Source organism: Schistocerca americana, chromosome 3 (genome assembly GCF_021461395.2).
Source record: "Schistocerca americana isolate TAMUIC-IGC-003095 chromosome 3, iqSchAmer2.1, whole genome shotgun sequence".
NCBI classification, from domain to species: domain Eukaryota; kingdom Metazoa; phylum Arthropoda; class Insecta; order Orthoptera; family Acrididae; genus Schistocerca; species Schistocerca americana.
In genome coordinates this window covers 754973063-755117241 of record NC_060121.1, presented here as the reverse complement: position 1 = coordinate 755117241, position 144179 = coordinate 754973063, and positions in this window count along the sequence as shown.

Genomic DNA, 144179 nt, shown 5'->3' with positions numbered 1-144179 from the left:
TATTTCTGATTACGTATATGACGTAGATATGTACCGTAAACTTTTGTTCTAACAATTGATACAACACATGGGCAACACATTTTTACTTATTTATTGTCATCACTATCAGTACCGGTATTCACTTCATCACTCGCACTATCACTCCTACCATTTCCTTTATTCTCTTCCCGCAGTACGTCATCCTCATTGCCATCCAGCGCATTCGATATGCAGCATTTCTTGAACCTCTTGATGATGGACTCTGATGATATTAAGTGCCATGAAGCAAGAATCTACTAGCACAAAAGGGTGACCGATGGCTTCTTACCAGACGGTGTAAGGACATGGTCTTTTTCCAGGAGCCAGTCTGAACAAATTTTTCGGAGGTTGTCCTTGAACGGTTCGTTTATGGCTATACCTAATACCTGTAGTTTTGAAGTCATTCTTCCACGTATTACGACAAGATCTGTCTTTTGTGTAGCAAGTTCATCTTTTACTTCAACAGTTAGATGCCCCCTAAAAGCATTCAAAACTAGCATGGCTCTCTTAGAAAGCAGTGACCCAGGTCTGTGATTCCAAACATTAGACAACCAGTCAACCATCAGTTGTTGTTGTCATACAGCCCTTTTCTTGGCAGCGAATCTCTAAGCCCATAGGAAAATTTTGTTTTCTCTTCAGAATAAAATAAGGGGGTAGCTTTTCCCTACCGGCTGTAACAGCTAACATCACAGTTATTCTATTTTTTTTCCAGACTCGTTTATTTAATAAGATACTTTTTGCCTGTCTACTGTCGTATTGCTCGGCGTGTGGAAAAATACTGACTTTTCGTCGGCATTACCAATCTGATGAAAAGGCTGTGGTGACAATTTCGAAACTGCATGAAACAACGCTGGAAGCCGACCGGCTTCTCCTCGAAATCTGCTGGAATTCTCTGCGCTGGTGGGGTACTTCGTCGGAAAATAAGGCAACGTCGTTTCTCCGCATAAACCGACGATATCAACCAATACTCGCACGAAATTCTCGTTGTGGCACGTTTAAGACTTTCACGATTTCCAAGGCCTTTGAGTGGATAACTTCTAGTGAGATAGGCATCCCAACTTTCCTCTTATCTTGCAAGTGGAAAAGATAAAACTCTGTGAAGGGCTGAACGCTGAACTTTAATAGGTGTCATGTGGTCCGCCCAGATCTAATGCTACGGACAATAACTAATAAAGTGTAGAGAGTGGCATTAAAAAAGAAGTATCGTCTTCGACTAGTAATCAAAAAGTTCTGGGTCCCGGTTCGAACCTCGACAGTGCTTAAATTTTGAATAAAAATCACCAGCATTGGCGGCCGATGACTTCCGCCAATAGAAGTCACAATCGTTCTGCCAACGGCCTTGGCAAAGAGGGCGGAGGAGCGGGCAGAAATTCAGGGCTCTTTCTTGCTCTTGGAGTGGGAAACTGCTCCTAAAAGGTGGAAGAATCAACGGAATCAGGATGCAGAAGCAGTGCAAACCACTGCATTAAAGACATATAACGTGCAGGCACAGGACACGTGGCCTGTAATTGAAAAGGTATCTTGATGGTCTGTCTATTGGCTAAAGACTGCGGACTAGTTCCCTGTTCCGATCTCCGGCAGGGGACTGCCAAGGGGAAGGTGACCATGAGAAAAAGACAGAATAGCCAACGAAAAGATAACGTTCTACAAGCTGAGCCGTGGAATATCAGGAAGTTGAACTGGCAGGGAAACTAGAAAATCTGAAAAGGGAAATGCAGACGCTCGACCTAGATGCAATGTGGGTCGCTGAAGTGAAGTGGAAATAAGAGAAGGATATCTGTCCAGATGAGTTTAGGGTAATACTAACAGCAGCAGAAAATGGTATAACGGGAGTAGGATTCGTTATTAATAGGAAGGTAGGGCAGAGAGAGTCACTGCGAACAGTTCAGAGATAGAGTTCTCCTTCTGGGAATCAACAGCAAACCAACACCGACAACAATAGTTCAGGTATACATGCCGACGTCGCAAACCGAAGAGGAAGAGATAGAGAATGTATACGAGGATATTCAGTGGGTAATTCAGTCCGTGAACGGAGATGAAAATCTAATAGCCGTGGTGGATTGGAATGCGGCTGTAGGGGAAGGAGTGGAGAAACGGTTATGGGAAAATATGGCCTTGGTAGTAGGAATGGGGCGTGAAGAAAGCCTAATTAAGTTTTGCAATGAATTTTAGCTAATAATAGCGAATACTCTGTTCAAGAATCACAAAAGGAGGAGGTATACTTAGAAAAGGCTGGGTGATACGGGAAGATTTCAGTTAGATTACATCACGGTCATACAGAGATTCCAAATCAGATATTGGATTTTAAGGCTTACTCAGGAGCAGATATAGACTCAGATCACAATTGGTAATGATAAAGAGTAGGCTGAAGTTTTACAGACTAGTCAGGAAGAATTAGTACGCAAGGAAACGGAATACGGAAACACTGAGGAAAGAAGAGAGACGCTTGAAGTTCTCTGAGGCTATAGATACTGCGATAATGAATAGCGTAGTAGGTAGTTCAGTTGAAGAGGAGTTGACTTCTACATCTCTGAGAAGGGCCACAACCTTTTCGGAATTAAACCAGTTAGTTAGCTCGACTGAAGCCTTAAGGTTTCTGGTAAACAATGTGGTCCGGATCGGGAAGGGCGAGCTTACGTCTTCTCTCGCTTAATGACATTCGTCCTTATTTATCTGGCGAGTGCCAGTGTGGGCGATTCTTTCGTTGTGGTTCCAATGATCATTTGGTGCGGGAATGCCTTGTTAAGCGTCTATCAAGACCTAGCAGCCGACACCATCACAAAAAAGGGATTGGGGGGGGGGGGGGGGGGGGGGAGGCCTCGGGACGCCGTTCGTGGAGGTGTCCGGCCGGTTGTGCCCGTATCATTGGTGCTAAGGCTTATTTGTGCTAGTCTGAATCAGGAACCTATTTGTGCCTTATTAGATTCCGGTAGCGCTATTTCCCTTCTTAATTACAGCTGGTATTTGGAGTTCAGGAACATTCGCAAATGCCCTTCCATATGCTCTTCTTCTCAGAGATGTCGTACCACCAATGGGTTGGAGAAATAAAGGGGAAATTGACTATTTCCGGGTTTTCTTGGTCGATTACCTCTTTTATTGCTAGGAGTTACAACGTGGTGACACGAGGAAAGTTTCCAACCGATTTCTCATACACAAACAACAGTTGACCGGCGTTGCCTGGTGAAACGTTGTTGTGATGCCTCCTGTAAGGAGGAGAAATGCGTACCATCACGTTTCCGACTTTGATAAAGGTCAGATTGAAGCCTATTGCAATTGCGGTTTATCGTATCGCGACACTGCTGCTCGCGTTGGTCGACATCCAATGACTGTTAGGAGAATATGGAATCGGTGGGTTCAGGAGAGTAATACGGAACGCTGTGCTGGATCCCAACGGCCTCGTATCACTAGCAGTTGAGATGACAGGCATCTTATCCGCATGGCTGTAACGGATCGTGCAACCACGTCTCCATCCCTGAGTCAACAGATGGGGCCATTTGGAAGACAATAACCATCTGCACGAACTGTTCGACGACGTTTGCAGCAGCATGGACTATCAGCTCGGAGACCATGGCTGCGGTTACCCTTGACGCTGCATCACACCTACGATGGTGTACTCAACGACGAACCTGGGTGCACGAACGGCAAAACGCCTTTTTTTCGGATGAATCCAGGTTCTGTTTACAGCGTCATGATGGTCGCATCCGTGTTTGGCAACTTCGCGGCGAACGCACATTGGAAGCGTGTATTCGTCATCGCCAGACTGGCGTATTACCCGGCATGACGGTATGGGGTGCGATTGGTTACACGTCTCGGTCACCTCTTGTTCGCATTGACAGCACTTTGAACAGTGGACGTTACATTTCAGATGTGTTACGACCCGTGGCTCTACCCTTCATTCGATCCCTGCGAAACCCTATATTTCAGCAGGATAATGCACGACCGCATGTTGCAGTTCCTGTACTGGCCTTTCTGGATACAGAAAATGTTCGACTGCTGCCCTGGCCAGCACATTCTCCAGATCTCTCACCACTGGAAAACGTCTGGTCAATGGTGGCCAAGCAACTGGCTCGTCACAATACGCGTCACTACTCTTGATGAACTGTGGTATCGTGTTGAAGCTGCATGGGCTGCTGTACCTGTACACGCCATCTAAGCTCTGTTTGACTGAATGCCCAAGCGTATCAAGGCCGTTATTACGGCCAGAGGTGGTTGTTCTGGGTACTGATTTCTCAGAATCTATGCACCCAAATTGCGTGAAAATGTAATCACATGTCATGTCTAGTATAATATATTTGTCCAATGAATACCCGTTTATCATCTTGATTTCTCCTTGGTATAGCAATTTTAATGGCCAGTAGTGTATTTTAATTTTTCTGCTCTGGGAAAGATAGCAGTGTAGTCGCGATGTTCTGCCGGTGGTATCAGTTATGTCCAGCAGCAGGATCCGGAATTTGACTTCAGTCATTTGGGTGTCAATGAGGGGCATGAACTGTTAAGCATTTTGCGTGAATTTTCCGATGTCTTGAGTGACAGACTCGGTGCTACTAATCTCATCCAGTACAAGGCCCTTCTTACTGACGATCTCCCGGTACTACAAGCGCCTTACCGCCTCTCTCCACCCAAGATGACTGTCCTTTGGGACAAGATAAATCATATGCTTCGTCAGGGCGTTATTAGACCATCTACTTCGCCTTATGCCTCCCCATCGTTTTGGTTCCTAATGGTCGAGACAATGATTGCAGGCCAGTTATTGATTATCGTGCCCTTAATAAGAAAGTAATTTTGAGTCAGTGCCACTTCCAGGTCCCCATAAAGCCATTACGTGGTTCTCGGGTGCCTCTTATTTCACAGTGCTCTATTTAAAATCGGTCATATTATCAATCTTATCGAAGGCCTTGTCAAAGGGGGCGAAGGAGCGGATAGAGGTTCAGGGCACTCTCTTGTCCTAGGGGTGGGAAATTGCCCCTAAAGGCGGAAGAATCAGCAATGATCAACGACATGAGGATGCAGAAGGCAATGGAAACCACTGCATTAAAGACACGTAACGTGTATCCACAGGACATGTGGCCTGTATTTGAAGAAGTGTCATGATGATCTCTCCATTGGCAAAAGATTCCGGAATAGTCCCCCATTCGGATCTCCGGGAGGGGACTGCCAAGGGGGAGGTTACCATGAGAAAAAGATTGAATAATCAACGAAAGGATAACGTTCTACGAGTCGGGGCGTGGAATGTCAGAAGCTTGAACGTGGTAGGGAAACTAGAAAATCTGAAAAGGGAAATGCAAAGGCTCAATCTAGATATAGTAGGGGTCAGTGAAGTGAAGTGGAAGGAAGACAAGGATTTCTAGTCAGATGAGTATCGGGTAATATCAACAGCAGCAGAAAATGGTATAACAGGTGTAGGATTCGTTATGAATAGGAAGGTAGGGCAGAGGCTGTGTTACTGTGAACAGTTCAGTGACCGGGTTCTTCTAATCAGAATCGACAGCAGACCAACACCGACAACGATAGTTCAGGTATACATGCCGACGTCGCAAGCTGAAGATGAACAGATAGAGAAAGTGTATAAGGATATTGAAAGGGTAATGCAGTGTGTAAAGGGGGACGAAAATCTAATAGTCATGGGCGACTGGAATGCAGTTGTAGGGGAAGGAGTAGAAGAAAAGGTTACAGGAGAGCCGGCCGCGGTGGTCTCGCGGTTCTAGGCGCGCAGTCAGGAACCGTGCGACTGCTACGGTCGCAGGTTCGAATCCTGCCTCGGGCATGGATGTGTGTGATGTCCTAAGGTTAGTTAGGTTTAAGTAGTTCTAAGTTCTAGGGGACTGATGACCACAGCAGTTGAGTCCCATAGTGCTCAGAGCCATTTGAACCATTTTTGTTACAGGAGAATATGGGCTTGGGACGAGGAATGAAAGAGGAGAAAGACTAATTGAGTTCTGTAACAAGTTTCAGCTAGTAATAGCGAATACCCTGTTCAAGAATCACAAGAGGAGGAGGTATACTTGGAAAAGGCCGGGAGGTACGGGAAGATTTCAATTAGATTACATCATGGTCAGACAGAGATTCCGAAATCAGATACTGGATTGTAAGGTGCACCCAGGAGCAGATATAGACTCAGATCACAATATAGTAGTGATGAAGAGTAGGCTGAAGTTCAAGACATTAGTCAGGAAGAATCAATACGCAAAGAAGTGGGATACGGAAGTACTAAGGAATGACGAGATACGTTTGAAGATCTCTAACGCTATAGATACAGCAATAAGGAACAGCGCAGTAGGCAGTACGGTTGAAGAGGAATGGACATCTCTAAAAAGGGCCATCACAGAAGTTGGGAAGGAAAACATAGGTACAAAGAAGGTAGCTGCGAAGAAATCATGGGTAACAGAAGAAATACTTGAGTTGATTGATGAAAGGAGGAAGTACAAACATGTTCCGGGAAAATCAGGAATACAGAAATACAAGTCGCTGAGGAATGAAATAAATAGGAAGTGCAGGGAAGCTAAGACGAAATGGCTGCAGGAAAAATGTGAAGACATCGAAAAAGATATGATTGTCGGAAGGACAGACTCAGCATACAGGAAAGTCAAAACAACCTTTGGCGACATTAAAAGCAACGGTGGTAACATTAAGAGTGCAACGGGAATTCCACTGCTAAATGCAGAGGAGAGAGCAGATAGGTGGAAAGAATACATTGAAAGCCTCTATGAGGGTGAAGGTTTGTCTGATGTGATAGAAGAAGAAACAGGAGTCGATTTAGAAGAGATAGGGGATCCAGTATTAGAATCGGATTTTAAAACAGCTTTGGAGGACTTACTGTCAAATAAGGCAGAAGGGATAGATAACATTCCATCAGAATTTCTAAAATCATTGGGGGATGTGGCAACAAAACGACTATTCACGTTGGTGTGTAGAATATATGAGTCCGGCGATATACCATCTGACTTTCGGAAAAGCATCACCCACACAATTCCGAAGACGGCAAGAGCTGACAAGTGCGAGAATTATCGCACAATCAGCTTAACAGCTCATGCATCGAAGCTGCTTACAAGAATAATATACAGAAGAATGGAAAAGAAAATTGAGAACGCGCTAGGTGACGATCAGTTTGGCTTTAGGAAAACTAAAGGGACGAGAGAGGCAATTCTGACGTTACGGCTAATAATGGAAGCAAGGCTAAAGAAAAATCAAGACACTTTCATAGGATTTGTGGACCTGGAAAAAGCGTTCGACAATATAAAATGGTGCAAGCTGTTCGAGATTCTGAAAAAAGTAGGGGTAAGCTATAGGTTCATTTCTGAGGATGTACGTCTGGAGTACAGCACTGTATGGTAGTGAAACATGGACTGTGGGAATACCGGAACAGAAGAGAATCGAAGCATTTGAGATGTGGTGCTATAGACGAATGTTGAAAATTAGGTGGACTGATAAGGTAAGGAATGAGGAGGTTCTACGCAGAATCGGAGAGGAAAGGAATATGTGGAAAACACTGATAAGGAGAAGGGACAGGATGATAGGACATCTGCTAAGACATGAGGGAATGACTTCCATGGTACTAGAGGGAGCTGTAGAGGGCAAAAACTGTAGAGGAAGACAGAGATTGGAATACGTCAAGCAAATAATTGAGGACATAGGTTGCAAGTGCTACTCTGAGATGAAGAGGTTAGCACAGGAAAGGAATTCGTAGCGGGCCGCATCAAACCAGTCAGTAGACTGATGACCAAAAAAAAAACCGAAGGTTCCAAGCCGGCGTCCGTCTTCCGTACTGATTGGAACCTGTAGGACTTCAACAGGGTTCCTTTCGGCTCGTCCACTGGTGCTGCTGTTCTGTACCGGTTGCTGAATCATGTGTTGGGGCATTTAAAGTTTCGTTGCGTCTATAACTACTTAGACGATGTGGTTATTTGTAGTCGGTCGTTCAGCAAACATCTTGAAGATCTTCATCAGGCTTTGGTTACATTGGGGAAGGCTGGTCTGGCCGTTAAACCATCGAAGGTCACTTTGGAACGGCGTAAAGTTCCCTTTTTGGGGCACTTGGTGTCCGGTGACGGGATTAGAGTTGACCACGAACCGTTGGCCTAAGAAATTTTCTCCCTCCGGTAAATAAGAAGGGCATTGCGAGGTTTATAGTTATTGCAAATTACTGTCGTAAGTTCGTGCCTAATTTTGCCCAAATCGCTGGCCCCTTAACAATCTGTGCAGGAAGGGGCAAGATTTATCGCGGAGAGAAAGTGAACAGCCCGCCTCTGAAGCAGTTAAAACAGCTTTAACTAATCCCCCAGTCTTAGCCATTCCTAATTTCTCGAGGAAATATAGGAGACACACGCCCCCTTGCTTACATCTCTAGAATATCGGCGGGCCCCGAACTTAAATACTGTGTTCATGAAGGTGTGGCGTTGGCTGTGTTGTTCGCTCTCGATAAATTTAAATTCTACTTGGAACACCGGGAGTTTGAGCTGCAGACTGAAAACCAGGCCCTTAGATGGGTCCTCGCTTGGCCTAAGAAGACAGAAAAAAACGCGAGGTGGGCCGTTCGTATCTCCACCTTCCGTTTTCAAGTGCGTCGTATTAGAGTTTCTGATAACTTGGGCTTTGGCGCACTCAGTCAGATGTCCGGAAAGGATAGTGATCCAGTTGCTCGATGTCCTCCAGAGACAGGCTTTCTTGTGGGCAGTATCCTTACCGAAGTTCCCCAGCTCTTTAACGATTTAAAGGGTAAACAGGATCAAGATTCTGGTCTGGTGCCTATTCATAAGCAGTTTTTAGCGGTAGTTTCGGTCCCAGGTTACACCTTGCAGAGAGGCATTCTTCGCCGAGCAGTAGGTAGGCCGCTACAACTTAGAATTTGTTTGCCGATAGAGCTCGTTCGATCGATTTTTCAGTATTTTCATAGCTCACTGGCGGGAGACTACTTAGACGTCCACAAGACAATTGCAAAGATTCGGCGCCATGTCGCCTGGACAAACTTTTCCGAGGATGTTCGCCACTTGGTTGGGGAATGTGAGCTCTGTAAAATAGCTAAGCCTAACCCCAGCTCGCGAAAGGACTTTCTATGTTTTGAATGTGATTAACACCCAATGGGTAAATAGTTTCTTGATTGCGTGGGACCCCTACCCCGCACTAAGGTCAGTAGCAGTTGCACTATGTGATCAAAAGTATCCGGACACCACAAAAACATACGTTTTTCGTGTTAGGTGCATTGTGCTGCCACCTACTACCAGGTACTCCATATCAGCGACCTCAGTAGTCATTAGACATCGTGAGAGAGCAGAATGGGGCGCTCCGTGGAACTCATGGACTTCTAACGTGGTCAGGTGATTGGGTGTCACTTGTGTCATATGTCTGTACGCGAGATTTCCACACTGCTAAACATCCCTAGCTCCACTGTTTCCGCTGTGATAGTGAAGTGGAAACGTGAAGGGACACGTACAGCACAAAAGCGTACAGGCCGACCTCATCTGTTGACTGACAGAGACCACCGACAGTTGGTCGTAATGTGTAATAGGCAGACATCTATCCAGACCATCACACAGGAATTCCAAACTGCATCAGGATCCACTGAAAGTACTATGAAAGTTAGGCTGGAGGCGAGAAAACTTGGATTTCATGGTCGAGTGGCTGGTTATAAGCCACACATGAAGTCAGTAAATGCCAAACGACGCCTCGCTTGGTGTAAGGAGCGTAAACATTGGATGACTGAACAGTGGAAAAACGTTGTGAGGAGTGACGGATCAAGGTACACATTGTGGCGATCCGGTGGCGGGGTGGGGGTATGGCGAATGCCCGGTGAACGTCATCTGCCAGTATATGTAGTGTTTGCATTCCTTGTTCCTTTGAGTGGCATTATCACAGCACAGGCCTACATTGATGTTGTAAGCTCCTTCTTGCTTCCCTTTGTTGAAGAGCAATTCGGGGATGGTGATTGCATCTTTCAACACGATCGAGCATCTGTTCATAATGCACGGCCTGTGGCGGAGTGGTTACACCACAATAACATCCACGTAATGGACTGGTCTGCACAGAATCCTGACCTGAATCCTGTAGAACACCTCTGGGATGTATTGGAGCGCCGACTTCGTGCCAAGCCTCACCAACCGACATCGATAACTCTCCTCAGTGCAGCACTCCGTGAAGAATGGGCTGCCATTCCCCAAGAAACCTTCCAGCATCTGACTGAACGTATGCCTGCGAGAGTGGAAGCTGTCATCAAGGCTAAGGGTGGGCCAACACCATATTGAATTCCAGCATTACCGAAGGAGGGCGCCACGAACTTGTAAGTCATATTCAGCCAGGTGTCCGGATACTTCTGATCACATAGTGTATATTCTGGTCGTTGTGGACGCCGTCTCCCGTTTCCTTTGGATTGTTCCTACTCGGGTGTTGACGGCATCTGTATCTGTATCTGTTCACCGCCTTACCAAGTTATTTCCTCTGTTTAGTCCGCCTAGTGCGGTAGTAAGCGATAACACACTGGCCTTTGTTTTCAGGGATTTTAAGCGTCTCTGATTTGGCAATGTCGTCAGCCCTACCACCACCAAAGCCTATTGCCCGCAGCCCTCCTTTGCGAAGTGTAAGTGGGAATCTTAAGCGCGCTCCTATAATTTACCAAGCAAGGCCTCAAACGAAGTGGGATAGTTCCATTCCCTGGATGTATCCAGCGGGTCATACACGTTCCACTTAAAATAATTTCTTTACTACGGGCTACGCTCTGTAAAAAGAAGTAAGTAAGTACCATTATCACATCAAACAAATTTATTCATTCACAGCATAACATTTGTATGAAATTTTTGGAAACGTGGCTGAACACACACTGTTACCTTGCAGTAGCTACATATGAAATTAGTCATCGCTTGTTTCTGTGCGCCATTGTCTGCATCACTTCCTTATGCGCCTTCTGGAAAACATTTTCCAACTGCATATAACAGCACGTCATCGGCCGTACAAAAGGGTATATATCTGCAGTAAAATGGCAAGAAAATTTACCAGTTACAGATTTATCAACTGCTCACGACCCGAAAGATATAAGACTCATCACAAGAAAAAATAGAGATGGTACAAAATCAGCTATATCCTGTCGTGCATCCATTGCGTGGCATCGTCTTTGATATTTTCTTTTGGTCGGTGCACTGGTAAGCATTTTCATCGTGTGAAATTGTAATAATGTAGGAAAATGTGACCAACTCCCCTTTCATGTTGCTCTTGTAAGGCAACCTTCAACTGAGAGTAATATGACGAGAAGGGAAAGGCAAGCATTCATCAGAAAAACAAACCAGGAATTGGTGGAGTTTTCCTTTTGTCAAATCAAGAGGAAAAAATAAGATAACGGCACCGAATAAAATACATAAATCTAAAAATTTAGGAATAAAAGGCACAAATAGAAATTCTCAACACACTATGGCCACAAGACAAAACCAATAAACGAATTTAAAACTATTTTATCAATAAATATGTGCATAAACCTGTATCTTTCTAACTAACAATGTAAAAAAGACAGTACATACCTTTACTGGGCTTATCTATTGCAGACACCAAAATATTACATAAGACCGCCAAGCACAAGGTTCAAAAAGCTCAACTAAAACAATTAAGCGGTATCTCGCACATCAGGTGCAAAAATGGGTTTGTTTGCTCCAGACAGCCGAAAAGCACACAAGTGGGACTTCCATACCCCTGTGAACTCAGGGAAATAAATTTGTAGGTGGGCCACATACGTCCGGCTGGTCAAGATACTGTTCCACTGCGCCTGGGTGGCAGACAAAGGCGGGTCATGTCAGTTCATGAATTATCGATAAAGACGTTCGTTCTCCATAGGAAACAAATCATTAGTTTTAGGAATGGCGTCTGTAACATGAAGCGAGCCCTGACCAAAATGTATGTACACAAAGAAGTTATCTCAGATTTACTGGCTATGGACGGATAACCAATAACTAAACTGATCTCTCACTTTTAATACAGCTTTAGATATTGTCAATATCGGCATACTAATCGCAAAAATGAAAAATTTCGGGCTATTTGCACACAAATGGTTTGCATCACTTGTTACAGATCACAAAAATCATCGTAAAAAAACACGAAAGACGTAACGTATAGTTATAGTATCAACTGTTCCTCAGACATAGATGCTCTTCGTATATAAACAATATACCACACATACTCGAAAACAAGCGCAGTTTTTATCCAAATTTCACCATCGAAAAGTTGGGGCGTGGCTTGTATCTGCTTCCTTGTCTTTTTACAAACAATTTCTGTACAAAAATTAAGCTCATTTGCTATATTACAACTAGCGTCTGTTGCAAAACTAGCGACAAAGTATTGTATTACGCAACGATGCAAACTTCTACCGGCATTTTATTGGCTCTAACATTGTGTAGGGCTACCAGCATCGTTTCGATAGCTTATAATTCAGTTTCAGTTGGATACTCATGAGTCCACCTAATTTTCAATATTCTTCTTTGGCATCACATCGGAAAGGCCGCTCATCGTTAGTCATCTGTTCCTCTCTCTCACTGCCGCACCGTCCGTCAACAACCTGCCTCCAACTTCCTCTAACCAAAAACACAACCGCAAGGAGACCGAAGCGCCACACGGTGGCGTGACAGGAATGCAGATCGCGCCAGTTAGCAATGATACAACACCTCATAAAACGAGCCGACACCCCTCAACCTCACCCACCAAAGGAAATATACCCGTCCTCTCTCCGGGGAGGGAACTCGCGAGAGGCAGGTTAATTAGCGCTGGCCAATATGTACCCTTAAAGTTTTTCCGGTCCACGGGTTACGCTCCAGGAGATTAACTGTGCTCAGAACTGTGCAAGGACCTACAAATCGTGGGATAAGTTTATTAGAGCCAGCTCCTGCCAAATCCCCGACAGGGTTAAGGTTTTGCACAAAGATCCTGTCTCCAGCCTTAACTTGAAAGGGCCTCTTGTCGTAATTATAACGTTTTCTCAGCTGATTGTGGGCTAGTTGAATGTTTATTCCGGGCCTGTCCCTAATTCTGCCTAATAACATCCAAGACAATGATCTCGTGTAAAAGGTCATTAATATTCCAAAGGTTGGACGAGGGAGAATTGAGAGTAGGCTACTTGCCTAGTAAAGAATTTATTTTATGCGGAACGTGTATGACCCGCTGGATTCGAGAAAGAATAAATTTAGGGCACCCCTCTGTCCAGGGAGACATACAAGTCCCACTTAATGTAACTGTAGAACTATAAACTACAATCGAAATTTAGAAACATGGCCCGACTCAGTATCCATTCCAGAAGCAGTACTGTATTTACAGTAACATGCGAAATTTTACTTAGTTCCTCCACGAAAGGGTTAATCTCGGCATGATAATATCGTTTTGCATTTTCGTGGTTAAGTAACTGAAAGTGGATGCTGGGGATGGCCCCTTTGAACAGGTGACGATCGATTTTCTTCCCTATCCTTTTCCAATGTATGTGAAATATTACAGATAAGGAGAAAATGCAAATTTTTGCTGTAAATTAGAAAACCAATGAAGAGGTGCTCGATCGACTCGATAATCTTTATGGCACAACTTGACTAAAAGAAGGAATAGCTCTTGATAGGACTCACCCGGAGGAATCAAGGAATCGTCAGTTTGGTAGTGGACGGGCACATGAGGGTGGCGTGTGTGGATGAGGAGGAGGAAGTAAACATTATAAAAATGTTCAAATGTGTGTGAAATCTTATGGGACTTAACTGCTAAGGTCATCAGTCCCTAAGCTTGCACACTACTTTACCTAAATTATACTAAGGACAAACACACACACACACACACACACACACACACACACACACACACACACACACACACATGCCCGAGGGAGGACTCGAACATCCACCGGAACCAGCCGCACAGTCCCTGACTGCAGCGCCCTAGACCGCTCGGCTAATCCTGCGCGGCTAAACAGGTCTTGAGTAAAGTAAGTATTGAATGACATATCAATATTTTCCCGTTTTCTGTTGCAGAATGATATTATTAGCTCGTTATTTACGTAAACGACGAGTCTAGTTTCGCTATTCTGCCACTTTCAAGTTGTCTTGCAATTTGAATTATAATTTTTTTTTTGTTTTTTTTTGTTTTGCTTGTTTAAATGTGGTTTAAATGGCTCTGAGCACTATGGGATATAAATTCTGAGGTCATCAGTCCCCTAGAACTTAGAACTACTTAAACCTAACTAACCTAAGAACATAACACACATTCATGCCCGAGGCAGAATTCGAACCTGAGACCGCAGCAGCAGCGCGGTTCCAGACTGTAGCGCCTAGAACCGCTCGGCCACCCCGGCCGGCTGCTTGTTTAAAATTATGAAGCATAAGGTAGGCGGATTTTCTATTTTTGCAGAAATTTTTATTTTTATGTGTCGCAACACAGTGTTTTTGAGCGCTTATTGAGTCTGTGTTTTAGTTTGCATGTATTTGGAGCTTGTTAGAATTTTATGGGTTATGTGCATTTTTTTTATTTGCATTTATGTTAGTTTGATAGCACAATCCACTGCACTGACACATATATATTTAAAATGAATTTACATTTCACACTCGTGGAATTTCAGCTACGTATGTTTGAAGATCGTGTTATTCTATGCTTTAGTGTTTTGCTCAAAGACATATTTTTTTGAGAGTTCTGCTGTTTTTTTTTTTAAATATATTTCGTGGTATCGTGAGATGCTGAAAATTATCCTTTGTCTTTTAGGAAGTTTGCTGATTATTGCTTGTGCTTTAGTTCCGTTTCTTCGTTAAGAATTTTATCTGGAAATGCGTCTTCTTGGACGTAAATTTCGAGTTTTTCCAAATTATTCATTGTGGTTCATTTAGGTAAGGATGCAGAATTTTCATTGCATTTTCTATTTGTTCTGATAGTAAATACAACGAAAATTCTACATTGTGTACCGAAACATATTATTATGAAAATTTTGAAAAACTCGAAATCTATATCAATGCAGACACATTTACATGCAACGTTCTTAATGGGTAAATGGAAATAAAGCTCAAGCAATATTTTGAAACCTTGACTGACTTATGAAAAGAAGGAATAATTTTCAGGACGTCCCGATGCCACGAAAAAATAAAAAAACAGTAGAACTCTCAAGACAAATAACATCTTTGCACAAAACATGAAAGCATAGGACAATTAGATCTTTTAATGTAAGTACTATCGATGAAATTCCGCGGTGAAAAAGTAAATTCATTGTAAGCCTGTATGCGTCAATTGAGTGGGTTTTACTATCTAATTAAGTGCAAAATGGTTCAAATGGCTCTGAGCACTATGGGACTTAACATCTGAGGTCATCAGCCTCCTAGTGCATAGAACTACTTAAACCTAACTAACCTAAGGACATCACACACATCCATGCCCGAGACAGGATTCGAACCTGCGACCGTAGGGGTCGCGCGGTTGCAGGCTGAAGCGTCTAGAACCGCTCAGCCACACCGGCCGGCACCTAATTGAGTGCAAACAAAAAATTGCACGCAGTGCGTAAAGTTCTAACAAGTCTCAACAGCGCGCAAAGTAAGACGCAATCTCCACAGACACTTCAGTACACTGTACTGTGCCACATAAAAACGTAACAATCTACAATATAGACGTAAAAAAACTAGACGTTGGCATAGGATACTGCAAGGCAACTGGAAAATAGCAAACTGGCGAAACGAGACTCGTTTATGTAAATAACGAGCCTAATGAAATCGCTGTGCAACAAAAAACGGGAAAATATTTAATAGGTCATTCACTGACTTAAAGCATTCTGCGGGCCGACAAGAAAAGATGCTTTTTCAATTACTATAAAGTAATTAGGTTCAAGTGGATGTAGGTTGCAGTAGCTAGCCAGAGATAAAGCGACCTGCACAGGACAGGCTAGCGCAGAGAGCTGTATGAAACCAGTGTCAGGTCTGAAGACCACAACAACAACAACAACCTTGTCCTAATGGGTGGTGCGTGGCCTCTGACCTTCCTCCACTCCTGGCCACTATGCTGTGGTTGCCGGCTGAAGACGGGGGCTGACTTTCAGATTGCAAAGAAAGGAAGCGTGCCGGAGGCGGGGCTTGCGGCGCGCGGGGGTCGAACCGGCGTCGCTGTGTGTGCCTCGGCTGTTTGCCGTGCCGCGTGGAGCGCTGCGCCGTGCTGGGAGGGCAACGGCCGGCCGCCTAACGGTGCCGCCGCTGCTCGCTTCCGCAGTCGACGGCCGCGCTCAGCTCAGAGCCAGCAGCGTCGCCACTCACCGCCGCGGTGCGTCCCGCCGCCACTCTCCTTCCATTACCGGCTTGTCGGCGCTCCGTCGTCACCGTCGCACAATACTCTATCTGATCGAAGCCATCCCCACACCTCTTACAAGGGAACTTCCCCATCGCACCCCCTCAGATTTAGTTATAAGTTGGCACAGTGGAGAGGCCTTGAAAAGCTGAACACAGGTCAATCGAGAAAACAGGAAGAAGTTGTGTGGAACTGTGAAAAAAATAAGCAAAATACACAAACTGAGTAGTCCATGCGCAAGATAGGCAACATCAAGGATAATGTGAGCTCAGGAGCGCTGTGGTCCCGTGGTTAGCGTGATCAGCTGCGGAACGAGAGGTCCTGGGTTTTCAAGTCTTCCCTCGAGTGAAAAGTTTACTTTCTTTATTTCCGCAAATTTATGATCTGCCCGTTCGTTCATTGAGGTCTCTGTCCACTGTAATAAGTTTAGTGTCTGTGTTTTGCGACCGCACCACAAAACGGTGCGACTAGGAGACGAAAGGACGTGCCTCTCCAATGGGAACCGAAAACATTTGATCGCAAGGTCATAGGTCAACCGATTCCTCCACAGGAAAACACGTCTGATACATTCTATACGACACTGGTGACGGCATGTGCGTCACATGACAGGAATATGTTGTCGACCCACCAACTTGTACACTTGGCGAATGGGTAAAAAGGTTCTTCTAACTCGCCCGATTTAGGTTTTCTTGTGGATGTGATAATCACTCCCAAAAAAGTGATGAAAACATGAGTTTGTCACATAAACTGAAAATAAAAAAATTAAACTTTTCACTTGAGGGAAGACTTGAACCAAGGACCTCTCGTTCCGCAGTTGCTGACGCTACCCACTTTTTTTTTTTTTTTTTTTCGTTGTTGATCGTTGTGTTTAGTCATTGCCGACACGTCACATGACATCCCTTCAAGTTCGTTTGTTGACCCTTCCACTCAGTTTTTTATTGCATAGGCCAACGCTGAGCTACCGTGCCGGGTACCCACGGGACCAAGGCGCTCCTGAGCTCACATTCCCCTATATGTTGCCTATGTTGTGCATGGACTACTTAGTTTGTGTATTTTGCTTATTTTTTTCATAATTCCACACAACTTCTTCCGCTTTTCGCGATTGATCTGTGTTCGGTTTTTCAATGCCTATCCACTGTGCCAACTTATAACTAAATATGAGGGGGGTGCGATGGGGAGGTTCCTTTGTTAGTGGATACTGATGTGGGGTGTGTGCACCTTCGTCTTTATGACGGCCTAATGCTTGTTTTTGTGTTGCGTTGTCTGAAGCCGTATCATCTGACTATCAGATCAATTGTGTGATTTGATCGAAGAGTTCCTAGATAACAGAACGCAGCATGTCATTCTCAATGGAGAGAAGTCTTCCGAAGTAAGAGAGATTTCAGGTGTGCCGCAGGGGAGTGTCGCAGGACCGTTGCTATTCACAATATATATTAATGACCTTGTGGATAAAATCGGTAGCTCACTGACGCTTTTTGCGGATGATACTGTAGTATATCGAGAGGTTGTAACAATGGAAAATTGTACTGAAATGACACATGGTGCACGGAATGGCAATTGAATCTCAATGTAGACAAGTGTAATGTGGTGCGAATACGTAGAAAGAAAGCCCGCATCTCGTGGTCGTGCGGTAGGGTTCTCCCTTCCCACGCCCGGGTTCCCGGGTTCGATTCCCGGCGGGGTCAGGGATTTTCTCTGCCTCGTGATGGCTGGGTGTTGTGTGCTGTCCTTAGGTTAGTTAGGTTTAAGTAGTTCTAAGTTCTAGGGGACTGATGACCATAGATGTTAAGTCCCATAGTGCTCAGAGCCATTTGAACCATAGAAAGAAAGATCCTTTATCGTTTAGCTACAGTATACACTACTGACAATTAAAATTGCCACACCAAGAAGAAATGCAGATGATAAACAGGTATTCATTGGAGAAACATATTGATTAGAACTGACATGTGATTACATTTTCACGCAATTTGGGTGCGTAGATCCTGAGAAATCAGTACCCAGAACAACCACCTCTGGCCGTAATAATGACCTTGATACGCCTGGGCATTAAGTTAAACAGAGCTTGGATGGCGCGTACAGGTACAGCTAGCTGCCCATGCAGCTTCGACACGATACCATAGTTCATCAAGAGTAGTGAATGGCGTATTGTGACGAGCCAGTTGCTCGGCCACCATTGACCAGACGTTTTCAATTGGTGAGAGATCTGGAGAATGTGCTGGCCAGGGCAGCAGTCGAACATTTTCTGTATCCAGAAAGGCCCGTACAGGAACTGCAACATGCGGTCGTGCATTCTCCTGCTGAAATGAAGGGTTTCGCGGGGATCGAATGAAGAGTAGAGCCACGGGTCGTAACACATCTGAAATGTAACGTCCCCTGTTCAAAGTGCCGTCAATGCGAACAAGAGGTGACCGAGACGTGTAACCAATGGCACCCCATATCATTACGCCGGGTGATACACCAGTATCGCGATGACGAATACACGCTTCCAATGTGCGTTCACCGCCATGTCGCCAAACACGGATGCCACCATCATGTTGCTGTAAACAGAACCTGGATTCATCCAAAAAAATGATGTTTTGCCATTCGTGCACACAGGTTCGTCGTTGAGTACACCATCGTAGGCGCTCCTGTCTGTGATGCAGCGTCAAGGGTAACCGCAGCCATGGTCTCCGAGTTGATATTCCATGCTGCTGCAAACGTCGTCGAACTCTTCGTGCAGATGGTTGTTGTCTTGCAAACGTCCCCATCTGTTGACTCAGGGATGGAGACGTGGCTGCACGATCCGTTACAGCCATGCGGATAAGATGCCTGTCATCTCGACTGCTAGTGATACGAGACCGTTGGGATCCAGCACGGCGTTCCGTATTACCCTCCTGAACCCACCGATTTCATATTGTGCTAACAGTCATTGGATCTCGACCAACGCGAACAGCAATGACGCGATACGATAAACCGCAATCGCGATAGCCTACGATCTGACCTTTATCAAAATCGGAAACGTCGTGGTACGCATTTCTCCTCCTTACACGAGGCATCACAAGAACGGTTCACCAGGCAATGCCGGTCAACTGTTGTTTGTGTGTGAGAAATCGGTTGGAAACATTCCTCATGTCAGCACGTTGTAGGTGTCGTCACCGGCGCCAACCCTGTGTGAATGCTTTGAAAAGCTAGTCATTTGCATATCACAGCATCTTCTCCCTGTTGGTTATATTTCGCGTCTGTAGCACGTCATCTTCATGGTGTAACAATTTTAATGGCCAGTAGTGTAACAGGTCAGCAACTGGAAGCAGTTAAATCCATAAATTATCTGGGAGTAGGCATTAGGAGTGATTTAAAATGGAATGATCATATAAAGTTGATCGTCGGTAAAGCAGATGCCAGACTGATATTCATTGGAAGAATCCTAAGGAAATGCAATCCGAAAACAAAGGAAGTAGGTTACAGTACACTTGTTCGCCCACTGCTTGAATAGTGCTCACCGGTGTGGGATCCGTGCCAGATAGGGTTGATAGAAGAGATAGAGAAGATCCAACGGAGAGCAGCGCGTTTCGTTTCAGGATCATTTAGTAATCGCGAAAGCGTCACGGAGATGATAGATAAACTCCAGTGGAAGACTCTGCAAGAGAGACGCTCAGTAGCTCGGTACGGGCTTTTGTTGAAGTTTCGAGAACATACCTTCACCGAGGAGTCAAGCAGTATATTGCTCCCTCCTACGTATATCTCGCGAAGAGACCATGAGGTTAAAATCAGAGAGATTAGAGCCCACACAGAGGCATACCGACAATCTTTCTTTCCACGAACAACACGAGACTGGAATAGAAGGGAGAACCGATAGAGGTACTCAAAGTACCCTCCGCCACACACCGCCAGCTGGCTTTCGGAGTGTGGATGTAGATGTAGATGTAGATCTTAGGTTATCTATACTTCTGTATCGTGTGATACGGGTAAAAGATTGAGATTTTATTTATTAGCGTTGCTCAGCCAAGGTTAGGGCACTCTTACGGGTTCTTGAAACCTGCTGTTATGTGACCAGTATTTTGCTTTAAGGTTTACACGTTAAGCTACGAAACATCCTTCGTTCTAGATGATGGGGCTATGGCGGATCGAGCTCAATTGCTTGGGGAACTTCATACACTTAGATGACAAAACTCATATCGTAGCTATATGAACATATACAGATGGCGGTAGTATCGTGTACATACGGTGTATAAGGGCAGTGCATTGGTGGAGCTGTCATTTGTACTCAGCTGATTATAATGCACGACGGGAACTAAGACAGAGTTGGAGCTAGAAGCATGGGACATTCCATATCGGAAATTGTTAGGGAATTCAACATGCCAAGCCACAGTGTCATAACTGTGCCGAGGACACCAAATTTAAGGCAGAAGCTCTGACCACAAACAACGCTGTGGCCGACGGTCTTCACGTAACAACCGAGAGCAGCGGCTTTTGTCGTTGCTAACAGACAAGCATCACTGCGTGAAATAACCGCTGATATCATTGTAGGACTTATGAAGAACGTATACGTTACGACAGGGCGGCGAAATTTGGCATTAATGGGCCATGGCAGCAGACGACCGGCGCGAGTACCATTCTTCACAGCATGACATCGACTGCAGCGCCTGTCCTGGGCTCGTGACATGGATTGATTCAATAGACGGCTAGAAAACCGTGTCCCTGTCAGATGAGTCCCGATTTCAGTTGGTAAGAGCTGATAGTAAGGTTCGAGTGTGACGCATACTCCACGTAGCCATGGACACATTTTGTCAACTAGGCACTGTGTGACATGATGGTGGCACCATAGTGGTAGGGGCTGTGTTTACATGGCATGGACTGGGTCCTCTGGTCCAACTGAACCACTTGGAGATCGTTTGCACCCATGCATCACTATACCGATCGAAACCGAATCACGATGCATTTACTCGTTCTGGATATATTTGGAGTGATTTGTCTTAGCTGATTCATTCGGTAGAACACTGTTCCACTGCTGAATGGAGGATCTACAAACTCTTTCGTCCAATTTTGAACTCGCAGAAGAATAGATTTCATTGGTTGACTCACTGCACTTCTACGTTCCTTAACGAGGATAACTACATACGCGACCTAGGAATGCAATTCAAATGTCTGCATGTCTTTTTAGACTTTGTCTTTATCCAATCTTATAAACAAAGTTGTCGGACCGTGTCACAACCGATACATCGGTAAGGAGGAGTGTAGAATGTGGACGGACTGCACTGCGTACTACGTATCTATTGTATTTTAAATGACTTCCGTCGGTGGATCATACCTCAACTACAAAATTCAGAAGGCGAGAGAGCAGAATAAACTAGGGCTACTTAATACATGGGACATGAACATTGTGAAACCTTTAATATTAACATTTGTAACCTTATTATTATTATTTTAAAGACATTGAACGTTGTGCCATTGAAGTACAAACTATTACCTTAAATTAATCAAGTTAAAGAATCCAGGAGGTAACAAGTCGCAAATAATTATTAAATATCATTTTTAGAAAGTCTAATAAAGTTATAAATATACAGGCGACATTAGTCAAGTAACTTAGAAGTAAACAGATGAGAAATAATCAACAATTTACATTTCTTGGCATGGTGCTTCAGACTTTCTTTTGCTTTTTACAAATTCCACTAAAAACGCACGACATCCTCTTCAGTTATAGAGTAATCATACTTTCGAGGTAGTATTAACTTTAGCAGTTGCTTACCTTCGTTCGTGAGCTTGTGGGCTGCTCTTAACCCAATAATGGGACCATCGGAGATAAGAATGAACAACCCACGGGATGTGAGGTAAATGCTTTTGAGTTACCAAGTAGCAAGATTCTTTGACATTAATATCCTAGTTACACAACGTTGACCATTCCGCTTGCGCCTTTACTACGTAGGGACTTGAGATGGTACTGTAGGTTACGCATGTCGTCCCACGCTAAGACCATTGTGCAAAAAGGGTGGCGGATTGTCGAAAGAGAGCACGTGTTCCGGATTTCCTGCACGCACACTTCTGCTGATGTTATTGAGAAGGTGCATCACAGTGTTCGAGTGAAACGGAGTGCTGGAAACTGCTCGAAAGTTGAAGTACGCGGGACAGTATGATTCTTGGGAAAAACGTCCAAATTGCACACAGATTCATCGTGAAATTCTGGCGGTATTTGGACCAAATGCTACGTCGCATGCAACCGTAGCGAAATGGTGTCAACAATTTGACCAAGGCCACACAGACGTTTGTGATGCAGATCGGGAAGATTTGATCTTGCACCATGCGATTTCCCTCTTTCCAGCTAGCTGTATGAACATCTGGGGACAAAGCGATTTTCCAGCGGTGAAGATGTTCAAACAGCTGATCTCGAATGGCTCCGTGAGGGAATGGCTCCCGAATGGCTCTATCATCAAGATACTGAACGAGTGGCAGAACATTTCGATCGCTGTTTACAGATACTTGGTAACTATGTTGAAAAATAATGTCATGTACCTACGACACTTTGCTTGGTCTGCCATAATAATGTGTAACTCACTCTCTGAAGTTCCCTCGTACAAGCATTCAATAGTAAACACGATTCAAACGGGATATTAAAGTGGGTGCGATTTGTTTCACGATTTTGAAAAGCTAGTCTGCGCGTTCATTCTTCACCCAGCGATTTGGTCCGGTATCCACAAGAAACTATTCGATTTATGGAAAGATTTAGATTTATTGTGATACTTTAATTTGCCCTACCCTGTATAGTTCTTCAAGACGCTGCTCTTGCCATGTGCTGTGTACGGTGCACTCCATGTCGCCTAATTGTCCTTTAATTGTTCACGTGAGGGTTTTTGAAGCAAGAGAGATTGTAAATACAATTACCTGCCTCATATTAACAAAGAGGCCAACGTAGATTAAATATATCATGTCTCAGAAACAATGAGGAGCAGAATATGTCTGTATACACGTGTTTCTTTTCAGGGATCAAATCTGTGATATTTTCTCCTAGGACACCCTCTGTATCAATTATGTATCACTAGACGTGATCATGATAGAAAAAAGTGATTTCCGAACGAAGCAATAATTCTGTCAAAGACGTAGAAAGTATACAATTTCATTAATTGAAAAGGTCAACGATAAGTGCAAACAATGGGAATCAAAAAGATCTTCTACGTCAGTTCGCCAACTGCGTATAGCTTGTTGTTAAAGCATGCCGAAATTTTGTCGTCCTCATATAATTACTCCTCTGTGGAATTACTGATCAATAATATCAATGAAGGAGCTTGCACAGGATAGAGTAGCATGGAGAGCTGCATCAAACCAGTCTCAGGACTGAAGACCACAACAACAACAACAATATCAACTCAGACAGATAGTAGTATTCATCAGAGAATGTCAGACAGAAGAATGATTAGCAGCTGGATGCACTTCCTTCATTCCTCAATTATTGTGCAAAAGCGTGAGTACTTCCTGTAGTTGCAGCTTGTCAGCCGAATGAACAAAAATCAAATGATATCCTGGTTATTTTGGTCCCAACTGAAAATATTACCTTGTTACACCCTTTTTATTCAACAAATAAACAATTCGCGCTATCGTACGGCCTTTCAATGCTCTGTGTTACTCGTAAATATGTATTATCTTAAATGTATTGTTTTAGCGATGTGGATTTTAATTTTTAAAAGAGAATTATTTTCATAATGGTTCAAATGGTTCAAATGGCTCTGAGCACTATGGGACTGAACTGCTGTGGTCATCAGTCCCCTAGAACTTAGAACTACTTAAACCTAACTAACCTAAGGACATCACACACATCCATGCCCGAGGCAGGATTCGAACCTGCGACCGTAGCTGTCACGCGGTTCCGGACTGTAGCGCCTAGAACCTCTCGGCCAATCCGGCCGGCCTATTTTCATAATGATTGGTTCCATAGACTAGAATATTTAGGCCAGATCATTTCACGGAATATGAGAAAATAAGAAATAAACATTAGATATTCTACGATTCACAGACAGCTGCAGTCACAGACTGAAATTAACGTATGCGACGCATTTGCAACTCAGCAGCCCATCGTTAGGATCTATGACACTACTCTTTACGCAGAAGATATAGAATAGGAGACAACACAATAAATTCATTGGGTTGCACCGCACCCTGGGAGATAGTCTCGTGTTTGTATTTGTCACGATGTTCGTTCAGTGTGAGCACTGATACGTATTGTTTTAGGTTTATCCACTTTTAGCTGCACCATTTACCCAATATCTTTAGCAGCAGGCAGTATCAACAACACTGCTTCAAAGCCTAGGAGGCCACTAAACCAGAGTCGAAGAAAATCAGTTGAATTTGGAACAGATATTCTGGTCTAATTCTTTTGGTTACAAAAACTTCAAAGTACTACATTATCTTCATCGTCCAACATAAGTGGGACGTGTGTTCATTTAAACAAGAATATCGTAACATTTGTCAGCTGTGATATAAGATTCTTTGTTAATAAAATAGTATTCGATGTTTCCAGCTGGATTTTTTATTACTAATCCATTTATGTTTTGAAAACAGGCCATGGAATATTTAGAGTGTGACTCTGAAAAACCAACATGACTATATCGGGGTACATAAGAATCAATGCAGTAGATATCATACAAAATCATTCGAACAACAAACATGTGCTGTGTGATTATTTGCTTGGCTCCAGATTTCCTAATCTTTTCCACTCCAATTATGATGTATTCCGAATAGATAGCTTCTTGCAATGAGCATGAAATACAGATAATTACATTAGGCGTAACTATAGAAGCTTTGGAAAGGAAGTAGTCGTAATTGTAGGACATAAGATTTTGAGTATTTAAATATCTGGCCTTCATATTGAACGATATTCGTATTTAATTACGCGTAGTATTATTAAAATTTCAGATTTTCATTTACGTAAAAATATGTGTTTTGTTTAAGTTACGCGTTTTGCCCCTGTAATATTAGATTATAGATTTTTTATTTGTCTCCATGTTCACTCTTAAACCTTCGACATATAGTCAGACAATCACAGTGTAACTTAATTTAATTTTATTGTCTTCAAATACTGAATACATATACAACAATGGAAATCTAATTACAGTTTTTATCCACGGCCATATTCAATGAAATTTGTTTATTCGCACTATCCCTTTCAGAACAAGCATTCTGTTTTAAATAATGTTCGTTAAAAACACGTGTTGCCGGTTTAGATGACATATAGTGATAACAACGTTTGAAGTTTGTGAGTAACATGTTGCCCTTTCGAGATGATGATGTTGGGTTAGTGGAGCACTCACCTGCACGGTCATCAGCACCCGTACAAAGTCCCAATTTTTACACAGTCCAATTGTTTTGCGCAATCCAATCCAGCCATTGTTACGAATGATGATGAAGACGACACAAACACCAAGTCCCCAAGCAGAGAAAATCTTCAACCCTGCCGGGAATCGAATCCGGGATCCCTTGATCCAGAGGCAGCAACGCTAGCCACAGTTCGTTGCTTTTGGTCTGGGCGGACGCTACAAGACATCCGTTCAAGTTGATCGTTGTTTTCTTTACTCAGTTTTTTTGTTACGGAAGGCAAGCAGCCCTGTGATGGAACACGCTGAGCTACCATGCCGGCTCCACTAGACCACGAGCAGCGTACATTTCGTGATAGCATTCGCCAGTCTAGGATCAGACGTGTCTTGTGAATTGGGCATTTGTGCCTCAGTTCAAGAAATGTGCAAGCGCGTTCTTAAAATGTACCAGCTACCGCAACTGAAATACTTTCGCCTGACTGTATTACTTTTGTTTTCGTAATGCTTTTGACCTGTAACAGTACTGTTTCATCACAGTCGGGGTGCTACATGTTATTTCAAACTTTCCATTCAGTTACGAAGGTATTTTTCTTGTAATAGAAACATAAATATAACGGAGAGAGACAGAATTCATCCGAGTCACTCTTCATGTTTATTTGGATTATCAGGTTTGCCCTTCTTACACCGTCAGATACATATCTAGTTTTAGAAAATCGCAGTTCGTCATGGGCTTCTGTCTTTTATCGTAGTTTTCAAGTCTTGGCTACATGTGACATTCGAATTTTCAGTAAACGTTCAAATCACGATAAAAAATTCAGGGTTTCTGATTTTGTATGTCTAACAGAAGTGAACGTGTCTCTTGAAGTTGTGCTGACGTAACGTGTATTCCACGAGGCTTCAGAACTGCACTCTGTTTATGTCGACTTCTTGCGGTGAGTAGTGTACATCATCCTGATGCAATTCAGAAACCTCATGGAATAGAAGCACATTTAATAAACCAGCAAGAAATCAATAAATACCACAGCATGCGAGCGTTGATTTTGTACGGCGTGTGAAACGAAAACATGGACGCATGATGCAAACAGAGCCCTAAATTCCAAATAAACTATGAAACAGAAGAAACGTTAACTGTGGACCCTTCCTCAGAAGTAACTGGTGATATGGAAACATTCTCCACTATGTGTAATGTAGATTTCCTGTTATTTATCGTTGCATTAAAAACTGATGGAATCCCTAAATTATCATTTGTTTGTTTTTAATTACCACCTTCTGCCAAACACAATGTATTCCGTTTTTAGGGTTTCGTGTCTCAGTCTGTAAAAACGGAACCCTTATGGGGCCACTTTGTTGTACGTCCGATCTGTCTGTCCGACTATTAAGAACACTTTTTCTCAAGAACGAGTAAATGTATCAAGTTTAAATTCATGTCACATATTAAGGTCTACGGCTACTTAGCGCTGCAAAAATTTTAAATTTCTAAGTCAGTCCACTCAAAAGATGTGGCCATTTATGTCATATTTTAATAGTCAAAAACTCACTCATCAAGACGTATTGACCCAAAATTATGAAATTTGGCAGGCAGCAAGCTTTCACAGTAGAAGTAAAGGAAAAACCAATAATTTATAATTTATAATTATATAATACGAAAAGATATTTTTTTGTCATTTGTTATTCGTCTGTCTGACAGTCTGTTAAGACCCTTTTCCTTAGGAAAACGTTGGCGTATCAAGGTCAAACTTATGTCACATACTAAAACCTATGGTCCCTTGGCGGTGTAAAAATTTTAACCTGATAAGTCAAAAGGTACAGCCATTTATGTCACATATTTTGATACTCGAAAACTCACTCATCAGAATCTATAGGATAATTCCCGTTGACCTAGAAGCATGAAATTTTGGCAAGAAGAGAGGTTTTACAGTACAAGTAATAATCCGAAATTGTTAATTTGAAATTATATCTCACGAAAAAATATTTCTCTCGTCATTTGTTATCCGAATTCAGACTTGAAATCAAAACATTCTCGAAATTCTTGGAATGCCTGGGACCGATATCAGGCAAGAAACGTCAATATTCTCGATTCATATTCTATATACATAAAAAGTTTGTACGGAACCCCAATTGCGCGACTCCTACTTGCACCTAGCTAATTTTTTTTCTATTTGTTGTGTTGTCATTATTTACATTATGCTCCACACATTTTTACACTGCCCTCTTTCCTGTTTTCACGCTATGTTTCGCAAAAATGAGATTTTAAACACACGTATGTCGAAATACTCATAGAGAGGCGCGTCACTTTAATGTGCATACAGATTTGGTAGTTGAAGCGCAACTAATGGACCAAAACGTCACCGACGTAAATACTGTGAATCACTCGAAACTATGTCCAATTCGGTATTCACGCGAGCTGTGTTTTCCGTCCTGTGGTCTTGATGTAATGAAACAGGCGCTTTTAGATTCCTGAAAGTGTTCACTGAAGGATTCAGGTCTCATATGTGAGCATTACTAGACGTGGAATCTGTTCGAAACCTGCTTCAATCAATGATTTGTATCTTGTGCAAATGCAGTATCCTAACTATTTTGCCTTGCCTTTTACATATACATGTCTACTATGCAATTCACATTTAAGTGTTTGGCAGAGGGTCCATAGAACCCTTCCAGACTATTTCTCAACCTTCTTATTCTCGAATAGCTCGTGGAAACGCCTACATCTTTCTAACACGTAAATCTTTCCAACACAGAACCAACTGACGCCCTACTGTAGAGCCGTCGGCACACGGACCGTGCTGTCGAACGTTAACGTTGAGCGTGCCAAGTTCAACGTGCTGCTGAACGCTCAGGAACGATGTGACTTGTGCATACGGTACGTGGGCCCCAACGTTGTATACGCTATCGCAACGCACTCCAGCGGCAGTTGAGGGATGTTTCTAGTTCGTAAATCACACTTTACTCAACGGGCGCGCGTAAAATTCCCACGTTAGCTCTATTGAAACGCACGTTTCCTCCATCGTCCATGGAAAGGAAAGTACCATGTCCAGTTAATAAGGACACAGGCCTATAAATGTTCCATTACAAACAGTGCGGTACAAATTTGAAATACTTCTCCGCATGGGATAAACATTATTTCATCATTTCCGCATTTTAGTAAAACCCCAAGGTCAGTCTTACTTGATCACTGTTTCTACCCAGGAGCAGAATTTTTGCAACATGTGAATTACGAAGCGTAAAAGAAAAAGGAGCAAAATATCTTTACACAAGTAGCGCAAGCTGTCCTGTAGATTAAGCCAATCCAACAAAGTCACCCCTCAAAAAAAAAAAAAAAAAAAAAAAAAAAAAAAAAAAAAAAAAAAAAAAAAAAAAAGTGATTTATAGCATATACTTATATTAAACTAATAATAAAGTATCATAACCTAATAAAAACGCGCATGTTAGGAAAAAAAATTGGAAGTGTTACGACGCCGCGAACCACCGCCCCAACAAAAACTCTTTAGTGGATAGCGACGCTACTCCTTACGCTAAACCAAAAAGGGCTCCCCATGCTTAATCATATTGTGTTACCCATTGTTAAAATCGTTAATCGTAGATAATCATGTTATTAATTGAAATTTAACTATAACAAATTGTACCAAGAACAATGCGTTTTGGGTGGATCTGTAGAGTGTCGCTGCCTTCAAATAGCCTACTCTCATAATACGCAAGATACAATAATTCTTTTGCCACGAATATGATGTTTTTCATTATTTTATTGGAACGAATCACAAACCTAATAACGGGTTATCCAGTGATTCACAATTTGCTGGTGCTCCGAAACGGCATATATTAATACTGTATAAGCTTGAAATGAATGCCAATATGGCGCCTGACAACTCTGTACTGAAGGGAGATGGCGTGCGTGTGACGTAGGTGGCGGTGTGCCATATGATTGGTCAACGGTCAGACGAACGCTGAGAATATCTGACATGCCAGATATTGCTCTGCACGTTCGAAAAGACTCCCGAACGTGCTATTCCACGCTATGACATCAGAAACTCGGCACGCTCAACGCTCAACGTTCGGATGGACGGTTCGTGTGCCGACGGCCTAAGGCTTGTCGGTTTGTGCTCTCTGTGGAGGAGAATGGCAGGTTGTAGTGCTGCTGGTTTGTATGCGGTAACTGTGTAGACCAGTGCTACGAAACAACATACTTAAGTTTTCCGATCCATTATTTTACGGTTTCCTGATGTACTGCTGTTTCTGAGATTGTTTTGCAAATTATGAAAATCATTGCAAATGTGGATAAATGTTTCTCGTATTTCTTGCTGCATCAGATTCACACTTATTTTGCCGAATTGTCACAGAGACGTCAGAAAGTCACTGAATGTCCAAATGCTACCAGAAATACAAAAGTACCGTCTGGCCTATAAGTCCAACAGATAACTCTCGATGATGACGACAGAGGAAGTCGTTGAAAGCTTGAGTTTACAAACAAACCTGACGCGGCAAGACGTCTGAGAGACATGTAAGATACCGCCGTGAAAAACTATGCTCTCGCATTGTTGATGTCTGTACAGGAACAAGAGGAAAGACTCCCAGGATGCCGCTAAGGTAGTATTTAATTAAGAACAAGTAAGGATAAAATACCGATGGAAGGTAAAAGTCGGCAGAGATATTAATCAGGAAAGCGCAAACAAACGAAGAAATTTTTTCACATTCATCTTTTGATATAGTGTTTTTTGTTTTTAGTAGTAGAACACAGTCGAAGTTTTTCTCGTATGAGAAGGATGGGCATTTTGTAGAGCAAATAGTACTGCAGTCTTAATGTATTTAATATGTGCGCGAAGAATACAATGTTGAAGAGCCGTTTTAAGCATTTTTATTTATGGAAGTTTGTGAAATGAATTTTTGTGTAATGACGACATGCGCCAGTGCCCACGGAGTCCTTAGCTGCCTGCATCTTCAGTAAAATTGTAAGGAAGCCCGATGCACAAAGGACTACCAATAAGCAGACATTTTTCACAATTTCAATATATTCAATTAAAAATTATTAATTCATTCATAATATTTTTTATTAATATATTACATGTCGTTGCGAGAAGTCTCGTTTACATGGGCTTTCTGTACATCAATTTCCCAATACGATTCTGGTTGCTCGTGCAAATAGTTCGTATCGATTTTGGAAACGCTGGCTTGTATGTCGGATTTCAGCTCCTACAATCGATTTATATTCCTTGTAAACGCTCAATCGCGAATAAGTCGTGACTACATTGTCACTTCCTTTATTTAATGGAAGGGAAGCACATGCTACTGTATTAGATGGAGAGAGAAACATAATGGTGATACACGGCCCAGTCACAGTAACGTGACCACGTCTATGTTCAACGTCAGCCTGCAAGAACCACTCACAGGTGGCAGCACTAGCAGTGGAGGGTATATAAAGCGTGTCGGGTGGACACGGAAAACAGGCAGACGTCTTCGTAATGTGGAAACGGAGCGATTTATCTCGTGCCCCAAACGGCAAGATCATTGGCTTGCGGGCCAAGGGTGGAAGCATTTCCGAAACGGACAGTCCGTAAACCGTTCGCGAGCCGCCGTGGTTAAAGTATACCGTGGAAGGTAAAATGGCGCTACCCAGAACCGGCGTCGAGGCAACTGTGGTGCACCGTGAGCCACAGATGGCAGGGATGAGCGGCGGCTGCGGAGATGTGTGCGGGCCAACAGACGTGCAAATGTTGAGTAACTGACCGCCCAGAGGAACCAAGGGTCTACCAACAGTGTTTCCTCAACGACCGTTCAGCGAACGTGGATGTGTATGGGCCACCACAGTAGGCGACGTGTTCATGGACATATGCTGACTGGTGTTCATCGCGACGAAGGATGGAATTTGCGCGCCAATACTGCAACTGGACGCCACGTGAGCGGCGACAGGTGGCCTTTTCAGACGCATCACGTTTTATGCTCCATCGCACAGATGGCCGTTGGCGTGTACGGCGTGAAACGTTTGAAAGCACTCTGCAGTGGAGTTGGGCAACACGATTCTTTTTCCCAATTCGATTCCTACGATTCAATCTCACATTGCGAATCGATTCCTACGATTCGTACACGATTCTTTCACGATTCATTCTAGCCTGCGATGGCACGATTCTTACGGAATGCAAAAAGTTCTACATCTTACTCACAGATGGCAGGACATGTCTGAAATTGTCAATGGGGTTAGAATCGAACCGTATCAAGATAAGATATGCCAGAAATAGTTTATTTATGAGTAAACATGCATATGACGTTACAAGTGTAATTCTCGATTTATACGTGTAATGCCTTAATTGATGAAAGGTCACGTTTGATTTGATTGCATCTATTGTTTTATTTCAGTATGCCAGGAAAGAGGTGGTGCAAAATTACGTGGTATGCCAGTTTGGTTGTGTGGCTTGAACGTATCTAACTACAGACGAATGGAACTATATATAGTGAAACTGACTTTTTACGAAAGAATGGAACTATGTAGGTGAACTCAAAAAGCAAAAACCAGTCTAAATACAAAATTTCATCCAAATCGTTAGGGCCGTTTTCGAAATACGCGAAATGTAATACATAATCCAAGTGCTATTGCTCGTGTGTAAAGAAGGTGTGTGTGTTTTGCATTGTATCTGCAACAAATAAGAGGTACGTATTTATATATCATACTTGGATTTTTTGATTTTAATCGTGTGTATTGGGACGTGTTTAGTCGCTGTATATCGTTTCTGCCATCACTAGTTCGTGTATTACTCGCGCAAACTAAGCTGACGTCGGCGCGGTGGCTGATGGTAGCGATAGTAAATGGGAAATGCCTTTACGCTCGTCCCCGTCAGCCACCGCCAAGTGTCAGCTTGGTTTTCACGAGTAATATTACGGCCCACGAACTTCGTTTGTTCGTTCCGAACTTTCTTTGTTCACACGCATCCTCCACTTGACTGCCATCTGGCGGTCGTAATCATTCGGCACGACTCGGCATGATTCGGAAGTTGACTTCGAAGCATAGCGTACTAAGAATCGATGAATCGTTGGAACTTGGAATCGTCACGACTCGGAAACAAGCAATCGTTCTTACGATTCTTTTGAACGACGATTCGTCCGTATCACGATTCGATTCTTACGATTCTCTATGTAGAGTAGTTCAAATGAACGACTCATTCACGAATCGCCACAACTCTACTCTGCAGTAACCGTCGGAGGCGTCCAGGCCGGAGGAGGGAGCGTTACGATCTGGGGGAATATTTTCGTGGCATTCCTTGAGTGATCTCGTCATTCTGAGAAACAGAGTGGATCAACAGAAATAGGCATCGATCCTTGGGGATCACGTCTATGCCTGCATGTTTTTTCTTGGCACGATGGCATCTACTAGCAGGATAATGCAGCGTGCCACACTGCTCACATTGTACGAGCGTGGTTCGGAGAACACCAGGATGAGTTTACCGTACTCCCTTGGCCGCCAAACTACCCGGATTTAAACGCAATCGAAAATCTGTGGTACCACCTCGATCGAGCTGTGCGCCCTATGGATCCTCAACCGAGGAAACTAGCGCAGCAGGCCACAGCACTGAAGTCGACACGGCTCCGCATACCTGCCGGTAACTTCGAGAACGTCAGTAACTTTCTTCCTGCATGTCTCGCAGCGGTCCGCGCTGCAAAGAGTGTTTGTTCATGCTTTTGACAGATGGTCAATTAATGTGACTGGACAGTCTATAAACTGAGTGGCCAAAAGTAATGGGAAGTGTTGTCGCACTCCAAGATGTGCCCTACATAACGCCCGATAGTTGCGTCTGTATGTTGCTTATGGTGCGAACGTAGACACGGTGTCTGACCAGCGTGTACTGAACATGGCAGAAAGTCGCAAGTTAACTGACTTTGAATGTGGGAAGACAACTGGTACACGTTTGGGCCATAGTGTATTGAAGATCACTCAGGAATTCTGGTTTCCAGTGTCAGAAGTGTCTAGAGCGGACTTGGATACTGGAGAGAAAGTGTTTCCACATGCGTAGACCGGCACCCAGGACGACCACAGGTGTTTCACAAACCGGTGTCACGTCGCATGCGAAGAGCCATACGGAGGGAACGAAGTTCTACTGCGAGTCAGATCACCGCCGATTTGAATCTGAGGTGTCAGAAACTACTAGGACTGTAAGCATACAAATTCATTCTGTAGGATTCAGCGACGACTTGCGTTTGCCGCAGTGTCTTCCCATGACTTACGGCCACTCACTGTATTTTCTAAAGTAATAAAACTGAACTGATTGGTAACAAAACTATATTTTACATAGATGCATAATTTCTAAACAGATGTATCCACTGTCTTTTTTACTGGCAAAACCTCTCGTATAGACCGAATAGCTGTTGGCAGAACATTCGCTAGTTCTGTGCACGTCAGTAGAAACGCATCTCTTCTCATTCGCAAGTTTCTTTTCATCGCAAGCCTCCGGAATTTTAGAACACAATAACGTTCCACGAATGATCACTTCTTGCGTTCTTTCCCACTGCGCGCGTGAAATAAGCGGGTGTAATAAAACTGCTTCGGGCACATTAAATGTCGTGGATACGATTGTTAAAGTCCTCTTCTAGAACAATTTTCTCCACCTCATCCTTACGAGTTCACTGATATCCGAAACTAAATCGTACTCTTGATTTATTACACATATAATAACGCTATTCTTAGTCTCGCTTCATGATGCTGACGATATTAGAACACTTGGGTCAGCGATACTATTCACATAAAACAATTGACGCTCGGAAAACTGATACATGATCTGGGTCGCGAAATAAATTTAGGCCTAATATGTAAACACGACAGCGATATGAAATGGAATGAGCACGTTAGGTTGTTAGTATGAAAGGGGAGTGCTGGACTTCATTTCTTTGGGAACTTTTGGGTAATTGTAGCTCATTCATGAAGGCAACGGCGTATGGAAGACTAGTGCATCCCATTCTTGAGTACTGATAGAGTGTTTGCGATCCTCACCAGGTCGGATTAAAGGAAGACATCGAAGCAATTAAGAGACGTGTGGCTAGATTCGGTAGGTTCGACCAGCACGCAAGTATTGCAGAAATGCTTTGTGCAGTCAAATCGGAATCCCTAGAGGGAGCGCGACGCTCTTTTCGCGAGGCACTACTGCCAAAATTTAGAGAACCGGCATTTGAGGCCGACTGCAGGACAATTACACTTCCGCCAACGTACATTTCAGGTAAGGACCAAGATGCCAAAAGTTAAGGCTCGTGCGAATGCTTCAAGACAGTCATTTTTTCCTCCCTCTGTTTGCAACTGAACAGGAAAGGAAATGACTAGTTGTGGTGCGTCCTATCCTCCGCCCTACCCTCGGTGTCGTGGCTTGAGGAATATACATATGTAGATGTAGAAAATAGTTTCTAAACTTCGTTTACCGTTCTGGAAATCGCATGGCACGTAAATTTAGTGACTTATCTACAAGAGGTACTTATAAAATTGTCCGCAGCTCGTGGTCGTGCGGTAGTGTTCTCGTTTCCCGCGCCCGGGTTCCCGGGTTCGATTCCCGGCGGGGTCAGGGATTTTCTCTGCCTCGTGATGACTGGACGTTGTGTGATGTCCTTAGGTTAGTTAGGTTTAAGTAGTTCTAAGTTCTAGGGACTGATGACCATAGCTGTTAAGTCTCATAGTGCTCAGAGCCATTTGAACCATTTTGAACTTATAAAATTGTAATAATCAATTCGAAAAAATCAAGCCGCGAACATGAAACTTGTTGAAGGTGTTAGTGCTCCTCTACGTGTTTATCCTTCAGTGCTACATATTTTTTCCAACGTTGGATGAACTGTCGGAGGCCTTGATTGCAGAAGTCTGCATTTGGCTGCTCAGGAAAAGTTCCACGTCGAAAAACCCCGCGTCGCTGTTATTCTGGAAATGCCTGACACACAACGACTACTTCATCCGAGGTAATATGAAGAACTCAACTGATGCTGTTTAAGGAGAATACGAGAGTTACGCAACATTAGACAGCTCAAATAAGTAGTATGTTTGACTCTGTCCCGTCTACAATGAGCTGAGAACTTTTGTGGAGCAAAACGTCCTCATGGACAATTTTTACGACGCTTCATCTTGATAGCGTCCAGTAACATTATCAGAAGATTTCTGTAGTATGCTCCTCTGACAGTTTGCTCCTTAAGAGTATAATCTGTTGGCACCACATGATGACAGCTGAAAGAGGAGTTTTGATCGTATGTAAAATCAGTAAGTGGGTCAAAAACATCTATTCAAAATGGCTCAAATGGCTCTGAGCACTATGGGACTTAATATCTGAAGTCATCAGTCCCCTAGACTTAGAACTACTTAAACCTAAGCAACCTAAGGACATCACACACATCCACGCCCGAGGCAGGATTCGAACCTGCGACCGTAGCAGCAACGCGGTTCCGGACTGAAGCGCCTAGAACCGCTCGGCCATAACGGCCGGCAACATCTATTCATTCACTCAGTGACCATACTGGCACCGAAACGGAAGATAAAAGGGAAAATGCCGAACTACTAAATTCGGTCTTCAGAAATAGTTTCACCGCGGAAGATCGTAACACCGTCCTTCCTTTAAATCGTCGTAAGAACGTCGAAATGGTAGAGTTGAGATAACCGGTCGCGGAACAGAAAAATAACTGCAATCGCTTAGTAATGGAAAGGCATCAGGAGCAGATGAGATACCTATAAGATTCTACAAAGATTATGCAACAGAACCCGCCCCCCTTCCATCAGTAATTTATAGTAGATCGCTTGAGCAACGAAGGGTACCTAGCAACTGGAAGAAAGAACAGGTCATTCCAGTTTTTACGAAGGGCTGTAGGACAGATGCAGACAGTTGGGCATATATCGTTGACGTTAATCTAATGCAGAATTATGGAATATGTCCTATGCTCAAGAATTATCATGTTTTTGGAGAGTGAAATTCGCCTCTATAAAAATCAACATGGATTTCGCAAACGGAGATCCTGCGAAACTCAGCTCGCTGTGTTCATCCATGAGACCCACAGCGACGTAGACAACGGCGCTGAGGTTGATGCTCTGTTCCTTGACTTCAGGAAAGCATTTGTCACCACCGTCACACACTGCCATTTAGTAAGAAAAATTCGAGACTATCGAGTATCGGAAGAGATTTGCGACTGGATACAAGACTTCATTGTAGATAGAACTCAACACGTCGCCCTTAACGGAACAAGGTCGACGGATGTAAAGGTAATTTCCAGAGTCCCCAAGGAAGTGCGATAGGACTGTTACTATTTACAATATATATAAATGATCTAGTGAAAGCGTCAGATGCTCTTTAAGGCTGTTAACAAATGATGCTGTTGTCTGTACCAAAACAGCAAAGCCAAAGGATACCAACGATTTGCAGAATGGTCTCCAGAGAACTGATCAATGGTGCAAGCTCTGGCAGTTGACCCTGAACGTAAATAAATGTTGCACATTGCGCATATATAGGAAAAGAAATCCACTACTGTGCAGCTACGCTATGGATGACAAACCGCTGGAAACAGTTTCTACCGTAAAATATTTAGGAGTAACTATCCAGAGCGACCCTAAGTGGAATGACCACAGAAAATAAATAGTGGGAAAAGCAGATGCCAGACTCAGATTCATAGAAATAATGTTAAGGAAATGTAACACATCTACGAAGGACGTGGCTTATAAGGCTCTTGCTCGACCGATTCTAGAGTACACTGGTCATCTCTCTGGGATCCCTACCAGTTAAGACTGATAGGAGAGAGAGAGAGAGAGAGAGAGAGAGAGAGAGAGAGAGAGAGAGAGAGACAAGGTCCAATGAAGAGCGGTGCGTTTCGTCATGGGATCGTTCAGCCGGCGCGACAGCGTTACGGAGATACTCAACAAACTTCATTGGCAGACGTTGCAAGAGAGGCGTTGTGCATCACGAAGAGATTTTCTATTGAGTTTTTGAGAGAGCACTTTCCAGCAAGAGTCGGAGAACATGTTACTTCCCCCCCCCACATACGTCTCGTATAATGAGCACGAGGAGAAAATTCGAAATATTAGTGCCAATATAGAGGCTTACCGACAGTCATTCCTTTCACGCGTCATTCGCGAATGAAACAGGGTTGGAGGGCTAAGTTAGTGGTGCAGAAATACCTTCCACCACAGGCCATTGGGTGGCTTGCGGAGTATGATGTAGATATAGAAACACCTAACGTCACCTGTCCAGGTGATGGCTGGGCGTTCACCTTTTCCAGTAGTGCTGAATCCACGTGTTTTTACTACTTGCCTTGAGCCCGAGCTCGCAGTCATGATGATATACCGAGCACTCGCCAATAGTGATTAGGTGGGTGAAAAAATCATCTAGATTCACCTGACATCTGTATCTACATCTATACCCCACAAGCTATCTTGCGGTATTTGGCGGAGCGTAGATCGTGTACAGAATTTTTTTTTTATTCCATTCTTTGATCACAATATCAATTCTTTTGATGATGAACGCTTTCAGTCAGTCTACACCATGTCCTAAAGTGAGAAGGCCGGAATGGCATCGTCAATACGCATAAATATACTCAGCTTCGTCACATGATCTAAAATAACGTGTAGAACAGGCCACATCGTCCACACAGTCATTTTTGCAACTGTATCGTGTACCACTGTTCGTGGGAAGAGCGATTGCTGGTAAAACTCCGTGTGGACTCGAATCTCTCTTATTTTATCTTCATGGTCTTTTCGCGAGATATATGTAAGAGCAAGAAATACATTTTTCTTACTCTTATAGGAACGTACGGTCTCAGAACTTTTAACAGCAAACCACACTGTGAAGCGTCTGGCACTGGAGTTGATCGATATCAAAAAAATGGCTCTGAGCACTATGGGACTTAATATCTGAGGTCATCAGTCCCCTAGAACTTAGAACTACTTAAACCTAACCAACCTAAGGACATCAGACACATCCATGCCCGAGGCAGGATTCGAACCTGCTACCGTAGCGATCGCGCGGTTCCAGACTGAAGCGCCTAGAACCTCTCGGCCATAGCGGCCGGCGCGATCAATTATCTCCATAACGCTTCCCTGCTTACTAAATGAACCTTTGACGAAACATGCTGCTCTTCCTCGGATCTTTTCTGTTTTCCCTATCGAGCCTCTCTTGTAGGGATCCCATACTAACGAGCAATATTCAAGTATTGGTCGAAAGAGAGATGCGTAAGTTACTTCCTTTGTTAAGACTACATTGCCTGAGGATTCTCCAATGAATCTCAGTCTGGTATCTGCCGTTGGTTGTATGCCTTATGTGATTGTTCCTCTATAAATCGCTCCGTACACATACTTCTAGATACACTAACGGAAAAAAATCGCAACACCAAGAAGGAGTTGTGCGACACAAACGAAAGTTGGTAGGCATGTTTCTACACCTGAGAGATATGTATATACAAATTCCGCATCAATTGCATAAGAGTGGTGCTAGTAGCGCGACTTTGAGGCCGCAAATAGGTTTCCTTTAAATAGACTCTGTAACGGTCGTGAGCGTTAATTATCTTTCAAATTACATAGCGTCAGTTGATGTTAGTCAAGAACGCCTTTAAGGCAACAAAGGCACCATTATCAACATCTCACCTCGCTGAATTTGAACGAGGTCGTGTAATAGGGCTACGAGAGGCGATACTGCGGAAAGACTTGGCACAAACTTGGCCACTGCACATGACTGCTGGCAGCGGAGGTCGCGAGAATGTACGGGCGCAAGAAGACCGGGCTCCGGACGGTCACGTGGCACTACCAGGAGGGAATACCGTCGTGTTCGGCGTGTGGCTCTGGCGCACATTACTGCCTCTGCAGCAGCAGTTTGAGCAGCTGTTGGCACCACAGAGACGCAACAAACTGTCACAAATCGGTTACTTCAAGGACAGCTCCGAGCCAGACGCCCTGTAGCGTGTGTTCCACCGATCCAAGCTACCTTTGTTTGCGGTTGCAGTGGTGTCAAGTGAGAGCTCATTCGAGGGCAGAGCTTAAGTCTGTTATGTTCCCAGATGAAAACCGGTTCTGCCTCGGTGCCAGGGATGGCCATGTGTTGCTTGCCAGCTGAGAACCTGGAAATAACCTGCTTCCGTGCTAGACCTACTGGACACATGTGGGACATCATCTGACGACAACTCCAGCGCCATCCACGAACTCCATCCCACAATCTAACATCCGGCACCTGCACAGCACAATGCACGTACGTTTCCATGCTTCAATTCAACAATCTGGCGGTTACACCGGTTATTAACGTACTAGAATTTCACATTTGCAGTGGCTTATCTTGCGCTTACATTAACCTGTGATCTTGCAGTGTTAATCATCTAAATATGTTACCTAGACAAACGTATGCCAAAATTTCATCACTCTACATTAATTATTTTTTGGTGTTGCGATGTTTTTTCTGTGTAATTTATGGAAGTAACTGTTTCCAGTGATTGTTCTGCAGTCTTGTAATCATACAATAATGGGTCTGAGTGTAGCAGCTGTAACGGTTCGGCGGGCTTTTTAAACGTGTGTCGGCAGTCACGAAACCCAGGGGGGAGGGGGGCGGGGAATTTGTTATGTTCAAAATATTGTCACTTTTTCCGATATCGGCCCGACTGTGATCTGTGATACGCCCGTCTTCGAACACCAGGGATGCCACATCTACATGTACATGGATACTCTGCAAATCACATTTAAGTCCATGGCAGAGGTCCCATCGAACTACTTTCAATTTCTCTGTTATTCCAATCTCGTATAACGGGCGGAAAGAACGAACACCTATATTTTTCCGTATGAGCTCTGATTTCCCTTATTTTATCGTGGTGTTCGTTTCTCCCTACGTAGGCCGGCGCCAACAAAATATTTTCGAATTCGTAGGAGAAAGTTGGTGATTTCAATTTCGTGAGAAGATTCCGTCGCAACGAAAAACGCCTTTCTTTTAATGATGTCCAGCCCAAATCCTGTATCATTTCTGTGACACTTTCTCCCATATTTCACGATAATACAAAACGTGCTGCCTTTCTTTGAACTTTTTCGATGTACTCCGTCGGCCCTAACTGGTAAGGATACCACACCGCGCAGCAGTATTCTAAAACAGGCCGGACAAGCATAGTGTAGGCAGTCTCCTTAGTAGGTCTGTTACATTTTCTAAGTGCCCTGCCAATAAAACGCAGTCTTTGGTTAGCCTTCCCCACAACATTTTCTATGTGTTCCTTCCAGTTTAAGTTGTTCGTAATTGTAATACCTAGGTATTTAGTTGAATTTACGGCCTTTAGATTGGGCTGATTTATCGTGTAACCGTAGTTTAACGAGTTCCTTTTAGCACTCATGGGAATGACCGCACACTTATCGTTATTTAGGGTCAACTACCACTTTTAGCACCATTCAGATATTTTTTCTAAATCGTTTTGCAGTTTGTTTTGATCTTCTGATGACTTTATTAGTCGATAAACGACAACGTCATCTGCAAACAACCTACGACGGCTGCTCAGATTGTCTCCCAAATCGTTTATGTAGATAAGGAACAGCACAGGGCCTATAACACTACCTTGGGGAACGCCAGAAATCACTTCTGTTTTACTCGATGACTTTCCGTCAATTACTGCTAACTGTGGCCTCTCTGACAGGAAGTCACAAATCCAGTCACATAACTGAGACGACATTCCAAAAGCACGCAATTTCAATACAAGCCGCTTGCGCGGTGCAGTGTCAAAAGCCTTCGGGAAATCCATAAATACGGAATCGATCTGAAATCGCTTGTCAATAGCACTCAACACTCCATGTGAATTAAGAGCTAGTTGTGTTTCATAGGAACGATGTTTTCTAAACCCATGTTGACCGTGTGTCAACAGACAGTTTTTTTCGAGGTAATTCATAACGTTTGAACACAACATATGTTCCAAAATCCTGCTGCATATCGACGTTAACGATATGGGTCTGTAATTTAGCGGATTACTGCTACTACCTTCCTTGCTATTCCGAGTTTTTCACGGAAGAATGCTCTGCTATTTCGCTCCTCATCATTCCGACTTGTCTGATCACACTGGATGCGTCTGTGTCATCTAACGACTGCGTCATACCGCGGCGCTCTGTTACCGTACAGCTTCGCCACTCAGCATGGACTACTGCAGCGCCCTTTCGCTTCTAACGCAGAAATCAAAATTACCGCGGGATACTCCACTTTAGAAATGGGCTACGCCATTACTTTGACTGCGCTAACGGTGTACTATGATACTGTTACGTGGCCATTTAGATGTGGACGAGGAAAGAACAAAAATTAACTATCTGTTGTCTCGATGTGATAATGTAAAAGATTTGACTACATCTGGTACAGCGGTGTGGCGCGGGTAGCGGGCGCACAGGCGCGCCGCCGCCAACGCGTTGCCGCTCCGCACGGCTGCGGCCGGCCGGCCTGTGTTTGCGCTCGCAGCGGCGCAATGGCGCGTGTCCCACGCCGAGGGTCGCGGCCGGCTTATTTGGCGGCCGGCTGTTCCAGACCCCGCGCCCACAGGCGATGCGTCATTCGGCACACTACAGAGCTCGCGGATGAACGGCCCGCGCACAAAGACGAGACGGACGGGCCGACTCGCCCGCTATAACGGCTCATTCTGACGGCCACAAGAAGCCAAATAACTTTACGCCACAATGGTGCTGTTAAGAATACCTCCAGATTGGACCGTGGCGTTAATGAAGAGCTATTTTTTTGTCACGGAAGAATAGTGCCTTAAATTACGAGTCCAAAGCTGAGAACTGCCACTTGACGTAATCTTTCAGCCATTATGCCAGTGCAGGGCACTTCGAGCGTGTGCCAGATTATGCATGCAGTACCCATAAACCACTTTAAGAACAGAGCGTGCAGGCTAATTTATAGTGGAGTTTCGAGTTCCTGCCGGGACATCTAAATCTATGTACGCGGTGGTTTTCCTGATTCGCGTAAGGCGAAAACGGGAATGGTTCCACTGAAATGGACAAGACGAAATTCTTCCTCGTGTCACCATAAATCGCGGTCATGCTCCGTTTTTAATGACCTCTACGCGGACTGGACGTTTTATCCTAATAATTTTCTCTTTATTTCTTATACTCTAGTGCACGGTGTTCCATGTAACGTGGACACCTCTAACGCATCATGAACAACTCTAGGTCTCAAATCAAGGTTTTCGATAAGTTATAACACACAACCGAGCGAGAATTGTGTTGTGTGGTTAATACAACTGCTTCATCTGATCACATACTGAAATAATAATAATTATAATTATTACTACTATTATCTTTATTATTATTATTATTGCTATTATTACGAGGTGCAGTTCGTTCTTATTGGACCACTCGACATTGTGTGATTATATTATCTGTTTTATGTTAGCAGAAGAGCCAACACCGTGTTACGAGTGGAGGCCGAAATGCACGCGTTTTAGCTCAAGCAGGCTAGCTTGAGGATGGATGAACTATGCTGACGTGAGGTCTGGAACATTACAAGGAATGAGAATTCAGAAAGCGGACGTCATTACACTCCTGGAAATTGAAATAAGAACACCGTGAATTGTCCGCAGCTCGTGGTCGTGCGGTAGCGTTCTCGCTTCCCACGCCCGGGTTCCCGGGTTCGATTCCCGGCGGGGTCAGGGATTTTCTCTGCCTCGTGATGACTGGGTGTTGTGTGCTGTCCTTAGGTTAGTTAGGTTTAAGTAGTTCTAAGTTCTAGGGGACTGATGACCATAGCTGTTAAGTCCCATAGTGCTCAGAGCCATTTTTGAACACCGTGAATTCATTGTCCCAGGAAGGGGAAACTTTATTGACACATTCCTGGGGTCAGATACATCACATGATCACACTGACAGAACCACAGGCACATAGACACAGGCAACAGAGCATGCACAATGTCGGCACTAGTACAGTGTATATCCACCTTTCGCAGCAATGCAGGCTGCTATTCTCCCATGGAGACGATCGTAGAGATGCTGGAGGTAGTCCTGTGGAACGGCTTGCCATGCCATTTCCACCTGGCGCCTCAGTTGGACCAGCGTTCGTGCTGGACGTGCAGACCGCGTGAGACGACGCTTCATCCAGTCCCAAACATGCTCAATGGGGGACGGATCCGGAGATCTTGCTGGCCAGGGTAGTTGACTTACACCTTCTAGAGCACCTTGGGTGGCACGGGATACATGCGGACGTGCATTGTCCTGGTGGAACAGCAAGTTCCCTTGCCGGTCTAGGAATGGTAGAACGATGGGTTCGATGACGGTTTGGATGTACCGTGCACTATTCAGTGTCCCCTCGACGATCACCAGTGGTGTACGGCCAGTGTAGGAGATCGCTCCCCACACCATGATGCCGGGTGTTGGCCCTGTGTGCCTCGGTCGTATGCAGTCCTGATTGTGGCACTCACCTGCACGGCGCCAAACACGCATACGACCATCATTGGCACCAAGGCAGAAGCGACTCTCATCGCTGAAGACGACACGTCTCCATTCGTCCCTCCATTCACGCCTGTCGCGACACCACTGGAGGTGGGCTGCACGATGTTGGGGGGGTGAGCGGAAGACGGCCTAACGGTGTGCGGGACCGTAGCCCAGCTTCATGGAGACGGTTGCGAATGGTCCTCGCCGATACCCCAGGAGCAACAGTGTCCCTAATTTGCTGGGAAGTGGCGGTGCGGTCCCCTACGGCACTGCGTAGGATCCTACGGTCTTGGCGTACATCCGTGCGTCGCTGCGGTCCGGTCCCAGGTCGACGGGCACGTGCACCTTCCGCCGATCACTGGCGACAACATCGATGTACTGTGGAGACCTCACGCCCCACGTGTTGAGCAATTCGGCGGTACGTCCACCCGGCCTCCCGCATGCCCACTATACGCCCTCGCTCAAAGTCCGTCAACTGCACATACGGTTCACGTCCACGCTGTCGCGGCATGCTACCAGTGTTAAAGACTGCGATGGAGCTCCGTATGCCACGGCAAACTGGCTGACACTGACGGCGGCGGTGCACAAATGCTGCGCAGCTAGCGCCATTCGACGGCCAACACCGCGGTTCCTGGTGTGTCCGCTGTGCCGTGCGTGTGATCATTGCTTGTACAGCCCTCTCGCAGTGTCCGGAGCAAGTATGGTGGGTCTGACACACCGGTGTCAATGTGTTCTTTTTTCCATTTCCAGGAGTGTAGTTTGATACTTAACTTTAATCCATTAATGATGAACGTCGCTCTTGACGGTACATGATTCACAATATTATCTGTTCAGAATACATTCTTGAAGATAGTACTTATAGTAACTAAATATGGCGTCTTGCTAGGTCGTAGCAAATGACGTAGCTGAAGGCTATGCTAAACTGTCGTCTCTGCAAATGAGAGCGTATGTAGACAGCGAACCATCGCTAGCAAAGTCGGCTGTACAACTGGGGCGAGTGCTAGGGAGTCTCTCTGGATTAGACCTGCCGTGTGGCGGCGTTCGGTCTGCAATCACTGATAGTGGTGACAGGCGGGTCCGACGTATACTAACGGACCGCGGCCGATTTAAAGGCTACCACCTAGCAAGTGTGGTGTCTGGCGGTCACACCACAATCTGAGTTTACTATCACCTCTAATTGTTCCTCCATAAATTAATCTATATATCAATCCGTTTTGTTCCTGTGTTTTCGTAGTTTCGTTCTCCGCCTGCACATCTCAATTGTCGTGTTTTTATCTGTATAAGTTTCGGCATAAAAAATCCGAGACATTTATTATTCTGAACCTTTTTTGACGCGTTGAACCCAGGATATAGTCTTCAGTAACTCCGTGTTTGTTAAAATTTTGTAGATAACTCTCGTTACTGGGGTGCAACGGATATGTCAATAAAATTTTCACACTTTGTTGACTTTGGCTGTTAACGTGACTGCGTAGCGAAACTGGTGACAAAGCATTGCGCCTTGGTGACACTGGATATATTTCAGAGGAGGCCTTCAAATTCCCTCCTAGTCATTTTAAACTGTGTTTTTCGTAAACCACTTGCAGTGAATGCTGAGATTATTCTTTAAACATTGGCACAAATTTGTCCATTCCGATTTCTTACTCGTTTAATAATAATCTCTAGGACGACAATGTGTCAAATTAGCCTATGATTTCTTGCGTTATTTTGTATATATAACCTAGTTTAATCGAAATCAACAAAGCTCAAATATAACGACATGATCATCTGGCCTTAGCACGCAACACAACTCATTAATATCCAGTTTAATTTCATATATTACCCATGATCTTAAAGGGCATCAATGTTATGGATGTTCATTGTTTTAGAATTTCTGCATCCACCCGCTTAAATCTAACGAGGAAACGTTACGAGAGTGTCGATGTCAAGTTTTGTTTCACGACGAGAGATTTATTGTGCAGGAAATGTTGCCTACTTAAGTCTGTAGCACAATCAGATGGTACACCGGCCGTTAAAAAAAAACAAAAAAAAAAAAACTAGCTGCAGTTGCTCTAAACTGCTGAGTGGAAATGGAAACAATTTCAACTTCTAGATCCCGTGCTGTTTTTGCCTTCACTCAATATTTTTTCTGGATATCCGGAAAACCTGAAGGAACACATTTATGGATCGCGACAGACATGTCAAGTCGGAAGTAGTGTATCGAAACTGAATGTAATGTCTCTGGTGCTGAATAAACTTGCAATATCAAGCAGGATAGCTATCATTGAAATTTTACTCTATTAATACAGTACAGTACGAAGAATCCCTAAATAATATTAAATGCATGTATGTTTGAGTGTATGTTCCACATCTTCTCATAAACCACTGGGCCGATTTCAGCCAAGCTTGGTACACATATTCCTCATTATCGGGCAACAATCGCTGTAGGGTACGAACCACCTACCTATTATAGTTCACGAGAATGAGATGTGAATAACTGTCGCATCATGCTTGACGTTTAAATTGAATACTTCTCTACTACTATATCTATTAGCAATAAATTTCGCAGAAAGTATTCAAATATGCCGATAAATGCACCTAAAACAGTATGTCATGGTACTGCACATACCTTGTAGTTCAGGAGATACGACTTCATAAACATTGAGATGCGTGCCAAACTGCCGCATTGTGCATGACGTTTAAATTTATTACTTCATTGCTACTAAATATATTCGTAACACATTTTGCGGACGGTATCCATATAGGCCAATGAAAGTAGCTACAGAAATTTATCATTGGACGACACATAGTTCAAGAGATATGACGTCCCAATCATGATGCATGAAGTTTTAATACCTTTATTCTTCGCTGCTGAGACACTCCTACAGTCGAATCAACTTAAGGAAATCCCTGACGCCTTGCAGCGGTTTTGACAGCTTTCAATTGCGATGCGCAAACGGCTGTAAACGGAAACAGCAGCAATCTATAGGGCTATGAAGAGGCGTTGTCATAGAGACGTTTACAAAATCTTGTTGAGATACGCGAAACAGCTGTGCCCAGCGTGCAGAAAGTGTTCTTTGTACGAAGGTTTCATAATTTCAAAGGTGTTTCCAGGAATACATGGAAACGAAATTTTGTCAGTATTACATTACAGACACCGTTCATTTTTTGTTTTCGTTCCTAAGACTACTATGTAGGAATCAATATGGATTCCGGAAACAGCGATCGTGTGAGACCCAACTCGCTTTATTTGTTCATGAGACCCAGAAAATATTAGATACAGGCTCCCAGGTAGATGCCATTTTTCTTGACTTCCGGAAGGCGTTCGATACAGTTCCGCACTGTCGCCTGATAAACAAAGTAAGAGCCTACGGAATATCAGACCAGCTGTGTGTCTGGATTGAAGAGTTTTTAGCAAACAGAACACAGCATGTTGTTATCAATGGAGAGACGTCTACAGACGTTAAAGTAACCTCTGGCGTGCCACAGGGGAGTGTTATGGGACCATTGCTTTTCACAATATATATAAATGACCTAGTAGATAGTGTCGGAAGTTCCATGCGGCTTTTCGCGGATGATGCTGTAGTATACAGAGAAGTTGCAGCATTAGAAAATTGTAGCGAAATGCAGGAAGATCTGCAGCGGATAGGCACTTGGTGCAGGGAGTGGCAACTGACCCTTAACATAGACAAATGTAATGTATTGCGAATACATAGAAAGAAGGATCCTTTATTGTATGATTATATGATAGCGGAACAAACACTGGTAGCAGTTACTTCTGTAAAATATCTGGGAGTATGCGTGCGGAACGATTTGAAGTGGAATGATCATATAAAATTAATTGTTGGTAAGGCGGGTACCAGGTTGAGATTCATTGGGAGAGTGCTTAGAAAATGTAGTCCATCAACAAAGGAGGTGGCTTACAAAACACTCGTTCGACCTATACTTGAGTATTGCTCATCAGTGTGGGATCCGTACCAGATCGGTTTGACGGAGGAGATAGAGAAGATCCAAAGAAGAGCGGCGCGTTTCGTCACAGGGTTATTTGGTAACCGTGATAGCGTTACGGAGATGTTTAATAAACTCAAGTGGCAGACTCTGCAAGAGAGGCGCTCTGCATCGCGGTGTAGCTTGCTCGCCAGGTTTCGAGAGGATGCGTTTCTGGATGAGGTATCGAATATATTGCTTCCCCCTACTTATACCTCCCGAGGAGATCACGAATGTAAAATTAGAGAGATTAGAGCGCGCACGGAGGCTTTCAGACAGTCGTTCTTCCCGCGAACCAAACGCGACTGGAACAGGAAAGGGAGGTAATGACAGTGGCACGCAAAGTGCCCTCCATCACACACCGTTGGGTGGCTTGCGGAGTATAAATGTAGATGTAGAAGAGAAAATTGGCGAAACAAATACCTAGTTAGTCGGGTTGCAAAAAAAAAAAAAAAAAATAATTTACATGGTTTATGGTATACAAGGTGTGAAATTCAGAGCACAGAGCTGGCACCTTTGGCCACAAAAATGATTTTAACCTGGCTGGGCATCGAGTCGAACTGAGCTCGAATGACAGATATGAGTACGTCATTTCATGCTGCTTCAGCTCTATGCCAGGCTGCGTCAACCGCAGTCGCTGGCCAGTGGCGGGATGCCAGACTCTCGGCAACCAATGACAAGATGTTTTCAATGGCTGAGATATCTGGAGAATGTGAAGGCCACAGCAGCTGTTGTGGTGTACTGAGGTAGGTCAGGCCAGCAAGGAGAACATGCAATCTCGATTTACGTTGTTGCAACAAAACTTCATGAAGACTTCGAAAATAGCGCACTGTCACTGACCTTAATGAAGGAGAAACGTAACGCCTCCTGTTTAGATTATCGGCTGTGCTAACCAGACGTGATCGTCCTGTGTATCAACCGATACCACCACATCATATGCTGGGATCGTTCTCCTCTGGGTCTCCAGACACCGATACTGCCATCGTGGTGTAGCACGGAGAGGGGGGCTCTTATGGAAAGACAACGTGGTGCCACTCATGTGTCCGGTATTCCCTCGTTAGGGACACCACTGTCGGCGCGCCTTCCTCTCCTGCCACGTCAGGTGAACGCTCAAGAGCGGTCACCGTGCTGGCAGTTCGTGACGCTACAGACGTCTTCACACTGCCCGTTTCGATATAAGTATTGTTTCAAATAAGCCCATTTGCAGACACAAATTACGTCACGTTACTGACTTTACGGCCAAGCGATATTGTGTCTTTTCGGGCGTTAGTTGCGTTGGGCTGCGCGGCGTTGAGTATGAATTCATCGGTTCATATTCGTATGACAGTCGTGGGGTACAGACGAACGCGTGCAGAAATATCGCAGTCTCGATAGGCCACCGTCAAAAGACTGCCGAATTTAGATATTCAAGCATGTAGTGCGCTTCTAGATGACAATCCGTTTGGCTTAAAAAATGGTTCAAATGGCTCTGAGCACTATGGGACTTAACATCTATGGTCATCAGTCCCCTAGAACTTAGAACTACTTAAACCTAACTAACCTAAGGACATCACACACATCCATGCCCGAGGCAGGATTCGAACCTGCGACCGTAGCAGTCGCGCGGCTCCGGACTGAGCGCCTAGAACCGCGAGACCACCGCGGCCGGCGTTTGGCTTAAGGAACGATAAAGGCACTACAGAGGCAGTTCTGACGTTGTGATTGATAATGGAACCAAGACTGAAGAAAAATGAAGATGCGTTCATGGGATTTGTTGACAAGGGAAAAACGCTCGGCGATGTAAAAAGGTGTAAAATGTTTGAAATTCTGAGAAAAATGGGGGTAAGCTATAGAGAAAATCGGGCAATATACAATCCGTATAAGAATCAAGAGGGAACAATAAGACTGGAGGACCAAAAGTGCGCCGGACGGTGTGGCCGTGCGGTTCTAGGCGCTTCAGTCTGGATCCGCGTGACCGCTACGGTCGCAGGTTCTAATCCTGCCTCGGGTATGGATGTGTGTGATGTCCTTAGGTTAGTTAGGTTTAAGTAGTTCTAAGTTCTTGGGGACTGATGACCACAGATCTTAAGTCCCATAGTGCTCAGAGCCATTTTGACAAAACGTGCTCGGATCAAAAAGGCTGTAAGACAGGCAGGTAGTCTTTCGCCCCTACTGTTCAATCTATACATCGAAGAAGCAATGACGGAAATAAAAGAAAAGTTCAAGGATGGGTTTAAAATTCAGGCTGGAAATATATTTGCTGATGACGCTGCTGTCCTCAGTGACAGTGAATCGGAATTACAGGATCTGTCGAATGGAATGAACAGTCTAGTGAATACAGAGTATGGACTGACAGTAAATCTACGGAAGACGAAGGTAATGAGAAGTAGCAGAAATGGGAACAGCAAGAACATCAGGATTCCATCACTAAGCACATGCAGTTAAGGAATTCTGCTATCTAGGCAGCAAAATAATCCGTGATGTTCGAAGCACGCAGAACATAAAAAGAAGACTGGCACTGGCAATCAGAGCTTTCCTGGACAAGAGAAGTCTACCAGTATCAAATATAGGCCTTAATATAAGGAAAAATTTCTAACAGAAGAGAATCGAAGCATTTGAGATACGGTGCTACAGAAGAACGTTGAAAATTAGATGAACTGGTAAGGCAAGGAAACGGTGAGGAAAGGAATATGTGGAAAACACTGATAAAAAGAAGGGGCAGGATGGTAGTACATCTGCTAAAACATGAGGGGATAACTTCCATTGTACCAGAGGGAGTTGTGGAGGGTAATTACTGTAGAGGAATGGGAATACATTCAGCAAATAATTGAGGTTATAGGTTTCAAGTACTAATCTGAAATAAAAAGATTGGCGCCGGAGAGGATTTTGAAGCGGGTCGCGTCAAACCAGTCAGAAGACTGCTGACTCAAGTTCGCTTAATCGATTTTTTTACTTGCTACCTTCATGACGCTACAATTTTAATGGCCAGTAGAGTATGTTGGGTAATGATCCAGTCAGAAGAGATTTCTGGAACTGATATAAGTGCACGGACGTGACAGTTGTGTGGGTCGTTAGGCGTAGAAAACCATGCAGTGCAGCGCGTGTCCGTAAGCCGCCGCGTTCCTGCGGACAAAGCACCTCCCAGAGGACACTTACGTCCACGGTGGGCTCGGGAAACGAGCCACTTCCTTGCATGAGGGCCCTAACGGTGTCGCATAGCTTCCTGCTGCTAGAGAGGACGTCTTTCTGCTCCCTTCCGCAGTACAACAAGTGCGTGACCCCGTCTGTTGCAGTGCGGAGTTCGCTGGGCCTCAGCTATAAACTCGGTTTCCGGGTGCGCTTGCGGTCTCCTCGATCTGAACATGAGTAACGGGGATACTGCTATAAAGGTTCCTTCCATCTTAAACAATAGAACAACATTCAGTCTCAGTTTCTTTACGAAGACCAATTTCAATTAGATCGCTAACGCGCACTATGATCATTTGTTCCCTCTGCAGAAAAATTTATTTCTGTTTACGTTTTTCCGCCAGGATCAGAGGACAACAGAATGTAGTCAATAGCGGACAGCGTGTCAGCTTTTTGAGCGAAATCCCAAAAGCTTCTGTAGGGTTTACATTAACAGAACTCTTCTGATGTAACTGGAAGACTTGCTGTCGGTCGATCTCAGTATCGAGCTTAGAGACTGGAATATCTCACTTCCGAGTTCATGGTAAAATATTTCGAAAGTTTTTGAGAGTTTCTTTGTGCTGTATTTTTGGAGGGTTCAAAATGGTTCAAATGGCTCTGAGCACTATGGGACTTAACTTCTGAGGTCATCAGTCCCCTAGAACTTAGAACTACTTAAACCTAACTAACCTAAGGACATCACACACATCCATGTCCGAGGTAGGATTCAAACCTGCGACCGCAGCAGTCGCGCGGTTCCAGACTGTAGCGTTTTTGGAGGGGAATAGTATTTTGTGTACGTTGGCGAACAGCCGAATTTATTCTTCTCGTTTAATTCTGTTCGAGTCGTGGAAATATGTGGCGGCGTGTTGTGGTAATGTTTCAGAATGTTGTGGAAAGAACAAATGTCAAAACCAAGGTTTCAAGAAAATTACTATCGAGGCCAATGAGGGGCTTTCAATAAGTAATGCAACAAATTTTTTTATGAAAGCGGGCTCGTTTTATTTAGGATTCCAACATACCATATTATTCCCTACTCTTTTGGCTACAAAACCCTAGTTCTCAGCATAATCTCCGTTCAATGCGACGACCTTACTGGGAGGGCCTCTGTGCATGGTACAACTCCACTGGCCGACGTCAGAGCCAAGGTTTTGGTGCATTAATAACCTCCCCGTCATCCTGGTACTAGTTCCAGTGAGTGCGTTATTCGTTGGGGCAAATAGAAGAAATTCTCCTGGTAGGTGGCGAGGAACCCAGAGGGCACAGACCTTCGAATACCTCAACTGGTGAACGGGTGTGTCAGCACTATTAACAGCGACGTCCAGTTGAGCAGCGAGGTTGTTTGATTGTGATCCGTCGATCACCTCGAATGTGAGAGTCCATTCGTTCCAACATACCCAGCATAGCAGCAGGCACAGTTGTGTGCAACCGGCCGGCACGAGGGAGATCGGACAGGTTTGTGCGACCTTGTTGAGATGATGGCAACGCTTGTCCCAGCGACTCGCTGTGCTTTTGTTCACTGCGAGATATTCGTAGAGATTCTACAAGAGCGTGTGAATATGAGATCCTCCGGTTTACCTTCAAAAGAAACTTAACGATAGCGCTCTGCTTGAAACACACCTCCGTTACAGACGCCATTTTAAAGGCTACATTGAGTACCGTCACCTATCGGAACTTCACGAAACTGTAGGAGCTGAAGCTGGAGTATTCCACCCTGCCCCACAACAAATTTTTCAATCGAAACTGGCCGAGAAAATGTGTGTTGTGTTGCGTATCAGACGCCCCTCATATAATTCATCAGTTTAATAAATCCGTGTCTACATTGAGTTCGGCACTTTTTCCCTTTTGTGTTCTGCCTTATGGCAGGACTCGTCATGGGGGAAGCCTCGTCAGAGGTCCACCGCATGAGCGTCTTGGGAAGTGATTCCCGTGGTGGTTTCCCGTTGCCTTCCACTGACGATGATGAAATGATGATGATAAGGACAACACAACACCCAGTCCCTGAGCGGAGAAAATCTCCGACCCAGCCGGGAATCGAACCGGGACCTCTTGTTGTGACAATCCGCCGCGCTGACCACTCGGGGAGAACAGACGAGCTAACCTGGTCGCTAAAGACCTTACTGTCGTGTATCTACACGTCCTTAGCATGACGACGACATAAACTACGGCCAACAAAGTTTTCGTTTTTTTCATCATATCCAGACTTACATAAAGTTTACGTGTACTTGCGGCTTGTATTCTTTATTGGCTATGAGGAAATGTTGTTGCTTTCAGTCCGAAGACTGTTTTGCTACAGCTCTCCACGCTACTCTATTCTGTACAAGCCTTGCCATATCCGAATAACTACTGCAATCCATGCCCATTTGAATCTGCTTACTGTAATCGTCTCTTGCTCTCCCTCCGCAAACTACAAACTTTAATTTTCTCGGGATGTGCAGCTCCAGCGTATGGCTTAATGATGGTGGCATCCTGTTGGGTAAAATATTTCGAATCCTGCCTCGGGCAAGGATGTGTGTGATGTCCTTAGGTTGGTTAGGTTTAAGTAGTTCTAAGTTCTAGGGGACTGATGACCTCAGCAGTTGAGTCCCATAGTGCTCAGAGCCAAAATATTTCGGAGGCACGATGCTCCCCCATTCGGATCTCCGGACGGGGACTACTTACAAGGATTTCGTCATCAGGAGCAACAAGACTGAGGTTTTACGGGTCGAAGCAGCGAATGTTGGCTCCCTTACTAGGATAAGCATGTTAGAGCAATCTGAAAGGAAAATGGATAGTGAGCATAGTCTTATACAATATGTGTGATTCTGTGGTCTTCGGTCCGAAGATTAAACTGATGCAGCCTCTTCATCTCCGAATAACTACTGCAGCCTACATACTTCTGCATTTTTCTGATTACTGTATTCATCTTTTGGTCTTCCTCTACGGTTTTTAGCCGCGCGGGATTAGCCGAGCGGTCTCAGGCACTGCAGTCACGGACTGTGCGGCTGGTCCCGGCGGAGGTTCGAGTCCTCCCTCGGACATGGGTGTGTGTGTGTTTGTCCTTAGGATAATTTAGGTTATGTAGTGTCTAAGCTTAGGGACTGAGGGCCTTAGCAGTTAAGTTCCATAAGATTTCACACACATTTGAACTTTTTTTTTTATACGGAGTTTACTCCGCACACTTCGCACCAATACTAAAATTTCTTAATGTCGCAGAATGTGTTCTAACAGCTGATCCCTTCTTTTAGCCAAGTTTTGCCAGAAATTTTTCTCCCAAATTATATGCATTACCTCTTCATTAGTTACGTGATAGGCCTATACTCATCTAATCTTCAGCATTCTTTTGTAGCACCACATTTCGGAAGCTCTTCTCATCTGAACCGCTTACCGTTCATGTTTAACTTCGGTATAAGTTTACACTCCAAATCTTTAGAAAAGACTTCCTAACACTTAAATTTATGATCGATTTTAAAATTTTTCCTTTCTGTAGAAACCATTTTCTTGCAATTGCCATTCTGAATTATATGTTTTCTCTACTTTGAAAAATGTTCAAATGTGTTTCATTTCTCAAGGGATCAAACTGCTGAGGTCATCGGTCCCTAGACTTACACACTACTTTAACTACACAACGCACACATCCATGCCCGAGGGAGGACTCGAACCTCTCCGGCGGGAGGGGCCGCACAATCCGTCACATGGCGCCTCAAACCGCACGGCCACTCCGCGCGGCTTTCTCTACTTTGACCGTCGTAAGTTATTGTAATGTCCAAATAACAAAAATCATCTACTACTTTTAGTATCCCACAACACTATAAAAAGGATAGTTGCTACTCACCATATAACAGAGATACTGTCACAGATACCCACAACAAAAGACTGTCAGAAAGTGAGCTTTCTGCCAACAAGGTCTTCGTCGGAAATAGACCACACACACACACACACACACACACACACACACACACACACACGACCACAGTCGCTGGCCTCAGCAGCCAGAGCTTGTGGTCATTTGTGTGAGTTGTGTTTGCTTGAGTGCGTCTATGTGATCATGTCTGTTTCCGACGAAGGCCTTGTTGGCCGAAAGCTCACTTTCTGAAGGGCTTTTTGTGTGCCTATCTGCACTTCCAAGTTCTTTGCTATCTCTGACAGAAATACAATGTCATAGGCAAACACAAAGTTTTTATTTCTTATTCCTGAACTTTAATTCCTTCTTCAAATTTTTCTTGCTCAATGTACAGATTCAATAACGTCAGGAATAACGCTAGAACCTGTCTCCCTCTCCTCTCCCTTCCCCTTGAGTTTTATAACTGATGTTTGGTTTCTATGCAAGTTGTAAATAGCCTTTCACTCCCTGTGTTTCACCTTTTGATAACTTCAGAATTTCAAACACTGTATTCCAGTCAACACTGTCCAAAGTTTTTTCTAAGTATACAGACGCAATAAACCTAAGTTTCCCCTCCTTTAACTTTCTCTCTCTTTCGTGTGTCGCCTTCACCGCCAGGTGCAAGTCTTCTTAAATGGCGCCATTTAGGAGAGTAGTGTGTCGGTGATGATGAAATGATGATGAAGCCAGCACAGCATCCAGTCCCCTACAGGAAAAAATCCCCGAACAGATCAGGAATCGAACCTGGGCCTCTTCAGGCTGCATCCACCCTCGCTCGCGGTGCAGCTAACGAGGCTCATCTTTAACTTATCTTCTAAGGTAAGTCGTACGGTCCATATTGCCTCTTGTTTTCCAACATTTCTCCGGAAACGAAACTGATCTTTCCTGAGGCCGGCTACTACCAGTTTTTCTATTTTTCTGTAAATAATTTGCGTGAGTATTTCACAACTATGACTTATTAAACTGATATTTCAGTAATATTCACGTTTATTAGGACCCGCTTTCTTTGGAATTGGAATTATTGCATTCTTTTTGAAGTCAGTTTATTGCACCTGACTCACACATCTTACTTGTCAGGTGGAATAGTTTTGTTGTGGCTGTCTCTCCTAAAGGTATCAACAATTCTCAGTGAATGTTGTCAACTCCACGGGCCTTGGTCGGGGTTAGGTCCTTCAGAGCTCTGTCAAATTCTTCTTGCAGTATCATATCACCCATCTCATCTTCATCTATGACCTCTTTCCTTTCTATTACAATGCCTTGAAGTTCATCTCCTTTGTAGAACCTTCTGTACACACATTCCACCTTTCACCTTTCCCTTCTTTGCTTAGGAGAGGTTTCCCATCTGATTTCTTGATGTTCGAACTGCTGATTTTCTTTTCTCCAAAGGTCTTTTTAATTTTCTCTTAGGTCGTATTTATCTTTCCGCTAGTTATATATGGTTCTATAGATTGACATTTGTCCTCTAGCCATTTCTATCTTGCTATTTTTCACTTTCTGTCAATCTCATTTTTATACGTTTGTATTCCCTGTTGAACAGTAGGAGTGAAAGACTACATATCTGTCTTACACTTTAATCCGAGCACTTAGTTCATGAACGTACACGGTTATCATTCCCTCTTGGCTCTTCTACCTATTATATATTGCCCGTTTCTCCCTATATCTTACTCCCATTTTTGTCAGAATTTTGAACATCTTGCACCATTTTATATTGTCGAACGCTTTTTCCAGGTCGACAAATCTCATGAATTTGTCTTGATTTTTCTTTAGTCTTGCTTCTATTATCAACCGCAACGTCAGAATTGCCTCCCGGTCCCTTTACTTTTCCTAAAGCCGAACTGATCCTTATATAACAGACCCTCGAATTTATTCTCCATTCTTCTGTATATTTTTCTTGTCAGCAACTTGGATGCATGAGCTGTTAACCTGGTTGTGCGACAATTTTCGCACTTCTAAGCTCTTGCAGTTTTCGGAATTGCGTGCGTGATATTTTTCCGAAAGTCCGATGGTATGTCGTCACTTGCATACATTCTACACAAGTCAGGTGGTGTGTCTCCAGACTCATACATTCTACACAACAACGTGAATAGCCTTTTTGTTGCCACTTCTACCAATGATTTTAGCAATTATGATGGAATGTTATCCATCCCTTCTGCATTATTTGATCTTAAGTCTTTGAAATCTCTCTAAAATGCTTATTCTAATAGTGGATTACCTGTCTCTCCTAAATTGACTCCTGTTTCTTCCTCTATCACATCAGACAAATATTTCTCTTTATAGAGGCGTCCAGTGTACCCTTTCCAACTATCCGCCCTCTCCTTTGCACTCTTAATATTACCACCCATGCTTTTAATTTTACCGAACGTTATTTTGACGTTGCTCTATGCTGAGTCAGTTCTGCCGACAATCAATTCTTTTTCGATTTCTTCACATTTTTCATGCAGCCATTTCGTTTAACTTCCCTGCACTTCCTATTTATTTCATCCTTCAGGGTCTCGTATTTCTGTATTTTTTAATTTCCCTGAACATTTTTGTACTTCCTTCCTTCATCGACCAACTGAAGTATTTCTTCTGTTACCCACTGTTCCTTCGCAGTTACCTTCTTTGTATCCATGTTTTTGTTTCCAACTTTTGTGACTGCCCTTTTTAGAGATGTCCATTCCTCTTCAACTGTACTGCCTACTTGGTTATTCCTTATTGCTGAACCGATAGCCTTAGAGAACTTCAAGCGTATCTCGTCATTCCTTGTTGTTGTTGTTGTTGGTGTCTTCAGTCCTGAGACTGGTTTGATGCAGATCTCCATGCTACTCTATCCTGTGCAAGCTTCTTCATCTCCCAGTACTTACTGCAACCTACATCCTTCTGAATCTGCTTAGTGTATTGATCTCTTGGTCTCCCTTTACGATTTTTACCCTCCACGCTGCCCTCCAATGTTAAATTTGTGATCCCTTGATGCCTCAGAACATGTCCTACCAACCGGTCCCTTCTTCTTGTCAAGTTGTGCCACAAACTCCTCTTCTCCCCAATTCTATTCAATACCTCCTCATTAGTTACGTGATCTACCCATCTAATCTTCAGCGTTCTTCTGTAGCACCACATTTCGAAAGCTTCTATTCTCTTCTTTTCCAAACTATTTATCGTCCATGTTTCACTTTCATACATGGCTACACTTCATACAAATACTTTCAGAAACGACTTCCTGACACTTAAATCTATACTCGATGTTAACAAATTTCTCTTCTTCAGAAACGCTTTCCTTGCCATTGCCAGTCTACATTTTATGTCCTCTCTACTTCGACCATCATCAGTTATTTTGCTCCCCAAATAGCAAAACCCCTTTACTACTTTAAGTGTCTAATTTCCTAATCTAATTCCCTCAGCATCACCCCACTTAATTCGACTACATTCCATTATCCTCGTTTTGCTTTTGTTGATGTTCATCTTATATCCTCCTTTCAAGACACTGTCCATTCCGTTCAACTGCTCTTCCTAGTCCTTTGCTGTCTCTGACATAATTACAATGTCATCGGCGAACCTCAACGTTTTTATTTCTTGTCCATGGACTTTAATACCTACTCCGAATTTTTCTTTCTTTTCTTTCACTGCTTGCTCAATATACAGATTGAATAACATCGGGGATAGGCTACAACCCTGTCTCACTCCCTTCCCAACCGCTGCTTCCCTTTCATGTCCCTCGACTCTTATAACTGCCATTTGGTTTCTATACAAATTGTAAATAGCCTTTCGCTCCCTATATTTTACCCCTGCCACCTTCAGAATTTGAAAGAGAGTATTCCAGTCAACATTGTCGAAAGCTTTCTCTAAGTCTACAAATGCTAGAAACGTAGGTTTGCCTTTCCTTAATCTAGCTTCTAAGATAAGTCGTGGGGTCAGTATTGCCTCACGTGTTCCAGTATTTCTACGGAATCCAAACTGATCTTCCCCTAGGTTGGCTTCTACTAGTATTTCCATTCGTCTGTAAAGAATTCGCGTTAGTGTTTTTCAGCCGTGACTTACTAAACTGATAGTTCGGTAATTTTCACATCTGTCAATAGCTGCTATCTTTGGGATTGGAATAATTATATTCTTCTTGAAGTTTGAGGGTATTTCGCCTGTCTCATACATCTTGCTCACCAGATGGTAGAGTTTTGTCAGGACTGGTTTTCCCAAGGCCGTCAGTAGTTCCGATGGAATGTTGTCTACTCCCGGGGCCTTGTTTGGACTCAGGTCTTTCAGTGCTCTGTCACACTCTTCACGCAGTATCGTATCTCCCATTTCATCTTCATCTACATCCTCTTCCATTTCCATAATATTGTCCTCAAGTACATCGCCCTTGTATAGACCCTCTATATACTCCTTCCACCTTTCTGCTTTCCCTTCTTTGCTTAGAACTGGGTTTCCATCTGAGCTCTTGATATTCATACAAGTGGCTCTCTTTTCTCGAAAGGTCTCTTTAACTTTCCTGTAGGCAGTATCTATCTTACCCCTAGTGAGATAAACCTCTACGTCCTTACATTTGTCCTCTAGCCATTCTTGCTTAGCCATTTTGCACTTCCTGTTGATCTCATTTTTGAGACGTTTGTATTCCCTTTTGCCTGCTTCATTTACTGCGTTTTTATATTTTCTCCTTTCATCAATTAAATTCAATATTTCTTCTGTTACCCAAGGATTTCTACTAGCCCTCGTCTTTTTACCTACTTGATCCTCTGCTGCCTTCCCTACTTCATCCTTCAGAGCTACCCATTCTTCTTCTACTGTATTTCTTTCCCCCATTCCTGTCAATTGTTCCCTTATGCTCTCCCTGAAACTCTGTACAACCTCTGGTTTAGTCAGTTTATCCAGGTCCTTAAATTCCCACCTTTTTGCAGTTTTTTAAGTTTTTATCTACAGTTCATAACCAATAGATTGTGGTCAGAGTCCACATCTGCCCCTGGAAATGTCTTACAATTTAAAACCTGGTTCCTAAATCTCTGTCTTACCATTATATAATCTATCTGATACCTTCTAGTATCTCCAGGATTCTTCCAAGTATACAACCTTCTTTTTAGTAATTTAGTATCCCACTTTTTTGCCGATTGATTCTTCGTGAGTAATCTCTTAAAGTTCAGCTTACTCTTCATCAGTAATACATTGTGATCTGAGTCTATATCTGCTCCTGGGTTGGCCATAGAATCCAGTATCTGATTTCGGAATCTGACCATGATGTAATATAACTGAAATCTTCCGGTATCACCCTGCCTTTTCCAAGTATACCTCCTCCTCCTGTGATTCTTGAACAGGGTATTCGCTATTACTGGCTGAAATTTGTTGCAGAACTCAATTGGTCTTTCTCCTCTCTCATTCCTTGCCGCAAGCCCATATTCTCCTGTGACCTTTTCTTCTACTCCTTCCCCTACAACTGCTTTCCAGGACTCCATGACTATTCGATTTTCGTCTCCCTTTCGTACTGTGTTACACTTTCAATGTCCTCATATACTTTCTCTATCTCTTCTTCTTCAGCCTGCGACGTCGACATGTTTACCTGGACTTTCGTTGTCTGTGTTGGTTTGCTGTCGATTCTGGTAAGAACAACCCTATCACTGAAGTGTTCACAGTAACACGTTTTCTGCCCTACCTTCCTATTCATAACGAATCCTACTCCCCTTATAACATTTTCTGCTGCTGTTGGTGTTACCCTATACTTATCAAACAGAAATCCTTGTCTTCTTTCCATTTCACTTCACTGAGCCCTACTACATCTAAATTGAGCCTTCGTATTTCCTATTTTAGATTTTCTAGCTGCCCTAGCACGTTCGAGCTACTGACATTCCACGCTCCGACACGTAGAACGTTATCCGTCTGTTGAGTATTCAATCTTTTTCTCACGGTCACTTCCTTCCCCTTTGGCAGTCCCCTCCCGGAGATACGAATGGGGGACTTCTCCAGAACTTTTGCCAACGGAGTGCCCATCATAACACTTTTTCAATTTCAGGCCACATGTCCTGTGGATACACGTTATGTGTCTTTAATACAGTGTTTTCCATTGCCTTCTGCATCCTCATGGCGTTTATCATTAATGATTATTCCGGCTTTAGGGGCGGTTTCCCTGGACCTCTGTCTGCTCCTCCACCCTCTTTGACAAGGCAGTTGGCAGAATGAGGGTGACTTGTTATGCCGGAAGTCTTCGGCCACCAGTGCTGATTATTAATCAAAATTTAAGCGGTGGCGGGTTTTGAATCCCAGCCCGAGGACGTTATGGTTACTAATCATAGTCATGGTACCAATAGGCGAATTAAATTTTATGATTGGTTCTTCAACCTTTTTCTAAGATGCCAAACGTTTCCAAGATACAATTCTCAGGTCAGAAAAAGAGATCTTTAAACTTAACGAGACAGGTAACCAACATAACTATATGAACTTTGCTAATGAAAATCAATATGTAACTGTAATATGTCTACCAGGGCATTAGTCTGGTATGGTCTTTCACCTAAAGAGTTAATAGGGCTGAACTTCTTTGAAGAGACTGTAACGGTTGGCTCTTACCTAGAAATGATGCATCCGATCGCTCCAAGTCTGAACGACATTTGACAACGAAGGTTATTGCTCTCAAAAGAATGGGGTACCACCACACTTTCTGCTCAGTTTTTCAATCGCACTTTCCCTTGAAGATGGGTAGGACGACGGGGAAATACTGTGTAGTATCCAGTTCGATCAATGAATGCGTTGCAGTGGAAGATGGTCATTTTGAGGTCAAGCTACGTTCAGCTACACCTTAATGCAAACAGCACCAAAAACATATTTTCGTTTGGTTTAAAGAGAAAGTGGGTTATATAGTAACAGCACTGACTAACAAAAAAAAAAGAGCTGTATCCAGAAGGTGAGGAGAAAATGAAATGAAGCTTCCAGTTTTGACAAGGTAGGTGATATTATTTCTGTCATTACACAGTCGAGTCACTTGGTAGTGCGACGTTGCCTGACATGGGTGCATGCAATGTTTCTGCTGGTCAGGGTGTTACCAAGCCACTGTATCCTCTCTTGAGCCAGTATTGCCCATAATTGTAGTAAAGGTTCCTTTATATTCCGGATACTGGTACTTGGGAAGGAGCCGGCGTCCGAACTGGTCCCACACACCTTCTATCGGTGACAGATCTGTGGATCATGCTGGCCGTGGGAGTACCTCAACTCCACGCTGCTAGTTCGTAGTGACAAGAGTCATGTGCAGACGAACATTGTCCTGTTGGTGAGTGGTACCACGATACTGTCGCATGAGAAGTAGCACACGAGGACGCGCGATGTCGCTGTCGTATACCATGTTGCCAGGAATAACACCGCTTTGTCTCTCCACAACATTGCTAACGTGGGACGTCTTCCCAGGTCACCGACATACTCGTCGATGATGGTCATCTGGAGGCCAGCAGAACTGTGATTCATCGCTGACCACAATGCGATGCTGTTTATCAGTAATCCGTGCTTCCTAGTCACGGCACTACTCCAGACACAGTCGTCTGTGTTGTGGTGTTAACAGCAGCCCACGCATGGGAACAGTACTTCCTTAGTCCTCTACCAATTGTCCAGGATGGCACAGAATGTAAAAGCTTTCTAAAGCCAAGTTCGCATAAATGTTTCTTTTTTTACAACAAACAGTTTCGACAGACTTTGCTGTCATCTTCGGGTCTTCAGGGAAACCATTAGTTGTTCCGGACGGCAGGTGCAGATGTGAAGGAGCGATATGCTTGTTGCACAATACAACGATTCTCTCTTGTGCTGATCAGACGGGATCGACCGGTACCTTCACTAAATGTTTTCGTGCAGTCCAGCAGAGGGACACTGTCACATCCGAACCTCTCACCAATTTGGATGTTGCACGATTCGACCAGCTGGCCAAATGGAGACCGACAATGAGGCCCCTTTTAAACTCTGTCAGATGCTGATACCGCTGTCTCACACGAGTGCGTGTAATCTTCATTTTCTCCAGGGTGATCACTCAACGACTAACTGTTCACTGTTCTCATATACCCTAAGAGGCCTGGTAACAACACTAAACACAAACAACACTAAAGCACTCTGTTAGATGTTCTATTCGTCAGAGGAGACTGCAACTCTAATCTTTTTCTTTCTCGCCAATGGTGTGTACATGTTCAAAGTTACGTTGACATGCGATCATGTCACATATTTTTTCAGGCAGAGCATAATTATAATATCTCACTTCATTATCAGTCGACTGTCTCAAAATAGAAAAGTAAATAAACAGAAATATGACTATAACTGATCATTTAAACTAAGGTGTGTTAGTGTATTACTTCAACACATCGTAATAAAATGAAGGAATTAAACAAGGGTGGAATTGAAAGTTTGATTGGCTGTGTTACATTGTACAATTGTATGTTGGTAATACCGAAAAGCATAAAATTTTTGTACTGCTTCTTAGTGTGGAAACGCTTTCATTGTTCTGTCATATTTGTGCCTCATAGCGAGGCCCACTCGATAATCCGTTATGTGACGAGTCTCAGCGACAAAGGGTCAAATGTGCTTAAATGCACAATATTGCCGACAACGAAGAGTAAATAACTAACAATATTCCATTGCTGTAATTAATTTTTTGAAGCTGCTAGACCGTTTAAATATCTATGCGCAGTAACGTGGTGCAATGTGAAATGGGACAACCAGTTGAGATGAAGTTTCAAGTCGCTCTTTAAACGCTCTGCGAAGGTATTGGGAAAGTGCGGAGTTTCTGTAAATAATATCACATATTGTCGCTAGCGTAGCATATTCAAGAGGATTACTGCCAAGTTTGGTATGATTTTCAGTTAGAAAGGAAAGTAGACATCACGTGTCGAGGATGGTAATAGGTTAGTGTTGACCATATGATTATGCAACAGAGCTTAAATGTGAATCTTCTTGCGAATTATTGTTGGGAAATCAGGAAGTTTCATTGTTAGATAAATTTAGTGAAGCAATGTTCGAAGAAGCCTGCCCAATAGCTCTACTTCTTACATCATTTATCTGGCTATGAGACCTATGTGGCAAAACACATAAACAAAATCATGATGAAACACTATGAAATAAAGAACAACAGAACACTGAAAAACACAGATGAACGTATAATACAATTAAAAAACTTACGCATTCCACGAAGTTTCAAGTCTTTCTTTTGACCAAGAGCACATGTGCACCTCAATACTAACTGCAGATGCAATCAAACAGAGTGAAGAGAATTTATTAACATACAACAAAATACCTGCAGATAATTTAAGAGAAATAACCAGAACCTTCAAAGTAATCACAGCTATAAATGAATTTTAATCTGAAAATGAATTTTACTCATGAAATGATGGTTTTCCAACAGGATCTCCAGGACGAGGTACATCGGCAAAAATCTTCATCAACCACATAGAAAATGCAATTTTTCTTACAACAGTCAAAAAGAAAGGACACTAAAATGTTTACTAGTACAGATTTGCGAAGATGTAATCTGTATAGTAGATGAATCAATAAAGAAAATAAAACAACTTCATGTAAGCATAAACAATATACATAAAGTGCCCAATTCACCACAGAAAGAGAAACACAATCAAAAACACTTCTTAGCTATGAGAATAAAGATAGTTAACAATAAGGTCAAATTTGACATTTACAGAAAGCCAACAGCAACAGACACAATTATACATGCCATAGCAAACCACCCACAAAACAACAAACTACACAAACTAGCAGGTTTCCAGCATATGATACACTGACGAAACAAAATTCCACTCAGCAGAGACAATTATAAAAACGAGAAAAAATATAGCTCTTAGCCAAAAGCAATAGATATAACTGACCAAAAACAATAGATATCTCACACATAATACAAAACCTCAACCAAAAAATCAGAAAAATATTGAAGGAAAATGAAAATAAACGGAGGACACGAGAATCACAAAACTCTACAAAATACACAAACATTTTGATACAAACAAACACACAGATCAGAAACACCCATCAGACGACTAACAGAAAGAAATGGTATACATTGACACACAAATGCAAATCAATACACAGAATAGCAAATTTAATGCAGAAACAAAGACCACACACAGCATACAGAACAAAAAGCACACTCCATTGACATTTAAAAACTGCATAGAGAACTCAGACAGATATCAAGAAGCTTGTATGTATCAATTAGAAAATCAAAACTGGAAATCAATGTACGTGGGAATAACAAAGAGAAATTTGAAACCTACATTATAATGTATTGTGGAATCTGATAATGTAAGTAATTCTGTCCTTCAGTACTTACATGTTTCGGATTTACGGCTTGCCACATCTACGCGATCCCCACAATGCTCCAAACATACAATGAATCTGCATCATCTGAACTGTATCCGTAGGAGTTTTGAAACCGGTCACGCGAAATAAAAATTGAAGAATTAAAAAAGCCGATTGGTTGCAGTAATATCTGGAAACCTTTACGGAAACCTGTTGAAACAGGTTGCTGATGTGAAACCCAAAATTAATCATCAATAAAAAATGGGCACTGCGCATTCCTTTTCCCAGAACAGAGATGTAATAACAAAAAAAAAAAAAAGAAAAAAAAAGGCAGAAGACTAGTCTTCTCCACTAATTCTGAGTAAGGGAGGTATGACAAATGACAGTACATGAAATGGATCGAAGCAGACTCCTTTCATATTCACTGCTGCTGCTGTTTGCCATCAAAACTGAACCAACGTCGATGGAAGGGAAGGTACATAGGAGTCTTTCACAAATCCCATTAAAAAGAAAGCTTCACGCTGCCAGATCAGGTAAGTTTTCAGCTGCACTCGGTCTTCCCTTGCCGTCTTGAGATCACAAGACAGATGCAGTGATTCACTCTCACCACTGAAGAAACCATATTAGACACCGGCAATTTCGTATTGAAACAGCTATGATTGTACCAGACAAATACTAATTTTTAAAACAAGGAATCACTGGAGTCTCCATTACGACTGAAACGTCGTCCTTTCTAAAACGTGCAACTGTCTCTAAGATAATATTTTACTTTCGATGTGTAAGTTAAAGCTCATTCCAAATTTTTACCTTCATCAACGCACAGGATATAGTCTAGTGAAATAGGATAAATCATTTTGTATCATCATACATGAGAGGTAGGCATAAAGATTTCAGTATCATCTCAAAAAAGTAAACTTACGTAATCAATTTTTGTTTCTGTATAAGCACATTTATACAGTCCTGGTACACTCTGAAATTCCCGCGCCACCAGAAGAACCAAAAGAAAATGGCATAGCTAATTGGTATTGTGAAGTACAAACAAGGAGTACTCAAAGTTGTAATAACGTAAATTAATATTTTCGAGGTGATAATTAAAATTTTATAACTACCCCCTTAATATATTACGAAGCAAGTACAAACATGGGATAGCCATCATGTACAAAACATAAAATAATTAGTTCCATCGCAATAACTGACTGAGCCTGGTGTCAAAAATGAATCATGTCAGACTAATCCGCAGCAAGTACGAGATGAAAGAACGGTTATAACTAAGTGGGTTCTGTGTACAGTAAGACCTATGGCAGGTCATGAAAGAACTGCCGCAAGTGTTTTTACTGTGCTGAGGTTCTGGCAGCAGACAAGTTTGGTAACGGCCCGCGCTTCACTTCTCGTCCCTTCACTGTCGCTGTCTGTAGGTACTTTCGCCCCTTGAGGAAAGTAAGCCCCGAGCCCCGTTGCTTGCGGTCCGCCACGGAGGAGCGAAGTGTTCTCCCTCTCACCCGACGAGACGCATAACAGTGGTGTTGCACAGGTTGCCGAAGCCCTCATTGGCAGGCGTTCCCCGCGGGTAGGAGGTGCACTCTAGAATGCAGTGTGTAGCGAAGCGTCACTTTGCGAAATAATGGAACACTATCAGCTTCCGAAGCGGAGGTCGCTGACGCTCGCATGTGGGGTATCGTTCGACGTGTAGGTAAGCTGGTTTGAATCCTGATGGTGAATGAAATTTCATCTTTACAGTTCACCACAGCGGACGAAAATGTTCATTTACAGATTGTTAAAAAAGTGTTTAATGAAATGAGATTTTCAGTCTGCAGCGGAGTGTGCCCTGATATGAAACTTCCTGGCAGATTAAAGCTGTGTGCCGGACCGAGACTCGAACTCGGGACCTTTCCTTTTGCGGGCAAGTGCTCTGATCTATGAGGATGAGGCGTGAGTCGTGCTTGGGTAGCTCAGATGGTAGAGCACTTGCCCGCGAAAGGCAAAGGTCCCGAGTTCGAGTCTCGGTCTGGTACACAGTTTTAATCTGCCAGGAAGTTTCATATCAGCGCACACTCCGCTGCACAGTGTAAATCTCATTCTTTAAGCATCCCCCAGGCTGTGGCTAAGCCATGTCTCTCAATATCCTTTCTTTCAGAAGTGCTAGTTCTGCTAGGTTCGCAGGAGAGCTTCTGTAAAGTTTGGAAGGTAGGAGATGAGGTACTGGCAGAAGTAAATCTGTGAGGACGGGGCGTGGGTCGTGCTTGGGTAGCTTAGACGGTAGAGCACTTGCCCGCGAAAGGCAAAGGTCCCAAGTTAGAGTCTCGGTCCGGCACGCACTTTTAATCTGCGAGGAAGTTTCAAGTGTTTAACGTTTTGGGAGCCGGACCTGCTCAAAAAAATAGAAAAACAAGATCAATAAATGTGAGTGATATTTTTGTGACTTCATATTACTGGCTTCATTGTTGTTGTGAAGGTATTTTCTCAGAAACAAAGCTAACTCAGGTAAAAAAAGGAATGAATCATGACTACTTTATTACTCCGTAACGACGCACCGAAAACCATGGGTCACTTATACTTAAATACAAAATATCCCTGAAAAACACCAAACTGTCGTCGATGGATTTCTGGTTCACCCTGTATAGGTCTGTACAGCGTTTCCAGATTAAGTTTTCTAAATGCCCCCATGGCAGACAAAAAAATTACCCAGAATGCTATCATTTCGGCAACTTTTACGCAAATATCTTAAACCTACCTATTCCTTTAAACCAGTGGACGTCAAACTGCTGTCCACGAATAAGAGAATTCGTGCGGCCCGTGATTCTCAGCCGTATTTTAAGATAACATGAATCTAGCAACTAACAGCCGAATCCAAACACGTCAACTAACGTTAAGCGCTTCGTGTAAGTGTAGTTTTTCTGCTCAATAGCATACTCACAGAAACAGTAATATTTTAAGATGTGCTTAATTTTGACATTGGTAAATTCGGCCGTGAGTCCTCTGTCCGTTGCACAGAGGATGTGAGAGGGGGAATGTTCTACTATTTACCTTCCAGGACTGGCAACTCACGAACATGCGCGACTCGTACCGATCAATTGCCAGTTTATATATTTTGACGCGGAAGTAACATGGATTCGTGAAGGCGCATTATAGAGATAGTCATCCTGAAATGTGACAAGTATTTTTAAAAATGAATACGAAATTAAATTAACGCTTTTGTAATACAATGCAATGAATAGAAGAAAAATGACATTAAAACATTTGATAACCATCTATGTTCGTTTCTCATATCCCACAAAACATCGAAATAGAAGTACAATTACTGTTGTTTCTCAATTAATCATCACTCACACCGACAACACAACACTTCGTCAGCTACTCACACCATGACAACTTTGAGGTCGCTAATGGTAGCAGCAATCAAACGTAGAACAATCGACACGAAGTGTTCCGAATGATACCGAATTTTAACGATCAGTACGAGGGGCCCCGAGGACAACTTACTGCTCTCGTACTATAGATTGTCTATTCCGTCTCATAATATACTAATTTATATAGGTTCTAATTAATAATAAGCTCTGTCCATATGTGGCCCGAAGGGCCACTACACAATGCCAGTATTGGCTCTTGAACAAAAAAGTTTGAGGACCACTGCTATAAACTACAATTTATTACCAGTGTTTGTAGCTTGAAGATGTGGACTTCTCGGTGTTGTTGTGGTCTTCAGTCCTGAGATTGGTTTGATGCAGTTCTCCATGCTACTCTATCCTGTGCAAGCTTCTTCATCTCCCAGTACCTACTGCAACCTACATCCTTCTGAATCTGCTTGGTGTATTCATCTCTTGGCCTCCCTCTACGATTTTTACCCTCCACGCTGCCCTCCGATACTAAATTGATGATCCCTTGATGTCTCAGAACATGTCCTACCAACCGATCGCTTCTTCTTGTCAAGTTGTGCCACAAACTTCTCTTCTCCCCAATCCTATTCAATACCTCCTCATTAGTTATGTGATCTAGCCATCTAATCTTCAACATTCTTCTGTAGCACTACATTTGGAAAGCTTCTATTCTCTTCTTGCCTAAACTATTTATCGTCCATGTTTCACATCCATACATGGCTACACTCCATACAAATACTTTAAGAAACGACTTCCTTGCACTTAAATCTACACTTCTGGAAATGGAAAAAAGAACACATTGACACCGGTGTGTCAGACCCACCATACTTGCTCCGGACACTGCGAGAGGGCTGTACAAGCAATGATCACACGCACGGCACAGCGGACACACCAGGAACCGCGGTGTTGGCCGTCGAATGGCGCTAGCTGCGCAGCATTTGTGCACCGCCGCCGTCAGTGTCAGCCAGTTTGCCGTGGCATTCGGAGCTCCATCGCAGTCTTTAACACTGGTAGCATGCCGCGACAGCGTGGACGTGAACCGTATGTGCAGTTGACGGACTTTGAGCGAGGGCGTATAGTGGGCATGCGGGAGGCCGGGTGGACGTACCGCCGAATTGCTCAACACGTGGGGCGTGAGGTCTCCACAGTACATCGATGTTGTCGCCAGTGGTCGGCGGAAGGTGCATGTGCCCGTCGACCTGGGACCGGACCGCAGCGACGCACGGATGCACGCCAAGACCGTAGGATCCTACGCAGTGCCGTAGGGGACCGCACCGCCACTTCCCAGCAAATTAGGGACACTGTTGCTCCTGGGCTATCGGCGAGGACCATTCGCAACCGTCTCCATGAAGCTGGGCTACGGTCCCGCACACCGTTAGGCCGTCTTCCGCTCAAGCCCCAACATCGTGTAGCCTGCCTCCAGTGGTGTCGCGACAGGCGTGAATGGAGGGACGAATGGAGACGTGTCGTCTTCAGCGATGAGAGTCGCTTCTGCCTTGGTGCCAATGATGGTCGTATGCGTGTTTGGCGCCGTGCAGGTGAGCGCCACAATCAGGACTGCATATGACCGAGGCACACAGGGCCAACACCCGGCATCATGGTGTGGGGAGCGATCTCCTACACTGGCCGTACACCACTGGTGATCGTCGAGGGGACACTGAATAGTGCACGGTACATCCAAACCGTCATCGAACCCATCGTTCTACCATTCCTGAACCGGCAAGGGAACTTGCTGTTCCAACAGGACAATGCACGTCCGCATGTATCCCGTGCCACCCAACGTGCTCTAGAAGGTGTAAGTCAACTACCCTGGCCAGCAAGATCTCTGGATCTGTCCCCCATTGAGCATGTTTGGGACTGGATGAAGCATCGTCTCACGCGGTCTGCACGTCCAGCACGAACGCTGGTCCAACTGAGGCGCCAGGTGGAAATGGCATGGCAAGCCGTTCCACAGGACTACATCCAGCATCTCTACGATCGTCTCCATGGGAGAATAGCAGCCTGCATTGCTGCGAAAGGTGGATATACACTGTACTAGTGCCGACATTGTGCATGCTCTGTTGCCTGTGTCTATGTGCCTGTGATTCTGTCAGTGTGATCATGTGATGTATCTGACCCCAGGAATGTGTCAATAAAGTTTCCCCTTCCTGGGACAATGAATTCATGGTGTTCTTATTTCAATTTCCAGGAGTGTATACACGATGTTAACAGATTTCTCTTCTTCAGATACGCTTTCCTTGCCATTGCCAGTCTACATTTTATATCCTCTCTACTTCGACCATCATCAGTTATTTTGCTCCCCAAATAGCAAAACCCCTTTACTACTTTAAGTGTCTAATTTCCTAATCTAATTCCCTCAGCATCGCCAGACTTAATTCGACTACATTCCATTATCCTCGTTTTGCTTTTGTTGATGTTCATCTTATATCCTCCTTTCAAGACACTGTCCATTCCGTTCAACTGCTCTTCCAAGTCTTCTGCTGTCACTGACAGAATTACAATGTCATAGGTGAACCTCAAAGTTTTTATTTCTTCTCCATGGATTTTAATACCTACTCCGAATTTTTATTTTGTTTCCTTCACTTCTTGTTCAATATACAGATTGAATAACATCGGGGATAGGCTACAACCCTGTCTCACTCCCTTCCCAACCACTGCTTCCCTTTCATGTCCCTCGACTCTTATAACTGCCATTTGGTTTCTATACAAATTGTAAACAGCCTTTCGCTCCCTGTATTTTACCCCTGCCACCTTCAGAATTTGAAAGTGAGTATTCCAGTCGACATTGTCAAAAGCTTTCTCTACAAATGCTAGAAACGTAGGTTTACCTTTCCTTAATCTAGCTTCTAAGATAAGTCGCAGGGTCAGTATTGCCTCACGTGTTCCAATATTTCTACGGAATCCAAACTGATCTTCCCCGATGTCAGGTTCTACTAATTTTTCCATTCGTCTGTAAAGAATTCGAGTTAGTATTTTGCAGCCTTGACTTATTAAACTGATAGTCGGTAATTTTCACATCTGTCAACACCTGCTTTCTTTGGGATTGGGATAATTATATCCTTCTTGAAGTCTGAGGGTATTTCGCCTGTCCCACACATTTTGCTCACCAGACGATAGAGTTTTGTCAGTACTGGCTCTCCCAAGGCTGTCATTAGTTGTAATGGAATGTTATCTACTCCTGGGGCCTTGTTTCGACTCAGGTCTTTCAGTGCTCTGTCAAACTCTTCACGCAGCATCATATCTCCTCAAGTACATCGCCCTCTATATACTCCTTCCACCTTTCTGCTTTCCCTTCTTTGCTTAGAACTGGGTTTCCATCTGAGCTCTTGATATTCATACAAGTGGTTCTCTCTTCTCCAAAGGTTTCTTTAATTTTCCTGTAGGCAGTATCTATCTTACCCCTAGTGAGATAAGTCTCTACATCATTACATTTGTCCTCTAGCCATCCCTGCTTAGCCATTTTGCACTTCTTGTGGATCTCATTTTTGAGACGTTTGTATTCCTTTTTGCTGCTTCATACATTTCAAAAAACTATAGCACATAAACTAAAATTTTTAATATAAAATAATAGCAAATAGCCTGACGAGAAAAATAGAAAATTTCTCTAAGGGTGCCTTTTTTGTGATTTTTCACTGTACTATTGATTTATCATCAGATGAAAAAGAAACTTTGGAAACAGATAAGAGGGATATTATGTGGCTTCGTGAGAGACAAAGTACGATTATGGCGGTATATTTTTAACTTTTTGTTTTGTTAAGTGTATACCAATAAAGAATATAAATTTTTCTGCCTTAAAAATTATAATAGATTGATTTATTATCGTGAAGATATTATGTTACATGTTACAATGATTGCACTTATGTGACATCTACTATAATTATCGTACTAATGCCAACACTACTATCATTTATATTGACATAAGACAATAAAATCAGAATAAACAAATCTATTATGGCAGAAGCGACATGACATCGATATCATTCTAACTATTACACATATCCTGTGACTTAAATTTGTAAGTATTTTAGCACTTGGATCGTATTTATTACATTCTTCATTTTCCAAACTGTACCGTATTCTAATTGCGTGATCTGCTAAACTAGTGTGGATTCTTTTTCTCAATGTGTTTTTTACCTCATACATTGTGGACAATTCTATCTTCACATTAGCATTCGAGAATGGCAGGCTCAAAGCTCCTGCCGCCAACTTGCTGATAATCGAGAATTGCTGCCCTCCAGCAGCATCTTCAAAGGCTGCCACGGCCCCAAAATATCTCTACTGTAGTATCCGTTATCACATTATCTGTAGCCTTACAGAACGTTAAACAGATCTCATCATTAAAAAAAAAAAGGTTCAAATGGATCTAGACTTAGAACTACTTAAACCTAACTAACCTAAGGACATCACACACATCCATGCCCGAGGCAGGATTCGAAATTGCAACCGCAGCAGCAGCGCGGTTCCGGACTGAAGCGCCTAGAACTCCTCTGCCACAGCGGACGGCTCTCATTTTTCCTAAGTACTTCGGTATCCCACTTTTTTCCGCACTTTTCTCCCAGACGATTATCTCCAACTTCACTCCTCTCTTCATCATTACTAAAACGAGATTGGGGTCTGTATCTCTTCCTGATTTGGCCTTACAACCTAATATCTGATTTTGGCGTCTGCCTGGCTAAGATGCACCCCAGCTGGAACTTTCGGTAGAAGAATGAACTGCGCCGTCTCGGAGACTGAAACTCAAACGCTTGCTTACTTTCCTTACTTTCTCTGTATTATTTCCTATGGTGGTATATTTTTGGTCGACTCTGTCCGCTCACCCAGAATATTATAAGACCAGAAAAGGGCGTCTCACAGGTATGTGGTGCCAGTTCGAGAACTCCTTGTAAGGCGTTGTTCAGTTTCTCGGGTTTCTAAGTATGTCATCTCCTGAACATACATTCCACCACGGCACTCTTTAATGACAATAATGACTCATGCTGCAGAAACTGCAACATTCGTTTTGTGTACGCAAGACGAAAAAGTCTTTAATTGTTTCCACTCCATCTCGCGTATCATATACGTGACACATTCCTCCCTACTTCACGATATTAAAACGCGGGCTACTCGTCTTTATTTTCGATGTCCTCCGTCGATTCTAACAGGTAAGGATGCTATACCGCGTAGTAGTACTCCAGAAGAGTACGGAAAAGCGTAGTGTAGGCATCTTCTTTAGTAGACCTATTGCATCTTCTAAATGCTCTCCCAATAAAACGCAATCTTTCGTTCGCTTTCCCCACAGCGTTATCTATCTGAGCGTTCCAGTTTATGTTATTCGTAACTGTACTTCCCAAATATTTAGTTGAACTGACAGCATTGGACGACCAATCTACATCTACATCTACATCTACATCTACATACATACTCCGCAATCCACCATACGGTGCGTGGCGGAGGGTACCTCGTACAGCAACTAGCATCTTCTCTCCCTGTTCCACTCCCAAACAGAACGAGGGAAAAATGACTGCCTATATGCCTCTGTACGAGCCCTAATCTCTCTTATCTTATCTTTGTGGTCTTTCTGCGAAATGTAACAAATCTAGCAGCCCGCCTCTGAATTGCTTCTATGTCCTCCCTCAATCCGACCTGATACGGATCGCAAACGCTAGAGCAATACTCAAGAATAGGTCGTATTAGTGTTTTATAAGCGGTCTCCTTTACAGATGAACCACATCTTCCCAAAATTCTACCAATGAACCAGAGACGACCATCCGCCTTCCCCACAACTGCCATTACATGCTTGTCCCACTTCATATCGCTCTGCAATGTTACGTCGAAATATTTAATCGACGTGACTGTGTCAAGCGCTACACTACTAATGGAGTATTCAGACATTACAGGATTCTTTTTCCTATTCATCTGCATTAATTTACAATTTATCTATATTTAGAGTTAGCTGCCATTCTTTACACAAATCACATATCCTATCCAAGTCATCTTGTATTCCCCTACAGTCACTCAACGACGACACCTTCCCGTACACCACAACATCACCAGCAAACAACCGCACATTGCTATCCACCCTATCCAAAAGATCATATATGTAGATAGAAAACAACAGCGGACCTACCACACTTTCCTGGGGCACTCCAGATGATACCCTCACCTACGATGAACACTCACCATCGTGGACAATGTACAGGGTTCTATTACTTAAGAAGTCTTCGAGCCACTCACATACTTGGGAACCGATCCCATATGCTCGTACCTTAGTTAGGAGTCTGCAGTGGGGCACCGAGTCAGACGCTTTCCGGAAGTCAAGGAATATGGCATCCGTCAAATGATGGCGTCATCAGCAAACAATGTAAGACGGATGCTAGGATTGTCTCCTGCATCGTTTATCCAGATTAGGAACTGCAGAGGGCCTATAACACTTCCTTGAGTAACGCCAGGTATAATATTTTTTTACTCGATGAGTTACCGTCAACTACTGTGAATTGTGACCTATACGACAGGATATAAAATGTAGACTGGCAGTGGCAAGGAAAGCGTTTCGGAAGAAGAGAAATTTATTAATATCGAGTATAGATTTAAGAGTCAGGAAGTCGTTTCTGAAAGTATTAGTATGGAGTGTAGCCATGTATCGAAGTGTAACATGGACGATAAATAGTTTGGACAGGAAGAGAATAGAAGCTTTCGAAATGTGGCGCTACAGAAGAATGCTGAAGATTAGATGGGTAGATCACACAACTAATGAGGAGGTACTGAACAGAATTGGGAAGAAGAGAAATTTGTGGCACAACTTGACTAGAAGAAGGGGTCGATTGGTAGGAGATGTGCAAGGGATCACCACTTTAGTACTGGAGGGCAGGGTAAAAATCGTAGAGGGAGACCAAGAGATGAATGCACCAACCAGATTCGAGAGGATGTAGTTTGCAGCAGGTACTGGCAGATGAAGAAGCTTGCACAGGATAGAGTAGCATGGAGAGCTGCATCAAACTTGTCTCTAGACTGAAGACCACAACAACAACAACGACAGGTACAGTGGATTCCAGTCGAACAACTGAGACGATACTTCAGAGGCATGCAATTTGTTTAGAAGTCGCTTGTGAGGAACTGTGTCGAAAGGGTTCTGGAGATCTAGAAATATGTGATCGGTGTGAGTTTCTCTGTCGATTACATTGATTACTTCATGTGAATAAAAAGATTGTTGTCTTTTACAAGAAAGAATTTTTGAGAGTCCGTGTTGGCTGTTTGCCAATAAATCGTTTCCTTCGAGGTAATTCGTGAAGTTGGAACACAGGTTCCGTCTACATGGATGAGGAGCGCGGTGCCTCCCGTGGTGGGACCGCAGAGCCAGCCTGGGAAGAGCGGCGGGTGTCTGTGGTGCGCTGAGTCGCGGCCGTTCACCCCCCGAGCTGTTCCCGCGGCCCCATTGAGCGGAGCCGGTGCCCGCGGCGCTACCTGGCCGCCACCCGCGCGCACACAGGGAAAAAAAGCAAAAGCGCTGCACCCGCCCCCGCCGCCGCCAGTGAAACCGTCGCCACCCCGCCCGGGTGCATTCACTTTTTAAAAGGGCGCCCCCTGCTTCGCCGCAAAAAAATCTGCGGAGATGCGCCGCGCGTCCGCGGGCGCCTTCCTGCCGCCTCCTTCCTCTGCAAATCACAGACAAAGCTCTGCAAACCCGGACCATCTGCGCCAGAAAACTTGAGAATGCTTCCCCAAAATACTGGAGAGCGGACGAGAGGCTGGACTAGGGTATTGGGTTACATCCGGCCAGGTGCTCAATCGCCGGCCTGTTGACCACTGGCCTGTTGCGTTCGCGACCAGCTGGAGTTTCCGAGGAAGTACACTGAGCGCCATACATCCGTCCTGAAACCCTGGGTCGCAGGGGGTACTTTTTATTGTTTCCCTAGGTTATTTTTCAGCTTCTACCATAATTTAAAAAAATTGCTGACTCTTCTTAAATGCGAACTTTTTAAGTTACGCTTTTCCATCACTTTTATGCAATTATATTCTAATACGCCGTATTTGCTTGATTCACTATATGTACCAAGAACGAAGTTACCCGATTTGTTTGTTTTTCAACGAGGACTGTCCAACGTGTCAGCAAAGAATTGCGTTCCACTCACAGCCATGTAACATAGCCTAAGAACGGCGTTCTAAAAAAGTACTACCCGACAGGAACGCCGGCCGGTGTGGCCGAGCGGTTCTAGGCACTTCTGGCTGGAACCGCGGGACCGCTACGGTCGCAGGTTCGAATCCTGACTCGGGCATGGATGTGTGTGATGTCCATGGGTTAGTTAAGTTTAAGTAGTTCTATGCTCTAGTGGACTGATGACCTCAGATGTTAAGTCCCATAGTGCTCCGAGCCATTTGGACCATTTGAGCCGACAGGAACTGGAGATGTAAGTCAAGCGGTGTCAATAGCTCGCGAAGGGCCACGGAAATTATATTTATGCCGAAAATTTACTTTTTCATAAGCTTTTGACCGAATTTGCCCTGAGTTCCTTGTTTAATAAAACATTGTTTCAGTATTCTGTTGCAGTTGCAACTAGATTAGGGTGTTAGTGACGTGATATTGTATAAACTCCGCTCTGTTTCTACAAAAAGAAGCAAATTTTAACATGATAACCAGAGAAAAGTAAGTGATACTCCAAATTCGCCCCTGATGAATGAGAGGTTTTCAGATGACAGCACGTTTTAGTTGCTAGAAGTACAGTAAAAGGGGGGGGGGTGGACCAAGGATCACATCGAATAACTTACACAACTGTATCGTGAAGTACCTTGTATGCAAAAACTGGCAGACGAACATTACACAAACAACAATGTAAAAAAAAAAAAGTAGGACGCACAAAGAGACGGGTGAAAAATTTCTAGTAAAGTACTCCAATTGTAAACCAAAGTGGCCGGCCGCGGTGGCCGAGCGGTTCTGGGCGCTTCATTCCGGAACCGCGCGACTGCTACGGTCGCAGGTTCGAATACTGCCTCGGGCATGGATGTGTGTGATGTCCTTAGGTTAGTTAGGTTTATGTAGACTGAAGCGCCTAGAACCGCTCGGCCACATCGGCCGGGACTACAGTAAATAAAACGCCTATAAAACGCTGCACATGGCAACGTACTTGCCGTGAGACACAGTTGCAACATCTGAAATCCATCGCCCTTGACCTCTGCTCTGTCGGGTAAATGCGGCAGTCCTGGGTACGTGGATAAATCACAAAATCCGCCGATGTGCCCCCGCACGCGAACGGACCCGGTCTGCGGGCAGTTCGGACAGCTAGGTGCTACGGACTGCACGTTGGTGAAAAACGAAGGGCCGGAGTTCGGCGCTCCACACCTGTAGAGATACCCACGGAACTGACCCACGGTTCTGGCCCGTCGCGTAAATCCGCTCGTGTTTGGCCAGCTAATGATCATAGGTTTCAAGGCGGACAGGAATTACTGACGTTAGTGAATGCATGTCGGTTTCCACTAATTTCCGAGCGAAAAATGCGAAGGGAAATAATGCGATGAACATTTGGAGTTTGGCACCTCACGAAAGGCCACTGCTTAGCGAACCAAAGTGCGCAGGAACTGGAGAGCAGCTGACGGTAAAAGTATAATGTGGTCCAACTATTCACGACTTTTCTTCCTTTCAAATGATACAGGATGCCGAGCGAACTGATGTGACGTTTGACCCGGCAGTATGCAGCGCAAGTCACAGGTAGTTCAGTGGTTTTTCTTTTATTTCGACATTCTCGGTGGGTAAATGTTGCCTTTCTTCTACATCTGCTGTAGATACTCCAGTCTTCCAAGATGACGACAGCCGTACGCATAGGCCTGCAGGCGTGGATTTCTGCCGCGTGGAGTGTCCGCGTGGTTAGAGGTGCCATGTCACGAATTGCGCGGCCCGTACCGCCGGGGTTTCGAGTCCTCCCTCGGGTATGGGCGTGTGTGTCGTTCTCAGCGTAAGTCAGTTTAAGTAGTGTGTAAGTCTAGGGACCGATGACCCCAGCAGTTTGGCCCCTTAGGAATTCACACACACGTGAACTTTATTTTTGCGTGTGTTTGTCGTTTGACGAAGGCTCAGGCACTACATTGTGGCTCGACTGGACAGGTAAATCATTCTATCTTAATCCCACATTTAGTGGAAATTTGGAAGAGCTGATTGAAATTCCCGCAATTTGATAGCTTTACGCAGGGGCAGCCACTATCCCCCTCCCGACCCCCTTCCCAAAAAACACATTTCTCAGCTAATTTTGGGAGAATAAATCAGCATGAAAATTAAAGTCTCGAAAATGCCGAGGATTTCTACGCACTGAACTGTACATGTACCACAAGATACTTCTGAGTTGCGTCTGGGAGGCCCTGTCCACGTGGATGGACTTATCACCTGGCCATTCATGCCCCTATCACGCCATAGCGGAGATGTGAGCCAACGGTTCTCGAATTGCAGTCGCTATTTGCATATATATGTAAAAATACTTCACTAGTGATCTGAAAGGAATGAGAGACAACGAAAGGAATCCGAAGAACAAAATAAATAGATGTTTGCTTCACAATTCCTACTGAGTAACCAAGTCTGTCTTAGTTCGCCTCGGTAGCTACGCCGTCAGCGAGGCGGATTGCCAAGCGAAGGGGCCCGGGTTCGATTTCTGGAGATCTTCCCCGCTCGGGGACTCGGTCTTGTAATGTCCATACGTTCGTATCTTCATAATTGATATTCCACCATTGAGAAGGCTAAATTGCTTGTCCCGAATGTCAATAAATGAAAAAAGTCTGTCTTCAATTAACGCAATTACCTAATTTTGTAAAGTAAGTCTACATCAGAAATTCTGGAAGTTATACATACTGTATCTATGTAAGAATGTTGGGTTCTTTTATACTAGCAGGACCGAATATGCAGCAAGTTGTCATTCAAGATTGTTGCATGAAACTTAGGAAGTAGCAGATAGTGAGATTATTTTACCATTCAATAAGTTTTCTAGTTTCTGTTCTTGTTTAATATTTCCTGGTACATCCTCTTCATCTGTATTTTGCGCTTGTTTTTCAGTCTTTAATTTTTTTGTATGGAATAATTCTATCTAATTTCTTTCCACAACTTTAGCGTGTTTTTCGTTCAACTAACTTGGAATTGAATAACTGTTATCTGCAATATAACTTGAACTAGGCATTTCAAATGGTTCAAATGGCCCTGAGCACTATGGGACTTAACATCTCAGGTCATCAGTCCCCTAGGACTTAGAACTACTTAAACCTAACTAACCTAAGGACATCATACACATCCATGCCCGAGGCAGGATTCGAGCCTGCGACCGTAGCGGTCGCTCGGTTCCAGACTGAAGCGCCTAGAACCGCTCGGCCACCAGCGGACGGGCGAACTAGGCATCTCATTTTGTTTCTAGCAGTGATAGTGAATACTTATGAATATTATTTGCAGCTGTTAAGTCATTGTGTACGCAAGTTTTTAACAGATATTTGACAACTAAGTGGAAACGCAACGTTGCCCTGAAAACGGCGACTTCAACACGGGGACGCTACACAAGCGCCAGCGGTCGGTCTCTTTATTTTTTCATTCGTGCATATTAATCAGGCAAACGCACGCAGCCCCAGGCTGACCGTAACCGCTATCAGGAAGAAATCCGACACAGTTCTTAAGTCCACAGGTGGAACCAACTGGAAGTTGCGTAAGCCAAAAGGGTAGGGAGGAGTCTCCATTAAGAGAAGAAGGGGAAAAATAGTAGACTGACTTCAAGAACGTAGGTGTAAGCGACTGAAAGAACAGCATTCCCCTAGTTTAAACTATCTCCATAGCTGCTGTGTTCACAGCGTGATACTACGTGAAATACTGATGACGGTTAGTACAGACTTCGATTTGACCTAGTGTAAATTATGAAGTCAAAGTTGTGAGAGACTGTAATTATTATACATTTTCTTCTCAAATTTTTGACGAAGTTTCTCAAATGTTATATTCCTCTGAATCATAATTTCTTAGATGTTTCGCTATATCAATGTACTAAGTATCGATGTAAACAAATTGCAATGAGTATATAAAAACATTTTATATATATCTATATTGTTGCCGTGTGTGGCACGTTACAAGTGTTGTGACGGAAAAAAAAAAATGCGGTGTGTGTTTGTGGGGAGAGGAGGGGGGAGGAGGGAGAGAATCCAACCATCAATGAATGGCTTCACTTGCATGTGGCATACCTGAAGAAATTTGTTGACTATCCTGCTCTCAGAATTGAGGTCATTATCTGGAGAAGAATGGCTGTTAGACGGATTAGCGTTATGTCTGCTGGGGGTTAATTTTTGCACTCTGTGTTTATGTTACGCGACGTTTGAAGACTCCATCATTTTTTGGGCTTAGTTGTGACGTGACGGAATACCGCACCGCCAGGACTCGGACGCCGTTGAGGTCGTTGCGCTGCTGGCCGCTCCTTATTTACGTCCGCCCGCAGAGCTAGAGCCTTGGGAAGGCCGTGCGGCTCCATTTGCATCGCTGATGAGTTGCACGACTCACCCCGCGCCGCAGATTCGCCACGCTTGTGGCTGTTGCCGTCCCGTTAGCCACTTCGCGATGCGGGCCGTTTATTGCCGCGGCGACCAGTTTACCTCGCAATCTGTTTACGTCTCAGCAGCAAATACCCAGTGACGTCAACAGAAGTGTCCGCGTTCGACTGCTGACACACAAACTACGACTCCTCTTCTCACTAAACGTGGGAGACAAAGAAATGGTACAATGAAGTCTTCTTGGGTTATCAGCCGAGCCAAGGCATCGTTCTGCGGCAACGATTCAGTAAGTTTCCTGCTCGCCATCTTCAGGCGAAGTGTCGGATTCATGTGCAGCTCATATCTTTATAGACGCTGGAGCCGGCCTTTGTGCCCGGGCGGTTCTAGGCGCTTCAGTCCGGAACCGCGCTGCTGCTCTATGCCGTCTATGAAGATACGAACTGGACATGAATCCGACACTCCGGCACTCGTCGAAACGTTACCGCAAAACGACGCCTTGATTCGGCCGATAACCCGAGAAGACTTCATCATTCGAAATTCCCCGAGAAAGCCTGCGTTCCCATAAAGAAAAGATACATTGCTGTCGTCATTGTTGTTGTGGTGGTAGTTGTGGTCTTTAGTCCCAAAACTGATTTATGCAGCTGTCCATGCTAGTCCTTCCTCTGCATGCCTTTTCATATTTCCCTTAACTACTGCCACTTACACTCATTTCAACCTTTTTGCCACAGTCCTGCTTTGCTTTCTCTCTAAAATTTGTACCCCTCCCCGACTTCTCTCTTTGCCAAACTGATCTTTCTTTGCTATCTTGGAATGAGTATTATCTTTCAGTTAACTTCTGCAAGATGCTACTTTTCTCTCAAATTCGATTCAGTACCTCCTCATTGCTGATCTGATCTACCCAACTTACCTTCAAATATCCTTCTGTAGTACCACATTCCAGAATCTTCTACTCTTTCTTTCAGAACCACTTGTCGTAAAAAAAAAAAGAGATTAGTTCACTGGATTTCAAGAAATAATGTGAGTGAACCAAGGAAAGGAAGGAAAAAGACGCAGAGACGACAACGGCATGATGAAGATTTTGTCAGTGAGAATTTCGGCTGTTAATCAAGAAGCTTGCTCTTGTTTTTTAGAATGGCTTTCGAAGTAAACTGATAAACTTCAGTAAGGAGATAGAAATCAACTGGAGAGACCGGATACTAATTTTAACTTGTACTTAGGACAAGATTAAGGGTGTGACTGAGCTACGGAGAAACAAACAGACAGCTTGGTAATAGGAAGAGAAGTCAGATAAGATTGTTGTCTTTCGGCAACTCTTCAACCTGTACGGAGAACGGCTGGCGTTTTGAAAGGATGCGGAAACTTCAGGATATGAGGAGGACTCATCGACATCATCAAGTGTGCAGGTGATCTGGTAGTGCTCGCCAAAAATGAAAAACAGCTGCAACATAATGGAAAATGGCTTGGAAATCGACGTTGAGAAATCAAAAGTGATGCGGATATCAAAATGGGAGAAACCTTTGAGGATAGGTCGACAATCAAGAACTGGAGAATTCGATGCAGTTAAAGTTCTTGGCAAACTTGCTGATGAAGGGTGCCCACTGCGCAAATGAAATTTGATGAAGAATTGCCATGAACAAAGCCGCATTCAACAAGAAGAGGACTCTGGTGACTAGCAAGTTGGGCCTGGAGCTGAGGAAGAATCTGGTGAAGCGCTGTATCTGGAGGATTGCACAGTACGGAGCGGAGACATTAACGATGAGAAAAATGGAGAAAAATTACCTGCGAAGTTCCGAGATGTGTGCTGGAGAAGAATAGAAAAATTCAAGTGCACAGATCGCGTGACAAACGACGAGGTACTGAGAAGAGTGGGGGAGGACAAAACTATTCTGAATACGATTCTTCAAAGGAAGGCCAACTGGATAGGATACATATTTAGACACGATGAGCTCATACACGACGTCATCAAACTACAGAACGAACAAGAGGAAGAATTCAACATCTGGATGACACGACAGATGGAAGGAGATACAGGAGACTGAAGAAACTGAAGGCAGGGAACATTGGCATCAGAAATTCTCCGTACGAAGACACGGGTCTGTCACTAGGCAGACTACTACCTAATAATAATATGTTATCCATGTTTCATTTCCGTACAAGGTTACACTCACAAATAGCTTCAGAAATACTGCATTTGAAAGTGCTCTATAATTCGACGGAAATGTTCTTCAATGTCTGTTCCTTCGGATATCCATCGAACTATACAGATATGGTCAAAAACAAACACTTTACAAACTGTATCTCATGCCAAAGCAAGGCAAACTGACGAGAAAAACACTGTCTCATCTTTTGCGAGCACTATGGGCCGTGGACACTATGACACTTATAGAATAGATCTGGCGGCCGCCTGGTTAAGGCAACCGCTTGCGATAAGCGGGAAATCCGGGTTTGAGTCCCAGTCCGGCAAAAATTTTTGTATGTCTATAGCAAATGATACAGCCGATGTAATATCTTACTCGCAATTTGCGAATACATTTCATAATCTTTAGGAAAGACTTCCTGACATTTAAATTTGTATTCGAAGAGCACAAATTTCTTTTTATCAGAAACGCTTCCCGTGATGTTAACAGTCTACATTTCATTCCTTCCTACTTCGGCCATCGCCAGTAATTTCGTTGCCCGAAAACACATCTCCTACTTTTAGTGTCTCATTTCCTAATCTAAGTCCCCCAGAATCGCCCGATTTAACTGATTACCTTCTATTACCCTTGCTTTACTTGTATTGAAATGTATCTTACAACCACTTTTCGACATATGACACAGGATGCAGGCAGAGGTAACGGTTACCAGTGCCGGTAGGTAGGCCGATATGAAATGAAAAGAGAGGATTAAAAGAAACGCTTGGTGTATTCTTCAGTCATGGTATACACAAGGGTTTCGCCCTGGGGAAAGAGTCGGACGATTGGCAGTGTAGGAGGAATAGGGAATGGTGCAAGTAGCCATTCACTTCTATGTGAATGGTGGCCAGACCTCGTGAGTAGAAACTCACAATAATTTTTTCGTAATTTTTAAAGTCAGAACCGCCATTAGACTGTTGTTTATTTACGCTGTTACATTTACACTTGCACAATCATAATTTCGGCTTCAAAGTGCAATTATCAAGTGTTTTAAGTGTTATAATTGACTCTTAGACAATGTGTTTAATAGTGCATTTTAATACGACAGTATTCCATCCCAAGCAATTTATAACACTTGATAACTGCACTTTGAAGCCGAAATCATGATTGTGTAAGTGTAAATATAACACTGTAAATAAACCAGTCTAACGGCGGTACTGACTTTAAAGAGAAACTCACAAGCCGTCCGGTCTGGACAAAGGCTAGTTAGAAGATGTCTGCGCTGATCGAGTGCTGAAAAACAGGAGCGACAAGCAACCCAGTTCTACGCTTCTGTACCTTCTGACAGCCTCCTCGCCAGCCCGCTGTTGGCTACACCGGTGACACGGATTCGCCAGCGAATCCAGCAGAGGTCTAAAGCCGTCCCTCGTCAGTGGCTTCAGCTGGACAGAACTGACTCGATTCTAAAAGGCAGGCAATCGGCAGTAGTGGCCGAGCGGTTCTAGGCACTACAGTCTGGAACCGCGCGACCGCTACGGTCGCAGGTTCGAATCCTGGCGTGGGCATGGATGTGTGTGATGTCCTTAGGTTAGTTAGGTTTAAGTACTTCTAAGTTCTAGGGGACTGATGACCTCAGATGTTAAGTCCCATAGTGCTCAGAGCCATTTGAACCATTTTTTAAAAGCCAGGCAACCTGGGTCACATAGGCACGGCAGAAGTTTCACTGAGGGAATACTTGTAAAGACTTGGCTGGGACCTTTGGAATAGTTTGTATTTGAACTGAATCCCTAAGCAATCCATGTCTGGCAAGTCATCCTGCACATCACTCATTCTGTTAATCTTCTCTTTCAGGCGCTCTACCGTCTCTGACTAACTGAGAGTGTCATTGGCAAACGTCAACGTTTTTATTTCTTCTCCCTGAACTGTACTGTGATGATATTCTGGTTATTAGGGTATATACGAGTACTTCAACTGGCTTACACATAATTGTGCTTTATTGTTGAAGTGGGTAAGTGTAAAGTATGAAAAGGTAAGCTGAAAAATTTCTGTCTCTCGTAGGAAAAGACTTCATGTCTTACGTAAGCACTTATTTTTAGAAGTGCCCTGTTAGGTCACTGCAGTTTGTCCTTTCCTCTGGAGCAATTGCGCAGATGTGATAGGCTGCAAAATACCCTTCTGCTGCCAGCAATTATAATCACTTTATTGGACTTCAAAGTTTCTCAGTCACTCGTTTCAGTAGGTGTCGGTCTAAGTCAGTGCCAAATCTGTTGAGTAGAGTGAATGGTCAACAACGTGTACTTGAACGTAGCTCAGTTTTCAGCTGTTCTACAATCCAGGACTCTCCTTGTTGATTTTTTTCACGTTATTGGTACAGGAGACTCGCAGAATAATCAACAGTTACTGTTTTTCGCGTTTCAGGGTAATCAATAAGAAAACGTCCTTCAGTATCCTAGAAAATTCTAGCCACAATCTTTCCGACGTGAAAGTCACGTTACCGACATGGTGCAGAGCCATCGGTTTCTCGTCGCTGCTTCGGCTACTGTTTTGTTATTGGCGTAAGCTACTGTTTCATCCACACCAACAAATCGTCGTACAAAATCAGCTGAAATATTTTTAGAACTGTCCAAAACATTACTGAAATTTTAGTTTTTACATGGACATCTCGTCTCATTCTAAAAGTGCAGCTCTCACTTTGCGTCAAGTTCTATCGGAGATAATTTCTTAAGAAACATTTGCTGTACTTATTGCATCAATATGTCTACCTTCTCGGATGGCCGTGCGTGTAAACGCCCTGCTTCGGGGATGAGAAGATGCGCCGGTCGCGGGTCGAATCTGCCCTCGGATTAACGAAGTGTGTCTGTGTGCGGCGAGCCTGGATGTGGCTTCTAGGCGGTTTCCCACATCCCACCAGGTGAACACTGGACCGGTAACCAAGTCAGTTATATGACTAAAAAAATTTAGAGTACTTTCCGTCACTTCCACTTGAATGACCCTATAAGTAGAAAAGCAAGTCTAAAGAAAAATCAACACACCATCATAGGATTTGTCGAATTGGAAAAAGCTTTCGGCAATCTGAATGGTGCAAGATGTTCTAAATTCTGAGAAAAATAGAGGTAAACTACAGGCAGAGACGGGTAACATACAATATGTACAAGACCCAAGACGGAATAGTAATAGTCGACGATCATAACCAAGTGCTCGGATTAGACAGTTTGTAAGACAACAAATGGTTCAAATGGCTCTGAGCACTATGGGACTCAACTGCTGAGGTCATTAGTCCCCTAGAACTTAGAACTAGTTAAACCTAACTAACCTAAGGACATCACAAACATCCATGCCCGAGGCAGGATTCGAACCTGCGACCGTAGCGGTCTTGCGGTTCCAGACTGCAGCGCCTTTAACCGCACGGCCACTTCGGCCGGCTGTAAGACAACAGGGATGTAGTCTCTCGCCTCTACTGTTCAATCAGTACATCGAAATAGCAATGATGGAAATAAAAGAAAGTTCAAGAGTGGAATTCGCAGTGAAAGGGTATCAATGATACGCTTCGCTAACGACATTGCTATCCTGAGTGGAAGTGAAGAAGAATTAAATTATATGCTGAATGGAATGAACAGTCTAACTAGTACAGAATACGGATCGAGAGTAAATCGAAGAAAGACGAAAGCATTGAGTAGTAGTAGAAATGAGAACAGCGAGAAATTTAACATCAGGACTGATGGTCAGGAAGTAGATGAAGTTAGAGAATTCTGCTACCTAGTCAGCAAAATAACTAGTGACGGCCGGAACAAGGAGGACGTCAAAAGCACATTAGCACTGGCTAAAAGGGCGTTTCTGGTCAAGAGAAGTCTACTAGTACCAAACATAGGTCTTAATCTGGGGAAGAAGTTTATGAGAATGTACGTTTCTAGCACAGCATTGTGTGGCAGTGAAACACAGACTGTGGGAAAACCAGAACAGAAGAGAATCGAAGCATTTGAGATGTGGTGCTACAGAAGAAGAAAATTGGGTGGACTGATAAGGTAAGGAATGAGGAGGTTATGTACATAATCAGATAAGATTGGAATACGTGGAAGACACTGACAAGGAGAAGAGAGAGGATGATAGGATACCTGTTAAGTCATCGAGGAAAACTTCCATGGCACTAGAGGGAGCTGTAGAGAGCAAAAACTGTGGAGGAGGACATAGACTGGAATCCGCCAGCAGATAATTGAGGATGTAGGTTGGAAATTCGTGGCGGGCCGCATCAAACCAGTCAGAAGACTGATAACACACAAAAAAGAGAGGATCTGATCTTGCAGCGACGCGAGACAAAGGCACAAGAAAAATATTTTCGACTACCTTAAACACTTATACAATGTTCTGCATTTTGTCAATCTCCTTAACTGTGGTTGCATATACTGCACTGTGGGACGTCACATGGATGATCCTAAGCAGGGCCGTGTTCTTAGCAGGTGAAAATTATGTGCCCATTCCTTGTAGTTCTTCAGCAACCTCGGATACAATTCTGTTGGCGATTAACCATCGTAAACAAATTTAGTTTGTGATGGCATGATATGCCATTTCATTAAATGGAAAGAAAACACAGTATGTGTTCTTTAAAATGCGAAACACACAAAATAATTGCGCAGATCAACTTCATACTTCACTTGCGTTATATGCAACATGTACTAATATAAAAAAAATACATATATACGCTGATACCAAAGGCACCTATGTACCATAATAAGATGTTTTGACATTGTCCTCCCATTATGTTCAAGGCTGTGACAGGTGGGTGTCTATCTTAATGTGATCGTATTACGCAATAGATGCAAGATAAGAAAGCTGTAGTTATAAAGTCGCACCTCAGGGAGCCTGTGTATAAATATTTGACGTGTGTCGTGGTACAGTGTTTGCCGTCGCGGAAATCTATACGGGTGTCCTGGGTTCAGTTTCCGATGGTCACTCAGCCTCGGGTCCAAAGAGGAATTCCTTGAGAAAAAGAAATAGGCTAAGTAGATACATCATCTGCTGCAGCACCATTAAATTGCGAGGAGTGTACATACCGGTATTTAACATGCCTATCAGGAGGGAACTTCAATTACGATTTACGTTACTTGAAACAGTTGTGGGATCAGACGATCAGCCAAGATTCTGAAGATGAGAATTAACTCTACCGTCGGAAGCTGAGTCAGCTACCACCGGTGTCGAGAGACACGAACTTGGTGAGGTTAAGTGACTTAGTCACTGAAGGCTATCATCCACCAAAATGTCCCCTCTCTCCAGAATTGGAGAGTTCATTTGAAAAACTTCGAAAAGCTTTCAGTCTAATGCGTAATGATCGCATTATTGACAAAATATTACTATTATCAAACAAAAGGTCTGAGGAATGATATGTGATCATGTTTCCTTTTTTTTGTTTTTTTTTTTTTTTGTTTTTTTTTTTTTTTTTTTTTTTTTTTGTACATACGTTTTCAGTACCGAAGAGAATAATCCAAGAATTATGCTTCATAGGTTACGGAAAAACCATTGTTAATATCTGAGACAGTATAAGCTACTTCGAACCATTTTCGGTGTTACGGAGACTGGGCATACTACCTTAGAAGAACACGGTTCATAACCAGTTAAGAATTATTATGAAGTCATCCTCACACATTCTGTTTGAAAAGAAAGAAATGGTGGGAGGAGGGTGCTATAGTAAAATAGAAGGAAACTAAATTACAGATCAAACTAACTTCTATACACAACTATGTTTACTTGAATACGCCACACAGTGCTGCGTCACCCAGAGATACGGTTTACATTCCCATATGGAAAGGGCGCCACACAGCAAGGCTAGCCTCCAGAGAGGGACAGCATAGTTACGATCAGATAGCTTGTAAGTAGGCTGTTTAGGTTTTTATATTGGTAACGCCACGTAGCGCTCTGCATGAAAATCACTGGCTGTGCTGTGTGCAGTCTGTGGCTAGTTTGCATTGTTGTCTGCTATTGTAGTGTTGGGCAGCGGCAGCTGGATGTGAACAGCGCGTAGCGTTGCGCAGTTGGAGGTGAGCCGCCAGCAGTGGTGGATGTGGGGAGAGAAATGGCGGAGTTTGGAAATTTGTAAGACTAGATGTCATGAACTGCTATGTATATTATGATTTTTCAACACTATTAAGGTAAATACATTGTTTGTTATCTATTAAAATCTTTCATTTGCTAACTATGCCTATCAGTAGTTAGTGCCTTCGGTAGTTTGAATCTTTTATTTAGCTGGCAGTAGTGGCGCTCGCTGTATTGCAGTAGTTCGAGTAACGAAGATTTTTGTGAGGTAAGTGATTTGTGAAAGGTATAGGTTAATGTTAGTCAGGGCCATTCTTTTGTAGGGATTATTGAAAGTCAGATTGCGTTGCGCTAAAAATATTGTGTGTCAGTTTAAGCACAGTCGAGTACAATTGTTCAAAGGGGACGTTTCATATGTCGACCCTTAGCCGAGGATACCTCACTGGAGTCTTCTGATTTTTTCTTGTAGTTTGTGTAATTAGTGTAGCTATTGTTTATTGCTAGCGCGTAATTATAGAGAGAATTTCCTTTGTAGTTGCAGTCTTTCATTGTTGTACAGTAAAACAGGTGTGGCACGCATGTAGATTTGCACCAAGTATTTCGCAGCTGCAATTAACTAGATATTATTTTCAGTGCTATGTTAATGTGTTCTCTTATTTTTGCTCTTCAAATTGTGTTTTTCTGTGTTGTCGTGTGAAATATTGTGACAATAATGGCGTGTGAAAAACGTAATACTAGGCTCCAAAGTAAACTGAGAAATGACAGTGAAGACGAAAGCAGTGTGATAGCGCCACCATGTAATGAATTAACTAATATGCAAAGTAGTAATTTGGTAACTGTGCATAGGGAAATGGAGCAGGCGCCAAATAATGGTGTAGACAGTGAAACAGGTAGTGAACAGGGAAGCATTATCGATCGATCGGTCGGCAACAGCTCGCCTCAAGAATCGGGAATGACAGAACACAATATTGCAAATACTGTAGACTCAGGTTTTGGGTTCTCACCGTTTTCTCAAATGAGTCAAGACACATTTTCCGCTTGTCAAAATGTGAATGTTGCCGGTGCACATTCACTGCGGAAAAGCACTGAGGAACATGTTTCAGACACCAGTGCATTGTTATTACAATTAATGCAACAAATGGGACAAAAGCTTCAAAAGTTAGACACAGTGGAACAAAATCTTCGGAAATTAGACACCACACTTCAACAAACAAGTGAAGATTTAACTACAGAGTCACATAACATTGAATCGAAATGTCAAAAAGTCTGTAATGACGTAAAAACACAAATTTGTGAGCATTTTCAACCCATTTTTTCGCGGCATGAAAATGCATTACAGAATCACGAAGCAGCCATAAAAGAACTGCAAACTATTGTTCATGAAAATCATGAGACCTTGCAAGCTAAAATTGACTCAGTTGCATCTACCGATTTGGTTACGCAACTTGCAAAAACTCAGGAAAACTTAAAGGACACAGTAGATACTCTGAAAAGTGGTTCAGAAAGACACATGGAGGAAATTAGTTCATTATCAGAGAAAGTAGTTGAACTTTCAGATCAGCTAAATAATTTATCTACGAAGGTAGATGATAATCTGAATGACACAAAACCGGTAGTCTTTAATGAAACAGAAGAGTGCGAACAAATTAGGAAATTCAAACAAAATCAGAATCAAGTTAATACGCAACACCAAAGAGAAATCCGGGAAGTACAAGATCAGCTGACTCAGGTAATACAAGAATTACGTATTTCAGAGGCCACTCGCGCTACAATACGGGAAGAAGGACATAGAAATACGGAACAGCCACAAAATAATAACTCAGGGCACTTCGGAAATTATGAAAGAAATTGGCAAGGTACACCGAATTTTGAGATGGAACCGCCGAAACTACGTAACAATGACCGACATGCGACTCGCCGACATGATGATTTTGACTATAAGCTGTTCATTACTACACGTAAATTCAAAACATGTAAGAATTCTGGCAACGACATTCATCCACAAGCATAGCTCCATCAATTCTCTCATTGTTTTCCTCCCAACTGGTCATTAGAGCACAGATTAGAATTTATGTGTGGCTACTTAGAGAATGAACCAGCTGTAAGAATGCGATCGGTCATTCACGATTGTCACAGTGAAGGAGAATTTCATCATGCCTTCCTCTCAGCGTATTGGTCTCAAGCTACACAAGACCGAGTAAAACATAGGATCATAATGATGAAACATTTCGAACAATCTGAATTCTCCAGTCTTGTGACATATTTTGAAGACATGTTGCACAAGAATCAGTACCTGTCAAACCCATACAGCCCCTCAGAACTCATCCGCATTTGCTTAATCAAACTGCCTGAACATTTACAACATATTATTTTAGCAGGACGTTGCAAAGACGACATTGAAACTTTTCAGGGACTGTTACAAGAACTGGAAATTGACACTGACAATCGCGGAACGCGAAAACAGGAGCACAACAATTACAGGTCACATCTGTGACAATTCCGCGATGACAGAAATAATACACAACAAGGCTATTCTTACAACGCAAATCGTGAACAAAACAGACACCACCCATATGACAACCACTGGCAGAGTAATAGTTACAGAAAAAGATCGCATTTCCGTAGTAATGAATATGACAGAGACAATCATAGAAACAGACAATATGGCAACCAGAACTATTAGCATCACGGGAGACAGAATAACTTAAGACGCAACGGTCCACCGTGCAGTGATAATTAAGGAGAAATTCTCCACCACTTAACTGACAAGAAAGAAACTACAGGAACTACCGACATGACGACAGACGGTATAATCGTAACGACAGGCTTGAATTGCATCAGAACTGGCGAGATTCAAACAGAGCAGGGCACTCTCGACAAGGTGAATTTGTAGAAGTTAGGTCTCCTAACCCCAGTAACGACATGCGCCAACAAAGAAACAGACAATGACTCGCACCACAGGCAGCCACGTGCGCCCGCTGGCTCAGGGAAAAATGACATAGACGCTAACCTTGAGGAAAATTCCAGTATTCTTTACCGACGTATACCACATGATAATTGCGTTAAAGCTGAATCTCTGCGTACTAGGAAGAGCAAAGGGTTACACCACATTTCACATTTAAAACCATTTATTGAGAGATAATCTGCTTTTTAACTTAGTCTTTGCTATAAAATTTTTCACTTCACGTTACTAGTACTCTTTTTCAATCTTAGAAACTGTTAACATGCAACTAAGTTTTAAAGTTAACTATCCAGTCAAGAACCAAGATTACTTATTTAAACAGAAATTATGAATGTATTGTTATTGTGAACAGACGACTCAGTGTTATTGTGTGTGTACATTCTTGCTTGTTAGTTGCACGATTAAGTAACGACTATAAGGCTTACATACTTAGAACATATACTGGTACTGTTAATGAGATTTTAATGCAACATTTTGGTTTACTTGAAAATGCATTCTGGATTTAAAGTACTTTCTGTGAGATACTAGATGAAACAGTGGTTAGTTTATGTGACAGCTACATGATTTTATCACGATGCTACTAATGAGTGACAATATACAACGATGCTTTTGCAGTGTTTCTGTTTTATTTCTGCACAGTTTTTCTGTATTCTTCTGGAAAGTAAAACATGTTTTAGTAGTAACTTTTGTGGTATAGCTACAATGAGACAGCCTTTTTCGTAGCATGACAATACGTTACAGCACAGTACTTTCTTTATCATGGCAATAAGCGTAATAACTACAATATCTATATGCAAAGCATTTCACTCTTGTTTATCATGAGGTGAGTACATTGGCTTCTGCAGAACTTAGCTTTCGGAGGAAAATAACTACGACACTTCCACAGAGATTATCTTACAGCAAGACGCACATTTAGCACTACAGGACATGTATTTGAGTGATTAATTTTGTACTTAAATCATTTATTTTTAAAGATATTTGAAGTACAATGATACAAAGGTTTTCCATGATACATTTCATTCCATTGCTGTAATCTGTAACACCTGAGGGTATAATTACATTAATCCTCAGGGGGTACACGTTTACTTTGTGTACCATGTGTTTGGCAAGCACAAGGAGCCCTAGCTAATATGGTATTTGCTTATACAACTTTACACATCGGTACCATATTTCTCCAACACAGAATTACACAGCTACCTGATTATTTAACAGAGAAACAAACATTTTTTTTACTACATCAGTGACAAATGTTTACGCAATTACGCAGTTGGATAAATTCACACTTATGAAACTATTTTGTATGTACTTTGTGAACTCTTCTTATTTTTCGGAACCATTGTGATACTATGAGAGCTGTGAATGATGTATTTGGTATGGGATCATGATTTTTAAAGTACGTTTGAGGCAGATGACACTTTTGTCATGAGCAGAGAATTTTTTTTGGGTTTTGAAATTATTGGGGGAAGCTACGACGATTTTGAGAGTTGACTGAGGTGTTATGATGTTATTATTACGATGACTATGTGTATTATGCTGTTGCGGTATGTTTATGATCAATAAGCTGATGCTATATGAGTTATTTGATTATGCCACGTATCTGTTATGATGAAATATTGAAGAAGTGTCGACGAATAAGGTAAGGAATAATGAGTAGTGGTTAGGGACTCTGGTTTGTGAAAAAGGTTGTTGGAAACAAAGAAGCGTACTTTAAGAGTTATGAAATGTGTGTAAATGCGTGAATGTATTACAATGCTGACGAAAATTTTTTGGACACTGTTATATTTATAGGATTTTGTTTCTACACATTTGTAACGCAAGTTCTCGACCTGTGAAATTTTTTATATGAGACTGTCACTGTAGCAGAAACTGCTGTTGTAAATATTTCGGTAAGAAAGTTAAGTGACCATCTTCACGTAATGTGTCGTGGGCACCCAGCTGCATGACAATTGCCTGGAAAAAAGCCATTAGTGTGTGTCTTTCAGAGGCACAGGTGAAGAAAAAAGGAGGCCATTATCCTCGCTATTGACATTTCTTTGTAAATATTTCGGTAAGAAAGTTAAGTGACCACCTTCACGTAATGTGTCATGGGCACCCAGCTGCATGACAATCGCCTGGAAAAAAGCCATTAGTGTGTGTCTTTCAGAGGCACAGGTGAAGAAAAAAGGAGGCCATTATCCTCGCTATTGACATTTCTTTGTAGAAAGCATCACAAATACGACACGCTCAAACTTGGAAATATATGATTACACTGTGGAGCTCTTAATTTATGACATTTACTAAAATGCCTAATGACACGATGAGAAACATTTTACATCTATTGTCTTTCTAGTTGAGAGATTTTTTCTACCTTTGGAGACGACATTTGCCTAGTGAATAACGTTTCATATGTTGCTTTATATATGTATTTGCTCATTTCGTTTAATATCTTGTTTCTAGCTGTACTGCAGCATTGGTTAAAATAAAATTAAATAGATGTACTAATATAAATATTTTATGCCTACAGATCCAGTAAATAATTTTATGATCCATTAAAAAAACGGAGGAGCATAAAAAGACATTTCCCTTCGCAGGAATTACATACGGAATTTTCTTTTCAACTACTTGGTAATTTTTTTTGGTAGAATAACTTCTTGTGGTGCACCACTTTAATTACATAGACATTAAGATGTGAATATACATTTCCCTTGTCTGCATTGTTGTCTTTAGTGTACTTTTTTTTTTGCTTGAGCTATATCATGTTTAGATATAAGTTACTGCATTTGGTGCTACTGTTTGCCAGGCATAGTGCTACTAAATTTCACTTTACATTACTCTGTTAAGCCAGGTTTACTACTGATTTATTTTTCTTGTTGCTGCACATTGGCTCATATTAGTTGTAATTTTGCATTTTATCTGTTAATTTAGATTTACTGCTGCTTGCTTTGCACTCTGCATATTTTTGTCATTGCTATTTGTGTTAATTGTTTTGTGCTGCTACATTGCCTCGTCCCTTAGTTTAGCATATGAGCTCAGTAGATTTAAATTAGCTTAAGATGGGGTAGGCTATATGAGAGAACGAGTTGTGATGAATTGGAAGAAATGCCTTGAGAAGCTATAAGAAAATGGTTTGGCCAAAAAAGTATTTTGAAAGAGGATATGAGCAAAAAAGTAGGGTTTATGGACAACAGGTTTACGTAGGATTTTCTTGGAAATAAATGATGAGGTAAGATAATGGAAAATAAATAATGAGGTAAGACATATGTGAACATATAAATACAGAGAGCATGCTTGGATAGAATTTTTTTGGTGGAAACAAATGTTGAAATAAGAGGAAAGATATATGGAATGAAGTTTTGGGGTGGACTACAGTACCAAATGTCACACTGAAAACAAACCCTGTCCTGTATTTTTGTGTTATTACACTATGTGAATTTGTATTTTTCCTGTCTTAATGTGTTTAGCTAATAAGAGTTACGTTGTAGAATTTTTCTGATAATATGTTATTTTCTTTGTAAAGATGTTTAGACATTATTTATTCTGTTCTGTTTTAATGCTCATGTGTGAAGTTGATGTTTCAAAAGTTATTCTGATCTTTTATGTATGTATTCCTGTAACACTGATGTATATGTTATTTCGATTCTTTTGTAAAGCCTGTCCTACAAATGTTATCTGTATTGTTATGTTCTTTAATGATGTATTTTGTACCTTTGTAATTGTATTCTTATGTTATAAAATTGTAATTGACACCAGTTCATCATATTATTAACTTGTAAGTTCCATTTCACTGCACACGTTTCTGTTGGTCATAATATATGGACAATATGTGAGAAGTAGGGACTGTTAGTGTTTGCACATGTGTTAATAATTCAGCAAGGGACTGGATAACAGCATTGCTGGTTCTAAGGACAATTCCAAAAACTTTGTGAGTGCACAAGTGGTGGTTATGGACTTGCTATATTATCCACAACACTCTTCAATGGTGATTGTGCACCTGCACAGTCACAACAGATGGCTGCTGGCCATTTCTACAAGGACTACAGTGGGTCTACACCTTTGCTGACTCACCAGTACCATTATTTCTACAAGGACTGCAGTGGGTCTGCACATCTGGTGGCCAACCAATACGTAATCTCTACCAGGACTACAGTGGTCTACTCTGAGATGACCTACCTACCAATATTCTTCAAAACATCGAATGACTCTGTTGTGGGTTTGCTCTGTTGTGGCCCATTACCTGTCTGCATGTCAAGAGTCAGCACTGTCTTTTCGTTGGAAGGACAACACTACTTCTTCAAGACTGCATGGAAATCCACTACTTCCGTGTGCATTTTCTTGTACTGCTCAGACTTTGAGAAAAACACTGCTATTTTACTGTGATGAACGATCAGGACTGTCTTTATGGACTGTGAGAAAATTTTAGCTTTTGACGAACATTGTATCAATAAGTGTGTGCCTTTGATTTCTTTGTTATTGTAATTATGAAAAATTTTATCAAATCATTATTGGCCACTGCCCAAAACAATTTGTAAAATTTTTTGTGGGGAGCATGGGGGCTATGTAAGTAGGCTGTTTAGGTTTTTATATTGGTAACGCCACGTAGCGCTCTGCATGAAAATCACTGGCTGTGCTGTGTGCAGTCTGTGGCTAGTTTGCATTGTTGTCTGCCATTGTAGTGTTGGGCAGCGGCAGCTGGATGTGAACAGCGCGTAGCGTTGCGCAGTTGGAGGTGAGCCGCCAGCAGTGGTGGATGTGGGGAGAGAAATGGCGGAGTTTGGAAATTTGTAAGACTGGATGTCATGAACTGCTATGTATATTATGATTTTTCAACACTATTAAGGTAAATACATTGTTTGTTATCTATTAAAATCTTTCATTTGCTAACTATGCCTATCAGTAGTTAGTGCCTTCGGTAGTTTGAATCTTTTATTTAGCTGGCAGTAGTGGCGCTCGCTGTATTGCAGTAGTTCGAGTAACGAAGATTTTTGTGAGGTAAGTGATTTGTGAAAGGTATAGGTTAATGTTAGTCAGGGCCATTCTTTTGTAGGGATTATTGAAAGTCAGATTGCGTTGCGCTAAAAATATTGTGTGTCAGTTTAAGCACAGTCGAGTACAATTGTTCAAAGGATGCACACAACACGAACTATGTTATGCTTCCACCTTACGTAACACAAATATTCACAACAACAAAAGTGTTGCATCATCCCGATATGTGGTGCAGGTGTGTTACCGGACCTTGTTTGTAAAGAAACACACGGTTATTAGTCGATCACAGTTTATTGCGGTGGGAGCGGTGGCTCTTTGGTCGGCTTTTCATCAGTTTTTATCGTGATATTTCACGAGCTCACGGTGGATCAGTTGATAGTATATGCACAGCTTCTTGAAATCATTCACAACGCGGTGCGTTTTTCTTAGTTTACCTTAATACCACCGCGTGTTTCTGAAAACGACCACGGGAGGGCAAATGCAATAACATCGCTGTCAGCTATTACCACGAGCGCCATGAGTATTTGGTGAATACAATACACAGTAACTCGTCAGCTCAATAGTGCGGGCTTTCAAATAAAAATGCGATCTGATGATGTGGTGCCCCTCATCTACTTACCCGCAGACTCTGTTTTCGTTGTCTAGGGGCTGGGATACGTAGTTGCCACATTGCAAGCCAAATACTGCTGAGTCTACAGTATACAATATTAATGTACAAATGAATCGAATGGTCGGAGGTTCAAAATGGTTCAAAATGGCTCTGAGCACTATGGGACTTAGCATCTGTGGTCGTCAGTCCCCTAGAACTTAGAACCACTTAAACCTAACTAACCTAAGGACATCACACACATCCATGCCCGAGGCAGGATTCGAACCTGCGACCGTAGCAGTTGCGCGGCTCCGGACTGAGCGCCTAGAACCGCGAGACCACCGCGGCCGGCAATGGTCAAAGGTTCCTATCGCTTGGCAATTGCGAATTTTGATTGTTATATAGAAATTTATAAATGAAAGATTGCAATTAAATAAATACTGCGGGTACTATTTTAACGACTTTAAACGTTGGGTACGATAACAGAAGTACTTTTAAGAATGCCCTTTATTACTGTAAAACACTTATTGGTGTCGATGGTCCAGCAATTAAATAAAATATAAATTGAATAACAGGGAAACAATAGATTCCTACTTAACGTAATTAGTTATCAACAACAACACAGCTCGCGAGATATTCACTTCTAAACGCATGAAGAAGCCATGGAATTCTCACAAGTGCACAAGTCGGCACTACGAAATATTTCTATCTTCCCCGAGCACGCGCAAAATGCTCCACTGTCCAAGTCTTTCCCGCGAGTGTACGCCGCTGCTCCACATCCAGCCTTTCCTGCGACCGTGTTCCGTCGCGCTGTACTGTCCAGGACTCTCTCCTGTCCTCTCCCGTACTGTCCAGAACTGCCCTGTCCTGTGCGACTGTCGCTCGCGCCACACTGTTCCAAACTGCCTTGTGTCCTCTCCGGAATCGAGGCTCCTCCCCAACCTCCATGCAGTCTCTCCACGTGTCCTTTTTGGAAACGACCACAGTGATAGGCTAGAGCGCTTCCGCCCTGTCTCCAAGCCAACGCACACTCACAAACATAATAAAACACATTCGAAATACTGGATTTACATTTAAATAAGTTGAAATTAAATAAATATTCCTACTGCTGGACCATAAACACGCTCTCACACACATTATTAAATACATAACAAATTAAGTAAACATATATCAAAGGAATAGAACAGAAGTAATCCAGTAGCCTAATGTCTCTGTGCTTTCTAAAACACAGTAAATTATTGACTAATTTCTTCACGAATAGTATATATCGGATATAAACCAAGACACAGATGAATAAATATATTTATAAGCATGTTGCTACCGTTTTTCGTGTACCTGTGGAGTACTTATGGCCTGATGCGATTGACAGTAACCGCCTACTTTGACCTCCAATAACTCCTGTACTATTCAAGTTACATGTCTGTAATTCATACCAATTTATGTTTACACTAATAGCTTTCTAAAGACATGTCGATCGACAAACTCGGATTAACCGTTTAGATTTTGGTAATTCGTTGCTGGCTGTTATTTGCATAATTTACAGTCAGGTACTAAACTTTAAACTAATAAATATATTGAACAACTGATTCCACCATCAGAATCGTCGTGCAGATAATGGTAATGTCCATCTTTCTTTTTGAGGTATCATGATTCATCTGGTTACTATTAATTTCTATACTAACTGTGAAATGTCTGCCGTTAAGGTTTCTCAAGGTCCACCATCTTTGGCACTCCCGCCATGTCTCCTTCATCGACACAGTGTCACCATGGAATTCCCAGCCACGCAGCTGGACCACGTGGTCCGGCCGTTGTGCGGCATCACGCGGTTGCTAACGAGCCGAGGCTTGCCGAACGGCCCAAGCGGTGGCCGCCAACACCTCTGAACTTAGAATATTTTCAGAGCGCCACAACTCACCCATTAGCTCACAACAGGCATGGAGAGGCACTCTCAATGTAGACTAACCTGCGACCTGACTCATGGAACTGAAAGCTACAGTTAAGTATTTGACAGTATAAAGTTGGTAACCCTTAAATCGCTAATCTAAGACTGAAAATATTCGCAATACAAAAGACGGTGTGAGAAAACTTTCTCAAGAGAAAACAGGTAAAGAAAAACAACTGAACTACTGGTATCGATAAGTCAGATGTGCACTGGAAGGTAGGCCGGCCGGGGTGGCCGAGCGGTTCTAGGCGCTACAGTCTGGAACCGTGCGACCGCTACGGTCGCAGGTTCGAATCCTGTCTCGGGCATGGATGTGTGTGATGTCCTTAGGTTAGTTAGGTTTAAGTAGTTCTAAGTTCTAGCGGACTGATGACCTTAGAAGTTAAGTCCCATAGTGCTCAGAGCCGTTTGAACCATTTGCACTGGAAGGAGGATAGATGACGCACGCGCCTGTAGACGTGAATCACGAGTAACAAACTGGTAGTTGCCGGTCGCAAGTGGCTTCTACACAGTTAGAATGAAACAATTGTGTAATCCAACTACAATTAGACATATTCGATGTTTTGGTGGAGAAGAATAACAAATAGTTCGGCATCAAAATGCCGAATCAACCACCTTCAGCCGCCTAAATTTCCAGTTGTTATTTTATTTGAGCAACGAGTTTCAGCACAACATTACGCCGTCCTTCAGGCCCCAGGCCACAGGCCCCAGGCCCTTTGAGAAGGTAAGTGCTTATCGAAGTGATGGCTGTGTCAAAAATCCACGGGTACCAGACACTGAATGCTGGCACCTTTTTTGACTCGACGAATTTAGAATTCTTCCTACATGCCGGTCAGGGGATGTGCAAGATGGCGTATTATAACGCTGAAACTGGATGCTCAAATAAAATAACAACTGGAAATTTAGACGGCTAAAGGTTTTTTGATTCAGCATTTTATACTGAACAGCCGAGGTCCTACAACCATCTGTAGAAAGATCGACTTACAGAGAACTGTTCGGCAGGACTGTCTCTTCCTGCAAGCTACATTTCTGTCTATGCCACTGTTCGTCACGACTGATAATAATACTCGGGTAATGCAGCACTGCCCTAAACATATAATAAAAATGGTTCAAATGGCTCTGAGCACTATGGGACTTAACTTCTGAGGTCATCAGTCCCCTAGAACTTAGAAGTACTTAAACCTAACTAACCTAAGGACATCACACACACCCATGCCTGAGGCGGGATTAGAACCTGCGACCGTACCGGTCGCGCGGTTCCACACTGTAGCGCCTAGAAATGCTCGTCCACCACGGCCGGCAAACATATAACAAGTCACATCACGAAAGACGATTTTAGGGACCTCATGCCATTTCACCATTTCGAAAGAATTTTGTCCATCTGCCTTCTACTTTAAAACGTAAAAACACACTACTCACATTGACATTAATAAAATTTATGATCTCGATCTCCTAAAATTCGAGTATAACAGCCTCCTAATTCATGTATCTCATTTTTCAAAAGTTAACGCAATATCTGAATTAATTTCGAACTTCAACAAGCTATCAAAACGTAAGTACAGCTAGTCATAACGTAGTCTGCCATGTAAAATTATATCTCAACAACTGTTTGTTATATAATATGTAATAATTATCGGAATTAAAACTGTTAGCAAGCTGCCATAGTATCTATATCATTAATTTTTGTGTTTACTGTTCCCATAGTTTTCACATTCACAGAACTCAACAACAACGGTTTACCTAATACTGTGACGATGAAATCTTTATTTAATGTTCAAATTAGTTACAATAAATGCTCATTTAGTGTATACTACATTCACTGCAACATCTATGACTTAAGAGTTCTCTGTTACAACGTCTATGTACACATTGTAACTTTTCTGCCAGAGTGAGTCTTTGGCACAGTTTTGCCTTTGTGATCCACCATTTTTGCATTTAAATATCCGTTTGGCCGAAATAGTTAGATATGAGTATGGTGATCTACACTATTTGTGTTTTAAAAGCTCATAAACCGTGAAATCGTGCCAGGCATTCGGCGAAATATACACTACCTCCAAAGCAATCAAAAGTACAACAAAAGACGCACGTTTTACGATGTAAGTAACAAAAAACTAATTCAGTTGTTATCTTTACATTATTATAATTGACTGTTAGGTCAATTTTCAATAAAATAGTTCCGTTCCTTCATACGATTTTTTACTGTAGGGTACCACTACCCAAAGTACTTTCGCCACAAACAGCGAAATCACATGTACATTTGTGACTGGTTTGATGTAGCCCGCAACGGATTCTTCTCTTGCACGTGCTGCCTAGATAGCAAAAAATGGTTCAAATGCCTCTAAGCACTATGCGACTTAACATCTGAGGTCATCAGTCCCCTAGACTTAGGACTACTTAAACCTAACTAACCTAAGGACATCACACACATCCATGCCCGAGGCAGCATTCCAACCTGCGACCATAGCAGCTGCGTGGTTCCGGACTGAAGCGCCTAGAACCGCTCGGCCACAACGGGCGGCCCTAGATAGCAGAATTCCTGAACTTCACCAACTTCATTTCTTACTGTTCTCATTTCTGCTTCTTCTCATAACTTTCGTATTTCTTCGGTTTATTCTCAATCAGTATTGTGTACCCATTATACTGTTTATTCCATTGAAGAGATAATCTTATCATCTTATCATTTGTATCCTTTCAGCTTCTATTTTTGAGCATCATTCTGCACTTTTAAATGTGAACAGTCACCTGAGAATGAAGCTGTAGATTCGACGCTGGCAACGGCGCTATTGATCCTTGATAAACAATAAGAATTAATCCGTATGACTTCGAATCTACTGCATAAATTTACTTATCTCAGAGTCATATTCATCGTCACAGAGTGCTTCCATTGCAGGTCTTTTATGCTCCACATTTTCTTCCATTACCAAACTGACAGTTCCTCGACGCCTGAGGAGGTGCTCCATCAACAGATCCCTTCTTTTCAGGTAAGCTGCGCCATAAGTTCCTTTTTTCCCAGTTAGATTCAATACTACCTAATTAGTCTTTCGATCTACCTAGCTAATATTCAACATTCTTCTGCATCACCAAGTTTCAAAAGTTTCTCTCTTATTGTATGAATTGCCTTGGATCCTTCGTAAAAGGCTACGCTCCAAACAACTACCTTTGGAAAAGACTTCCTAACACTTGAATATGTATAAGATTTTAACAAATTCTTCTTTTCGAGAAATACTTTTCTTGTTATTGGCAGTCTGCATTTTATATTTTCCCTGCTTCGGACATCATCAATTTTTTCCCCAAATAACAAATCTTATCTACTACTTTTAGTATCTCATTTCCTAATTAATTTCCTTTTCTTCGACTAGATTCCACTGAACTTGTTTTACCTTTATTGATGGTCATCTTATGATCTCTTTTAGAGACATAATCCATTCCGCTCAACTGATCATCCAAGTCCTTAACGTCTACGACATAAATACAGTGTCGTCGGCAAACAGCACTTCCTTTCCAAATTTTTCCTTTGTTTATTCCACAGCTTTGTCAATGTTCAGATTGAGTAACACTGGCCACAGGTTACAACTCTGTCTTAACACCCTTCTCAATTATGGCTTCACTTTCATGTCCTTCGACTCTTGTAACTGTTGTCTAGTTTCTGTACAAGTTGTAAGTAACTTTTGACTCCCTGTATTTTGTCCCTGCTACCTTCAGAATTTCGAATAATGTAGTCCAGTCCAAACTGTCAAAAGTTTACTCTAATTCTACAAACGCTATAACCGTTTTCTAGCCGTTTTTCAACCTATTCACTAATACAAGGGGTCGATTTTACCTGGGGTGTTACTATATTTCATCGGAACCCTAGCAGATCTTCCTTAAGGTCACCCTGTACTGGTTTTAAAAAATTCGTAAGGTATCGTAATTGAAATGTTTGGTATCGAACTGAAGCACTAGTTTAAACGAATAACTCCTGTCTTATTAAAAACTACGTACTGAGACCACAACCTATGGAACTGTTTCACTGTCTTCCTCATATGGTGGACAAGATTTACGGGATAAAATTTGACAGGCGATCTGTAGAATGTGCAGTACTGACCGTCATAAAACTGATAATGAAGACGAGGAGAAGCAGTCAACCTTGTTGAAGATACACTTGAACTTCGCTATCACTAAACATGTCTTGGACTTTGGGTGTAGCAAAATATCCGCTACCAGTCACAATAAAGGTTAGTTATTTGTCACACGACCGGTTTCGGGTTTGCACCCATCCTCAGGTGTTAATACATTCATGTTCATGTTTATATGTTGGAGATCATTGTATAAACACAAAAAAATTATTTGCTGGTGACTACACAGATAAAAGCGGGTCAACTGTAAGTGGTAAGGCAGTATTTGACGAAAATATATCTGTACTTACATAAAGATGAAGCACCATTATTAAAGTTACGCTGTGGTGATAGTTTTGTCACTTAGTTACTATCACCACAACGCAACTGTAATAATGGTGCTTCATCTTTACATAAGTACAGATATATTTTCGTCAAATGCTGCCTTACCACTTACAGTTGTCCAACTTGTATCTGTGTAGTCACCAGCAAATAATTTTTTTGTATTTATACAGTGATCTCCAACATTATAAACATGTACATGAATGTATTAACACCTGAGGATGGGCGCAAGCCCGAAACCGGTCGTGTGACAAATAAATAACCTTTATTGTGACTGGTAGCGGATATTTTTCTACATCCTATAAAAGAACAGTCACCGAGTTCGACAGCATCCACTATGGACAAAATTCATTTAATGTCTTGGACTTGGTGAATTTGCATATACTAATCAAGACGAATTTTCGTCTCGCCTTCAGAGGCATTACGTTGTAAACGACGTCTTGTCCCTCGCGTCTGTAGAAATACTACAGTCTCTTTCTCAGTAGCCATTTCACTGTATTAGAGATCGAATGTTAACCGCAGTGAGAATACGACATATCCTTCAAATGTGACGTGCTCGAGCCTCGGTCAGGCAGAAACTATATGAGCTATACACAAGTACTAAAATCGACGGTAAAGTCGAGTGTGTGTCAGGATATTTTTGACCAAAATGTGAATAAGTACGTCCCTGGGAATCCATACACCACACGCACAAACATTTCCTGCAATATTTTTATTATACACTCAGAGTCAGTCATTCATAGTACCTTATTTACATTATTTGCCCCTAAACAACATCACTAAAGGGGTTTTGCATAAATTCGCATCGTTTGAGACTCACGCGGGTGCACTTTGGAGGCTTTAAGAAGTAATTTATCTTCTCCGGCGCGGACCGTCAGCTCATGTAACATGGAGACTCGATGACCTTTCTGTTTATAAACGGCGTCGAGGTTTAACGTTCTGCTAACAGCGACAAATTGCCTTTCACAAGGTAAACGGAAGACTATTAGTGAAAAGCGAAAGTTCAACTGAACTATAAATAGAATATATGAGCTCACCGCACAAAAATTAGTCACTTTCGTTCCAGCATCTTCGAACTCCAGTAATGACCTTAATAACGGCTGAAACGCACTGTTTTTATTAGATGAGTTCTGAGAATGGGGGCTTTCGATGCGTCAGTACTGCTGCTACAAGATGTAGGGAGCGCGCGTGAAAACCGCCTCCGTCTTGCGGTGTGCTGTTTTAGGCAGTGCTGCGGGTTTCCAATCCTAATAAATTTCTGGGACGCTGCAGCCCATTTATGATGTACTAGCACCGCCTGTGATCGAAATTCGACCGAGTAAGTGGATCTGCTTGATCTCTGATAGAAAATGTCACGTACGAGTATGTTAAAGCAATCACTTCGCGTAAAACTGTGAATGAAATTTTAGCCTCAGGACTGTCGTGACTCATACCAAATGCTGCATTGTAGCTACGATTATTCTTGACTGTACCCTCAGATACGAAATGATTTGTATTACAAAATTTTCGCTGCAACTTCATCTATCCGCAGTTGTTGTTGTTGTTGTGGTCTTCAGTCCTGAGACTGGTTTGATGCAGCTCTCCATGCTACTCTATCCTGTGCAAGATTCTTCATCTCCCAGTACCTACTGCAATCTACATCCTTCTGAATCTGTTTAGTGTATTCATCTCTTGGTCTCCCTCTACGATTTTTACCCTCCACGCTGCCCTCCAATACTAAATTGGTGATCCCTTGATGCCTCAGAACATGTCCTACCAACCGATCCCGTCTTCTGGTCAAGTTGTGCCACGAACTTCTCTTCTCCCCAATCCTATTCAATACTTCCTCATTAGTTATGTGATCTACCCATCTAATCTTCAGTATTCTTCTGTAGCACCACATTTCGAATGCTTCTATTCTCTTCTTGTCCAAACTATTTATCGTCCATGTTTCACTTCCATACATGGCTACACTCCATACAAATACTTTCAGAAATGACTTCCTGACACTTAAATCTATACTCGATGTTAACAAATTTCTCTTCTTCAGAAACGCTTTCCTTGCCATTGTCAGTCTACATTTTATATCCTCTCTACTTCGACCATCATCAGTTATTTTGCTCCCCAAATAGCAAAACTCCTTTACTACTTTAAGTGTCTCATTTCCTAATCTAATTCCCTCAGCATCACCCGACTTAATTCGACTACATTCCATTATCCTCGTTTTGCTTTTGTTGATGTTCATCCTATATCCTCCTTTCAAGACACTGTCCATTCCATTCAACTGCTCTGCCCCCTGCCAGTTAGATTTCTCAAAATTATATGGAATTAAGTTTAGTGCTTATTTTAATGTATCTTTCAAAAAAAACAGTAGAATTATCATTATCAATGTCCGCATTATTCCTATTACTTTGTCTACGCAAAAATTGTGTCTCTCTGGCTCTTAGTCTTTCTGTTCGATCTGTTTACATTCTTCTTCAAGGCATAGTCTAAAATACATATAGTTTATGAATAATATTGGATGTCATAGCTATTCAATATGAAGAAATTAAATATTAGGAACTTGTTTCAAATTTTCTAGTAGCGGCGGTGAATGACGACAAATTTACTGACGCAGAAAAGGAATCGAAATATCGACGCCTGATCAGTATGCAGAGCAGAAATTGTTAGCATTTCGATTTTCGATGTTCATATGTTGGAGATATGATAGAAAAGTATCACCAGAGTTACGAATATTAGAATATCTACTACTTTTTATCACTCTTAAGGGGAGGTTTACTATCTTTCGGTTCAAAAAATTGATTTTTTAAAAATTGCATTTTTGGGTCCATAAAAGTGATCAGAATCGACCCCTGAAACGGTTTTTCCGAATACGGTACGGAAATGTTTGTTATTCGCGGTTGAACAAAAAAATGCGCCTGCGTGAAATCAGCCTTTTTCACGCACCAGTTTTTCGGGAATTTCGACTTTGTAGCCGCGAAAAATTGTTCTATGTGCTTGCCTATGACTAAAACTGATAAAGTGATCAAGGAGCTTGCGACATACTACGGCTTGGCTATCCGACGGCATTCCAATTCGGTGGAGCAGATGAAGAAGGCAATTTGGGCAACCTATTTCCACAAGTGTTCGACAGATGACCACCCGCGGTTAAGGCGCTCAGTCCGGAACCGCGCGACTGCTACGGTCGCAGGTTCGAATCCTGCCTCGGGCATGGATGTGTGTGATGTCCTTAGGTTAGTTAGGTTTAAGTACTTCTCAGTTCTAGGGGACTGATGACCACAGATGTTAAGTCCCATAGTGCTCAGAGCCATTTGAACCATTTGAACCATTTGATGACCACCCACAACACCAAAATTGTCCGGCTGGGGAAGCTAGTTGATGCAAGTGGCGCATTGCAGAGGCTACCGGACATCTGGACGAATATCAACACGACCAGCCCCTCTCCAAAGAAGTTCAAAAAGTGATTCATCCGATCTACGAGGACCTTTCGGAGGATGAGTTATTGTACCGGTGCTTGGGAGGAAACACACAAAATTCAAATGAAAGTTTGAACGCGTGTGTTTGGAAGTCAGCCCCCAAGCATTTGCATTCTGGTGCGAAGACTGCGGGGATTGCGACTTTGCTGGCAGTGAGCATCTTCAACGAAGGGTATTCACAATTTGGAAGACCATGACAACAATGGACGTCACCCTGGGACTCTGTTGGACGCAGTTCGCCAAGCATTCGGACGTCCACCGAATTCAAGCGGCCGAAAACCGCTCGTCACCGGACGTACGAGCGGCTCTGGAGCAGCGCAGGATGGCCCAGATCGAGAAGAACGCCCTCTATGAGGAAGAGGAAGGACTAGTTTATGGACACGGAATAGCAGATTGAACGTAAGTTGCACAATACTGCATTTATATGTAGTCAAAACTTCAAACGCGTTTTTCTCGAAATGACGTTTTTTTTTTTTGTCGCGCGATATGGTAACTTCAGATCTACTGAACCGATTGGCATGAGTCTTTGTTTCCGACGAAGCTAACTAAATTTAGGAGCTGTACCACTTTTATTCCTATCCATCAGCTACAAATATTTTTGCTTGGCTTACGAAGTCAAAAGATCGACGAAAAAAACCCTATTTTTTTCAAATGGCCACCATTTTGTTTCTTTTGGTCCATATAACTTAAGCAAGGTACAACTCTTAAAGAATATTATATATTTCGCTAACGTCAATTTTGATCTCAGACGAACCGGCTGACCTGTGGCACCACTCGTGAAGGTCTACATCGAAATTTTGTTTCGTTCCGACGGCACTTCCGCCTTTTCTCTTCGACATTTCCGCCCGAAAAAATTCCGGTTTGGAGAAGAAAGATCAATAAACATTTTGACCGAATTTAACATTGATATCTATAACAAATCCCGAGAAAAAAATTCTCAAAGAACATGCTTTTTTCAGACCAAAGATAGTAAACCTCCCCCTTAACGGGTAAGCACATACAAGATTCTTTCTTTGTGCACATCTACGGCAAAGTACCTTTCGAATTATATAAGTTACATTGGCCTCCTTGTATAATTAATACTGAAATCCAGCGCTTCAATTTCCATACTCAAGTATTAATATTATGATAATTGTTCCTGATGCCAAACGCCACGGTATCAGTCTGACGGACACAGGAAATTTCGTCTTGTGAGTTAGGTCCGATAATGTTAGGATGCAAATTAAAATGGTGATATTAAGTCAAGGTCTGATGATTGTCTTGCTGCCCAACAGAGTCGTTTCACATCAAGATATAATAATGCTCAATTATAATCTGAATGGCCTTGATCTTTTCGACGACTTCGTCTGTTCGATGCTACATTATTCAACCATGTAATTCCGCTACAAGCACTATCACGCACCAACTGTGCATTTCTGCTTGCTACGATTGCGGCACGTTGATAGAATAATAAAAGAGTAATTTAGTCAAAATTGGGCACCATAAATCATCAATTATCGACACATAGACGCTCGACACATAGACACACACACACACACACACACACACACACACACACACACTCACACTCACACACTCCAATGGGCTACGTAATCGCTGCAAAGTAATTGCAGCTTTCCATTCCATTTGATGATTAATATGATGACACCCCCGTACTCCGATAACAAGTATTCTTCCGAGATCAAATAATTAATAAAAATTTCATGTCCAATTAAATTTCCAAGCAATCTAGTCATTAATTTATCCCCCAAGGATACAATAAAAATCGTGCAACTTCATAACAAACTTTATCAAAATTCAATGTGTAATCAATCAGTATTATTTTATCCTTTCATACCTGCAAATGTTTTGTGGTAATAGTATCAGCTTCTGTTGTAAGAGTTTTTATTTAAGAAACACGACAGAGTTCAGTCTCATATAAGACCACTTTCAAGTAACGTGAAATAAATGTTTATTTAGGTGAACAATGTTAAGTGCTCCTCTGTCTGAATATATATTTGACGTTACTTGAACATAGCTTGAGTTCAGAACCAGTTGCGCATTTTAATTTTTAGATAATAATCTTTACACCTGAAACGATTATTACTGTAAACATAGAATCACCAACGTGCTTCTATCAACGTCACTCAATCCATTACCCAGGAATATACCGCATGTTCGTCTATATGAGGGACGCAACACAGCATAACACACATTCATTCATCATGGTCCAGTATTAATGGAACAACAATGTTTTAATAAAAGGCAGCTGCTAATTAACAGCATATAATGTTCTAGCAAGAAAAAAACTTTTTCAACATGTGATGCCGTTTTACGCGAAGGATCTTTTTTTAACAACGGTATCGGTTAATCAGGATGTGGCGTTATCATCTGTAGACACACTTAAGACTCTAAAAATATGCATTCTGAATTGATTACTAGACCAAATCTCTGAATGCCGGACGGCGGTCAAACAACGTGTAAGGATTTGCGCTGAGTATACCTGCAAAACAGTGCACTTGTCGACAGTAAGCTCCGTATGTCGTGTTTGGAAACAAACTTGATCCATTCACTCGCGATAATTATTATTGAACACATTAATATCCACTTTAGTCTTCGCCCTTTACGGCTGCTCGATTCTGTCTCTGGCTTGTTTCTTCCGCAGTGTTAACTTTACTTTAACAGTGCTCTAAACGGCAGTATCGAGGAGCTTGCTGATGAATAGTTAGTGCTTTTTTTCCATCATATCCAGGCAACTTTGTGACAGAAATGCCCAGAGAGAGATTCTGAATGTGCACGCGATGCACCACTGGAACGTTACAAAAAAAATTGCCTGCAACAAAAAATCATTGAAGTATAGATTGCAGATAAGAAAGAGAGAGGACGAAGAACATTTTGAAAGCTGGATGATACTAAATATGGACGAAGCTACCAGCACATGACGGAGGATGCGCAGGATATAGAGTAGTAGAGAGCGTCCAGTAGATTTCTATAGTAAAACAGTTATACAGAGGAATAAGTTCGTTCGGTAACGGAACGAAAGGAATCGCGGTCAACGGTCGCCGTCTCGAAGTGTACTGGCGTTGAGCTACAAATTGAAAAATGGGTCGGAGTCTTCGCTCTTCGCGATCATCTTTTGACAGTGATTCTGTCGTGAACATATCAGGCGTAAAAAAATATGTATACAAAATTTCATAGTTGTTACAGGAAATAAAAGGTGCACCGTTTCCCCGCTTGGGATACAAGAAAATTTTGACGCTGACGATGTTCAGAACTAGTGTTCGAACTGCCGCGTGATGAATATTGATAGATGTTGTTGAAAATGTCAGTTATAGAGTGTCTGTCGTCGGTGTTTCTTACTAAAAACGCTGTTTTCTATCATTTCATCGGTCCTAGGAAGTGAAAATAATGTTTTTTCAGCTGTATACTCTCAGACCTTTCCTTTAGTCCGGCCGGCCGGGGTGGCCAAGCGGTTCTAGGCGCTTCAGTCTGGAACCGCGCGTCCGCTACGGTCGCAGGTTCGAATTCTGCCTCGGGCATGGATGTATGTGATGTCCTTAGGTTAGTTAGGTTTAAGTAGTTCTAAGTTCTAGGGGATTGATGACCTCAGAAGTTAAGTCCCATAATGCTCAGAGCCATTTTCCTTTAGTCCAGGTAGGTGAGTAATCACATTTGAAGAAGGGGATCGTTAATATTTTGAACGTAAAGGCTTGTAGATCCATAACTAATTCAAAATTTCTATATTCTGTTCCTTCTTCTTCACTCTCATACCTCTCACCCACATCATCACAGTCGAAAACATCTTCTTCTATGTCACTGTTCATAAGCCTTCCGTCGTCAGATTCTGAGACAGAATCCCCAAGTTCAAGGTCACCGTCCTCTTGGTCTGAAGGATACTCCTGGCGATGTAACTCAGCTAGAACTGCCTCGGGTTTGAGTAACAGTTCTTTCCAAGGATTTTCGCATCAAAACTGTGAAAAAGATTCATGGTAAAGTTAGTGACATTACTGGTACTATTGGATCGGATACGACTGGAAACACACATAGGAAGTCAAGGTCACTTACTCGGTAACTACAGTCACTCCAATAGCCATCGCTCTACTGGCTAGTAGGGTTCCTGACCGGCTCGACTTTCTGCACTGGGCGAGTAGTACAGTGTAGAGGAAAATTGAATCGTTGGGTCGGATCCGACGCACACCGTGCCCTCTGCGGGTTAAAATACGGGTCTCTATAAAATGTGGAAAGTAGAAAAATAACATTGAGAGAGTTGCATTGTCGTTTCCGTCGATGAATGCAAGAAAATATCATGATTAATAGTTAGGAAAAACCGCGCCGCATTTATTTATCTTACCTGTTCGAACTCGACAAATACGTTCATCTTGTGATGTCCTGCAACATAAAATTAAAAATGAAGAAGAAAATAAAAGTAGCGAAAAATGTGTATTTACTGACACATCCTGTACCAGCAGTGGCTTTTGACTATCGTGAAACAATTTTTATAACACTCATAAAATGTTTTGCAGTACGTGCGATTACTGAGAAAAACTGCGGCAAATTTACGAGTTTTTATCTTTCCCTGTCGAGCCCAAACATTGCGTTCATCTTGTAATGGCTTCCAAACTGTAGTCAGAATTATTTATTTGGAGTTTCAGAGTAAATATTTGCACATATGAAACTTATACTTGTCACTTTTTTAAGTGAGAAGCAAACGTTTGAGCGATCTATATTTGCTGTATTTTTCCGGTAAGTAGCTGAAAGCATCTTGTTTCAGAAAATATAAAAAAGGTCTGTCATACATTAAAAGACATTATTTAAAAAAGAACCATTGGGTTTTTCTGTTTCTAGACACCTTACTTATATCGAATTGCTTATAATTGTCGTAGATATTGCTTCTATTGTACACAGTTATTAGCATACATAATATAAAACAAGTTTCCACCTGCTCTTTGTTGGGGATAATCTCGAGGAAAGCAAGGACACACTTCGATAATCTTCCCAACACAAATGTTTAAAGGCGATATTAGAATACTTAATTACGGACATAACAGACATATCATGTGGAATGAACTAATAATTACTGTTTGAATAGTGAAGAAAGCTATCCTAGTAGCATAAATACAAAATAAATTTTACATATTTTTACAGCTAGTGTCCAGCATTATTTAGAGTTCACAACGAAATCGGCGAGTTGTTGAAAACTGAAGACGAGCTTTAAACAAAGTTCACACTGAAACGGCATATGCAATAAAAATCTTTTTATCAGTCCGTTACCATCCAAGCAAACCCAGTCTCAAGTTGCATAATATAGGTTTAAGTTGTACGAAATATTTTTAAAAGCGGTAATACGCAACACTGGCAAAGTCAGCCCAAAACTTCTTCACCCTCGCTGTCTGATTCAGACGAATCAGAATCGTGAAGATTAATTATGAAAGCCAACATCACCGACTCCCTATCGAATTCCTTTTCAAAATCTTCTTCCTGCAGTGTTTCTGAAACTCTGTCGCAGTTTGTCCATACAGAGAAAGTTTCGTTGTTCACTGCTTCATGTGTGAGTTTTTCAACGTCAGCAATCCGGTAGGTGGTGTTTCGTTCTGCGACATGGGCTCCAACTAGCGCCCACGGCAGCGCAACAGAATTGTAGTGTCAGTGATACCGTGGTGCCGGCCGCGGTGGCCGTGCGGTTCTAGGCGCTGCAGTCCGGAACCGCGGGACTGCTACGGTCCCAGATTCGAATCCTGCCTCGGGCATGGATGTGTGTGATGTCCTTATGTTAGTTAGGTTTAAGTAGTTCTAAGTTCTAGGGGACTGATGACCTAAGATGTTATATCCCATAGTGCTCAGAGCCATTTTGATACTGTGGTAACCTGGCTACCTAACCTAAGGACATCGCACACATCCATGCACGACGCAGGATTCGAACCTGCGACCGTAGCGGTCGCGCGGTTCCAGACTGTAGCGCCTAGAACCGCTCGGCCACTCTGGCAAGCCTTCAGCAGACACATTGGCTTCACTCGCGATCCATTGAACAGTTCTCAACCCGATACAGCATGCCTCAGCTGTTCGTTCTTGGCACTCGGCATACCGGGAGACGCTTTGTGATCAGACGTGGATGCCACTTACGAGTCCCGTCTAAAGAACTGATGCACGCGAAACATTATTTCTCTCGCCTGGCCGGCCGGTGTGGCCGAGCGGTTCTAGGCGCTTCAGCCTGGAACCGCGCGACCGCTACGGTCGCAGGTTCGAATCCTGCCTCGGGCATGGTTGTGTGTGATGTCCTCAGGTTAGTTAGGTTTAAGTAGTTCTAAGTTCTAGGGGACTGATGACCTCAGAAGTTAAGTTCCATAGTGCTCACAGCCATTTGAACCATTTCTCTCGCCTGCTTGTGTATCACTGGGTGAGATCTGCTTTTGCTTCTCATATTGATCAGACTGCATCGAAATAACTTTCGAAAGAGCACCACACAGAATGCTAAAACCAATCGTAAACCCGCTCTGCACGCTACGAAATGAACTCGAGTGCACGCTACGGCTGACTGACTCCTATTGGTGGGCACGCACGTGACGTATCCGTTCTTCTGCGCATCCAGAAATCACACGCTAAATTACTTGGCATGCACTCTAGTGACTGAGGAAACTCTGACGGCACAACGGTATGTTACGGACATGCTGCCTCCTCGTGAGTTACCTCTCATGGAGCACTATCGTGGTGCCGTTTTTAACAGGATAATAATTGTCCACACAAGGCAGGTGTCTTAGTGAGTTGTCTGTGTGATGTCGCAGTAGATACACGACAGCAAGATCCCCATATCTGTTGCCGACAGAACATCTGTGGGACCAAGTCGGACGTGAACTCCAGCCAAGCGCCACTACGACGGCCTTATGACACCCTTCTCCACCGAATGAGTGCATACATCCAGCCAAAGGGACCGCAAAGTCATACTAGCAAGGGGGCTCATATTGCCAAGTTCTTTGTAAAGTTGACCCTATATCGTAATCGCTGAAGTAACGTAACGCATCCTCTCAACCCGTGAAATTGCATTTCGTTTTCCCTCCCCTTATGAACTGCTGAACTATTTTATTGGGTTGTTTATACATTCCTTCCAGCTCTCAGCCTATCCTTCTTTGCTTAGTACTGGCTTGTCATCTGACATCTTAACACTCATAATTTTTTTTCTCTTTTCCCTAAATATACTACTGGCCATTAAAATTGCTACACCACGAAGATGACGTGCTACAGACACGAAATGTAACAGACAGGAAGAACATGCTGTTATATGTAAATGATAAGCTTTTCAGAGCATTCACACAATGTTGGCGCCAGTGGCGACACCTACAACGTGCTGACATGAGCAAAGTTTCCAACCGATTTCTCATACACAAACAGCAATTGACCGGCGTTGTCTGGTGAAACGTTGTTGTGATGCCTCGTGTAAGGAGGAGAAATGCGTACTATCACGTTTCCGACTTTGATAAAGGTCGGATTGTAGCCTATCGTGATTGCGGTTTATCGTATCGCGACATTGCTGTTCACGTTGGTGGAGATCCTTAGCAGAATATGGAATCGGTGGGTTCAGGAGGGTAATACGGAACGCCGTGCTCGATCCCAACGGCCTCGTATCACTAGCAGTCGAGATGACAGGCATCTTATCTGCATGGCTGTAACGGATCGTGCAGACACGTCTCGATCCCTGAGTCAACAGACGGGGACGTTTGCAAGACAACAACCATCTGCACGAACAGTTCGGCGACGTTTGCAGCAGCATGGGCTATCAGCTCGGAGACCGTGGCTGCGGTTACCCTTGACGCTGCATCACAGACAGGAGCGCCCGCGATGGTGTACTCAACGACGAACCCGGTTGCACGAAGGGCAAAACGTCGTTTATTCGGATGAATCCAGTTTCTGTTTACAGCATCATGATGGTCGCATCCGTGTTTGGCGACATCGCGGTGAACGCACATTGGAAGCGTGTATTCGTCATCGCGATACTGGCGTATCACCCGGCGTGATGGTATGAGGTGCCATTGGTTACACGTCTCGGTCACCTCTTGTTCACATTGACGGCATTTTGAACAGTGGACGTTACATTTCAGATGTGTTACGACCCGTGGCTCCACCCTTCATCCGATCCCTGCGAAACCCTACATTTCAGCAGGATAACGCACGACCGCATGTTGCAGGCCCTGTACGGGCCTTTCTGGATACAGGAAATGTTCCACTGCTGCCCTGGCCAGCACATTCTCCAGATCTCTCCCCAATTGAAAACGTCTGGTCAATGGTGGCCGAGCAACTGGCTCGTCACAATACGCCAGTCACTATTCTTGATGAACTGTGGTATCGTGTTGTAGCTGCATGGGCAGCTGTACCTGTACACGCCATCCAAACTCTGTTTGACTCAATGCCCAGGCGTATCAGGCCGTTATTACGGCCAGAGATGGTTGTTCTGGGTACTGATTTCTCAGGATCTATGCACCCAAATTGCGTGAAAAAGTAATCACATGTCAGTTCTAGTATAATATATTTGTCCAATGAATACCCGTTTATCATCTCCATTTCTTCTTGGTGTGGCAATTTTAATAGCCAGTAGTGTATGCCTTTAGGAGGCATCTGTGTTTCCAATAATCATGGATCCGTTCTAAAGCGTTGCATTTGTCCTATAGCTGTTCCTGTAGTGTCAGACTTTCCGACAGTCTCATTTCTTAGATTCCTGTAGCCTCTTTTGCCTTCTTCGTGTTAAATCTGAATGGTTCCAGCGGCGCGACGCGTGGGAGCAGTGTACAGGTAGCGCGCGCTCCCTGCTGGATCCTCCGGCAGCTGTAAACAAAAGTGCGCAGCTGGCCCTACCTGCGCCGCGCCTCCGCCTACCTGCTAACGCTAACCCTTCCCAGCAGCCCTCCACCCCCGCGTGTTTTTTGTCGGCGAGTCGTCGACCCCTGGTGGCGGGAAGTGAGGGTGTGCGTCGCCTGCTTCCCTCCACAACTCAACCCGCCGTGACTCGTGCACGGTCCATCACGTGTGGTATTGTAGCCGGCCACATTATACTGCGCTGCACGGATAGGAACAGATGTGTGTACTCCATTACTTCATTTCCGATGTGCTGTTCCGGAAATACTCCAAAGACCACTGTAGGACACATGACAAACGAACTTCATACCGTTATTTCTGTCATTCTTTCCTATCCTCCTCCCACACTGAGCGCGAGAAAAATTACTCGCTACTACCAGCCCTGGTCTACTATGAGTGCTACTTTCTATTTAATTATTAACCTTATCTTCTTTATTTTACTGCATATATCGGAACGCTTTACCATATAACCCACTATGGGTCACAATTTTTTAAAAATAATTGTAAGCCCACTAAAGCCGTCACGCAATGAGCGCAAATTATTAAAGAAACATATAGAAATTCCTAACCTAAAAAACAAGCTACAATGAAAAAGTAAATAAAATAAAAACAAAACAATATGGGGTATTTTGAAACAGCTTCTACAAGAATATTGTTTAATTATATTCCCGTGATTACGTTCCGTCAAACTGCGAGGGTTGTGGAAAGGCTTTAGGTCTCCTCACACTTCGGAATAGTGTTCTTCTGCAGTGTTTGTGGCTGTTGTACCTCTAGAGCTGATATCAACAAGTACCGTCGGTATTTTCCAACATTACAGCGAATTACTGCACGGTGTCTAAAGTTTATTCTTGATCACAAACAACTTGTTGCTTAAGCCTAAAGTCGGACAGTGTACTACTGTAGTGAACACTGTGACCTAAACGATATTTAAGATCATTCACGGCTATCGTCACTGTCACCGTTCTACATCTACATCTACATTTACATCTACATGGTTACTCTGCAATTTACAGTCCGCAGCTTGTGGTCGTGCGGTAGCGTTCTCGCTTCCCGCGCCCGGGTTCCCGGGTTCGATTCCCGGCGGGGTCAGGGATTTTCTCTGCCTCGTGATGACTGGGTGTTGTGTGATGTTCTTAGGTTAGTTAGGTTTAAGTAGTTCTAAGTTCTAGGGGACTGATGACCATAGATGTTAAGTCCCATAGTGCTCAGAGCCATTTGAACCATTTTTTGCAATTCACACTTAAGAGCCTGGCAGAGGGTTCATCGAACCATTTTCAAACTACTCCTCTACCATTAAACTCTCGAATGGCGCGTGGGAAAAAGGAACACCTAAGTATTTCCGTTCGAGCTCTGATTTCTCTTATTTTATTATGATGATTATTTCTCCCTACGTAGGTGGGTGTCAACAAAATATTTTCGCATTCGGAAGAGAAAGTTGGTGTTTGAAATTCCGTAAATAGATCTCGCCGCAAAGAAAACCGCCTTTGTTTCAGTGACTGCCACCCCAACTCGCGTATCATATCAGTGACACTCTCACCCCTATTGCGCGATAACACGAAACGAGCTGCCCTTCTTTGCGCTTTTTCCATGTCCTCCGCCAATCCTACCTCGTATGGATCCCACACTGCCCAGCAATATTCTAGCAGAGGACAGACAAGTGTAATGTAGGCTGTCTCTTTAGTGGGTTTGTCGCATCTTCTTAGTGTTCTGCCAACAAAGCGCAGTCTTTGTTTCGCCTTCCCCACAATATTATCTATGTGGTCTCTCCAATTTAAGTTGCTCGTAATTGTAATTCCTAGGTATTTAGTTGAATTGACAGCCCTCAGATTTGTGCGATTTATCGTATATCCAAAATTTATCGGATTTCCTTTAGTACCCATTTGGATGACCTCGCACTTTCCTTTGTTTAGTGCCAATTGCCACTTTTCGCACCATAGAGAAAGTCTCTCTAGATCATTTTGTGATTGGAATTGATCGTCTGATGATTTTAGTAGACGGTAAATTACAGCATAATCTGCAAAGAATCTAAGGGGGCTGTTCAAATTATAACCTAGATCATTTATATAAATCAGGAAAAGCAGAGGGCCTATGACACCACCTTGCGGAACGCCAAGTACCACTTCTGTTCTACTCGATGATTTACGTCTATCACTACGAACTATGACCTCTCTGAGAGGAAATCACGAATCCAGTCACACAACTGAGACGACACTCCATATGCACGCAATTTGATTAATAGTCGCTTGTGAGGAACGGTATTAAAAGCCTTTTGGAATCTAGGAATATGGAATCGATTTGAGATCCCTTGTCGACAGCACTCATTACGTCATGGGAATAAAGAGCTAGCTGTGTTGCACAAGAACGAATCGGCATTCCCTGCAGCTGTGGTCGTGGTAGACGACGGTGCCGATGTAGAAGTTGCTATTCGATGTCGACCTTCGCTGCAACGAGAGTTAGCTGATCCACCCTCTATGAGTCACAAACATTTAAAAAAAAAGTGCCAATCTCTCCGACTCATAGATAAAAACTTAGTATAAAAGTGTTGAGATCACACCAGTTTCACATCTAAACTCCACAAGGCACCTTTCCTGTTCCATTCGCAAATACAGCGAGGAAAAACCAACTGTCTGTATGCCTCCGTATGAGCCCTAAGTTATGTTATCTTCGTGGTCCTTGCGAAAAATTTACGTTGGCGATAACAGAATAGTTCTGCAGTCAGCTTCAAATGCCTATTCTGTAAATTTCCTCAGTAGTGTTTCGCAGAAGGAATATCATCTTCTCTCCAGGGATCTGAGTTCACGAATCATCTCAGTAATACTTCCGTGTTGATCGAATCTATCGGTAACAAATTTAGCAGCGTGCCTCTGAATTGCTTCGATGTCTTCCACCAGTCCAAGCAGTACTCAAGAATAGACTGTACTAGCGTTCTGTACCCGGTCTTCTGTACAAATGAGCCACATTTTCCTAAAGTTCACTCAATAAACTACTGTCGTCCGTATGTGCGCGTTCCTTTTCATATCACTTTGCAAGGTAACATGACTGTGTCAAGAAGTACACTACTAATGCAGCGTTCGAACATTATGGGATTGTTGTCCCTAACATCTGCTTCAGGTTACATATTTCTTCATTTATAGCAATCTGCCATTCATCACACCAACTACTTGTTGTTGTTGTGGTCTTCAGTCCGGAGACTGGTTTGATGCAGCTCTCCATGCTACTCTATCCTGAGCAAGCTTCTTCATCTCCCAGTACCTACTGCAACCTACATCCTTCTGAATCTGTTTAGTGTATTCATCTCTTGGTCTCCCTCTACGATTTTTACCCTCCACGCTGCCCTCCAATACTAAACTGGTGATCCCTTGATGACTCAGAACATGTCCTACTAACCGATCACTTCTTCTAGTCAAGTTTTGCCACAAGTTCCTCTTCTCCCCGATTCTATTCAGTACCTCCTCGTTAGTTATGTGATCTACCCATCTAATCTTCAGCATTCTTCTGTAGCACCAAATTTCGAAAGCTTCTATTCTCTTCTTGTCCAAACTATTTACCGTCCACGTTTCACTTCCATACATGGCTACACTCCATACAAATACTTTCAAAAAAGACTTCCTGACATTTAAATCTATACTCGATGTTAACAAATTTCTCTTCTTCAGAAACGCTTTTCTTGACATTGCTGGTCTACATTTTATGTGCTCTCAACTTCGACCATCATCAGTTATTTTGCTCCCCAAATAGCAAAACTCATTTACTACTTTAAGCCTCTCATTTCCTAATCTAATCCCCGCAGCATCCCCCGATTTAATTCGACTACATTCCATCACCCTCGTTTTGCTTCTGTTAATGTTCATCTTCTTTCAAGACACTGTCCATTCCGTTCAGCTGTTCTTCCAGGTCCTTTGCTGTCTCTGACACAATTACAATGTCATCGGCGAACCTCAAAGTTTTTATTTCTTCTCCATGGATTTTGATACCTTCCGAATTTTTCTTTTGTTTCCTTTACTGCTTGCTCAATATACAGATTGAATAACATCGAGGATAGGATACAACCCTGTCACACTCCCTTCCCAACCCCTGCTTCCCTTTCATGCCCCTCGACTCTTATAACTGCCATCTGGTTTCTGTACAAATTGTAAATAGCCTTTCGCTCCCTGTATTTTACCCCTGCCACCTTAAGAATTTGAAAAAGAGTATTCCAATCAACACCGTCAAAAGCTTTCTCTAAGTCTACAAATGCTAGAAACGTAGGTTTGCCTTTCCTTAATCTTTCTTCTAAGATAAGTTGTAGGGTCAGTATTGCCTCACGTGTTCCAACATTTCTACGGAATCCAAACTGATCTTCCCCGAGGTCGGCTTCTACCAGTTTTTCCATTCGTCTGTAAAGACTTCGCGTTAGTATTTTGCAGCCGTGACTTATGAAACTGTTAGTCAGGTAATTTTTACACCTGTCAACACCTGCTTTCTTTAGAATTGGAATTTTTATATTCTTCTTGAAGTCTGAGGGTATTTCGCCTGACTCATGCATCTTGCTCACCAGATGGTAGAGCTTTGTCAGGGCTGGCTCTCCCAAGGCTATTGGTAGTTCTAATGGAATGTTGTCTACTCCTGGGGCCTTGTTTCGACTCAGGTCTTTCAGTGCTCTGTCAAACTCTTCACGCAGTATCATATGTCCCATTTCATCTTCATCTACCTCCTCTTCCATTTCCATAATATTGTCCTCAAGAACATCGCCCCTGTATAGACGCTCTATATACTCCTTCCACCTTTCTGCTTTCCCTTCTTTGCTTAGAACTGGGTTTGCATCTGAGCTCTTGATAGTCATGTAAGTGGTTCTCTTTTCCCCAGAGGTCTCTTTAATTTCCCTGTAGGCAGTATCTATCTTATCCCTTGTGAGATAAGCCTCTACATCCTTACATTTGTCCTCTAGCCACCCCTGCTTAGCACACAGTTTTCCCGGAGGTCAAGTTCCGCCGACACCGAATTCAAACCGTTCGCAGATCACGCATGAGAGTTAACGCAGGTAGCTAAGAAAGCTAGTGACTTTGTAAAGAATTAGTGAAAGTACGAATCGTTACAATATACAAATTACTGAAAGGCTGTGAACTACGAGCGTAACGGCACTGTCGAAGTTATTTAGGAATATAAACTACAACAAAATTGTACAAACATTTATCCTATCAGGCATGGGACAGAAGTGGCCGAAAAGTGTAAGTGTCTACAAGAGATAATTGAAGAATGTAATTTAGAGAAATCTTGCAACGTTGAAAGGAAAGAGCATATGTAATAACAAAATATACAGACAATCAAAAGTGCCAGCCCTGAAACACAAAAAAGCACTAATTATATCACAATAAGAAAAAACTAATGAAAAATCAACAGACGTTCATGGGATTTGTCGATCTGGGAAAAGCGTTCGACAATGTAAAACGGTACAAGATGTTCGAAAGTCTAGAAAAATTGGGTAAGCTGTATGGAGAGACGGGTAACATACGATCTCTAAAAGAGCCAAGAGGGAATAATTATAGAGGACGACCAAGGTCGAAGTGCTCGGATTAAAAAGGGTGTAAGATAGGGATGTAGTCTTTCACCCATACTGTTCAATCTGTACGTCGAAGAAACAATAATGGAAAGAAGAGAAAGGTTCAGGAGTGGAATTAAAATTCAAGGTGAAAGGATATGAGTGATACGGTTAGATGATAACATTGCTATCCTGAGTGAGTGTGAAGAAGAATTACATGATCTGCTGAATGGAATGGACTGTCTAATGAGCACAGATTACGGGTTGAGAGTAAATCGAAGAAAGACGAAAGTAATGAGAAGAAATAGAAATGAGAACAACGGGAAAATTATCGGGATTGACGATCACGAAGTGCATGAAGTTAAGTAATTTTACTGCCAAGGCAGCAAAATAACCAATGGCGGACGGAGCAAGGACGACATCAAAAGCAGACTAACGCTGGCAAAAAGGGCATTCCTGGCCAAGAGAAGTCTACTAGTATCAAACATGGGCCTTAATTTGAGGAAGAAAATTCTGAGAATGTGCGCTTGGAGCACAGCATTGTATGGTACTGAAACATGGACAATGGGAAAACCGGAACAATAGAGAGTTGAAGCATTTGAGAAGTTACAGACGAATGTTGAAAATTAGGTGGACTGATAAGGTAAGGAAAGAGGAGGTTCTACGCAGAACCGGAGAGGAAAGGAACATGTGGAAAACACTGAAAACGAGGAGGGGCAGGATGACAGAATCTGTTAAGACATCAGGGAATGGCTTTCATGGTATAAGAGGGAACTGTAGAGGACAAAGCTAGAGGGAGACAGACGTTGGACGACATCCAGCAAACACACGCATCAAAAAAATATTTTGCATCACCGCAATTCCCAGAACTCCTGAAGATAGACGTTGACTGTGGACATTGTAACACAGGCACAGTCCCTTTGATTGTTCAGAGATGTCACTAAACCAGCCCAAAGATGTAAACAACCACGCATGAGCAGCGCCTATTAAACGGAGGGGATCCGACAGCCGATCAGTTCCAGCCATTCCACCAGGAAGGAGGTACACGGCTCGTGTTGTCTGTAGTTCAGCCAGGAAGGAGGTACACGGCTTGTGTTGTCTGTAGTTCAACCACGCCTAGACGGTCAATACCACGGTTTGATCGCGTCCGCATTGTTACTTTGTGCCAGGAAGGGTTCTCAACAAGGAAAGTGTCCAGGCGCCTAGGAGTGAACAAAAGTGATGTTGTTCTGCCATGGAGGAGATACAGCTCGACAGGAACCGTCGATGACATGCCTCGCTAAGGGCGCCCAAGGGGAACTACTGCAGTGGATGGCCGCTATCTACGGATTATGGCTCGGAGGTACCCCGACAGCAATGCCACTATGTTGACTAATGCTTTTCGTGCAGCCACAGGACGTCGTGTTACGACTCAAACTGTACACAATAGGCTGCATGATGCGCAACTTCACTCCCGCGGTCCATGGTGAGGTCCATATATGCAACCACGACACCATGCAGTGCGGTACAGATGGGGCCAACAACACGCCGAATGGAGCGCTCAGGATTGGCATCACGTACTCTTCACCGATAAGTGTCGCATATGCATTCAACCAGACAATCGTCGGAGACGTGTTTGGAGGTAACCCGGTCAGCCTGAACGCCCGCAGGTTCCCTGCTGTTGTGGGGTGGCATTATGTGGGGCCGACGTACGCCGCTGGTGGTCGTGGAAGGCGTCGTAACGGCTGTACGGTACGTGAATGGCATCCTCCGACTGATAGTGCAACCATATCGAACATGCCTGGGATAGACTGAAAACGGCTGTTTACGGACAACGTGACTCACCAACGACTCTGAGGGATCTACGCCGAATCGCCATTGAGCAGTGGGACAGTCTGGACCAACAGTGGCTTGATGAACTTGTGGATAGTATGTCACGACGAATACAGGCATGCATCAATGCAAGAGGACGTGCTACCGGGTATTAGAGGTACCGGTGTGTACATCAATCTAGACCACCACCTCTGAAGTTCTCGCTGTATGGCGGTACAACATGCAATGTGTGGTTTTCATGAACAATAAAAAGGGGGAAATGATGTTTATGTTGATCTCTATTCCAATTTTCTGTACGGGTTCCGGAATTCTCGGAACCGAGGTGATGCAAAATTTTTTTGATGTGTGTAATTGAGGACATAGTTGCAAGTGCTACTCAGAGATGAAGAGGTCGGCACAGGAGAGGAATTCGTGGCGGGCTGCATCAAACCAGTGAGAAGACTGATGACAAAAACAAAAAAGACGCTAGTGAAATCGAAGAGTCCCCTATACATGTGAACGCTCAACATCAAACTATAAATAAGGCAAATCAGAAATATCAGATCGGGGTTGAGAAATCTAGAAGATATATTTTGTCCACTAAGACCAAAAAAAAAAAAAAAGCGGAGATATGTTTTTTTTTTTTTAAAATCACTTCTGAAGAGGGGATAAGAAAAGTCCGACAAAACAGATTTTAGAAAAGAAATTACGATGAAGGTGGATCCTAAAACAAAATATATAGGAATATTCAACCTAAAATAAGAAGGAATAGCGTAAAGAAGCTCTTTACTAAATAAAGTGTCCAAATTATCAGGATTACAAGACAAACAGTAAGGGGAAAGGAGCTTTTTTTGCTATATCGCTACGGGCGAATGCCGAGATTCATCTTTCAAGAAGTTCCTGGTCAGTTTCCTTTCCCATCTTTGCTCTACCTGTCTCCACCGAGCATGTCGTCGATGGGACGTTAAACGTTAATCTACCTTGTTTATAACTGTAACATTAGCAAAGACAACAGGGAAATAATTGCAAATTGTTTTCTTTCTCTACAGAAACTATTTGCGGCCGTAAGGAAGGGCATAACAACGAAAATCTTTGATATTGTAGCCAAGATAGTAAAATGGATAATAAGAGATGATCAATTTTGCGTTACGCTCATATAGCTAGACTTGTTCAGCACAATCTAAGTAATTAATTTTTCGGTTTTATTTAACTCGGCGCACTTTTTTGTGACATTTTTCCATTCCTTAAGTGTGGTTCTGGAATACCGGTAGAATGCACATCTTTGGCTGCTCTAATCTCTTCATCGGACGGTAAATGATTTTCAGACATAAAACTCTTTAAATGTGGGAATAACAGGATCAAAGCCCAGCAACCACAGAAGATGTTCGAACAATTCTTGCTTGCAGAAAGCAATTTTCCCCAGTGTCAGAGACGTTTCTGGGCTGGTGGACTGTCTTGAGGAAAGAATTCATTCTTTCAGAATACAGGTCCCTTCACGCATATTTTTTTGTCTAGCATTTCCATTCGATAATTATTATTTTATCTCTTGCAAGGTATCCAATAAGAGGAACCGCTGGAAAGAAAAGAGAACGCAAAGAAACTTTCAAAATTTGCGTCAATTTCCGTAGACGATGAAATGCCTGAAATCATAAATTTTATCACCGCTGGATACTCCAGTTTGTTTGTTGGAACACACACACACACACACACACACACACACACACACGCACACAATGTGGATATCCTTATATGAACAAGATGATCCCGCATATCTAACACGTGAAATATTGCGCAACGTGTAGTAACAAAACAAAAAGAAAATCAGCGCTATTTATTGTTAACAAATCGAGCGTATTTCAGATAGCTGTGGTTCTAAAGAAAGCGAAGCTCCTGAGAATAATGGTGTCAGAGACGTTTCTGGGCTGGTGGACTGTCTTGAGGAAAGAATTCATTCTTTTAGAATACAGGTCCCTTCAAGCATATTTTTTTGTCTAGCATTTCCATTCGATAATTATTATTTTATCTCTTGCAAGGTATCCAATAAGAGGAACCGCTGGAAAGAAAAGAGAACGCAAAGAAACTTTCAAAATTTGCGTCAATTTCCGTAGACGATGAAATGCCTGAAATCATAAATTTTATCACCGCTGGATACTCCAGTTTGTTTGTTGGAACACACACACACACACACACACACACACACGCACACAATGTGGATATCCTTATTTGAACAAGATGATCCCGCATATCTAACACGTGAAATATTGCGCAACGTGTAGTAACAAAACAAAAAGAAAAGCAGCGCTATTTATTGTTAACAAATCGAGCGTATTTCAGATAGCTGTGGTTCTAAAGAAAGCGAAGCTCCTGAGAATAATGGTTCAAATGGCTCTGAGGACTATGGGACGTAACTTCTGAGCTCATCAGTCCCCTAGAACTTAGAACTACTTAAACCTAGCTAACTTATGGAGATCACACACATCCATGCCCGAGACAGGATTCGAACCTGCGACCGTAGCGGTCGCACGGCTCCACACTGAAGCGCCTAGAATCGCTCGGTCACTCCGGCCGGCTGATAATAATGCCCTATGGTGAGTAAAATCTCAATTAGCATCAGAAGGACTCACAAATCTAATACTAGCGAAACAGTTTAAATGTAATTTTATAATTGTACGCTATTGGTCAATTCCGCGTGAAAACAATAAGTGCACTAGTTCAAGTCAGATCAACGAGGGGGATCAACCATATACAAAGAAGGGCTGTACGAATAGTCACAGTCTTGTTTGACTTGAGACAGAGTGCAGGCGAAGTGTTGCAAAATCGTAACTGGCAGTCGAAGAAAGATGGCGTACATCTCGCGAGAACTTGCTTCGAATAGTTTAACAACTTTACTATTTCAGGGCACAAATAAGCAATACTCTTTAGCCCCCTAAGTATTTGTCCCATAGAGATACTGGAGATGAAGTTACACCCATAACAGCTCTCACACAGTTGTATAAGGGGTCAGTCTTGCTTTAAAAAATGCCTCTTACTCGCACTTCACAGTGATTCGATTAGTACAGTTTTTGAAGTTGCGTTTGATAACAATTGTAACATCTGCAATGACTGTAGCCAAACATCAAGAACAAGTGCACAGGACAAGGTGTCTCAGCAAAATGTGGCGCCCTTGCATGGCACATTTGTGGAACGCTAACAAGCACAGGGAGGTACTTGTTTGTAACTATCATACAAATGAAAGAAACAAAACGTCGATCGCGTTTACTGTTCAAGTGCAAGTGATGTTAGCAGGTAGACGGCGAGTGGGCTTGCAGTGAACGTTAAGCATTTCCTCGGAAGAAGCCCGTAGCTTTGTGTCTCCTTCCGGCCCATTCGTCGCCTCCCTGGGCGGACAGTCGACAGCCTGCTCGCAGAGCGGCGGCTGCGCCTCCCGCCCACGCAGAACCCTCCCTCACAGCCAGCAGCCAACTGCCACCCGACTCTTCCCTTTATTTCTTTTACTGCTGTAAGAGTCGTTGACCCGAGAGGGGGCGCTTATGCTAATGACAACACATTTCTTGTCCACGCCGCACACCAGGGAAAAAACCGAAACGTCCTCTTTTTTCCCTACGGGTCAAAGACCGCTGTTCGGACGTGTTGTCTATTGTAAAAATCTTTTCAATGTGAACAACTCGTTCACCTTGTGCATCTGAAAAGCACAGCCTTTCTTCAAGTTCGCCGTAGGTGAATCTCATTGTAACTCGCTACATACACTTGCGTGCAAAATTTGAAGTTAACAATACTCTTTTGTTTACATATAAAGAAATGAACATACTATGTTTCTTAGAATTCAGATCCGTTCCCTCTCTCGTTTGTGTTCAATGTGATTCAGGTGTTACAGTATAAAGTACCTTTGTTTCCGCCATTATACGAATTTACATATCACTTAAAAGATGATTTTTACAAAGAGAAAAACAGCAACCAGCGGCTGTCAGTAATGGTACTTATTTGCACAAATAGCTCTCTTACCGCTTTAGAAACGTCAGGTTCATCTTTAGATGGCTGTTCGCGTTTAGATTGTCTTTGTTGTTGCTTACGTCAGTTGTGAGCAGTTTCTAAAAAAAAAAAAAATGCTCAAATGTGTGTGAAATCTTATGGGACTTGACTGCCAAGGTCATCAGTCCCTAAGCTTACACACTACTTAACCTAAATTATCCTAAGGACAAACAGACACACCTATGCCCGAGGGAGGACTCGAACCTCCGCCGCGACCAGCCGCACGTCCATGATTGCAGTGCCTGAGACCGCTCGGCTAATCCCGCGCGGCAGCAGTTTCTCCTCATGGGCGAAAGTCCGTTTGGTGTCAGGTGGTTGTGCGTTACAAAAAAAAAAAAAAAAAAAAAAAAAAAAAAAAAAAAAAAAAAAAAAGGACGATGTGAGAAAAGACCGAACTTACACTAAATATTGTCGACTACCCGTTTCAGAGTAAAAAATACTCTTTGTGAATGGGAAGAATTATCCGAGAATAGAATACTATACGTCTTAAGCGAAAGAAAATAAGTGAAGTAGACTAATTTTCGTGTTGGACTATCACTTATTTCAGACGCAGTCCTAAAAGTAAATGTAGCAGCAATACGTTTTTGAACGAGATCGTGAAGATGGGCTTTCCACGACAACCTACTATCTCTATGAACACCTAGGAATTTCAGCTGTTGAGACTCACTAATCGTATCCCCGTTCTATGTAATCAAAGTGTCAATTTATGTTGAATTGTGTCTTAGAAACTATAAAAACTGAGTCTTACTGTGCTTGATATCAGCTTATCATCTCTTGAACTGCACTATTTCATACGTTACCTACGTTGCAAACAACATCCTTCACTTCCAAGATAGTGGCATCACCAACAGAATCATCTGTCGTATTAGAAAATATACCGTTTAAATATATAAGAAACAGGAGCAGTCCCACCACTGACTCCTGGGGCGCATCTTACTTAACCGTGCCCCAGTCGGACTCACTCCATAGCCACTCTCTGTAGTGTGGAGAATCACTTTTTGCTGTCTGTTCTTAAAGTAAGAGAGGAATAAATTGTGAAACACTCCATTTATATCATCAGATTATCCTTCTAAGATGTTTTACGTGGCCCGCCACGAATTCCCCTCCTGTGCCAACCTCTTCATCTCAGAGTAGCACTTACACCTGCGTTCTCAGTTATTTGTTGCATAGATTCCAATCTCTATGTTCCGCTACAGTTTTTACCCTCTACAGTTGTGTCAGGTACCATGGAAGTTATTCCTTGATGTGTCACATGTTCTCTCATCCTATCTGTTCAACCTAGTTTTCAGCGTACTTCTTTAGCACCACATCTCAAGCACTTCGATTCCCATTTTTCTCCAGATTTTCAAAAGTCCGTGATTCACTTCCATATAGTGCGGCACGCCAAGGCTACATTCTCAAAAATTCCTTTCTCGAATTAACAGCGAAGTTTGATACTTCTTTTGGCCAAGAATATTTGCCTCTGATATTATGCTTTTTTTTGTCCTCCTTGCTTTGTTCATCATACGTTATTTTACTTTCAAGTTAGCAGAATTTCTCCACATCGTAAATTTCGTGATCCCCATTTCTTCTACTCCTCACAACTTTTGTCTTTCTTCGGTTTACTCTCAATCCAGAGTGTATGATTATTAGACTGTTCACTCTGTATAGCAGCTCTCGTAATCTTTTCTCACTTTCACTTAGGACAGAAATGTCACCTGCGAATCTTATCATTGGTATCCTTTCATCCTGAATTTTAATCCTACTTTTGATTTATTTTATTTCCGTCATAGTTTCTACGACATAATAGCTTCAGCACTATATCTCTGCTTCCAACCCTTTCTAATCCGAGCGCTTCGCTGTTTGCCTTCAGTTCTTATTTTTTCCTCTTGGTTCTTGTGCATGCTGTATCTAACCCATCTTTCCCTACAAGTTGCATTTATTTTCCTGAAAATTTCAAATATATTGCGACATTTTACATTGTCGAACGCTTTTCCTAGATTCAGAAATCCTATGATCAGTGGATGATTTTCCTTAAGCCTTGCTTCCAAGAGCAAGAGAAATGCCAAAACTGGCTCTCTGGTTCTAGTACCATTCCGAAAGCCAAACTGCTCGTCATCTAACAGACCGTCAGTTTCCTTTCACATTCTTTTCTACATTATTTTAATCAGCATCTCGGATGTATGAGCCATCAATGCGATTGTGCGATTGTGCGATAGTTCTCGCGTTTGTCTACCCTTGCTATCTTCAGGACTGTGTCGATAATGGTTTTCCGAAAGTCTAATGGTATGTCTCCATACTCGTAGGTTCTAAACACCAACTTGAATAGTCGCTTAGTTGTCACTTTCCGCAATGATGTCTGAATTTCTGTAGAATGTTATCTAAGCCTTCTGCCTTATTTGTCCGTAAGGCTCCCAAGCTCTGTTAAACTCTGGATCTAATACTGGAACCCCTATGTCTTCCATATCGGCTACTTTTCTTCTTGCAATCATGTCATCAAACAGTTTCTACCTCTCGTATACGCCTTCAGTGTGCTCTTTCCATTTATGAGGTTTCGCCTTAGCGTTTAACTGTGGATTTCCTCTTGCACTCTTAACGCTGACGCTTTTGAAGTCAACCAAAGAAAGTCTTGACTTTTCTAAATGACGAATCTGTCCTTCCAACGACCATTTCTTCTTTAATTTCTACACATTCTTCCCGCAACCATTTCGCCCTGGCTTCCCCACTCTAATGCTGTATTCCTGTCTTCTCCTGGATATTTTTGATTTTTCTTCTTTAGTAGATCAACTGAAATATTTTTTTCGCTGCCCAATGTTTCTTTGCAGTTATTTTACTTGTATCTATGTTTGACTGTCAAACAACTGTAATTGGACTTTATAGAGATGCTCATTCTTCATCAGCTGAGCCCCCTTTTGTGATATTCATTATTGCAGTATCTACAACCTTAGAGAACTCCAACCTTACCTCATCATATTTCTCTACAACGCTAGAAAGAGCTTCGATCGCTGACATTTAACTTCGTCTAAATCTCACTCCACTTCCATTTGTTTAAAATTTAAACCATGATATGCAAGAAGTTGTCAAGAAGAAACAGCTTTTTTGTATTCACAGCAGCTCATACACAACTATAGAGTAAAAATATGTCATCTCGGAAATGTCCCAAAGGCTAGCATTGACTTGATCTCTCGGTTATCATTCCGCAAGAGATGCTAAACAGCAGCACTGCGGGAGAGCCTGTGCGGAGTTGGGAAGGTATGGAGACGAACCGGGGACTGGTTGAAGCTAGTGATGCATGCTTGTTAAATTGCGAAGATGTCCCAAGTGACGTTACATCAAATAAAAAATTAATTAGTTCTTAATTCCGCAAACAATAATCTCCCATAGATCTGAAAGGTATCACAATTCCATTTGAAAAATCGGTGCAGATCTTGGATGGGTGAAACGTATACTTGCTATCATTCGTCCTGCCGAGCCTCCGCTCTTGAGATGCAGCGTGAGTAGTGAGACTCACACTTAGATGAAACCAACCCTGAATTAAAATGCGTATTACATCTGCAACATTTGTCATGGTGACTGTCTCAGTGCTAACTCTTGCCCAGTTGTAATGGTTGACGCCAGACATGTTATGTGACTACTTCATCAAGGCATCAGTGCACTTGCACATTACTTTGCCTGCGAGATCAAGTACCTGTCATCTCATCATAATCTCAACGTCTCAATTATCTAGTATCATAGTTGTGCCTATCCACGAAACACAAATATTCCCGACTCATCTGTTGTTGCAGATCACCTCTGGACAATGTACCCTAAACTCCGCGCACAATTCGGTGCCCTGTTGCGTTTAAGAAAACAGCACTTACTTTTGTCTGTCTCACAGCTTTTCCCAAAAAGTTAACATGTGAGACCAGTTTTTCCCTGTCTAAAAGTAAGGCAAATGCTCTGATATTATCTAAGTTATGCTTCTTCCTGTTTTCTTTTGAGCCGGCCGAAGTGGCCGTGCGGTTAAAGGCGCTGCAGTCTGGAACCGCAAGACCGCTACGGTCGCAGGTTCGAATCCTGCCTCGGGCATGGATGTTTGTGATGTTCTTAGGTTAGTTAGGTTTAACTAGTTCTAAGTTCTAGGGGACTAATGACCTCGGCAGTTGAGTCCCATAGTGCTCAGAGCCATTTGAACCATTTTTTTTTCTTTTGAGAGCACAGCTGAGCCTTTGACATACCCCGGGGGATCACTCCCTATGGGCTCACATGCATTTAATGAAAGAGTGTCAAGCAGTGGGTAACTAGGAGGACAGGGGTGACCGTAGCAAGTATGAGACATGGTTGCTGTACCTCACAAAAGATAACAGTTTGTTCATCTAACTATGAAATGAAGCAGTGAAACAGTGGTTCCTTGTTTATCGCAAAGTTCTCTGATGACACACATGAATAATAATTTACTACAGGTCAGTTCGATTATAAGCAAAGAAGAGAAGAAAACTATCAATTGTTATGGAGACAACCTCATGAATTCATGGACAATGAATGTCGGCAGGGGACTGTTTAAACTGGTGGAGGCTCTGTAATGGTGTGGGGCGTGTGCAGTTTGAGTGATCCGGGACCCCTGATACGTCTAGATACGACTCTGATAGATGACACGTATGTAAGCATCCTGTCGGATCACCTGCATCCGAGTCCGCCCCGGGCAGCTGAGTGGCCGGCACGGTATCTCATCGTGTTTGGTCAGAGGAATGCTCGCCCTCTGTAATAAAAAATAAAAAAAAGCAGAGTAATCAACGATCAACTTGAATGGATTTATTTAGCTTATGGCATATAACACATCATATAGAAAAGACATAAAAATCATAAGACACAGAAATAAAGAGTAGTCACAGTGTGTAACATATAGTTGTAGATATAAAAGTGTTTAAAAATAGTATATATAACAAACAAAAGTTCACAAACAAACATCCAGATTTGTGACATAGTCTATTGCACTTTCAGTCGCGGTCAGAAACTCATTGGGGTCTCCTGCAAAACGTCTCAGAGGGCAATCTTCCACGATGTGACGAATCGTCTGCCGGTCGGCACCGCAGTCACATCTCGGGGTGGTGATTTTACCCCACCTGTGGAGGCTGTCTGCACATCTGCCGTTATTTGTCCGAATTCGATTCAGGGTCGTCCAAGTTTTCCTTGGCAAATTGAATCCTGGTGGTTGGACATTGATGCATGGCATATTCTGCAGGTTTTGGGGCACAGATTCTCTCCACCGCATTTTCCAGAGGTTGCCATAATCCGGGTTGAGAGGATGCGTATTTTTTGCCTTTTTTAAAGAGGGGTGTCTTGAGCGCAATCTGTTCATCTCCAGGGCAGGAACATCCTTATGGATTGGCAGCTTCTCGTTGTTCAGCACTTTTCCATACTCGCGTAAGAGAGCGTTCTCTCTGCGCAGGTCCGGTGGGGGAATGTTGCTCAGTATAGGTAGCCAGTGTAAAGGCGTTGGCTTTATTGTTCCTGATATCATCCTCATTGTGTAGTTTAGTTGAGCATCGATCAAGCCTGTGTGTTTACTGTTTAGCCATACCGGTGCGGCATATTCTGCTGTTGTGTAGACAAGTCCAAGAGCCTAAGATCTCAGTACAGCCGCGGGAGAGCCCCACGTGGTCCCACATAGCTTCTGTATGATATTATTTCGAGTTTTAAGTTTTGCGGCTGTATTACGTAGGTGTTCCTTGAATGTTAGGGTTCTGTCAAAGGTGACGCCTAGATATCTGGGGTAATTATTATGGTTTAGCTGCCTGTTTTCGAAATGAACGTTGAGCTTTCTTTTTGCTTGGGCATTGTCGAAGTGAAAGCATGTCACCTCCGTTTTTGTCGCGTTTGGCCGTAATCTCCACCTTCGGAAGTAATCTCCCAGCTTTGTTAGATCCGCAGTTAATGTGTTTTCCGTTGCCTCCATTGATCTGCCTCTTGCAGCTATTGCCGAGTCGTCGGCATATCTGAATTTTTGAGAAGTGGTTTCAGGTAAGTCAGATATGTAGACGTTAAACATCAATGGCGCCAGAACGGAGCCTTGTGGTAAACCATTGTTGAGCTTCATTTGGTCACTTTTTAAGTCGCCCATTATGACTCTGAAACTTCTATCTGTGAGCATGTTATCAATGAGGTTGGCCAGCTTATTACATGGTATGACCCGCAGCAACTTAAATATCAGGCCTTGTCGCCAAACGGTATCATAAGCGGCTGATAGGTCAATAAAGGCTACTGATGTTTTGAGTTTTTTCTGAAAGCTCGCCTCTATATGAGTTGCTAGGGAGAGGATCTGGTCGGTGCAACTGCGGTTGGGTCGAAAACCTGCCTGTTCAATCGGTACCACTTCAAGAATTTTTCCACTTATTCTATTGTAGATGATACGTTCCAACAGCTTATAGACACAGTTCAGCAGAGCGATAGGGCGGTAGTTTTGGGGCATGTCATTAGGTTTGCCTGGCTTTAGTATCGCTATAATCTTTGCTCGTTTAAGCTGGTGTGGGATATTACCCAATTCTAAAATATCTGTTAAGAAGTTTGCGAGCCATGTTCTAGTATATTTTCCACAGTGAAGTAGGAATTCCGGGTGGATGCCATCGAAGCCGGGAGCCTTGCCACTTTTGATTTTTGACAAGGCTACTGCAACTTCTTCCGCTGTGATAGGCTGGGAAAATTCGGAGGTAGGCGATGCCCTTTGTTTTAAGGATCTTAATTCACGTTTGACGGTCGTGGTGTGTGTTCTGTCCCTTGGTGCTCTTGAGGTTCTAACTATGTGTGCGGCCACATTGTTAGGGGTTATCAGGTGGGTGTCTTTTATTTTACGTTTACTGCCTCCCAGGGTACGGAGTAGGGTCCATGCTTGCCTACTGGATTTAGTGAAATCTAGATTCTCCACGGTGTCCATCCATTTTTCCCGTCGAGCTGCGTCTAAGCTGTGCAACAGTTCGTCCGCGATTTCTTGGTTGTTGGTTTCGGTAAATTCCTGGTACAGGTCTTCGCATCTCTCATTCCAGCCAGGGATGTACTCTTTCCGGTAGCCTCTGGGTACATTATTCTTAGCCGTGGCGATGACTGCTCCCACAAATCTGTCATAGTTGTCCCTAGTCGGGGGTATCCAACCTAGACACTTGTCAAGGTTTTCTGCAAAGGTGGCCCAGTCTGCCTTCTGGAAATTCCATCGTGGGCGAGGAAAGGATTTTATGATTGGGATGTTAATTCCGACTTTTAAGATAACAGGGCGATGCTGGCTATGTGGGAAATCAGACAGGACTTCACGAGTTGCGGCTAGCAGTTGGTTGTTTTTGTTTTTAGTGACAAAACATAAATCAGGGTTATAATCTCGCCTCCATGCTGCTGATCGAAATGTTCCGCGGTCCTTGGCGTCGAAAATCGGGTGGGTGTTAGTCTCCTTACTCCAGCTCATCAGGGATTCACCGTTCTGGTCGTTTCGTGCGTACTTCCAGTTCTCATGGTGACTATTAAAGTCTCCTACGTAGATAGCAGGGTGGGGATATTCTTGGAGTACTTCTGGAGGCCATGGACAGCCGGGAGGCTTATAGATGTTAACCATAGTGGTCTCGCCAATTTTGACAGCAACTTCATGTATGTTGTTGTCTGTAGATATCTTACACAGGGAAGCATTTTCTATCTTATTTCGTATGTAGGTTGCCACGCCGTAATTGCGGAGATAGGTGGCTCCCAGTATCTCGAATCCAGGGATTTTTCCTCTAGTGGCCAGCTGATCTATGTTTTCCGCATGAGTCTCTTGTATCGCGACTACGTCGATTTTGTTCTGAGTGAGAACTCTCTGGAGAAATTCACATTTGCTCCTACTTATGCCTTCAATGTTTAGGTGGCAGACTCGCAGGCACGGTCCGAGTGCTCAAGTCAATTCTTCATCGTTCATTTGGTCGGTATCATTCATGATGTGTTTACCGGGAGATCCAGCACAGGATTATCTGGTTGCCTTTAGTGCTAGTTCATTTAGCGTTACCCAGGGTGCACGCGTAGTATTCTACTACGGACGCGAACTAGCCTTACACTTGAATGGATGTCTTGTGACGTCCGCCCAGACCAAACGCAACGGAAAAAAGTGGTCTTCGCGACAGAATGTCAATTCTAAGGGCCCGGGTTCGATTCCCGGCTGGGTCGGAGATTTTCTTCGCTCAGGGACTGAGTGTTGTGTTGTCCTAATCATCATCATTTCATCCCCATCGACACGCAAGTCGCCGAAGTGGCGTCAAATCTAAAGACTTGCACCCGGGGAACGGTCTACCCCACGGGAGGCCCTAGTCACACGACATTTACATTTACCTGCATCCAACACCCCACAGGTCCAGAATTGCTACAGAGTGGCTCCAGGAACTCTCTTCTCAGTTTAGATACTTCCGCTGGTCACAAAGCTCCCCACACATGAACATAATTGAGATTATCTGGGATGCCTTGCTACGTGCTGTTCAGAAGAGATCTTCGTCCCCCTCGTGTTCTTGCGGATTTATGGACAGCCCTGCAGGATTCATGGTGTCAGTTCCTTCCAGCACTACTTCAGACATTAGTCGAGTCCATGTCACGTCGTGCTGCGGTACTTCCGCGTGTTCGCTGGACCCCTACCCGATATTTGGGAGGTGTACCAGTTTCTTTGGCTCTTCAGTGTATTTGTTTGCAAGTCAATATGTTCCTCACAATGTAAAAGTTTTGCCAACATTAACCAAATTTTACACATCTGGGCTGGCAGTTCTTAAGCAATTAGAAGTTTCTCCCCCACTCATCACTAAGTCTGATGTTTTAGCCAGTATACACTTCTCGAAAACTGGTATCCTGACATCCACTACTCTGCTATTTGTTTAGGTTAGCCAATGAGGATGTCTCTTGCAACTTTTTAGGCCAGGAGTCATCCATATCACACAAAATGGAGACAGAGTGTGGTTCAAAAATGTTCACATGTGTGTGAAAACTTATGGGACTTAACTGTTAAGGTCATCAGTCCCTAAGCTTACACATTACTTAATCTAAATTATCCTAAGGACAAACACACACACCCATGCCCGAGGGAGGACTCAAACATCCGCCGGGACCAGCCGCACAGTCCATGACCGCAGCGTTTTAAACCGCTCGGCTAATCGCGCGCGGCCACAGAACGTTGTCCCAGTACATTACAAAGAGTACAGAATTCCTGTTCACAAAGCACGCCAACCAGTTATCAAGGCGTAGTGTGCTATCACTGACTGCCCCTGACATAGCATTCCCAGAAGGTGTGTTCTCACTGAACACAAAGTTCCTTTGAAGTATGTATGGCTCAGGTTCCCCCCGCTTGCGAAAACTCTGACTCGCTCCCAAGTGCAGGTATGCAGCACACCATGTTGACTGTTCCTGTGAATGCAGCCCTGCAACCGCGCCGCAGAGAGTGCAAAACATCAAGCCGTTACCAGCCCTGACAACAGCGGGTTTGGCGCCCAGTAACTGCATCTAGTGATCTCTGTGGATCGCACTTTCATATGAAAAGGGTGGCCTGCAGGGCTCGTGCCTAACGTTAGGTCAGTGCCCTGGCCCGTCTGGCTTGGTTCATCGTGTACTCAACTGACCTAAAGAGAAAATTATGTGCAAAACCTCCACCACTAAAGAGAAGAAATTAATATAGGGGAAAACTGGTTATTCCTGGCAATCACTGATGAAGTTCGTCAACTATTGTACTAAGTGATGGAATAAAGTTTGTGTAGTAATGATTATAAATACAATTACGATTAGTACGTAAGATGTAACAGTTCGGTAATAAGCTGCTGTGTTTCAGTTTCTTAATCATTCATGCCATGCCATGTTCCTTCCATCTTGTGTTCCATCACGTTCGTTTTTCTCTTGCTCCCTGACCCATTCTCTCATGTCAATTGCTGCCAATATCCTCACATTAAATCTACTTGCCTTTAATTTGGAGTGCTGAATGTGAGAATGTTAGATGATGACGTGTTTATTCCTGTGCCCTGTGTACCAGACAAATAAGAGCACTTGCCCGCAGAGGCAAAGGTCCCGAATCTGAGCGTCGTTCAGGCACACAATATTAATCTGCCAGAAAGTTTCCTATCAGCGCACATTCTTGATGCAGAGTGAAAATTTCATTCTGAAAGAAATTATCAGCAAAAACGGTTAAAGCCCAGTATGTAACCTCACTGGCACACCCAGCAAAAAGTTCATCACATTTCAGATCCCTTTATATGTAACTACACTCCTGGAAATGGAAAAAAGAACACATTGACACCGGTGTGTGAGACCCACCATACTTGCTCCGGACACTGCGAGAGGGCTGTACAAGCAATGATCACACGCATGGCACAGCGGACACACCAGGAACCGCGGTGTTGGCCGTCGAATGGCGCTAGCTGCGCAGCATTTGTGCACCGCCGCCGTCAGTGTCAGCCAGTTTGCCGTGGCATACGGAGCTCCATCGCAGTCTTTAACACTGGTAGCATGCCGCGACAGCGTGGACGTGAACCGTATGTGCAGTTGACGGACTTTGAGCGAGGGCGTATAGTCGGCATGCGGGAGGCCGGGTGGACGTACCGCCGAATTGCTCAACACGTGGGGCGTGAGGTCTCCACAGTACATCGATGTTGTCGCCAGTGGTCGGCGGAAGGTGCACGTGCCCGTCGACCTGGGACCGGACCGCAGCGACGCACGGATGCACGCCAAGACCGTAGGATCCTACGCAGTGCCGTAGGGGACCGCACCGCCACTTCCCAGCAAATTAGGGACACTGTTGCTCCTGTGGTATCGGCGAGGACCATTCGCAACCGTCTCCATGAAGCTGGGCTACGGTCCCGCACACCGTTAGGCCGTCTTCCGCTCACGCCCCAACATCGTGCAGCCCGCCTCCAGTGGTGTCGCGACATTCGTGAATGGAGGGACGAATGGAGACGTGTCGTCTTCAGCGATGAGAGTCGCTTCTGCCTTGGTGCCAATGATGGTCGTATGCGTGTTTGGCGCCGTGCAGGTGAGCGCCACAATCAGGACTGCATACGACCGAGGCACACAGGGCCAACACCCGGCATCATGGTGTGGGGAGCGATCTCCTACACTGGCCGTACACCACTGCTGATCGTCCAGGGGACACTGAATAGTGCACGGTACATCCAAACCGTCATCGAACCCATCGTTCTACCATTCCTAGACCGGCAAGGGAACTTGCTGTTCCAACAGGACAATGCACGTCCGCATGTATCCCGTGCCACCCAACGTGCTCTAGAAGGTGTAAGTCAACTACCCTGGCCAGCAAGATCTCCGGATGTGTCCCCCATTGAGCATGTTTGGGACTGGATGAAGCGTCGTCTCACGCGGTGTGCACGTCCAGCACGAACGCTGGTCCAACTGAGGCGCCAGGTGGAAATGGCATGGCAAGCCGTTCCACAGGACTACATCCATCATCTCTACGATCGTCTCCATGGGAGAATAGCAGCCTGCATTGCTGCGAAAGGTGGATATACACTGTACTAGTGCCGACATTGTGCATGCTCTGTTGCCTGTGTCTATGTGCCTGTGGTTCTGTCAGTGTGATCATGTGATGTATCTGACCCCAGGAATGTGTCAATAAAGATTCCCCTTCCTGGGACAATGAATTCACGGTGTTCTTATTTCAATTTCCAGGAGTGTATAATGCACCTGATGATCGCAACATTGTGCTGAAATACGTTTACTAATAAATATTAGTAAGAAATGACTGAAGTTATGGAAATTCATAAAAGACCTAGAGTACCGAAGCTTGGCACACAAAAAAAGAGCCGGCCAGCGTGGCCGTGCGGTTCTAGGCGCTACAGTCTGGAACCGAGCGACCGGTACGGTCGCAGGTTCGAATCCTACCTCGGGCATGGATGTGTGTGATGTCCTTAGGTTAGTTAGGTTTAATTAGTTCTAAGTTCTAGGCGACTGATGACCTTAGAAGTTAAGTCGCATAGTGCTCAGAGCCATTTGAACCATTTTGAACAAAAAAAGATGCTACATAGTGCGGATAAATAGGCGAAAAGATCCATTATTCTATGTTTACACGATTGATAAAAAAATAATGGTAGCAGTATCACACTGAGCGATTTAAAGCGGAACTACTAGATAAAACTAGTGGTAGTAAAGGCAGATGCCAGACTGACGTTCATTGGAAGAATCCTAAGGAAGTTAAATCCATTCATAGAGGAGGCAGCTCACAAAACCCTTGTTCAGCTAATACCTGAATATTGAATCTAGATGATTTTAGGATCTGGCAGCGAACCCGAGGAGATTTCCAAGACTTATTACGCCGGGAAAGCCAATGAAGTCACTCAGTACCCGAATATTGAACAGAGAAGATAGGGGAAATAGAGAAGATTCAAAGAAGATGAGGGTGTTTCGTCACAGTTTAGTTTGTGCGGGAACTGCATGTAAATGTTCATCCAGTTCCAGTGATGGATGCTACAAGAGAAACTTTGTACATTACGGTGTGGCTTAGTGTTAAAATTTCGAGAGTGTACGCTTCTAGGAGAGACCAATATTCTTCGCAACGCTACCTCAGGAAAAAAACCGTGAGGATACAATTACAAATGTTCGATTTCGCTCGCAGATTTACCAGCAATTGTTTTCCCTGTGCAGCATTAGCGACTGGAACTGGAAAAGGGGGAGGTGACAGTAGTACATGAAGTACGCATCACCTGACACATAAGGTGGCTTGTGGGGCATAGCTGTAGATTACTGCCACTGTTACAGACAATAGAAATAATGTGTAAATGTGTACGTGCGATGTAGCGCAGTACACTGACAAATCTATAAACACCATAAGGTGGCTTGTGGAGTATAGCTGTAGTTTACTGAGCGTGCTACAGATAATAGAAATAACGTGTATAGTGTGCATATGGGATACAGCGCAATACATTGACAAATCTACACACAGCATAAGGTAGCTTGTGGAGTATAACTGTAGATTACTGACAGTGCTGCAGAAAATAGAAATAATGTGTGCGTTCGATGTAGAGCAGTACATTGACAAATCTACACACTCCACAAGATCGGCTTGTGGAGTATAGTTGTAGATTACTGCCAGTGCTATAGACAGTAGAAATAATGTGTATAATGCGTAAGTGCGCTGGAGCACAGTACTTTGACAAATACACACACAACAAAAGGTGGCTTGTGGAATATAGTTGTAGATAACCGCCATTGCCACAGACAGTAGAAACATTATACAGGTTGTTACAAAAAGGTACGGCCAAACTTTCAGGAAACATTCCTCACACACAAAGAAAGAAAATATGTTATGTGGACATGTGTCCGGAAACGCATACTTTCCATGTTAGAGCTCATTTTATTACTTATCTTCAAATCGCATTAATCATGGAAATGAAACACACAGCAACAGAACGTACCAGCGTGACTTCAAACACTTTGTTACAGGAAATGTTCAAAATGTCCTCCGTTAGCGAGGATACATGCATCCACCCTCCGTCGCATCGAATCCCTGATGCGCTGATGCAGCCCTGGAGAATGGCGTATTGTACCACAGCCGTCTAAAATACGAGCACGAAGAGTCTCTACATTTGGTACCGGGGTTACGTAGACAAGAGCTTTCAAATGCCCCCATAAGTGAAAGTCAAGAGGGTTGAGGTAAGGAGAGCGTGGAGGCCATGGAATTGGTCCGCCTCTACCAATCCATCGGTCACCGAATCTGTTGTTGAGAAGCGTACGAACACTTCGACTGAAATGTGCAGGAGCTCCATCGTGCATGAACCACGTGTTGTGTCGTACTTGTAAAGGCACATGTTCTAGCAGCACAGGTAGAGTATCCCGTATGAAATCATGATGACGTGCTCCATTGAGCGCAGGTGGCGAAACTAAAATGAGCTCTAACATGGAAATTAAGCGTTTCCGGACACATGTCCACATAACATCTTTTCCTTATTTGTGTGTGAGGAATGTTTCCTGAAAATTTGGCCGTACCTTTCTGTAACACCCTGTATATTATGTGTACGTGCCTTTGACAAATCTAACGACCAGTGGCGGATTAGTGCACCACAGACGGACTGTCCTTGTCTGACAGACGCTCGTCACACTGGTGTGATGTGTGCTTGTCACGGGGCGGGCGTTGCCTCTGAGTGTGGGGCTGGGCCACGAGCAGTGAGCACGTCACGGTTCTGCGTGTGAAGCCCGGCCCGAGCCGGCGCAGGGCCAAGGCCGTTCCCACTTACGCAAGACACGCCGCTTAATTGGCTCGTAGGCCTCTCCCACGCCGATTTCTCACCTTCCTTCCGCCGCTGATGATCTGTTGGTCCGTTGCTCTCGGAAAACCCAGAAGGAACGATGGTCTCCACTAAATTCTCTAAGCTTAACACAAAATTTGTTCGAATTGCTTCACTGAAGATTGCTGTGTTCAGCCAGCTCAGTTCTCTATGAACAACTTATTCTTCTGGATTTCTTTGTAGGCAGTGCAACAAGTTTGAGCTGAGAAATACGAGGGGGTCCAGAAAGTAAGTTCCGATCGGTCGCGAAATGACAACGACTATGAAAATCCGATAAAACTTTGCACAGATGTGTTGGGCAGTGTCTCTAGTATGACCCTAGATAGCATCACGTCGCTCTTCTCATTTCTGAGCTCACAGTGAGCGCGTAAAGATGTCTAGAAAATAGTGTCTCCCGTCAAGTACAAGGGTCTGGTGAGAAAATTCGCCTGAAGTTATGCAGCCAACATTACATATTTGTCGTGCGGTTTCGTCTTCAAGACAATTCTCAGCTGCAATCTGCAAGGGCAATGAAGATGCTCCTGCATCGTTTTCAATTGGAAATGTTTGATTACCCACAATACTACCCGTAATTGTCTCCCTCTGAGTTTCATCTCTGCTCACATGAACCTCTGGATATGAAGACAATATTTTGGCACAGACAACGAGCTGTAGGGCAGCGTAGAGAACTGGCGGAAAGCACTGGCGGCTGCCTTCTATGATGAGGGTATTGGATAGTTGGTACAACGCTACGACAAACTAAGTTCGAACGGCGACTAAGAAGAGAAGTAGCTGGTAGGTGTACCTAACTGTTACAAATAAAACATTTCTGATTTTCAGTGTGCTTTCCATTTTGCGATCAATCGGAACTTACTTTCTGGACAGCCTTCGCAAACAGGACCTTGGCTGCGACAATGCGCTTGTAGGGTGCAAATCCTTACTGACCATCATATTTTAGATTCTCCATAAATCTCGAGCGAAATTTCATAAATAAACAGACTGGCAACACTGCGGAATAAATGACGTGTCTATATTGTTGGTTATGTAAGCTGTAGCGCAAGTCTTGCATAACAAGTCGATGTTATATTTTCATCAATATCATATTTTATAATACTGGAAGTTAGAAATTGCGTCTGCACTTGATCTCGGGTATTGTGAGCGTTAAGCATCACAGATCATACATTAAATCGAAACTATACTTTGAAAATAGAAATGAAATCCACAGAGCCTCAAGTGAAGTTAGTGATGCGTTCACAGAGGACCACAGTACAGTTTCTCGTGGGACAAATACACTGGCAAAATTAGCGAATATCCACAATTGGAGGAGGAAACGAAACTTCATAGGTTGAGACAGTATATAATGTTATTTCAGCGATTACAAAATCGACGAATGAAATTTACAAAGAACTTAGCAGTATGAGCCGCTCCTCAGTATGAAGTTAAACCCCTCTGGCCTGGATCCATGCCTCTGATTCCGTTAACGTGTAATAGAGCCGTTGTATCCTTCCCCGACGCAAGCTTGCCCGCAAGTTTGGTAATTGGTCCTTGATGTTGCAGCGCCTGGAATTAGTAAAGTGCGTTATCTCTCGACACGTCTGTAGCGACAGAGGACAGAAACTGGGAATGTACTGCCTGTCACTGTTTCCCTATCAGCCACGAACTTACAATCACCTGGTGTACTTCTGTCCCCCAGACCATAGAGACATCAATTTTCTTCAGATTCTGCAGATGTTTCGTCACCAAATTCATGAAACAATTAAAGAGAAAAGGGGACAGTAGATGTGCTACAAATTACTTCATTTGAAAATTATTTTATTGGAAACCAACTTCGATTATATTGAAAAATAAATTCTGACTGATTCGGCAAGTTGCCATCTTTCCATAGCACAAGTATTAAAATAATTGATACATCAAGACACAATGGACACTAAAAATGAATGCGTGGAGTCCATAGAGAGAGAGAGAGAGAGAGAGAGAGAGAGAATTGCTGAACTGTGTTGAATTCACAAAAATTATATGGCCATATTATATGGCCATGAGTCCCGAAAAACGACCTCAAGGATAGGTCAATATCAGTGGAATCGCGATGTCGGATGCTCGCGGTGCAAATGGCGAGGTTGCATGTGTACTGTATCTCATGGGTTGGTCATGAACATCAAGTTTGTTAATGCCATGTATTGACAATTATTGTATGAATAGCTGCCGATGTATGCCAAAGAGTAAAAAAATGCATTAAATTGCAGTGTATGCCTTGATGAATATTCCATGGGCATTCGAGATTCTGTGTCTGAACTTGCTGTTCTGGTTGACTTCTTCTGTTCTTGGACTCGAAGAGGAAACAACGATTGTCTGAGTTCATCTTACTGTAAGAGACTATGTAAGTTGTAAACGAAACCA